The sequence below is a fragment of the Anopheles stephensi genome, chromosome 3, assembly GCF_013141755.1.
Source record: "Anopheles stephensi strain Indian chromosome 3, UCI_ANSTEP_V1.0, whole genome shotgun sequence".
Classification (NCBI taxonomy): Eukaryota; Metazoa; Arthropoda; class Insecta; order Diptera; family Culicidae; genus Anopheles; species Anopheles stephensi.
The window spans coordinates 23175932-23320110 of NC_050203.1; the positions used below are offsets into that span (position 1 = coordinate 23175932).

General features: G+C 42.1%; 5 protein-coding genes and 1 long non-coding RNA gene across 7 annotated transcripts in view; 2 read left to right on the top strand and 4 right to left on the bottom strand.

Annotated features, from left to right (window-relative positions):
- Positions 1–473: 473 nt before the first annotated feature.
- Positions 474–9671, bottom strand: LOC118511301. The gene is made up of 2 exons (XR_004906137.1): positions 9187–9671; positions 474–4291 (listed from the first exon to the last, which is right to left on the bottom strand). It is a non-coding gene; the product is annotated as an uncharacterized LOC118511301 (long non-coding RNA).
- A 260-nt stretch (positions 9672–9931) lies between these two features.
- Positions 9932–94620, top strand: LOC118511300. 2 transcript variants are annotated; one of them, XM_036054209.1, is made up of 10 exons: positions 9932–10886; positions 51791–51996; positions 58696–58803; positions 68478–68556; positions 69617–69634; positions 80511–81070; positions 85470–85607; positions 85679–85986; positions 92158–92379; positions 92473–94620. In XM_036054209.1, exons 2-10 carry the CDS (start codon positions 51852–51854, stop codon positions 92575–92577), a joined length of 1683 nt encoding a protein of 560 aa, XP_035910102.1. In that variant the 5' UTR covers positions 9932–10886; positions 51791–51851; the 3' UTR covers positions 92578–94620. The 2 variants fall into 2 exon arrangements, with proteins under 2 accessions (XP_035910102.1, XP_035910103.1); XM_036054210.1 differs by lacking the exon at positions 9932–10886 and adding an exon at positions 30067–30239.
- Positions 94621–134168: 39548 nt separating this feature from the next.
- LOC118511302 (carboxypeptidase B-like) lies at positions 134169–135407 on the top strand. Its single transcript, XM_036054211.1, has 3 exons — positions 134169–134293; positions 134368–134784; positions 134848–135407. Exons 1-3 carry the CDS (start codon positions 134207–134209, stop codon positions 135304–135306), a joined length of 963 nt encoding a protein of 320 aa, XP_035910104.1. The 5' UTR covers positions 134169–134206; the 3' UTR covers positions 135307–135407.
- Positions 135408–140126: 4719 nt separating this feature from the next.
- On the bottom strand, positions 140127–141810 carry LOC118511305 (carboxypeptidase B-like). The gene is made up of 4 exons (XM_036054215.1): positions 141673–141810; positions 141398–141610; positions 141045–141323; positions 140127–140969 (listed from the first exon to the last, which is right to left on the bottom strand). The coding sequence occupies exons 1-4, from the start codon at positions 141744–141746 to the stop codon at positions 140264–140266; spliced, it is 1272 nt and encodes a 423-aa protein (XP_035910108.1). The 5' UTR covers positions 141747–141810; the 3' UTR covers positions 140127–140263.
- Positions 141811–142114: 304 nt separating this feature from the next.
- Positions 142115–144126, bottom strand: LOC118511303 (carboxypeptidase B-like). Its single transcript, XM_036054212.1, has 4 exons — positions 143744–144126; positions 142990–143659; positions 142818–142916; positions 142115–142744 (listed from the first exon to the last, which is right to left on the bottom strand). Exons 1-4 carry the CDS (start codon positions 143971–143973, stop codon positions 142274–142276), a joined length of 1470 nt encoding a protein of 489 aa, XP_035910105.1. The 5' UTR covers positions 143974–144126; the 3' UTR covers positions 142115–142273.
- LOC118511306 (carboxypeptidase B-like) overlaps positions 144125–144179 on the bottom strand; it is a 1643-nt gene continuing 1588 nt past the window's right edge. The window contains exon 5 of the mRNA XM_036054216.1: positions 144125–144179. This exon is cut by the window's right edge and continues 446 nt beyond it. Within this exon, the coding sequence (XP_035910109.1) occupies positions 144176–144179 (4 nt within the window). The 3' untranslated portion in view covers positions 144125–144175.

Here is a 144179-nt window from a genome sequence, read left to right on the forward strand (position 1 = left end):
TTATTCCCTTTCATCTATATTGTAGAAGATTGTTTCGATTTAGGTTCATTTTATTTTACTTTGTTCTTATTCATGTTATTGTAATAAGCCCAATCAATTTCTTGCATTATTTTCTTATGTGTTATATAAGTTTATTGATTGTTGATAATCGTTTTTTTATTCTATCTTTTTCGTTATATTTTTTTTACGAGATTTTATGACATTTTCATACTTCATCCTTTCTTAGATTCTGTAAGCTTTGTTTCATGTTGATTTGTTCATCTCTTAGAATGTTTAATTTTTTTCTTATTTTGTGTCTTATAAGTGTAAAAAGTTAATTGAATAGTTGTTTCTCTTTTACTGTTTTATTTACTTTTTTAATATTTGCTTCAATTATCAACTTATTTTCTGTGTTCGGTTTTTATCAGCTGTTAGTTAATATCAAATTGACTCAATTTGTTAAGTGTTTTCATTACTGTCTTGTAATTAGTTAATTTATTTTATTTTTTACCTTTTTTGACTCTATTTTCAATTGATGTGTTTTTATTAAATAATTTGTTTTCTTTAACTTATACTTATTAACATTGTGCATTTTATTTCCCTACAAAAGAAAAACGAATCTTCAACCCCTTCAACCCTAAAGACTTTGAAATCTTTTACCCTCTCTTCAAATCATTCCCGGATGGACAATCAACACCTTCGTTGGGATCAGTTTTTGTGCGTGCCAAGCGTTCCACACTCAACCGAGTTTCCACTGTTTCCTTTCTCTTGTGGTATTGTGATTTAAGTTTTACATTTACACTCAATTTACATTTCCCTGCCAACCACACGTCCGCGCGATTCGAAGTAACGTTAGCAAGGGTCTGCGCTGGTCCTTTAACCCCCCCGAGGTGGGCCAAACAAATCGACGGGTTTTTCCATCGACGAAGAAAAACTTCATTTTCACACTTCGTTTCAGCACCGAACATGTCGAACCCTTGCCTGCCATATTGCTTACCCGAAGGGTGTAATGGAGTGTAAAGAAGTTTTGCATGTTCTACCAGCACCTTCGTCCTTTGCGACTATGCGTACAGGCATTTTTTTTTTCTCTCCCATTTCCTTTGGGGTGATTTTCCAGCTATTCGTGGGAGAAAAGGGTAAGCCGAAACAAGTTCACTCGATTGGTTAAATTGGCCATTGCGATGGACATTTGCACAAAGTGTACTTTCGAGGCCTTTTTTGGGTCGATGTACAGGAAAAATTGTAGCACAGGGAAAAGTAGGGCAAAAAAGTTTTAAAGGAGTTAGTGATAAAAATGGTGGGAAAGATTTGTTAAGTTATTGATTTTCATAGATATGAAATATTTAGCAATAGAAATGTTGAGGTTGAATTGTTAAATGTTGAGGACATTTTTCTCGTCTGTTTTTCCAAATCTTGAGTCAAAACATATTTTCTGTGAATGTTTTCCGTATGTTTACCAGAAAAGCGTGAAAAATATTATAATCTGCACACAGCACTCTGATCGCATTTACATCTTTATTTTCCTTGGAAACATACCCCATGCAGAGTCAGTGTTTGTCCTCTTTTGGTTCCAAAAAAAGGACATATTTATTGAACGGAATAACTGGGTTCCTGTTCGGCTGCCAGTTCGTTCACTCGACCCTCGTATACTCGATTTGGATATTGCCCTGAGACTAGTGTGTGGAGTTTTCTTTTCCCTCCTGTTTTCAACCTCTTCCACTCTTCGACGCCACGTCTCGTTAAATAAAACATCATTTTGTCGTATCATTTTTATGAGGTTTGAGCGTCAGGCTACGGGGTGCTGTTGGCATAAAATTTTATTACAGCAAATTGATAACAGCTGTAAATGGTGACCATCCTTTTTGGTTGTTGTTACTTCTGCTTTCGATGTTGTTGCGGGTGCTAGTGTCACCGATCGAGAGCAAACGTACAAGGCAAAGGATTCCCACTGCGTCGTGTAATCATGAGGCGGTGAGTTTTCCGTTGGGTTGCGTTCATTGCTTCGCTTCGAAGATGGTGCAAATGATTACGGTACGGGAAATGGTTCATGCGATTTGGATACCCGACCCAACGGTATGGCACTAGGTTTGTGGTGCATCCTGGGGAGTGCATGATGATTCACAACAGGACTATTGAAGGGGGAATCGATTTGGTTGTGTGTTTTTTTATGCGCGACTATAGCTCTATCTTTCAGATGGAAGAGAAAGGGTGGCAATAGGGGTTATTTATTTTCATTTGGTTTGTATGAACGATCTAGGTAACGTTAATGGATCAATGTAGTGTTTTTTTTTTTAAAGAAGAGTATTTGATGGATATTTTTCTCAAAGAAGATCGATGATAAAACTGTCAGGAATACGTGAAAAAATAGCGTGAAGTCCCAGTTAATAAATATCTGGAATTCTTTTCCTAGAGGAAATGAAGCTTCAACTTCTTCTAAGTAGTTGTTCTACTTCTAGCCTCCGGAAGGTTTCAATTTCCTGCGATTTTAGCTTGACAATAGTTGACAATAGGTTGACAGTTCATTGTGACGTTCATTTGCTCATGTATAATACACTTATCCAGCTCAATCATCTCAAAGTCTTCTCTCGAGCATTATTTATTCGATAGTTAATATTTGTATTATTATACTATGAGTAACGAGCAATGAAATAATATTCATACCTATAACTATTGCTTTTGAGTAAAAGTTCAAATGTATTGAGATGAGTTACGAAGATTTATGATAAGTTTTGATTATACATTGAGTATATTCTATGTTATAATATACAATTTTATATTTTTTATGATAACTCGAAGCCTTCGTAAGTGTCAAGTTTACTCCTGTTTCTTTTCGAGTTTTTTGTTATTTTTTTACAACATTTTATGTAAAGAATAATCCTCATATTAAATAAACCAAAAGTATATCATGTAATATTGTAAGTTCGCAGTATAAAGCTTCTAAATATTACAGTTTCAATAATTATTACTTAAAACAACTTTACAAAATTTACAAAGTTAGGTGAAATTTTTATCATCTGAAATTGGAGTTTTATCAGAAGCAATACGGCTGTCCGACATGTATAAAAAGAATCTTTAAAAACGTTCTGAAAGGGGTTTGATCCCCGGTCCTGTCGTGTGAAGATTGTCACCGCTATTTCCTTGGTCATCCCTTTAAAGTTAGGAATAAATATAAATTTTTTGCTTAAGCATTGCTCTTCTACATGTTACTGTAATTTAAGTTAGACCTTGCTGGAAACTAGCCACTCTACTCTCAATCCTCGCTAGAGAGCTTGATCTCCTTACCTCAAACTTCGATGCGAAGGAATCTGGGCGATGACGTTCACAATTAGCTTTATCCTGTCGGATTGACCTCGGGCGCTGATTAAACGCTGAATAGACCGAGCCGAAAGAACAGACAAGGACGGCACAATGTAACAGCGCATTCGGAAGGCAAACCTTCAGCGGTATCCGATTTTGCTCCATACTCCACAAGGAGATTAATGTTTATTATTTAATTTTTCCCATCCATGCGCCGTCCGACACTTTTTCCGTTTACTCGACCATCCGATTCATGCGGCTGGGTATCGTGGGGTTTCCCTTGGCTTTACGCAGCTTTCCACTTTTGCCCCGAAGCCAATCGTGAGGCGATACCCTTCAACACGGTTTAGTGGTCACGCTAGCCGAAGAAGATGAAATTGATCTTGCGATAAGGATACGATGCACGAGGCAACCGTCAATCCTTGGGGAACCTTACATCGATACCGGAAACCCGGCAAAATCGGGTTACCGAACTCGAGCCGGGTGCCTTCCGGCACGCACAGCGTGTAAAGGATAACGAAGGAATCGGTTGAAGGACTATCAAATTGATTTTTGATTGGTTTTATTCTATTATTGTATTATTACTTGTATCGTACCGCTGTTTCGGTTACCGATATCCCTTAGCATTGGGCTCGGGCTCTTTTTTTCTATTTCACTCGCTTGCCATGGCCAGTCACTTGACACATCCATACTACAAAGAGTGAAGTGAGGAGAAATCTGTGACGATAGTGCTGATCTACCGATAGCGGACAGCCGATATTATTGTCGAGGGCTTTGGGAAGTTTTTCCCGCACCATTTCCGGGCCTTTTTTTCTGTTCGCTGTGCACACCGGAAATTCTCTAGCGGGATGGCAACGTATTCGAATAACATAATAATGATGAGGGAATCTTGGCCTTCTCGTAGGGATGATGTTTCATTCTCCAGGGGATAGGTCGCATGTTTGCTGGTGCTCGGTTATCGTTTTCGTGATCGAAATGCAATACTGTACAGTCAATCAGCGCCTAATTAAATTAGCTGTGAACGATGGAACAAGAACAAAAAAGAAAATTGCATTTATCGATGGTTTATTTAGGACAGCAAAATGTTTTTCTTTGCACAGGGAAGCGAGAAGATACATGTTTGAGACTTTACTGTTTATAGTTGATGTTGATATCTTTCCTGTTTCCAGTTTTCAATGTACGTATCATGCTATTGGTCTGTGGATATCATGCTTTTTATCTAAATTTTTCGTTATATTTCCAAATTTTTTCAAAAATTATCTAATGTTGCTTGACTTAAATGGGGCGATCCGGTGGCCGAAGCGATAACGGCGCCGGTCTTCAAACGGCAGGACCGGGGTTCAAATCCCACCCAGACCGCCTCCCCGAACACAGGGCTGGCTACTTTGCTATGGGTGAAAACCAAGTCACAGAAAGCCATAAATGGCAGGCCGAGACCTCTCGAGGTTGTAGTGCCAAGGAAGAAGAAGAAGAACTTTCATTTATTTAGCTGAGTTAGTCTTCTTTTTCGTTTGGCTTTTTTTCTTTTTTTTTTGTTTTTCCACTTTTCAAAAAATTATATTAATGATAAAGACATTTATGTACTTCCTGCTTTCTCTCCTCTTGTGCCTCTCATAAAAACCTTACCAAGAAGAAGATATTTTTTTCATAAAGGACGGCCTGGTCGTATTGCTGATCCTAATTGATAAATCAATAGAAGAAAGGAAAGCATAAATACTCCCAGCAATTCCACTTCTCGCCGTGATAGCTTCCATCATGCCATTTCCCACCAAGATTATCCTCCCGGAACGTATCAACCGTATCATATTTCCATTAATTAAGTCTATAGCCGGCTGCCGGCTCGAAATAATCTGACGCTTTCGTCAAGCATCACCACCTCATCGCCACGCCACTCTATGCTATCGACTTTTCGGCTTAACGGCATACGCATCCCACAAACCAGCGCCCTTAGGTTCCACGGTTGTAGAAATTAGCGAACGCGATATTTGTCTTTTCCTTTGTGCGGTTGCTTCCTTCTTCCTTCGCAAGGTAAACAGTTTTATCTCGTACACAAACAGCCACAAACAATCACGAGCATCACGGCTGGAGAAGTGGGTTTGATTTTGGAGCAAAAACTGGTGAAGGATGGCTTGAAGGATGCTGTCGGTGACGTGATGAGTGCCTTGCGCCCGGACGACTGGCGCAGGAAGCCGGGAGAGCATATTTGGCAATGATAATATTTGCCCAACCCGCATAATGTTCCGTTGTGCGGCTTATGGCACGGTGCCAAGCTGCTTGACTTGCACGGATGATAAATGCTGTAACATTTAGCCAAAGTGCCTGCACGCGGATGCTGATGGTGATGATACTGGTTCCGGGGTGGAAGGTGGTGTAGATTTCAGCTGCCGAGACACAGATGCCGGTTCGGTTGTGTGATGAGGATGAGGAGTTTTGGTTCGCAAAATTGGCCCCTCTTTTTGTGTGGTGCTTCTACGTCGCTTTGGAATGGGTGACCTTTTCCTTGCGATAGGGCAAATCGATGGCAAAAAAAGGGCAATGGATTGTGCGTTTAGATTCAATTATTGCGTCGTTAGCGGTGTCACGGATTATGAGCGGTGACATTTGAGGAAGCAATTGTTTATGGGACAGTAAGAGATTGGGTTGGAAAATGGTTTCGAAAAACGAGCACAAGATGAAGGATTTAGTTTTTAAATATTGATGTGTAAATGTTGCTCAGTGGGGCAAACATGTGTCGTGACATTTCAATTTGTGTCTGTATCAATGGTTTTCTGACGATCGTCAGAGATCATTAGGAACTTTAGACTTATTTTTTAAAGGAATAATTTGAATCAATTTACAGAAATTTGGATGATTCTTGGACTTTAAAACTCCATCCTTCAAAGGATTCTCTCAACATCAACGCTTAAAGCTAAGATACTCATCACGCGAAAGATACGGCCGCTAGTTGCTGGTGTAAAACTCCCATCAACTTGTTGACAAACGTCCACCGGAACTAATCCAACGGCCTGCCGCCTGTCGGGCGATTTTTCACGCCACGTCTGTCGGATGGATGATAAAGGGCGCACACCATTCATCCCACCGGAAGCGACGTGACTGAGGTTGAGTTTTTGATTAATTATCACGGCCCACGGCTGTCGGCCCACTGGTCGCCTGCTGCCCGTCTGCAGCCAGGCCGAGATCCGTGTCTGCATCTCGCAGCCTTCCGCTGCTGCGGGGTCAACTCCTCGGGGGGATCATCATCGAAATGGAAGACTCCACGCTCGGCGCGTCACGCCTCACTTGACAGGACGTTCACCTTCGATTCGCGAAAATCCTCATCACCGTTGGGCGTGCTCCGGAGAGTAGTAAAGAGTGTGTGGGTACCGATCCGTGAAAGCTTCGAATGTCAAGTGCAGTCCGTATCGTAAATCAATCATCCAATCAACTCGGAGCTGGAGCGTGAGTACTGGCGCGACTACTCCCATGCCGTGCCGACCGACAGGACCGAACTTCGGGAAGCGGGCAGGCGAATATTCCGGCCCGAAATTCAGCAGTCGAGCACATCGTGTGCCGTTTTCCGAAGAGGAAGAAATGAGTACATAAACGGGACACTATATCAAGAGGTGCGTGATTGACGGTTGGTTTATTTCTTCTTTCGGCACTGATCCCTCAGACTCCCTGGATTACCTCCAACGAAAAGGAGGGGTGGGGTGGGAGGTAGTAAAAGTCATTTTTGCCTGTCACGATACATTCCGGAAAATGGGGGGAAAAACAAACAATGCACACCAAGATTTATTCAACCACATGTTGACAATCGTACCGGACGGTAACAAACAGCTCAGTAAAACAGTTGCAATAATCATTTCCGGCATGCCGGCCGAAGTACAGGTACACCAGGCAACCGAAGCCACCACCAAAGGTGTCTTTAGCGTATGTGAGATGCGTATTCTGCGAGTGGGTATCCTCTTTACGCATTGAGAAATAAGAATAGAAGCGAGTGTCTGGAGGGCGTGCGCCTCGGCAGTTATCGGTAGATTTATCGCACTTTGGGACGATACTTTCAGTGATGAATATGGTAGCAGAGTGGCAAGATCAGATGCGATGGTTCCGAGTCAAAATTACCTTTTGGAGGGTTTTGCGTTTAGGGCCAGAGTAAGAAAAGCGGTCCAGTGTATGCAAAAGTAATTTCGAGTGATATATGCATACTGGGGTGGGTAGGTCGTAAAAGGGGAAATATTGCGCCGAGTAGACATTTGCTTGTTGAGAAGGTTTATTTACCGTTTTGCAAGTAGCACGGATGGTGGCTGGGTTGGAAGGCCACAAGGGACACATTCAGCAGTCGATCGGAGTTTATTCAAATGCCTTTAGAATGCTGGGAATATGTTTTGTTTCGGAGAAGGAAACATTTTTAAACAGAGAAAAGGTTCAAACTGTTCAAGCTAAGAGTAACAAGACTCACAGCAACGTTTCAAATATGAAAAGATGCTACAACTTATCACAGATGCAAGATGTGATCGACCATTGCGATCAGATCATCGGGTACAACTGGTTCGAAGATTTAATCGTGCTGATAGTTAGCTAGACGCTTAGTTACTAAGAGTTAGAGTGGCAATTATCTGTCCGACTGGCTTATTTCTCACATCGCTTGTATTTGTGACTTACCACGAGCTCATCACTGTTTTGATGACGACATCAACTCATGTTGAACCTGCTTAAACCTGCAACTTTGTCCATGTGGATGATCCCCAAAATGATGCTTAGTTTTTTTTTACCTTCTCATGGCATGACAGGTCCAACAGAGTCTGGTACCTCTAATTTGCTTCAAGATTTAGAGATCCTTGTACAGTTCATGGAGCTTGTCCCTAGTGCAGCGCTTCTTGCAATGAGGGCTGCCTGATGGCCTAGGCGATAGCGTTGTCCGTCTTGACACGATAGGACCGACGCGTAAATCCCAACCAGATCACCTTCCACGCAGAAACAACATCTGTGCTACAGTTTACATCTAGTCACAGAAAGCCAGAAATGATGAGTGCTTTAATGTGCTATTCAGCTCCAGTTTCGTCCGTCGTCCTAAAGGTATCTTGAGAGATGAAGTTTCCTCAGACTCAGTAGATTCATTGCTACTAACAGAGCATAAAATCAATGGGGTCTGTGTCATCAGCGTTTATCTGGACATTGAGTGACTCTTCCAACTTTTTTTATGTCTCTCTGTAGCACCAGACTGTCTTGTGATAATCATAAAGGATTAAAACGTTTACCAGCAATACGGCCAGGCCATTCCTTATGAAGAACCGTTATAAATATTGTCACTTTTAAATGTTGTTAGATATTCATGGACGTCTCGGAAAAAGGTCCCTTTGGTGTGGTGTATGACCCAAAATGATCCCAATGCTACAAGACTTTCGTTTTTCTAACAAGAACGATCAGGAAGAAGTTATAATACATTACAATCATTTTTTGTAGTATTTAGCAAATAGAACTTAATGAAAAATTTTGGGTAAAGAAGAATTTGCATGGATAATGAAAATTTGCAATCAGGGCCTATTTTGAGAATTTTAAATGCATAAAGAATGTCTTTCGTATTACAATCCCGCTGCTTCCCTATAATATGTAACAGTCCAATAAGTCACCTGCATGGCAAATGCTCTGTAAATTGCATTTTCCTTTTCTCTATGTACATTACTTTGCCCAAGACCGGATGCTGGTACGTGCAAAATCATCCAAGTCACCGAACCAACCGAAGCGAACCGTTTCGCAAAATTACACTTAAATTCCACGGCCGACATCCATCCATCATGACCACGAAACGACAACCGCACCACCGAAGACACAACCACCACGCTCGGGGGTAAACCCTCGCAAAGGTAAACAACGTTGGCTGGTTGGTTGTTTTTTTTTGCGGTTTTATGCGTGGGAACCAACTGGACCTACCTTTATCCACCCTCAATTTTCACCTCCAGGGTAGATGGAGAAATGATGATTTTCCTACCCCGAACGGACTGTTTCGGTGCGAAAAACAGCCGTGAAGGCAACATTCCTTCACCGAAACTGATGGGTCGCGTGCCGTTGTGTGCCGTTTCGCTCTGACACTCCTTCGTCCCCGGAGAGAAGGATTAGACGGGTGGCCGGGGTTTTTTCTTTCATTTCGCACACGGAAAACCTCCCGCCCCGGTGTGCGGGCGTACTCTCGAGGGCTGGCGTCCTTCGTTTGTTTACACTTGTTTTCCCTTTTTTATGGGATTGTCTTTCATCTCGCTCTTGCTGTTGCTCCTTTACTCACACACGATCTGAAAGGAAAACTGCGCAGTACGAGCGACGCACAACAGCTACCCAACCGTTTTGGCCAGAAGGTGGAAAATGTAAATGGAAAACTCACACACATATACTCACTGCCGTGCAGCAACAATAGGGGAAAAACTCCCCAACTAATCAGATGACAGACTGCCAAACAGGAGCGCAATTGGCCGCCACTTTGGAAGGTAAACAGGCGGCGACTTACAGTACGGCGGCTTCGAACACTAGCCTGCTCACTACCGATGGCGTTCGTGTGGCGTTCGCGAGTGTTTCGTGTGACGAAAACAGCCGAAACCCTAACCTATCTCGCCGGGTCTCGTGCGACAGGCGGAAAATACAAACGCACGTTCGGCGCTGCTAGTGTATCGCGCGTATCCGTCAGTCGACCGCATTCGCTCGCATGAGCTAGACGCGTTTACTATACCGAGTTTCCGTGCGCTGTCCACTAGCGCTACGTCAAACGGTGACAGCTGTGTTTAGTCGCTGTACGGTCATCGTGTACGATCGCGGTTTGGGAAATTGTGGAAGAAGTGTGAATAGATCGAGCGAAAAATTGGCTTAAGATTTGTTCCTCAGTCGGGATTCAACTGATCAGTGGGTTAACTCTTAGTAGATCTTAGTAGTTCTGCAAAGCAATATTACCGTGTTACGATCGTTCTATCAAGGTTGGTTATCTGAGTGAATCTGATTTCAATCGACCCATCAAGAAAATCTTCAACCCTTAAAAGGAAAATTCCCCAAGAGGTGAATAGTAAACTCAAGTGGCTGCTCGAGCAACTCATCGAGAAGTGAAGTGTTGACTATAAACCACGGCAATAATCCGTTGCAAAAAAGTAAATAAATCGCCTATAAGAGCAAAAAACAAGTGTTTATCACACTCCAATAGCCCTGACACATCCCTGGTCACTCAGGATGCACCGGCACCGTGTGTGAGTTTGAGCTGGTGTGGCTAGTTTTTCCGCTCCATTTTCCAAAACCATAATGAATGTAATGAGTGATTAAAAGCCGGTTGATTGTGTGCATTTGTGTGTGTGCATGTGAAAGTGTTTTTGTGCGTAGGTCACAAAACGTGTTGTGGTTGCATCCAGCCAAGCCCAACCATCCCGTGCGGTGTGGTGTTTGTGCAGTTGCTGATAGGTGGGCGCCCGTGTATTTCTGTTCTAGTGCACAATTTTCATTACGCTTTTCCTGTCTGATATCGTGTATGTGTGTGTGGTTGTGTTTGTGCTGAAAAACAAGTGCTGAAAGTCTCACCGAATCCGTTTCAGTGGGACAAAATCCCTCTACTCATCACCACCACAGCTCATCAGCACCGGCCACCGTTTCGTCTTCCGCAGGTATCTGTTTAATGTTTAATTTCATTAATATTTATTAGTATTTAGAGAGTTGGCCGATGGTGCATGGTGAAGTCGTACGGTGTCTCCATGGTAGCGCTGCCTTTAAATCAAACCCACGTTGTTTATGGGCGCGTGTTCTAGACAGTGCCGTGCATCAGCATGGGCTTTGCTGTGTTTTGCTCCTATTGAGCGATGGGTAGACCGTTTTACAGGGGGCTTTTCAAACAACAACATCTTCAAAACCCTCACCACGCTCGGGTGCTTGATTCTAAAGATTCTACCCGACCTTTTGACGAATGGATCGTCGGCCTCGCTCTCACTCACTCTCGGCGAGTCGTAAATTATTTCAAACGACAAATCTTCCTGCAAAACTCCACGCATTGGGGGAGGGTTCGTGTGGAAGGAGAATTTTTCACGCCTTGGTTGAAAAGTGTCGTGCCAACAAAACGGCAGCAACAGCTTTAGTTATTTAAACCATCACCATCTTCCTTGGTTCCTTAAGGACGACCTCGTTTTGCCCCGATGGTTTGCGGAGTGTTCATCAGCATCAAACGTCCCGAGGCCAGACGGTTGTCTGCTTAGAGGATTAATTAAATGTAACCCCAAGATCCGTGGTGTGAGCCGTGGCGAGACCGGTCGGGCTTTGCTTCTAGAAACCGCTTCAAAGCATTTCAAATTCACTGTCGATGCACTGTCGGTATGGAATCGGTTGAGTCGGATCAGATGGGGTTGTATAATTTATCGATGGAAGGTATGCGACGTGGACAGTGGTGTAAAGTTGCAGGTGAATTTTATAATGCATCTGCGAAAGCACAGTTGAAACACGAGATGAATGCGATATGTGGGATTCTTAGGAAATCATTAAATTTATATCGATGTTAGCCAGTTGAAGAAATACAAGTACTTTTTACATCATTGGTTAAAGGTGTTTAAATAGTTTATTTCAAGTAGTACGATTGAGAGTGAGTTTGCATTGTAAGAAAAACATTTTATCTCGTGTAGAGAGTATGTAGAGTTGATTTGATTTGATCTTTTTTTTATATGAGTTCGAATATTTTTTTAATATTTTGCCCATTTTTTATATTTAAGGATAATCGTTTAAGTTACGATTAATCATTCCCATCTATAACAACAATGTAAAACTTAGTGTGTGATCTTCTCACCCAATAATTTATTGACTGACGAGAAAAATAACACAATTTTTTGTTGAACTAATTTATGCTAAATTTACTTTATTTATACAAAAAAAGTACTTAAAAACTTTTTCAAACACATTGTTTTCAAAATCAATGTTTATTTAGATTGTTTGTCTCAATTGTCATGAAATACGGCATCGGACCGTCATACTTTAAAAAATGAATAAAATAAAAAAAATATTAGTGAAAAAACAAGAAAAGAAATAATCAAAAAGTTTCAGCTTAAATATGTTTTGGCAGATTTAAAAAATTATACCAATATCTAGGAGTAGAAGGAGCAAGTAGGAGTAAAAGTATTTTTAATAGTTGCTTTTCTTCCTAAAAATAAAATTTGCTATATGTTTTTACTTTAACTTATATCTCAATTATTTATCTTTTTGTTTTAGTTCTAAGCAATGAACATCTTTTACACCATGATAAACCTGTTTTTCCTTTATTGGGTTTTCGATGGAAAAAAAAAATCAAGGACATAACGATAAATAATGATCATCGCTACACATCCTTGAAACCAAACCAGCTTGGTTTGGTTGAGCATGGGTGTTTCCCATTTTCCAAGCCCATCCGACTTTGTATCGATTTTATTCTTCACACGCACCACCCATAATATGATAATCGATAATGGGAATGCAAAACCATTAGTGGTCAGCAGCATCGTTCAGGGCAAAAACATTAAACACATCGTACCATCATGGTTGATCGCCGGCCGACCCAGTTCGCTATAGTGAAGTGGAATTTGAAGAGACAGAAATAAATTTTCCTGCTTCACCGACTCACCACCAAGCCAGCATTCAAGCCAACCGGCAAGAGTCTTCTGTAAGAGTGTCCTGTTTTGCAATCCCTCATTTCGGGGGTTAAATAATCGATGCATCAGCAGTGTTATTCCCTACCACCATGTGACGAGAAATTTGTGACACTGTCGGATGGTGTTTTGTATTTTTGGAGAGAGTCCCCGGCATTTCCTCATGCTTGTTTCAGACCGAAATGATTATCACCCCGTATATGAATACATTCAAGATTTATGGAGCAACCAAGCAAGTACGAAGCATGTAGCATCGTCTAGATGCTTTAGGACACTTTAATTGTGTCAGTGTTTGGTGCTCGTATTTCTGCTGCTCTACTGAAACTTGCCAACTTGAAGCGAAATTTGGGATTCTATGTGCGCTCGAAGCAAGTTGGAGATTGTAATGCCAGCACAGACCGGGCACCGGTGATTTAGACATTTGGGAACAATTTCAATTTCACCAACAATTAGTCTGGTACATGGTTGGAAGGATATATTTATATTTTTGCATCCATCAAATTTTGTCTGCGTGTGTGCCTACTCAGTCGGTGTCTGGCATGAGGAATCATAGTGCATCGAACGGTTCCGTGCCGAGCAGCTAGTGGCTGTCCGTACCGAGATGTCCTGTGGCAGTAACAAGAAAATTCAATTCCAGCTGACTCTCGATGAAGTTCTGAAGGGTAAATTGTCTTGCACTAAGATTGGTCTGGCCGGATAGCTTCCCCATAGCGTAGCGAAAAGGTTAGAATAATGTAGCATAAGCCGGCAGCGTGCAGGAAGATGCTATGTGGCCTGCTCCATGCATGGCACGACAGTCCTCGAGGGAAATGCACATACGACATTTTCAAAGACATTTGGTGTGTGGGAATCGTCATCATTTTCAGTTGCCGTTACAGTCGACATCGTTTCCCAATTAGGAATCCGTTGCAGTAAGCGTAAAACTTTCCCCTTTGGCGGAGTTGAATTGTTCGCCAACCCCGGGGTAGGTGTGAACACGTTCCGGACATATTGTGCCGATTTTCTCGGTGCGCTTCAACGCCTCGGAAGCGAGTGCCGATGTGTGTGGTGGTGTTTCGGTTTATGAATCTATTAGTGTGCTCGTCGGTTGTGTTTCTGTGTGTGTGTGTGTGCGTGTAGAAACTCAGGAGCGTGAGCGTTGAAGATGCCAGGTGTCCGACAGGTGTGCTAGAGTGAGTTAAGTGGATAATGAGGTAGGAGTGCATATTGGGTGAAAGTTAAGACGTTTCTTGAGATGCTGATGATCGTTCGAACGAAGGCAGTGTGTGCGATAAGGAGATTGGAGTTTGTGAGTGCACTTGGTAGAGTGATTTATTGCTCCTTTTTTTGACGATGAAGATTTGGCATTAGGAGATAGACGAATGTCTTTTTGATAATATTATACTGTAGAAGGGGAAGATTTAGAATGCTCAAGATATTGTTTTGACAAGTAGCTACAAAGGTAATAATCGAACTGCACTGGGGATTTTATCTGAGAACTGGATATGGACTCATCAAGGTTCACTTTGTCCTTGGCGTTTCTTGGGAAATTCTCTGTGGTTGTTTTGATTTAGATATTTGAAGTGAAAAAACCACCAAGTCCTCTAATTTCTTCATCGCTTACCGCTACATGTTATGCTCGTGCCTATTTCTCCAGTTTCTGGAGCTCTATAACGCGTGCTATGGTTTGACTGAAAAAAGAGGTAAAGTCTTGTGAATTTCGAAGTGTTCTACAAAACATATTTTTCCTCTTTGTGTTGAAGAAAATATTTCAACCAAATATTGATCACCATGGTTATTGACTGTTTTGCAATTACTTCTTCAAATCGATTCGAAGGAACGCGTGTCCGCGGAGAAAAGGACATTAGTTAGAAAATCGATAATTTACTTTGTTTTCTAAAAAACACAAAGAGAGGTTTTTTTTTTATGAATTGTGTTACTATAATTTAAATATTTAAAATTAAATTTAGATTAAATATTTATCAGCTGTACATTTTTCTTTTCTCCATCATCATTTCCCATCCACACATTAGCGAGTCAAATGAATGCAATTCATTATTTACTCTATCAACCATTTTCCCTCTAACTAGTCCACTATCTAAAATCACGACCCCGAAACCCGGCCGGGGAAAGTGTCGAACGTAAAATTTGTTGTTGATTCAATTCCAACCAATTATGCTAATTTGTTGTCCCACGGGCGGACCGTCCACAATATGACGGGTATTGTTTGAAATACCCGTGATACGGTAGGAAGTGGGAGACAGAAAATGAAGGAAAAAGTACAACCAAACAGCCCCCCTTTTCATCGACGTACTACAACAGCACGCCAAGCGACTATTAACTGTAGCTGAAATAAATTCCATGTGCATGTGTGTGTGTGCGTGCGTTGTTCAACTCCCCATCGGCATCGAATGGTGCACAGGGTGGTTGAAATTGAATGGTCAAACATTGACAAATCAGTGGCTAACATCGAAGCTGCTGCTCATGCTGCTGCCGGACTGTCCAATTTCAGGATCAATGACTGCAGGAGTGCATTTCAATTTGTGTGCGGTGTAGGTTTTTCTATGCTCCCTGGCAGTTTGGAGTGTGCGTCAAGTTGTGGAAATCGGAGCAACAAAAAAAAAAAAAAAAAAACAGCTTCAAAACACACATCGACTCAGGGGAAGCGATTGATGGTTTTCCGCTTGACTCGGGGTGGCTTCACAAAGCGGTACTCACCGAACTGGCTGGCTGGCCTGCCTGTCTCCATTCGGGAGGCAGGAAAAACAGAACACCAGCAAAACTGGTCGCTGCACGCACCGGACACGCACCGTTCAGTGCAACAATCAACGTGCAGCTCGGCCCGGAATGGTCCTGACCCAAGGACGATTGTTGGTTTTTCAATTAAATCTGTCAACCGATGAGGCCAATCCGTGTACAGCGAACGTCCTCTTCCGTGTTTCCCGTGTGGCCTCCGGAAAGGCACAGCCTGACGGTGCATGATGCAGCCATTTGGCACATGTTTTTGACAGAAGCCTCGTCCTCCTCGTCCTGCTTCTGCAGGTCCACCGGTGGCCTGCCCCGCGCAGCGACACGAGCTAAATCGGACTGGCACAAAAGACGGTCGGGGTTTGGTTGACATCCAGCACCATGTTCCCGTACCCATTGATGTGTCCACTGGCTTCACTCGCAAGCAGTGCACACGCGTGCACCGATGTACGACAATCCGGAACAGTTGCCGGTTTGCTCGGGACGGATTGGTTGTTGTCGTGTTTGTTTTTGTTCGGGTGAAACAACCGACACCAGCAGCAGAAGTAGCAGCAGCAGCGGCATCATACGCACCCCTTGTTGATCTGGATCTGGATGTATGTTTCTAATGTTAAAATTTTCCAAAAGGCATGTTATGTTAATTGAGCACACCATTACATCTGTGCCAGGAGTAACCAACAGTCGGACGGGATTGTTGTGCATTTGCACGATAAACGAATGATGATACCGATGATGATGATGATGATGAGAAGTGCACTCAAAGGCGGGACACGACACAGCGGACGACATTTTTCGTATCAGTTCCAATACCAGTAATGTGCCGATGGGGGAAAACATGGTGCTGGGATGCTGTGTTAGTATCTGGGAGAAGGAAATTGATAAATGATATGATTTACCACCGCAAAGTGAATGTTATTGTGGGGCAAGTGTTGTACTTGGAAGCGGGCGGCGTAAAGGGCAAGATCTTGAGTGTTACATGTCTTGTGAGAGTTATTCGCTGCGAATAAACTGTTGACCTTTGTCATAAGATACTGCGACGACTTTGCGTGAGGACGTTGTCGATAGCAATTGAAGACACGCAATGTACATAATGGTGGTTACAAAAAGACAGTCACACAGATGGCCTTATAGAATGCGATCAGGAGATGGGTTTTCCAGGAGATCCAGGTATCCAGGGAAGATGAGTGCTATGATCGTGTTCAATATCGATCATCAAGAAAGCCAGACATATACCATTTTAACGCTATATTAATGTGAAAATGTTCACGAAAGGGGGTGGTTGTGATATATTTTGAGGATTGAAGTGAGACCGTGTGCACTCGTATCGCTGGTCGGTTTGCAACTGTGTATTCGTTTGTCCATAATGATTTACATGTAATTCGAGTAGTTCGTGTAAGTGTATAACAGTCGAGTAGTCCTAATCTTAATCCTTAATTGTCTACTGTTTAATTCGTGAAATTTAAATGCATGCTCGAAAATTGTAATATTAAATCCTGTAGTTCAAATGCATGCAAGATTATATAATTATTCTAATTCCCACATTCCCGGCCACCAAAGAAGGAACTTCTTTAAATTTCATGCAAATGTGAATTCAAAACTAATCGTGTACTCCTGACGCAATGCTTATCTCCTATCTGCCTGTTATCATGTGTGTGTGTGTATATGTGGGTGCGTGTGGGCGTGTGTTTGTTTATCTTGATCCGTGATTGACACTTGTGAATGTAAACAATGTAGCGTGGTTTACAAGTGCGCATTAATCAGTGCATGTGGTTTCCGTGGTTTCAAGATGACTTAGCGGGTCTGGATTTGGTAGAACAGCTAGACGATTAGCTGCGCGGACGATATGCTTCCCTGAAGCAGTGCGCAGTGTAACAACGCGAACTACCCCGTCCTTTCCTGGATGTACTGCAACGATGCGCCCCATGGGCCAAGAGGTAGGATGAACATTGTCTTCCTTAATAATCACCAATTGATTTTGTTGTAGGACGGCTGCTTTACCGGAACAATATTTGGCCCGGGCTTGTAACTGTTGCAGATACTCCGGATACCATCGGGCCCAAATCGATTGGAGATGTTTTTGTACCAATTGGTATTCCTTCAGGTGATTGCTCGGCGTATTGGTGTAATCGATGTCTGGTACCGCTTGCATATTGCCACCGACAAGGAAGTGGCCCGGTGTCAGTGGTTCTAAATCACACGGCTCATCGGATAAAGGTGTTATTGGCCGTGAATTTAAACATTGCTCTACCTGGGCAAGCAAGGTAAGCATGTTCTCCTGCGTGATGCTTGTAGTGCCGATGGTTCTAATGATGTGTTTTTTAGCTGCTTTCACCGCTGCCTCCCATAAACCTCCAAAATGCGGCGCTCTCGGTGGGATGAATTTCCACTTCATCTGATTCGTCGCGCACCAATCAAATATTGCAGCTCGATCGTGTTCGTCGCATTTAAGCATCTTGTAGATGCGATTCAGCTCGTGCGCGGCTCCCTTGAATGTGGTTGCATTGTCGGAGTGAAGTTCCCTGATTTGACCGCGGCGTGCAACCAAACGACGAAGTGCATTTATGAATGCTGTTGAGGTTAAATCGCCAACCAGTTCGATGTGTACCGCTCGTGTTGAAAAACATACAAAAATAGCGATGTATGCTTTGATCGGACTTCTGTTGCGGATGGTTGGTTTTAGGTAGATTGGCCCGCAGTAATCCACTCCGCATACCGAGAATGGCCTTGTTGGTGTGACGCGTGATGTTGGCAGATCGGCGATAGTTTGTTTGATGAGTGTTGGTTTTACCTTAAAACACGCGTGGCAAGTGTGGTACACGGATTTGCACAAATTGCGACCACCAATAATCCAAAATCTTTGGCGCAGAGTAGATAGCAGCAATTGTGGTGCAGCATGCAACTTTTGCAAGTGAATCGAAACAGCTAGTAGTGCGGCAAGTGGGTGCCTTGAAGATAAGATGACCGGGTGTTTTTCTGCTTCTGTTAGTTGTGCGTTAGTGAGCCGGCCACCGATGCGCAGGATCCCGTCGATGTCGATGAAGGGTGAGATCCACTTCAGTTTGGAGTTCTTTGGAATCTCTTTGCCCTTCTGTAGGGCTTGTATCTCCTCGAAGAAAGTGTCTCGTTGTGATAGGTAACACAGTTTGAGTTCTGCCGCCTTGAGTTCGTCCGTAGTGAGAGGTGGTATGTGTTTTGAATGTGCCGTATTTCCCTTGTGAAGCTTCGCGTTATGAATAAAGCGCAAGCCGTATGCAACAACCCTTTGCAGTGTGTGGTAAGCCGAAATTCGGGAAAACAACCTGTTCCGAAATTCGCAGATTGTAGATGTTGTTGCAACCCGTGGTGAAGTTAACCTCTCCTCCTCTGCGCTCTCAGCCTCGTTTGGTGGTGAAGTGTTTTGTGGCCAATCTTCAGCGTTGCGTGCTAACCAATGTGGCCCGTGCCACCAGCGTTCACATGCCAATAGTTTCTCTGGTGTTAAGCCACGCGAGATGTCGTCTGCTGGATTGTCGGTGCCTGGAACATGCTTCCAGCACTGTATGCCGGAAGTTTGCTGGATTTTAGCCACCCTGTTGGCTACGAACGGCTTCCAGCGATTTGGTACGGAGTTCAACCAGTGAAGTACAGTCATTGAGTCGGTCCAACAGATTGTAGTAGCAGAAACCTTCAGTGAATTAATCACCTTCTCGTGTAGGAGTGTGGCCAATCGCGCTGCACATAATTCCAACCTAGCTATAGAGTGTGAGTTAGATAATGCGACGACTTTCGACTTGGCTGTTAGCAGCTGTACGGTGACTCCTTCCAAGCCTTCAGCGCGGATGTAACAACAAGCGCCGTATGCTAGTTGTGATGCGTCAGCAAAGATGTGTATTTGCAGACTTGTGGCCGTGCGTTGAGCTATGTACCGTGGTATTCTCAGGTTGCGCAGTGAGGATAAGGTAGAGTGGAAGTTCAACCATTCTTGCTGTAGGTGCGATGGTAGCTCGCTGTCCCAATCCCACGATCTTCCGTTCTGCTTTAGAGCCCACAGTTGCTGCATGAACATTTTGGCGATGATGATCGTTGGACCCAGCAACCCGAGGGGATCGAATATTTTAGCTATGTATGACAAAACTAGCCTTTTTGTCATGCGGGATGGTGTAGGTGGTATATCGATCCGAAAACGTAGAGTGTCAGCAGCTGGTTCCCACATGATACCTAACGTGGAAACCTGCTTCGAATCCTTCCATTCATGCGTTAGTTGAACTGCTACATCTTCAGACGGCACGGTTTGCAATGCTTCGGTGCGGTTTGAAGCCCATTTCTTCAGTGTGAAACCAGCTGAATTTAACATGCCTGATATCTGCTTCTGCATTTCAATCGCTTCATAGATATCATCGGTACCCGTTAACAAATCATCAACGTAGAAGTCGTTTAGGACAGCGTTCACTGCCAGCGGGTACTCTTCCTTGTTGTCAATAGCAGCTTGGTTCAAGGTCCTTGTAGCTAGAAAAGGAGCTGATGCTGTGCCGTACGTAACCGTCTGTAGTTCAAAGGTTGAGATGGGTTCAGCAGGATCTTCTCTGTACCGGATGCGCAGATATCTACAATCATCGGGACTGTGTAAAATTTGCCGATACATCTTCTCTACGTCGGCAGACAATGCGATGGCACGAGAACGGAACCGAAGGATGATCGATAGGAGATCTTCTTGAACGACTGGTCCCACCATGAGTTTGTCGTTCAACGAGTAACCACTCGACGTTTTGCACGATGCATCGAACACGACGCGAACCTTCGTGGTTGTGCTCGACTCTTTAACAACGGCATGGTGTGGAAGGTAATAGTGATCTATCGAATCATCTGCAGGACTGGTAAGTCGTTTCATATGCCCCAACTGTTCGTATTCTCTCATGAATTTGGCATACTCCTTTTTCATTGTAGGATTACTGTTCAACCGCCGTTCCAGACTACGCAATCTACGATCAGCTATTTGTTTCGACTCTCCTAAAACGACATTAGGATTGGGGTTAAAAGGCAAACGAACGACATACCTTCCACTTGTAGTGCGAACAGTTGTTGCAGCGAAATGCTTTTCGCAAGCATTCTCCTCGACCGATAGCACAGGATCCTCGGCTATGGTTTCGCTCTCCCAGAATCGATGCAGGATCTCCTCCAATGTGGCATCGTGTGCAGAAAGATGACACAGCCGCGGACCGGCTGATATATGATGAGAGATGCCGCTAACAACCCAACCGAAACGGGTTTCAATCAGCCACGGCTTGCCTCTGCCAATAGAGCGCTTGCGACCGGTGTGCAGCTCCCAGAACGTATCGCCTCCGATGACGATATCGACTTGCCCCGGATGATTAAAGGTGCTGTCCGCCAATGCCACATCCGGCATTTCCCATGAAGAGATGTCCGTTGGTGAAGTAGGAATGTTTGTACATGGCGTGTCCAGAACCAGGAACGCCATTTCCGTTGAGAAGGGTTGTGTCTTGGAGTGAACGGTGGCGACGATCGAACCCTTGACCAGCTGTACCGAATTGCCGATGCCCGAAACAGCGACGTTGACCCTTTTGCGACTGGTCAACAGCCTTCGAGCTAGGTCTTCCGCGATGAAATTCGATGTGGAACCCGAATCCAATAAAGCCCTTGCTTCGTGGATGTTGCCGTAGTCATCCTTGATTTGGATGTTTGCCGTTGCAAGGAACACATTGTCGTCATCCGTTTGAGCAGACATTGTAACCGTTGTGGGAGGAGTGTAGCGTGGAGTGTGATGCAATAAGCTGTGATGACGCTCCCGACATATGCGACACGAAAATTCCGATTTACACTCCCTCACCTGATGATTGCTGCTCAAACAATTCCAGCACAGTCGATTCGTTGCAACAATGTCTCGTCGTTGCTGAACTTCTTTACCTGTGAACACTGGGCAGTTGCGCAAAGTGTGACCTTCGGAACACTCCAGTGGACACTTTGGCGGTTGGATGAGGGCAGACGAAGGAACAGGAGCCGGGCGAGAAGTAGCTGCATACGCGATGAACCGTCGTTGCACTGGCTGCCGACTGTTGCCGGCCACCTTGGTACCACCAGCGCTTTGATCCATCACGAAAGTGTTGGTCGATTTCAAGATTTGGATCCGATCTTGAACAAACTCGATCACATCCTTGTATTTGTCCCGCGTGAAGTGTACCGAATGCTTTTCCCAAGCCAACAGCGTTTCCCGATCTAACTTCATAAGCAGCATATTCGACAGCGGTGTATCCCACGAATCTACCGGTTCCTTTAACTTCACTAATCCGTTCACGAAGCGCGTGAATTCATCCACCAAGTGGGAAAGCTTATCCACGCACACCGAATGCACTCCGGGGAGATAGTGCATTTTCCGATAATACTCACGGATTAGTAGACGCGAGTTGTCGTACCGTTTAAGCAGAGCAGCCCATGTGATTGCGTAATTGTCTTCCGTTAGAGGTGTGTGCTCGAAGGGTAGTGCAGCCTCTCCTTTTAGCGATGAAAGTAAGTACTGCAGTTTTGCGATGGACGGAAGCTCAGGCGAAGCGTCGATCATAGCAAGGAAGCGATCGCGGAACGACAGCCATTTCGTATGATCTCCATCGAACGTTGGAAGCTCGATTTTGGGTAAGCGTAGGTTTGGTGCGTGCGGTCGACCAAAAGCGAGTGTCGACGAAGCCAAACCTGTCGTATCGTTGACCGCTCCTTCTTCCTTGGGTTGATTTGCACGTAAAAATGATTTCAGCTTCCTGCAACGTTCCTCGAAGTGGATTCTCTCCATAATGCACGCTTCGATTGTTGCATCACTTTCGTCGAGTTCCTCCAGTTTAGAAATAGCGGCGAAGAACCCTGCCTGATGCGATTCCAAATTCTCTAACACCTCCGGAATCTGTTGGGCGTCGTTGGGTTGGAAATCCGTCTGGAACCGCTCCATGGATTTAATGCTTTCCACAGCAATCCTTTTCTTCAACTGCACTGCCTTGATTTTCTTATCCATTGCTTCTCGAAAATATCACACGAAATATCACACGACGGTAACGAACAACTCGTTGGCGCGAAATTCGAAATGGTGGAGTGTAACTGACCGTTGCCCTTGACGCGGGGCCGAATGCGATGGCGAATTTGTCACGTAATGACTTGCACAATTTCCGTATACCGAGTTCCACTCTTGGTTGCAGAATGAAACTTCCTCTCCGTATATCACGATCCGGTTCGAAGGACCAACAAATGTGAAAATGTTCACGAAAGGGGGTGGTTGTGATATATTTTGAGGATTGAAGTGAGACCGTGTGCACTCGTATCGCTGGTCGGTTTGCAACTGTGTATTCGTTTGTCCATAATGATTTACATGTAATTCGAGTAGTTCGTGTAAGTGTATAACAGTCGAGTAGTCCTAATCTTAATCCTTAATTGTCTACTGTTTAATTCGTGAAATTTAAATGCATGCTCGAAAATTGTAATATTAAATCCTGTAGTTCAAATGCATGCAAGATTATATAATTATTCTAATTCCCACAGATGTTTTAAGCATATCTCACTTAACCATGAAAAGATTATTTGAAGTTTTACCACTTCCAAGTTCGTTAAGGGTTTTTAATAACCAGCTTTTTAGGTTAGCCTTTTCGTAACTTTTGTCTTCTCATAATAGTTTATTTGGTAATCTGCTTCGAATCGATTGCTGTTATTAAGAAGAAATTGCTGAAAGAATTGAACGCGATCAGAAAAACAAAGTGTAGCAGTGGATGAATTGTTTTTGGTGGATCTAAAAGGATTTAAATTTGGTGAACCCTGCCAAATACAATGTGCTGGCCAGAGGGCAGATTCTGAGCGAAATCGGGCTCATTCACAAGGGGATTGGGGATTCTTGGACCGCTTCGTCCACTTATCTGTAAATCTACTGCTGCATTTTTCAATTGTTTCTTAAGAGCCCTTTTTTGAAGGCATAGAAGAATTAATATTTTAAATTTAATATTTTTAGTTGTTAAAGTGACATCTCGGTGCATTACTGACCGAATGTATTATATAAAACTATTAAGAAAAAATTGTTTTAGGAACTAAAGGTTTATCTTTTTTTGACAAGCGATTACTATCTGTCTTGTCAGGTGTTACTTCTTGTAAAAAATCTCTGGTTTAAAAACTGTGTCAAATGACTCACTGAAAAATAAATCTAGAATGACAAAAAGAAACAGAAAAAATCGCCACAAACGACTCAAACAATCGAATAAAGTTAGCAAGCGGTTGAGCAGCGTTCGGAACAGCGAGTGCAATGCCATCGCCACACCAATTTAAAAACTGTCACTCTCGTCGCCTGACAGACACCAACTGTCAACCGTTTGTCAAGCGCGGTGAAATATCCGTTGTGTGAGCGCGTGTGATGCCCCATCATCAGGGTGATGGTCGCGACTGTATGATGTATGTAAATTCAATTTAAACGTTTCTTTGGCCACCCGCCACAGGGATCGGTTCCGAATGGTTAAGAGACATACACACATACGAACACGGTTGTAAAACCAATCCCCGTGGCTACGGGAAGTACTACACAGGGCTACAATAGCCACAGAGGTTTAACTGTCTTTCGGGAGCGTGTTTCGTGTCGGTTGCCACCTTTGATTGATATTCATATCGAACGGCATTGCTCCTAGCGGATGCTCGCCCAAATATCGCTTCCAGTGGAACAAAGTGTGTGTGAGTGTGTTTTTGCGTTTTTCTGCCATTGAAAAGTGGGCTGAATATACAGGAGCTATCGCTTGGGAAAACAAAACAGCACCGTGGAAAAGCAAACCCGGAATTCGTTGTGTGCGTTAAATATGCGTTTCGAGTCCTAAAATCTGACGGCATCGAATGTCATAACAACGTGAATCCTTTGCTCCATGCGTTCCCCACGCCCGGGAAATTCCAGTGGGAATGCAAAAATGGTTGAAATATTCAAACCACACCAATGTTTGAGAGGATTTTTTTTGTTTCGTTCGTTTCATTCTGGCGTGTCAGTTTGAACTGTTTTCATTGGCACCAGTTGCTTACCGGTTGCACACACACGCGCGCATACAAAAATCCTGTCAATAGTTTTAACGCTGCTACTGAGCTGCTGACAGTCGATGCACGCTGTAGAGCCCTTGAATTGGAATGACCACTCTTCAGCACAGCAAAAAAAAAAAGGAAAATTCCGACAAATGGTGAAAATCGAACTGTGACAATGGTAAAAACCACACACTCCGTTCAATATCCGAGGAGGGTTTCCGGTATGGTTGTGCTTATTGTGTCTGGATTGATTTTGCGACTGGAAGGCGGGTGGCAGTGTTCTACATTTATTGAAGGATCCATTCATTGTGATGTTTTGTCTGTGCGTTGTACACTTTTCACCCAATGGCAGAAGCGTTTTTACGCATCGTCCAGGAATGTTGGAGGTTGAAGGACACGCTTGATGATCACACCTGCTGAATGGAGTAGTTTTGCCTGAAGGAGGATTTTAACTTGAAATAGTGCTGGTTGGACTGTATTTTGTTAAATATGTAAATATTCTACTAAATTAAAAGTTGATTTAGTTTTAAAGTTGAATATTCTTCTTAAGGTTTCATCTATTTAAAGACGCATTGGGTCTCAGAGACTGCTTCTAAAGGTAGAACTATTAAATTCTCATAACTAGCAAATGACCCTGTAAACTCCAACCATCCTCCTAAAGATGTCCTTATTTAAAAATTACCTAATCCACCTGTTCCAACGACTCCAAAGCAGAACTACAACGAGATAATCACAGCGTAGCAGCAAAGCACCTGAAGAAGAGAGAGTAGAAAAAAGTCCCATCACATACGTTTGGCGCCCTTTTAAAGATCTTGACTTTTGGGTTTAATTTGGTTCCAACTCAACCGGGTACGGTCAAAACAGTAGGCCACAACAAGAGACAGCTGCACGGTGGAAGTTCAAAACCAACTCCACCACATCTTCCAACGTTGCTTCGGAACAAAGCACAACGCAACTGCAGCTGTTGTTTTTTGGCGGTCGTGCCTCAGCTCCACATAGCTAGACTCCACATAGCTTTTTCGCTGGCCACCATGCATGGATGCAGCTGGGAAAGCGAAGCTCCGTAAGGGTGAGAACAAGCGTTTATTTATGCAAAAGCACCCAACCATATCAACAACGTTAAAAACACACAGCACAGAATTCAAAATTCGTTCGCCGTTTTTCTGTTTTGGTGCCTGGGAAAATGCCTCCAGAGAATAGTGATTTGCTTTTCATAAACTGTCCTGGAGGTTGGTTTTTGTTGTTGTTGCTAGTCTTGTTGACTCTCGTTTTTCTTAGCAACATCTCCCAAAACACACTCCGGCAACTCGGTTAAGCTGCTGCGTATTGTCTTTGTTTTCGGTTTCACGATTTTGCAACCATGAATGTGTTGGGCTATTGTTTGACTCTTTAAGAGTGTGTGAGGCAGTAGGGGAAAGCTATCTTTTTCCCATCCCCGCACTTTTGAATTGTCTTTCCCCTGTGCCCTCTCCGGTAAGTTTGGGGCTCATATGTGTGGGGTGAAAATAAGAGAATGGCAGTTTCTTTTTTTTGCTGTGTTCCATACAGGCAAAATGATATCTTTTTGGCTGAACTTCCTATCGTATGTTTTGGCAGTGACATGGTGGACGTATTTGGTTGTCGACAGTGTACCGGACTTTTCATTGTGCCGAGATATTGTGCCCGCGGGCCCAAGCACAATTGCATGAAGTTTTTGTGAAGTTAAAGGCAAGCGAAATTAGGATTTTACGTTCAGGAAAGCATTGTGCCAGTTCTGTGGAGCTCAGGTGTCACGTGGCTTGAGTTTAGAATGTAAAACCTGGGAAGTGCATTGAGTGAAAGTATCTTTATTCCTGGGATTTTAATCGAGCGTTCGGAAAATGGCTTTGTCTAAATAAAAAACGTAAAGAACAACATTTATTTTTAAAAAAATTAATTCAAGTGCCTTAAACACCTTTTCTACATAATATTTTTGTTATAGGGATAGATAAATCCCATTATGGAAGCGTAGAAGCTTCTCTAAACAGTGGTTTGGAATATTTCCCTTTTGCGATTTTTTATTTAATATTGACTACTCTTCAGACACCTGTAAGCACCTATTCAATCTCGTTGCATCCTGAAAATTTGCTTCTCAACAAAATATAAACCCAACACCGTCCAGAGAAGTAGTTCTTCTTAATCATCAATAATGAAACGTCCGTTTGAATGCAAAAAAGCAGTAAAAAGATTCAACAAACTAAAAAAAAATATCCCAATTCTATCTGTATACTGCATCACTCCCGAAAATAGCCAATGCATCAAAGGAAAATTCATTCCAAAGTAAAAGACAATCTCCCACACCCGGACACCCGGACACGCTAGCACACCATCTCTCAACACCGCCGTCAGCGTCAATAATCTCGCAATCAGCAAGCGAGCCTGATGCCACGGTCCGCGTTCGCGTTTTGCGTCAGCTCGCTCGGATCGTTTCATCCATCATGCGCTTTTCATCTAACCGGGTGGGGTGAAAAAAATATCATTTCTTTACGATCGCCCATTAAAAGTGTCCGGTACACGCGAATGTCAACTTCCTGCTCAACGCTAAGTGGCTGGGATACACATTTTGACACGATTCTCGCCTGTCTCATTGGACGAGTGGACGGCCAGACGAGATGGAGGTATTACGGGAGACGGAGAAGAGTTTTCTAAGAAAAAGTGAGAAAAACTTCTCACACGTTGAGTAAAAGAACAACCGGCAGACGACAATGGTGAGTCATTGGTTTATTAAAAAAAATGTTTGCCTTAGTGTGAAGGTTCTATTTTCACCTCACGCTTTGTTGTTGAGGTGTATATGGGGAACAAGGAACGACCAGAAGGTTTAGTAAATAGTTGTGCTGAAACGTGCTGCTGGTGCTGTTGCTAGGCCAGTCGGCCACGCTGCGATCATGATATAGATTAAGTTAATTAAGAAAATTTATTGTATCGTCCGCTTTATTTATATTCTATTCATATTTTGTAAATAGCGGCGGGGAAGATTATTAGTGAGATGGAGGTGTACATTACTCAGGTTGCGGAAATGTTTTGCAAACAGCGTATGTTCGTTGTTTCGAGTTTGTTTATTATTCTGGACGAATGACGTTATTTATTATAAAAAGCGTTTGATGTTCATTTTTTGTGAGAAATTCCTCTTTCGGTTAGGAATCGTCCTCTACTCTTGTTGAGTAATTATTTTATCTAATAATGAAGCACTTATTTAACTTCATAAGAATCTCATTTTACTATTCAAACGCAGAATGCTGCAGAAGTGGCTCGATCTGTTCCACTTATAAAAATTAATTTACATAAAACGTCAGTCGAGTTTTGCCCCATTTTCCCCCTTGGTTGGAACTCACCACCATCTTTCTGTCGTTCCTTCATCAACGCCTCAAAACCATCACCGTGGTTTGATGGTTAGTAGCGTGGTCTTAAGCAATTCTTTTACGCCCTAACCGCAACAGTGTAAAATTCTCCCCAAACACTTCCGGCCGCCGGAAACACCGAGCAGCGTGTCCGCTAGGGTGCCAGCGTCACTTGTCGCCACTTTGTACTTCATTATGCAAAATGTGTGAATAATTGAATTAATTAATCAGTACATTACTCGCGCCATCACACGGCCACGCCACAAAGAAAGTTGATTATTTGATGTATACTTTTTAAGTGGCTCTTTTACTTCCTTTTCTCCGCCACACCACAAACAGGACTTCGCAACGATTCGTTCCAGTAGACGGTCCAGTTGGAGACATTTCAGTTTCTTTTTTGTTTTGTTATGATAAATGAGTTTCCTCAAGCGAGGCACTTACACACGGACACGGGAAGTCAGTAGCTTCTGCATGCATAATCCTTTTAAAAAGTGCTGAAAATTTTAATTAATTAATAGACGTCACGCGTACTGTACGGTATTGCTTAAATTTTCTGCAATCCATCTTACCCGGTGGGATTATCTTGGCTATCAGTTCAATCTTTCACACTTCACTAATTAACTTCATGGTTGGGTGTTAATGCCCGGTAGGTGACGAGCTGGATCAGCTGGATTAAAGAATCCTTCGAATGACGCGCTGTAAAAGCTGATTTTTCGAATGGTTTTTCTTTTTCATTTAAGCGATTTCGTTCGACTTTATTCCAATATACTCGATTATATCAGTTCCCCTTAGTTTCTTGGTGCTGTTTTCGATCGCTTTCGATTACTCGATAGTGAAATTGGATCAGAGCGTTTGAGTGAAGGTTGTTTTGTTCGTTCTCCTAACGTTCTTAATTGCAGTAGCCGAAGCCGAATTAAACGGTTCATGAAATCCGCTGAAAACCGAACCAGCTCTACTAATAAAAAAACATAAAAGCCATCCAAACTCACACACACACACGTATGTATCGTATGTGTGTGTGTGTTAAGCGGTACGAAACTATATGTCAGGAAATGAGTGCTTGGCTTCACCGCCTACACACGTCACCATTTTGTGCGTGTGTGTGTGTGCTCTCGACGTTCTGCCTGGCCGGAAGTAGGTCGCTGTTGCAGCGAACAACACGCACGCGGGTGCACACGGCTGCTGACGGTGAGAATCAATCAAGTTAATTGAATCGAATTAATCCCAGTTAAAATGGAAATTAAAAATCTCACCACCGTACGATGGGGTGCCCACCATCGCCCGATTTTGTAAGTGTTGGTCGAATTGCTGCCAAACAACAACTGCTCGTGGTGGAAATGTGCTGCAAACGAGCAAAACAAGCAGCAGCACCAATCGAATGGTGCAAATGGCCAAACATTGGTGCGATGAAAATGGGCCCGAAAACGGATGCGGAAATCATTCGTCCTGTCACCGCCGGAGTTTTGCAATGGCGAATGTTGGTAGGCGAACCCAGCCACCTACCGGGCTGAGGGTTGAAAAATGTACTCCACGTCCCTGAGCGGTTGGGGTTGAAAAGTGAAGGAAGAAAAAAAACGCACAGCATTTGCTAATGGATAACTACAGCGAGGCCGGAGCGTTGGAGCGTCGTGTTGGCACTGTGGACCGCGTGCTATGCTTGTTACGTTCGGCTTTCGGCTAGTCGCAACGAAACACGGTCGAAAATAAACACCTCCGCGTTCGTTGCAATATGGTGTCACGGAAAATAAATTTATTGGTGATTATACTGTCGTCATCTGTTACAAGATTAATAATACATGAATAGTTGGAGAAATTGTGTGTTAAATACTGTTACTGGTGCGGTGTTTGATGGAGGCGCCAGGTTAACGGTGGAATGGGTGCAATTAATTGCGATTGAAGGCATAGTTTTTCGGGTCCAAAATAATTTTAATTCACATTTTGAGCAGATTTTTTTTTTCAATTTTTAATTTTTTGAAAAGAAAATTCATTTAATAATTTTAAAAATTTATTTTTGTTGCAAAATAACTAACGTTTTTTTATGTGCTCTTATTTTCCGTTCTAGGTACGCATACAAAATCCAACTGATAATCCAGGAAAAAAAGTCATCAATCACATGGGAAACACATATCAATATGTCTTCCTGAAAGCGAAATTAAACATACTGCAATTGTAATAATATTGCATCACAAGAACACACATTCCTGGTGCGTTCAACAGTAAAACATTCGCGATAAACAAGAACACAACTGTGAACGCAAGAGTAAGTTATAATGAAAAACATTATTTCCCTCCAATAGCCGTGGCATGAAATTGCCACAAGCCCAATAAGCGCGACAAAACAACAAACATATCCCAGTGGCTCCAGGGTGCGAGACTGCAAACCAGACTATTTTGACAGACAGACTGACCCGCAAGCGAATCGGTTAAAGCCCTTGTTATCGTTACGATTGTTATTATCGTTGGTATCATTATTGTAAACATTATGATCTGCAACCGTACGAGCTGAAGAGAGAGAGCGAGTGCGAGAGATGGTTTGAATTAATTTTACGCCTCCACAGCCATTCATCTAAGCCACAGTGATAATTCGGTGGAAAATGTGATCATAAGTCATCCGTACAGTTCCAGCAATAGGACATAAATTTAAATCTGCTGTTTTAAAATTTATTATTCATAGCAACTGTACGGTTCAGGAATCGTGATAAACATACTCGAACACATGTTGGAATATGGTACAGACTAAAGGGTAAATAAAATGGATGATCCTCCTGTTTTGAAATGTGTGTTAATAGAAAGTTACTTTTGCAACTTTTTAACGTTTACTACCTTTTTTAAATCTTTGCTTAACTCAATGGAGGCGCCCAGTAGTTTGTCAAAAACACATGGAGACGCTTGGGGTAGCTCAAGTTAGTCAGTTCGTTCCTCCATAAAAATGATTCAGTCAGACATTACACACACGTTAAGCGTTCTTCGATGCGGCAAGTTAAAGTGGTGCGGTGAGATATCCTTTATGTGAGCCAACCTTTATTGGTGATGCCGTGATTCAGCCGTTTTTGAGCGGCATTAAAGTGCGGCGCTGCCGTATTGATCGGTATCGACCAAACCTTGGAGCTAGGCCAATGCACCGGTCGGATAATTATCATAGCATACACACCAATCAAGGGTGTGCCCGGGCGCTCGGGGCAATGCGGTTCGGATCGGTTTGACGGAGTGGTGCTGGTTGGTGGCTTACACGCTCACTCCCAACGTTCACGAACAATGGTTTGTAATTATATTTCATTGCAAAGGGTACCAGCAACCCGTAAACGTGCGGTTGCAAAATTGTGATTTCATGAAGTGTTGTGCGATTTGTGCCTCCAAACATATTAATCAGTTTAAATAATTAATTTATTATCATTATTTTCTAATGAGATCCATATGCAAACGGTACGTGCGGGTGACGCTCCATTTTTTGTTGCTTCCTGCAACAAAATTGTGATAAAAAATATCGAAAACTCAAACCCATTTGCAATCAAAACGGACCTTGTTGCTTGGCACACAATCGGGTGAGAAAATCAACACCAAACGAGCAGCTGTAGCGGACTGTCACCACACGTTCTTTCACGTTTACGGCAAGTCAGTGGGCCGTCAGCTGGGCGAGAAAAATAATCAATGTGCAGTTACCGGGGTTTTCTTTTAATTTGCACTGTTGGTGTCTCTCTCCCGGTCTTTTTTTTGCAATTCATTTGCTTCTGTGGGCAGAAAAATCTGTCCAACCACGGCAAAGGGAGAAAGCCTGCACCGAGTGGAGGGACAAGAAGCGTAAGCACAAACTCAACACAGGCCGACACAGACTATCTCTCACGGCCCAGGACGGCTGGCCATTGTTATGCCCCGTTATGCTGGCAGTTGGTTGGATTGTCGTCCTCTGCTGCCACTTCGCTTCATCGCATTCCCATGCTTGTGATTGTTCATTTCCGGACGTTGGAAATCGCTCCATTCTTGTCGGTGTTCGCACTCCTACCGGCCACCAGTGGTTCATTGCGCCCGTTTCGCTCGTAAGCAACCGCACCGTTTCAGCATTCCACAGCTCCGAGGAAGGAGAGTACCCCGTTTGCACCAGCAGCAATGGTGGAAAAAATAATGGGTACCGTGCTGGAATGTGAATCTATACTTAAAACGGCACGAGGTGAAACGAAGGATGAGCCGGAAAATAGAGCAAAGAATAAGGAAAAAGGGAAGGATTTTGCAACCGACCGACCGAAACGGGACAAATTAAAAGTGGAACCGAATGAATCTCAGCCTCCGGGAGGGAAAATTTATCGGTATTTAACGGAGGAAAGTAAACGTGCTCTTCTCGGCGTCGCGCTTCTAGCTCGGGAAAGTGGACAGATCCCGGTCAACAACACGGCTCATCACCTGGATGAGGATGATGTGGGGATGACTTTTTTTTTTCACCAGCTAGCAGTCCCAGTGACGTAAAACAATCCTTCGAGACTGATGGAAAATTCTTGTTTTTCAGAATAGTTCCTAGTTTTGAGGGGAGGGTGAATGTGGACGGATTAAGCGGGAAAAACTAAGCTCTATGAAAAACGAGTATTAGATCGATCCAATATGCGTTGTGCTTTAGTTTATTTGTGCAGAGTGATAGGAAAGAGTAGAAAACATCATAAAACTTAGAGCTACTGTAAAAGTTTTTCGATGTAAATTTAAAGAAAAAGCCCTCCAACACGAGTTAGAATAGAGAAAATAATAATGAAAAAATGAAGAAAAATTTGATATTAAATAAAAAATATGTTGTTCTTTTGAAATGTCTGAAAAGATAATACAAAAAAAATCTTTTCGGTTTTAACTCCCTTACTCAAAACTGTTCTTGGCTGAAGCTTGGAGAAATTGAAAACAAAAGAAAAGAAGATTAGATAAGAAAACATGTTCAAATCATCGATACTCAAAGGAAATGTGAGCAACTAAAAGCTGCCTCAATAGATACTGAGAACGCACAATAGGCGTTGTCAGAGACAGCAAAAAACAGCAAGCAAAACACACGCAAAAAATCAAACAGCATCGAAAGGACGCAACATTGTGTAACCACACGTAACGTCATGAATACCGAGCAGCAGCAGCATCGATTGCTATCCATCGACAGTGACCACGGCAACGTGCCTGCCGGTACGGTCGTTCAGTCGATCGTTATCCTAGCTCATCCTCTCCCCGTTGGTTCTGTGAAATGCAACGATTTGAGAGAGACTGTTTTTTTTTTAGTTCGCTTTCCCTTGTTTCGAACGATCACAACGTGCTTCGTTCGTGACCAACGCATGCATCGTCCGATATCGATGATACTACCATTGTACACTGTGATGGTGAGGGCTTTTCCACAGACACCTAAAAAAGCCGAAAGAGCCGTATCACTGTCGGAAAGAACGAAACGAGAAGCAACAAAGAAATGAGCACTTTCTCGATAACTTTTGCTCCGTTCTTTTTCTGCTTGCTTCAATCCGTAGGGCCAGAATTATCGACAGTACTTCACACCTTTTCCTTTCCTTTGGAGGAGTAATAAAAATGCGCACTCGGTGGTAAATAAAATACTCTCCTCCGTCTAGGGTTGGGTGTAAAGGTTGGCTAGCCCATCTTTAACCGCAACTATTCGCGTACGGTGATAGTGGTTAGTAGACGGGGATTCTTTTTTCATTCTTTCTTTCCTACGTGCAAAGGGATACAACACAGCGTGCTACGGGCATCCTAGGGCACACTATCACGGTCGGGGTGTAAGATTTATAGTCCCAGGTGTGAGCGCTGGGTTGAGATTTATCTTTGCTATTTCCCCTCTGCACGGTGAAGATGCACTGCGGTAAGCACAAAGGTAAATCTTCGTAAGCCGACTGAATTCAATTAAAAAAGGTGTAAATTTTATCGTGTGCTACAAATTGATTTGCTGTCGTTTGGATGTTTGATGCTATTAAATTACACGCTGCTGAGATTTGGAGGAGAAGAAGACGAAAATACATAATTGAGGAGTGCTTAAAGCATGAGTGATGCCTTCGAGAAAAACCCTCTAGAAATCTCATCCGCAAGGAAATTGATCTGACAGCTGCTGTTTTTAATGTGCAAATGCAAATCCACGTATAATCCGTTTGCAATTGTAATGGGGCTGTGTTTTGCAATGCAAAATTTGCATGTAAGACTTGTAGCTTCTTGTAACTGATACCAGTTGCTGGAACGCAGCTTGAGGCCATTATCGCTGTGGACTTTTTTTTGTCAAGCATTGCTTCTTCATCCTAGTGAAGTTTCGATTGCGGGCAAGCCAGTCGTACTCTTAAACGATACGGTGCGGCTGTAGCTGAAGTACAAGGATGCAACGGAACGGCTTGCTGTCCCATTATGAAGTCATTATGCTTTTTCTGTATGAATATTCGGCTCCTACAAGCTGTCTCACGTCACGTGGATTTGTGTTCCCGATTTTTCCGGTTCCTGATGGTGCAAAGACCGAACAGCGTAAGCGTAAGAAGTGCTCTACATCAGTGTCAGCCATTATGCACGCCCATTATCATGTCATTCGCTTCTGTGCTCAAGTGTTTGAAAGCAAATGCACGGCTACGGTCTCAAGATGAAACTTTTTCAAAAACAAGTTACAAGATGGAAGCTGACAGTAATGAAAGGAAATGTGATGATGGTTCGCTTGCTGTAAGCCACCAACATATTGGCTTGCATGATTAACACGACGAGAGAAAGAGAGCGAGAGACAGAAAATAAACCACCCCAAACATCAGTATAAATTCATCCATGCACTGCACTCGAATGTTTGTACCAGCCGGCAGCTGCGGATGAGGCACATTAAAAGCTGCACTACAACCGTGCAGTGCACAGTTTGCATTGGTGCATTGCGAAAATAAATCATCCTCCATGTGGTGCTCCAGTTGCTCGGACGGCGTGCCGTAATCCCTCGGCTAGATTCGCTTTGGTGTGGATTAATTTAATCATGTCCAGCACGATTGCACACGTTTGCACATGCTAGGTGGGATGGGAATTTTTTTTGGGTTGTTTTTGCTTTCCCGTGCTGTTTTCCTCCCAAGGGATGTGAGAAAGGAGTTTTGGGGTGAGATAGAGGCCTTTGAGTGGTGCAAGACCTTGGCGACAAATTATCTCGTTTTGAGTGCTGATTCAGCCAACGAATGTTAAGTAGCGTCGGGGATGCCATCTACCGATTCGCCATGAAGCTATGGTGTAAAAGACCGAGAAGGTTTAAAGCCCGGGATTCGAGTGTGACACTGGTGGGATTATATATGAATGATTGGCGTAAATAAATCCTTCTTCAAGGTTAAAGAAAATTTAATGTTTGAAACATTAGCTTACTTGGGTGCTGTAGCGTATTTAGGAAGAGTTGTTGGGGAAATTTATTAGCTAAGCCTTGCTAGGTGAAACGTTTTAACCCTTGATGGATAGAAATGAGTTAGTTAATTTGGGCTGTAAATTATTGCTTACACTCGAAATGATTTATCCGTGCCTTGATGAATAAAACATTTTTGAATGATTGATATTAAGAGTTTATTTCTTTCAAAAAAGCTTATAACAATACTCAAGATTTTTTTTCAAAACACAATTATAACAGGAATATCTTTAAATGGTTCCGTATTTGCTTCAAAAATATTTAAAATTCAAATTGATTAAAAATTTATTTTACTACTAAAAACAATAAATTTTTCCTGTAACGTTCCATAACAAGTAACATAAGACTCAAGAAATGCATTGAATAAAACGTTTCAAGAGTGTTCAAAAGTTCAGAAAGTACGTAGAGGGGTAGTCCATCCTTGCTATGGGGCATTGATCCATATGGGATTTGATCCTCGGTCATGTCGTTTGAACACTGGCGGCTCTTTCGCCTCGCTTATCGCCGCCCATCAGACTGCTTGATTTTTTTAACGTTTTATTATCTATTTACCACATCTGTCAAATTCATAGCACAAAATATATAAATTTTTTTCAAGGTACGTCTTTGTCTAACTTATTTGTAATATATTAAGTCAATTAAGCAATACAATTGAAAACCGTAGCTCATAGTTATAAACGCTCTCACAATATGAAAATCTATGCTGAACCCTGTACAAGAATTTCAAAGAATACTGAGTGTGGTCATCTGGTTTGAACATCTGGTGTCGATTGAGCGACTTGTGCTATGGATAAAACAAGTCACGTACAGTAAGCTTGTAGATTCAAGGAGTGCCCAGAAGATACAGTCTAACGAGGAGAACGAAAGAGCTATGAGGAAATTTATTCTGGAACTTCCTAGGTTTATTTACTGCAGATGGAATTCTTTTTAAAACAGATGTCAGCTTTGAGTCTTCGATATGTAGAATTTTTCGCCTCACACTACTGGACCTTTCATTTACATCTCTGAAGCTCTTCAACATGTAACTCCTTACTTCCCAAAGTTCTCTAATTGGATAAATATTCCGGAAGAAAAGAAAGGCTTTAAACAATCGTTATGATTGATCAATCAACGTTTCTAAAATTATGCTTCCAGGGAAACTCACTCAGATTGTATATTGTATATTTCCTTTTCAATAAACAAGTTAAACAAACAGCTAACGTTACCATTACCGTCACACAAGCTATGCTGTCCATAAGAACCAATGCAAGCGATACTAAATGACCACTTGATGTCTTCATCTCCAACCAAACCCACTTTCCTGCAGACATACTAATTCGCACCCGATTCGCCACCTTCCCAGCTGACCTTTAACTACATCTTTGCCCTTCGGCCTTTCCAACTGCATGACAGTATGCACCGGACCGGACCCAGTTTGACTGCACCGTACGGCCGACGGTGGCAATTGCAACCGCGAAACAGCTGCTAACAACGCTAATCTTTTGCGCTCCGGTCACGCAGCATGCTTCTTAATGGTGCAATTTATAATGCGGCTATTTTCGTGCAGTCCCCCGTGACTCCCGACTCCAATCGAACGACCGACACTGACCTCACGCACACCTACTGGTCACAGGCGCAAAGTTAAGCCCCCGGTCGCTTGTCTTGGTGGCTTAAGGAAGGAAGGAAGGAGATCTCGGCCGAAAGGTTCTTCGCTCGATGGACACATATTTATAACGTTACGTTAAGATGGCTGCACGTGTGTGTGTATGGTTTAGTGGTACATAAATAAATGGGACCGTTTATGATGGTTTGAGGTGTATCGAAACCACCATCCACGCTCCCTCCTTTCCTGCAGCCCCAGGAATCGGTTAGGAATTCCGATTCCGTCCGGACTCGGACCGATCCAATGAGTGATATTGCAATTAATAAATCATAGCGGCCGTGTTTTGGTGCTCAGCCCCGCGTAACCAGCTGAGCAGCGTTTTATTAATAGGATTTTAAGCCAAAACGTGCAAATGGCTTCATCCGGGTCGTGATTCATCTTTCAGCGTGTTTCATTCCAGCCCGAGCCGCCGGCTCATTTGTGTCGAGTTACCGAATACCAAATGGTTTTTTGTTCTGTTTGTTTGATACTTCGGGAAGCATATTTCCCACCCGGGGAAAATTCTTCACCTCCAAAAAGTCGATTAGATTTGTCGAAAGGGAGAATGGCTTGGACTTGGTTGGTTGGTTGGTTGGATAGTTCGGGAAACATTATCCACTCCCGGTCACTGGTCGGTTTGCTGGACAATTGGCGTCAGGTGGAACCGCGTGTGCGAGTGTGAGTTGCTCTGGTCAACAAAACACCGCCAACAATTAATTACCACCACCGGCACGTAATCCATATCAATTTATCATGTTCCGGATGGAAGCCATCGGTAATCCGGCGATATTCACTAGTCTCGCTGGCTTCCCTCTTTCGCCCTCTTTCTCTTCCCTCGCACTCTTCTTTTCCAACCCCCCGAAAGAAATACAATTCGCCAGCCACAGACAAATGCCACGTTGAACGCACCTACCTGGCAGCAACCATATCTCCACACGCCTCTGGGGAACTTCTGCGAGAGATCGATCGTGTGTAATTACAATGTTAAAACGTTGTTTTGCTACCGCACGCAGGTAAGGTGATACCACACGCCAGGTGTGTTGTGTCACCGGTTTTGCAAATGGATTCCCGAACTGCCACCCGCCCGGAACATGGGGCAACTTTTTGGGGTTTTGCTCGCCGGTACTCACGATTTGCTATTTGCACGTTTTTAATGAGCTTTTCGCGAATGATATTATGGTGGGGTTGTTTTTGTGGTGTGTAACCTTTCCCGATCGGTTGCGGTGATGACGGTGTTGATAGATAGTTCGCTGAAAATTGCACATAGTTATCCTCGTCGTTGTCGTCCTGAGTTGCACATTTCCATTGGGATTGGTGTATGTGAGGGCGTGATATGGATGGGTTGTTTGATGGTATAGATTTGCTTTACGGATCGTGTAATGAGCGTTTGGGAGATTGATTGGCTATCGAAAACTGGATAGAAATTTGCTGATAGCTTTTAGATAATTACAGGGAAGGATTTGAGCAATATAAGATCTCCTTAAGTTGATATTTTAATGTTAGGTTTCCATTGTTTGATGCTAACATTCAGTTAAAAATATTTATCACAGAACATGCATGCTTCGCCACCGAGGCCTAAAAAATTCATATTTCTTATGAGCTAGAGTTCAATATCATGAACTTATGATACAGTATTGTTTACGTTTTCTTTCACACTACAGGGTCGTTGCTAATTTTTCTCCAGATTATTTCTTTACATGGTAACTTGGTAGTTGAACATCTGCTTAGTTTGAATTTATCAGATCAGAAGATAACTCAAACAAATTTATCAAAGCCGAGCATGCTGGGAATAAGGCAAACACCAGGGTGGATAAGCATTTTGCCTTAAGGTACCAAGAATAAAAACATAGGTTTCAAAGTTATAAAAAACTATAAAAAAAACAAACAATCCCACTCTACATGCATGACGCTCCTCTGTGCAATTGCAGCAACTCATTTCGCCAGCGTAATACCATCCCAGATTTCACGATGGCTGTCAATCCGGCACCATTTCCGACATTTCCTGTCTGAGTGGCAGCTTACACTCGACATTTCCTAAACCCCTGTGCTAAACACACACACCACACACAGAAACACCTGGTTCTGTCTGTTGCGCCGTGCGTTCTGTCGTCTTAAGCGGTTAAATCATCAACCGAACGACCGACCGGTTTTCTGCACACAGAAGACAGCGAACGGTTTTATGTTGAACAGTTTCTATATTAAATGTTCGATTGAAAAGTGGTGCAAACTTCAAGTGCACCGGGAAGATGGTTGCCACAACCGTGAGTATGTTAAGCATGAAATGAGCAAACACCAATTGTGCACCTGTTATGCATTTTCGTTCTCACTGTGAATTTATACCACGACGATGCGGTTTGATTGCTCCAGAACCATTTAAAAGACAACAAAATGCTTCTCTCCGGCACCTCAACCTTTCGTTGGAGGGTGAACAGGAGTTCTCGACTCGTGTGAATAGGAAAATTGTTTTCCATTCTTCTGTCTCGGTCTCGGTCTGCATTGAAGCAGCACCACTGCTTCAGCTCGACGTAACGAGTAGGTGGGGAGTTGACTTCATCGTCTCACCGAGCGTGAAGGTGTTTTATTAAATTTCAATATAATTTATACCTACTTTAAATTAAACGTTGCTCACCTCACGAAACACACACACTTGAAACCAAGGGCACTCCTGTGCCAGCGTCAACTGGAAGCTTATAGACTGCACCGCCACCATGAGTGACAGCAACGAAGGACGATGAATAAATTTCCCACCACGGTCCCATCCAGTCCAGTAGACAATGCCCGCCCGGATAATGGTTGACGGTGATGGCGACGGCGAGACGATGTCAAACTCGCAACTCGGACACGTTTCCTTCGCCTCGGAAATGTCACTCCGCATCGATGAAGCCGGAAGGAAATCCGTGCAATCGCTTTTGACAGTGACGAGCGACAGATGGGACTGGGGATGCCGGATTGCAACATTGCAACATCGGTACTGCGCATCGGTATTGGTGGCGATTGAGGTGGAGTTGAGGTTCGAGGGTTCATTGGATTGCAACATCTTCGTGACAGGGATTTTGTTGGACAGGCAAGCAAGCAAGTGGTCGCAGGACGTAATCGATACCGGTTATCCTCGACGGAGAATGTCGCTGGATTATTTTTCTGTTGTACTGCTAACGAGGTCGTCTTACCTTGAGAGGTTAAAGATGTCGGTTTCGTGAAGTCCATTTGGAGTTCGTCTGTTAAGGGGTAAGGAATTGATTCCTCATGTTGAATTTGGGTTTTATTTTTAAGGGCAAATTCAGGATATTCATATGATTAAAGTAATTTAATGGAGGGATAATTAAAGATAGCATTCTTTTGGGAAATAAGATTTTTCCATTTCCACGCATTCTTAATGCACACTCTCACCTAAATCAAATCAAAGGACAGCCATTACACCCCTAACACGCTCTTTAAAAAGCATTCCCCCGTGAGAACTTCATACGAGCCCGTGCTCTTAAACCATTTTAACCCGTTCTAAACGCCACGGTTCCTGAACCTTGCTTTGAAAAGATGAAACCGAGAGCACAAGTTCAAGTGCAAGGCTCAAGAAAACGTCCTGCTTTCGGGACCTCAAACAAGAAAACATGTAAGCCCCCAGATCCTAACTTCACTTTTTCCATCAAAAAAGTACCTTGAAAGATAAAACGAAGAAAAATGTTTTTACCTCACCGAGAGCACGAGCTGCATTCGCTTGAACTACGGAAGGAAGAATAATTTTCAGCGAGCTACACTCGCCTGTCAAAAGTGGCAGAAAATTAAAATGCAATGCTGTGTCGGGCAATGTTTTTCGGGGTGGGCGACCAGCCAGCCAGTGACATGGTTTGCTGCTGAAGCGGATGCGTTTCAATTAGATTACGATTCGAGCGCATGTGAGCAAGTCAAGTGGCCACTGGATGGTGACATCAACCGAACCGATGGAGGCGCTTGGCGGCTACTTGAGCTACTGGCATGACATCAGTTCTTACTTTCATTTATATTCGTATATTCAATTAAAACTCTTCAGCGTATGAAATGTTGGTTGCGGAGTTGTATTTTTTTGTGAAATACTTGAGCTAAAAAATAAAGCTCAATTTGTTTGAAAAATTATAAGTAAGCAACTCTGATATTTATAGATAATGGCGATCTGATTGCCTTATTTTCATGGAGGTTTTATATGCTTTTTTAAAAATTCATTGTGAAAATTCATGAGTTTGAGTTCATTCAAATTTTATTAGAAATTTTCTTCAAAAGGGATTCGGTTGTGTGATTAGAGATCTTAAAAACCTTTGATAATTGTAGACTGATTTTCCATTAAAAACAGCAACATCGCACTCAATATTCTCCATATTCATCGAGTGTTCTGATCAAGTGTGAACAGCAAGTCAAACTATTGACATTTACTCTTCCAATAAAATGGTAAAGCCTCCATACATTGCGGTACGAGCGAACCCGTTCTACGTGGTTTCAAGACACTGTAACCTTCTACTTTCCACCGTCGAGCCAAGTACATTCGGTCGGCAAACTTACGACGGTAAGCTTCGATAAATGCAAATTTATCCTCACCGGTAGCCACTCCACACCGGCCACCAGTCAGTCAGACAGTGCGTGCATAAAACTCGACAAAAGGCCTGTTCCAAGAATGCATCCACCGAGTGCCTGCCAGCCAACCTTAACACACATACGCGCACGGACGCCCACCGAACACCGGTTGGCGATGCATCCCAAACCAATCAATTAATGGAGAGTGGAAAATGTAATTGAAATAAACAATCACACCACACGGTCACACCGCAAGCGACCATCGGCACACATACATACACTCACGTGCGGTGTGTTTTGATTCACCGCTCGGCGAAGTGCCCGACTTTCGAAGCGAGTCGAGCGCAAAACCACAATCACCACGTGTTGGGCGACTCTACTCGGGTACGGTGGGCACAAAAACTACCACCCTCATCACCCTTCCAAACCCTAGGGCTGTTGGTCTTTTCGTAGTCATTGCGAAATCTCGTTTCGATTTTGAAAAGGATCTCTGGGCGCGTTGTGTCGATGGAAGGGAACGAAACGAATGCACCTACCTGGATTGTGGGCTCTACCGGTGAACCGTCATATCTTGGCATGGTAGATCGGTTTGCAGTTTTCCGGAGCATTCGGCAGCATAGCAGTCAATATTTGATGCGAGGATCTGTTTACGGAACTGATACAATTAGGCACTCTTAGGCTGGAGTTGGGAGAGCGGGCCACGGATCCTGTTTCAATTTTCTCGATGGGTGTAAATATCGAACGGTACTAATTATCTTAATTCATCTCTTTACCAGCATCGAACAGGTGTGAGTGCAGTAAAAAGTACTTTTTTACTCTTAATGTTCAATGCTGTTACTAGTATTAGAAGAAAGTAAATGTACGAATAAAAAAAAGTCGAAAAAGAAATTGAATTAACGAGTTTAGTCAAGCAACAGATATTGTTTAGAATGAATATAAGATATCATAAAACTGCTTGAAAGTAAAAGGATTTGAAAATGAAACTTGAATTGAATTTAAATTAAAACTGAAATACATTATAAAACTTTTTTTTCCTATAAGTTTAAAAACATGTTCTCGCGTTAATGTGGTGGCTTGGGCTTAAGAATGTCCGTTGCAATACAAACGAAAAACACAGAGATGACTTCAAAACTACCAACCAATACTGAAATCGGAAGAGCAACCGTACTGAATTCAAACCACTCCACGGCCCGACACACACACACCCAGTAAAGTCAGCAAAATCACACCAGGCTTAACCATTCCATCCTTTTCTGCAGCGAGCGGATTAACACCTCCCGATCACTGCCGATGCTATCGCACCCAAATCCTACGCCCAGACGTATTGCCTGAATTACTTAATTAAACATGAACAGCTTGTTCTTTAACTCATTTCCAAATCTCAAGCTTAAGCATCTGTCCCTCGACCCTTTCCCGAAACTCCTTCAACTTAACGCCTTCCCCCCCTCGAACCGACGCTGGCTGCACAACATTCAACAAATCAATTTAATCCTTCCACTTCAGTGCTCGTGTTTCGAAGCCGCAGTTACGAAGCCGCACTAGTAGGTTGTCGGATCGTCGTTGAGCCATTTCTAAGCCAGTCTGCACCGGTCGCCAGACAAATACGCTTTTTCCGGTGGGGATGCTGTGCTGTGCCGTGTCTTGTCAAGGCCACGTGGAAAGTGTGGATTCTCAAGAATTAGTATCCCCGTCTGAGGACGATGCGCTCGTTTTGCTGGGATGTGGATTAGTGTCTTCGCAAGCTGGAATGTACTCTCGTGTTCTCCAAAAGTTCTCTGATCACTTCTGCACGGTGAGCTTTGAAAACAATTTTCCCTACGTGCTGTGTCTCTAATTTTAGGACACCCGCTCTGTCTCGCGTACGTAGACGGACGAATTATGTGAAGAATTTTCCGTCTAAAATTAATAAAATTCCATCCGGATAATGCTTCCTTGTGGAAAGCGAGACGAAGGGAACGCTGAATGCTTTCACTTCCCCATTCACCAAAACAATGATGTTCTTGAACCCTTCCTGTTTTTCTAGCCCGGTCCTTTTTGCCAGGGCGAGCGCGAATGCCTAACGAAGGCAGGGCGGGAGAAAGTGTGCCTTCGAGCAAACGCCACCCATTAACACCATTGCGAAGGGTTGATTTAATGAAAGAGGAAAACAGGACGGGCGGCAAACAAAAAGAGGGTTTCCGGTTAACCAACGGAATGGTGTTCCATTCTCCGACGGTGGGCGGTGATGATCGGGGCCAAGAAGCAGGAATGTTTGGTCAAGTGGTTACTGGCATGGGGCGTAACTGCCGAGCCGCGTATTAATTTCAGTAATTTCACGCGTAATATCTTCAAGTGGTTTTAAATTTGATTTGTGCGGTACGCCGAGCTGATGAGGGTACACCGCTCATCAGGAACTGAGGGTTGATGATTGGCTCGAGATTCAAAATAGACCTTCACGGGCACGGAAAATGACATGGGAAACGCGGTGGATGATGAAGGTTGTGCGAACGAAGCGAAGGAAGGTAGAGCGTAGCACCATTCACGCGAAAAAGGGGTTAATGGTTGATTTAATTTTTGAATTTTCTTATCTTTGGCCTGATGAGGTGGCAAATGATGGGTTACAATAGATGAGTTTTCCTCTTGCATAAGAAAATCGGAACAGAATGGACCAAGATGAGCAAAAGAAAAAAACCCCAGCTAATGAAGGGACTGTAATTTAAATTGGTGGAAGTTTTTTTTCCGACCTCTCACTTGATGTTATTTTCACGCATAAGCACTTGGAATGAGGTGTTTTTTTCGGTTGTTTCTAACCAATGTTTGCTTTGAGTAAGGACATTTTATATTGTGTAATGACCGGTGGAAAACTTTTTGATGAACCCATCAATTGAATTCCTGCTTCGAAATAGGTTTTTAAACTTTTTTTAAGCAAGTGTTGGGCAAGCTATCTACTGGTACAAAATGCAATTATTCGTTTGCAATCAAACTTTACTAAGGGGTGAGTGATAACAACACCCATGTTTTGTTAGAAACTTAAGGGAAAACAATAACGGAAGAAATGCGAAGTGAATTCTGCTGATTGCTTAAAACTTTTATAGCGATGTAATTTTAATACTTTTTGTAACGTAATTTTTGTTCAGAGTTAAACGTCTCAAATCTAGAATAATTCATTTTCACGGGTGTATTAGATACCCTGGTTTATTTTTTCACCTTCCATTACAGTAACGATACTTAAACTAAATCTAAACATTTATTTTTTTTTAAATTATACATAGAGTCTTAGTTGTTTCTGAAGTTCATAAAGTCAAAGTTGCAGTTTAACAAAATCAAAGGGAGGAGAAAAATAAGTCAAAATGAGTGGTCAACCATGAATTAATGTTTTTAAACTTACAGCAGCTTGCGTTCAGACCGCTCTTTTCTACAATAAATAATTGTGTACTTCACACATTATTTCATTTATCCCAACAGCAATTTTACTACCTGTTAATCTGCCAGAAAGCACACTGTTCCATATGACACAAATTCCATCGAGACACACCTTTCGCACGCTCAATTTGATCGTCCCCGTTGAACGTTAGCAAGTGTCACGTGACGTTTAATGGAGGTTTCCATCCTCCATCTTGCGCCTGGTAGGAAAAGAGGTCTGACACGGACAGAAACATTGCCCACACGAGCAGGGAAACACACACACAGTACCAAACCGATACAAACTGTCAACCACACAACCCACGTACTGGACGAATCGCACCTTCATCGCTCGAACGATGATGATGATGAAAATACGCCACCGAGTCGCATTCCTATGCTCCACTTTTCACACACACACCCAATGCAATCACAAGGGTGAGCTAGCGTTATTTCAACCTTCATCAACCCCGTCCGTTCGGGTGTTTGGGGTTAGTGGGCTGAAGTCCCGGTGAAAACCCTCGGCAAAGAACTGTCCGTCTGACAGTCCGTTGACTGATGATGCGGGATGTTGCTGGTATGGGTGGACACGAAGACCCAAGAAAAGTCACTCAAAAAAACCTCGAGACACATAAAATAATAAACCACCTCTCGTGGTGTGAGGGATAAACAATAATTTATAAATTCGTATAAAAATTCCACACCTCTCAGCGGTTTTCTTGTTTGGGAAGATGAAAAAGCGTGAAACGAGCGAGCGAGCGAACGGTTGGGTTCGCTGTGTCATCGGGTGGGTTTGGAAAAGCGCGTGTTTACTGCCTAACCTTTCCGTGGGAAGGTTGAGATGGAGCAGATCTTGTCAGACGCTGGCTGGTAGGCGTTTTTGGCAAGTGGTTTGTCGGGCCCGGCTCAACGCGAGGCATGGCGTTCAATCTTGGGAAGCTAATTTTAGGTACTTCCAAGGTAGTTTACATGCAAACGAGGATGGGTTGCGGTTGGAAAAGCGATATAAAAAAAGACAATACCTATCCTCTACTTCCATTTGGAATGGATTTTCGCCAACTCGGAGAAGATGGGACCTGTCCTTAACTATCTAACATTGCGATGGAAGATCTAGGATGGCTGTGCTGCGTAAGAATGCGAGTCAAATTTGTTGTTTTGCTTTTCGGTGAATCGTGCGAAACGGAAAATGCATTTCCTAGTGCCTAGAGCGAAGGAAGCGTCTCTGGCGGTGCGTAGTAGCGTGGCTATAATTCATGGTCGGTTTGTAAACATTGGCTTGAATGGGACCCCAAACCGTGGCAAAGAGCATAGAAAGGAGGCGCCAAACGCGTAGAAGATAGTTCTGAGGGTGGACGGTGCAAATTTATATAAATTCTCGTTTCCACCCTTGATGGATGGATATTTTACTCTCGACCATTTTTTGAAACATTTTCATTGCATTTAGCGCCGCTTTAAGCGCTCAATGTTATAGTGGATGAAAAAATGGGGAGGAAAAAGGTTGCCATTTCCATGCTCTTTTTTCCCATCTCTAAACGCACGCTGCGAGTGTTTAGAAATGTTGAAACAGAAGAACAACTTAGCTACGCCGTGAAGTGAGAGCGAAAGTAGATGTTTACTAGGAAAACATGTCCGGCAGAAGAAAAAAAAAACTTGCCTCCACTTGTGTTGGAAAGTGTTAACTTTTGGTGCTTAATTTTTTCCGCCCCTTTTTTTCGCTTTTCTGCAGCGGGAAAATATGAAAGGAGAGAAAATCCCGGAGCTGATGAAGCATTTATAGTTTTCTTTCTTTTTTTTCATTCTTGCTCACAAGTGATTTATCGATGTTTGCAAACAGTGAGGTGAAGTGAAATGTTTTCGTGTGGATGAAGGCAACTAATTTACGTGAGTGAGTCTTTGGGAGGAGGAAAACTTCAAGCCACAGATCAAAGGTGGTTTGGTGAAAATGACAAATCAGTAGGAACAGTGGGGAGAGTCTGTTTTGTGTCTTACAACCTTGTGGTGTGAAGTGACATTTAGCAGTAAAGTGTAAGCTACAGTGAATGCCGTATATTTGGCATAAATCGTGAAAGATTTGTTTAGTTAATCTAGGAAGAGAATAAGAAGCTTCGTGTTTTTTTTTTCACTTCGATAATCAAATTTTATTACTTTTTAGTCAAAATATAAATCACTCATTCTGCTACTCTTAGATTTATGCTTTTCAAGAGTTTTATTTAATAAAGATTTCCTTGCTGTTTTGGTTACATTTTCTTTACTTTTCTTTTATTTTTTACTTTTTTGTTTTGTTGTTTATTTACTTTTTTTAACTTTTAAATTATTTTCAAATTTCGTTTTATTAACTTGCACTTTGAAAGCCATAATGAGTGACGAATTCGCAGTTGGATGCATATTTTTCTTCTGTTTTATTCATATTTATGAACTCCTTTATATTTGGTTATTATTATTCACTTTTTAATTTCTTTACAAATATCAGCTGAAGTTTTAGGAATATTGATTTTGTGTTTGTTGATTTTTGTTTTCTTATTCGATATTTTTATTAATTATGATTTTTTTTTCATATTCGATCATCTATTCTCTTGTTTCCTTTTGCATCACTGAGCTGAGGTATCTTTTTTTATGTCTTGTTTGCAAATTTTTTTATCGTTTTTTTAACTAATTCAGTTTGATTTGTGATGGGTTTTTATTTATTTGATACTCTCTTGTGTTATAAAATATTATTTATAGAATGATCGTATTTTTGTATTTTAAATAATATAATTTCTCTTGTTTTCAGATACTTTTCCCACTAGTCAAGTATTCTTCTTATCTTCTTAAGTCATTAGCATATGCTGAATGCTTATCTGTTGCATTCAGTTTCTCTTAAGCAATAGCTAACCACACCATGTTATTTCCTTTTTGAAAAATCGTACATCATGTCATCAGCATTTTACTGTATCGTTTTTCAATCATTCTGCTTTCAACAGTGGCAGCAGAAGTAAACCTTTATAATACCCAAATAAAAGCTTACTGCCACCGTCTTTCACCGTTTCCGCTTTTGTGGTGTGGTTGTGTGAATTTTTGTGCAAATCTTTGTTGTTTGTCTTCCCGTTGGCCGCCCCAAAATGCCCGCCCACAGTAAACCCCTGTTCAACCCGGTACAGTATGCGGCAGTAGTGGCGTTTATTTGATCGTAAATCGAGTAGAACAAGGTGGCTTGTAACGGGGTAGCACACAAAACCTGCAACGATTCCCACGTGGTTATAAACCTTTCGTAATGTCGTTCTGTGTACCACGCGCTAGACGGGAAACGGCCGGAAGGTCTGAAACTTTTTTGCCTCCAACAGCTAGATGTAGTCGCTTCTATTTTTTATCTCTCGCGTCGTTGCATCAAACGGAGCACACACACACACAAATTGTGCCGGAAAACTTCACACTATAAAATGGAATAGTCGAAGTGAGAACAAAAACATTCGTTCCGCAAACCCTATCCTCCACCCCGTGCCCGAGAAGGTGAGCCCGAAAACAACAAAACGAGACGAGGTTGCCTTCCGTCAGACGTCGTGCCGGTTTGTACCAAAAAAGGCTTGAAGACCTTTCCCTTCAATTCGTACTTTAACGCCTTGGTACCGTGGAAATGGTTCCTGTTTCCTGGATGTTTTCCGTAGCTGTGACGGTTTAAGCCGTTCGTCTGGGGTTTTTCCTTATTCGCGTCCAAGCATCCTTCCTTCAAACTATTGCCGTTTGTGTGTTGCGCTCGCTTGAACGTGGTGCATGAAGTAAAGAGAACCTTTCTTCCATCAAGTTTCCCGCAAAAGGGGGTTGGAAACGGGGCTGGGCGAATGTACAATATTGGAAAAACAAAGTTTGATCATGCATGAAAATTTTAAGAAACACGAGCAAGGATATCGTTTTCGCGGGCGCTCCCGTCCATTGTCGGGGCAAACCGAGACGAAACCCGCGCACCGGTGTGACGTAGCGGATCTTTCTGTGAAGGCATTGAAATTTATATGCATGGTGCCGTTTTGTTGCATGTAGTTTACATATCTGCCGCAAATGTGGCCACCATCATAGAGAACGGTCGGTGCATTGCTCGCTGTACCGGAGGGAAAGGATGAGTTTCCTTTTGCTTCGTGATGTTTGGATAAGGAAGGGTTGCGAAACAAATAGGCTAGCTTGTTGGAGCGATGCAGAAGAAACGATGGAATTGGTTGTTGAATTTATTGAAGAATATTCAAAAAACCCAACCCAACCTGTTTTCACCGGGGGAGCCGTATCGGGATGCTGATAGATATTTTATTCAGAAAAAAGGTAATTTATTTGACGGTAAAGTATCGTACCGGGACTATATTCGGGTACGATGGACTGGGCAACGATAAACGTAACAACGGTACTTTACTAAAGAATGATCGATATTAATATGCTCAGCAATAAGAAGTGGCCAAATTATTCGTTATAATTGAAGGAAATAAATGTTTCCATTTTTTTATAAACATTTAAATGTTTAACTGTTTAAAAATTCTAGTATTGTAGGTATCGCAGACAAAGAGCAGAGGTATAGTTTTGATCACAATAGTTATCACAAATAAATTTACCTTCTGTCAAATTTATCAATCAAAAAATTGTTGGTGATTCTCAAAACAATATATTAATATTATGACTGCAATTTCCACGCATTCCTCGAAATATATAGCTAATCTTCGTACAAATCGTTTATTTAATCGCGTGTACTATCTTAGAACTTGACTATTCCTAAATATTATTAAGAATCTGAAGTATGTTATACTAACAAGATACTAACGCAATAACGATACAGTTTCCTGGCAAGGGTCTTGTCATGTGAAGTCATTTTGAAGACTGTTTTCTCCCGTTTTGACTGTGTGGACTTTTTTATGAGGTTCAGAATAGTTTTTTGACATATATGTTAGAAAAACTGTGCAATTACTGGAGAAATAATAATTTATGGCTCTTCAATGTTTAAAAAAAACATAATGCCTTTTTTCTGTTACTGTCATAAGTAGTTTTCGGAGGAGCCCAGGAAATTTGATCATCTCCATGATGCACTGAAGCTCCCCTATTGCTATCGTGCTACTAAGTTTTAATTAGTCTAGTAAGGTATGTGGTAGCCTGTATGATCTAGCAGGTCGTTAGGCCAAGGAAAAGAAGAAGTGCTGTTCTTCAAGTTGGTAGCAAATTACCAGACAATTTCATTCGGGAGACCAGCGAATTGGAGTTGTTGGACGTGTTAGATTTGTTGTTTGATTCGACCTGCTCTGGTTTATTCTCATCCAGGCTTGAATTCTATCAAGCTTTAAGGATGATGAGGTGATGATAGCGACTCTTTGTACAGAGCGATTATTGTACAATATTTTTATAGTGAAGATTATAATTACTTGAAAAGTCCAAAAAATAACCTTTACAAAAAATGTTCGAAGTTAAACCATTCGCTAGCCTGACGTAAGAATAAAAACCTCGTTTCGTATCACGCAACAGCATTCTAAGCCTTACTCATCCGTGTATTCGTCGTCGTCACACAGCTCTGACAGATCGCCCGCGTGCTTGCAGTTAATTAATCTGCCGAGGATTCGGCTAATGAACAGAGTTTAATGTGGGATCAAGCTGTAAGCGGACAGAACGCCAACACGAGACGCAAAAAAACACACACACACAGCAAACTGATCCGAAATCTCTTTGAAGCTCCACGAGGCCACGAATGACGACTCGCGTGCAGCGTAACGCATCATATGCAACGGCTGCACTAGGCACTCGACGGGTAGTGTAAAATTAGAACCTCACACGACTCTAGAAGATAAAGTACAGTGGCGAAAGGGTTCGTTAGTTACACGCGTTCTTGCTATTTTTTTTATTCGGACACTATGTTCATCAACAAATGATGACTTTTTGTTCACACGGTAAAGCCATTGAAGGATCCGACCCTGTCAGAATCTGTTGAATCTCCCCATCTGCTCGACCTAACGAGAATGGTTTGAACAGGGTCAATGGATGTCGTTATGAGTTTGCAGAGCGTCACAGGCAGCACCGAACATGAAGAATGCAACAAGCTGGCATGCTAATCCGAACGAATAGGAGAAAGCTCGTAAGCGTCATATGAATGAGGAAGGTGAACCTGACGTACTCGAGTCGAATCGGTCCGAATTGGTTCACTTTGTCCAGCTTTAAAGCTTTTTCCTCGGTTGCCATCATCCCGGTTGAGAAGGGTTTCCCTGCCCATACAACGCTGCCAACGAAATTGAAATATTAAAACTATTAAAACCATCCACCAGCGCACTGGGTAGAAGCGATGAAGCAACAAATATAAATTACTTCTCTCTTTAATTCCTTACATTCCTCGGCAAAGTTCTTCTCTGCCAGGAACCAACGTTGTCGTCTGCTGGATTCCTGTTGCAACCGACCACGACCGAGAGAAAACAGCGTGGTCCGGTTTGGCTGACGAAGAAGTTATCGTTTGCATTTTTACGTTCTTCTGGCTACCACACAGAAGGCTAGGTGGTTTCTTCTTGAGGCTGGTGAGGAGACTGGTACGGAGCAGGTCTACCACATTCCAGTCCAGGCACCACAAAACTGTCCCAACCAGACACCAGGGTTTTTGGTTGAATTGGAGCAAGATGATGATGTTTTTTTTCCTTCACTCGTTCACTCTCGCCCAAGAATTGCGACTGCTTTTGCTTAATCGTTTCTTAAACGATGTCCTTCTTTCCAGTTACCATTGGATCACTTACACGATTTACGAGCACTCGAGAATGGCGGCGTAAGGCAGCATATTTTGGGGAAGAATTTAATAAATGTAAAGCCGTCAGGTTTTGTTTCATCGCTCACTACCGGATGGCATGAAATAAACTGCTTTTATCGATCGTGTCTGATCATGACTCACTTACCAAGAATTGTTTCCACACTTGTTTCGTTTCTTCACCACCAGGAACCGTTGGGCTGTACCGGAGAGCAGCAGAAAGGAAAGAAAGCAAAAGCAAAAAGCCAAGATGAAGATGTCAAAACTCTCCAATCAGACCAACTCGCAGGACCCGCAGGCGGTGAACTCGCGAGTTTTCGTCGGCAACCTGAACACATTTCAGTGCTCCAAGACGGATGTGGAGCGCATGTTCCAGCGCTACGGACGGTTGGCGGGTAAGTTTTTATTATTTTATCGTTAATATTTTATGGCCAACTTCATGTGGGGAAAATTCGCTCCAACCAGCCGCGATGCTCTTAAAGATCTGTACTGTGTTTTGGGAGTGTAGAAATATGAGGACTTCACTCTATAAGCCAATCAAGGCCATTAGCCTAACAGCCATCCAACTGAGCAAAGGGTGAAAAATCGATAAACATTTGCTTGCCAAACCATGGTCAACCCGGCGATTCGAACTCCCCGTCCATGGATAGGATGCTGACAAAAATGGAGAAGCTAAAATCAGAGCTCGGCAGCCGTCAACCGGCACACTTTTCCCGGTCGAACTCACTCACCATTTGGAAGCCATTTATCGCATCAATAATTCGTGCGTTTGATCTTCGGGCCGAAACATTCGAACATTGCTTATTCGATTTCCCATCCAGCCCAGTTGCACTGCCTACAAAGTGTGCTCCGACAGTTGCAGAACAAATCGATCAAGATTCGTATCGTTCAAACTGCAACGAAAGGGAACGGAAAGTACAGCAAGGAAAGAAGAAAAAAAACTACAAATGGGGTAATTGAATTTACAATAGTCTATTACGGGGAGAAAGTTTCAGTTTCGGATGGAGACGGTGTCGTCTGCCAAACGGGACCAGGGATACGTCCCAGCGTTGCTTCTTGTTGAACGAGGGAAAGAAGAAAAAAACCGTCGAGCTCGCTTCGAAATGAGAACAAATCGATGCCACTCTAGACGTCCAGACGGAAAACGACCGACTCGGGACGATCGGTGCACTGGACGCTGGTCGGGCGCCGGATGCGGAGCCTTCTCGTGTGGATAAGAAAGTGGAAAATCGTCTTAAGAAACTTAATTGTAAGCTTCTTTCGTGTCAAAGTTCGTCCGTATCAAATGAATGTATGAGCTGCACAGCGTTTGCGTTCCACTGCAGCAAATTGAGCAAGCGTCTAGTGTCCAGCGAAAACTTTCTTTGCCTTTTTTTTGTGCAAGTGCTGAATGCACTTTCATCCACTGCAAGTTAGTGTGCTGTAGGGTGGGAAATCAGGGAACGGAGCGTCAAAGAATCAAACTACTATTAAAGTTCATTTAAAGCATGGGAAATCTATTTTCCAATTCGTTCGATCATTGAGAAGTTCGGGCAAAAAGGAAGTAGAAAAAAAGACGAATGTTCTGTCAATAACATTACAAAGCGCAGTATTGGAAAACGTGTCGACGAGAACGTTTCGGGATGGTGGAAGTTTTATGTTGACCGTTTACCGCAATTTGTAAGTCAGAAGCTCAAGTGATCAAAACAATTGAACGTGATTCTTTGGTGAGTGGTTTGTGTTGGTGTGATGATTGGGAATATGAACCATCGCGGGTTTAAAGTTAATTCTGACGCCTTATTGATTGTTTTGCTTAAGAAAGTTGTTTAATGGTACAAATATTTTCTTTTTCCATATTTGATTTTTTGTTTGCTTGGATACTTTGAATATTTCTGGTTTTGTTTAAGAATTGACGTTTTATTGTTTTCCTTTTCGTCTTTGGCACTACAACCTCGAGAGGTCTTGCCTTAAAATTTTGTTCAGCATCCTTAACTTAGCGCTCCTCAAACTGGATAGTTAGTCCTGCGTACTAGAAGACGCTTCTGACGGAATTCGAACCCTATCTCTTTGTATTAGCATCACGTGTTGCTATCAAATCGGTCGCAGATGCTTTTTTGTTGGTCAAAGTGATTTTTTATCGTTCTTCCCTATTTTGATTTTGAAATATTTGAATGTCCAATCTCAATGTGTTTGGAGTATTTTAACTGAACATTTACTCGATTGGCTGTACTGTACTGTTGTTTACTGTACTGTTGTGTCAAAAGGATCATTAATTATTATGTGATGGCGGCCCGTGTGATAGATGCGACCGCGGCGCTGGACTTCACACGGCCGGACACGGGTTCAAATCTCATCTGGGCCGGTCCCCTATAGTGAGGACTCACTAACAAACTATGTGGTATCATAAAGGCTAGTGAGCCAGAAATGGCAGTCATGAACTTAAGAGGTCGTTAGGCCAAGAAAGAAGAAAATAGAAAGAATGCTATGTGACATTATACCATAGCCTTTATTCCAACTATTTTTGGAGTTTTGGATGATGGTAATTCGGTATCTAGCACGTTAGCGGATCCCCTCATCATACGAGAACACCATGATCCCATACACAGATCGTGCTTTACAACTGCGTCTGGAAATCATGGAAGTCTGTGAGCTCTAAACAGGCAGTGGCAAACGAAGCACAAGAGAGAGTGTTGTGGTAGGAGATCATGATTAATCTACTATCATCTCTGCTACAAATTGCATGCAATGGGACTTCATATATTTTTGAATAGGAGAGAAGCTCTGCTCATAGAAAGCATACATTCATACATACAACACAGGCAGACATATCACTTTTTCTCAGTTTGTCAGACATTCTGTTATAGTATTTTTTAAGAAAATATAAGCGTAATAAATATAAACGTAGCGTCTAAGCGAACAAGTACTTTCGAATGTACACAATTGAGATATTTGTTTTCAAATCACTTTAAAGAAATCAGCAAAATTCGTTTCAAGAAAAAATTATTTTTTCAAATAGAATTTCGGCAAGGCTGATCTTTTTTAATTGCTTGGCTAGAACTGAAGATCAACCGCAGGACTGATTATCCAGCTAAGGGCACAACCATGTGACGTATAGCCAGAAATGGCAGGCCAAGACCCTGCGAGGTTGTAGAGCCAAGTAAGAATGAAAAGGAAACAAACCAAGCGCTTCACTTCAAAACTCTCTGCCTAGTACCAACAATACTCACAATATTCATATGATTTTAACTAACTCAACATAGCAATCCTTACTACATCGTTGCAGTACCATTAATTTGTGATAGCACTGCTGCACGCGACCCGGCCCATACACTCCTAGACAATATGCAATGCGTTTGGAGGCTCACTAAATAGCTACTAATTCCGCTGCAGCACCATTAACGGCCACCACCTCACTCGGCTTCGCAGGTGAATTCACACCTTGTCAAACTGTCATGCACAATGCTGCGGAAATGGCAATGCAATTTCCACTTCATTGCAGTTGCTGCTCCATTTCCTTAATTTTGTACGCTCCCACTCAACATCGACAGTAGATTCGACGCCGAGTGACTTCCATCTTCCATCTCCGAACCCGGACGATTGTAAATAAAAGTTTATTGCATGCTTTTAATTAGAAACTTTCCTTGCAGTTTCTTTTGGGTTGAGAGCGAGAGAGTGGGGGCAAACTTCTCATTTTTCGCGTTTTCCTTTCCATTTCCTCCAAATCGGAAAAACGATTGCTTGATGGTGTACCGCTTGTACAGTGTAGTTTTCCTTCAACCTCAAAAAACAACCACCTCGATTCGATTCAGCTGGAAAATGAAGGAAGTTAATGTTGCCGTCCATCGAACGCACGAATGTGGCTCGATTAGTACATTTCAACTGTTTTTTCTCCTCCCGCTTTTAGGACGGGAGTTTTCGCTGCTTCTTTCGTTTCCCATTTTTCTGTGCCAAAAGACCAACGACGGGTGTGGGCATACAAACTTTACGTCCGGAAATCACGATCATTGCGGCGCACTGGTCCCGGTGTTCGGAATGGGCGACGTGTGTTTCCGTTTGCAGGTGCAGTTTGTTGTAGAAAAGAAAAACAGTGCGAAACTTCTTTTGCTAATTTCACCCTTCCATGGCACTAGACTGCTGTGTGATTTTCCATTTTGAAAAAAGAATCAAGGATGATTGCACCACCCAACACAGAACAATTTTACAAGTTTAATCAATTTTTAATATCACTCAACCCGAGGGAATGTTCCGCAACTGGGTTCGGTGATGTTGACGTTTGTTTACCGGGTGTAGTTTTCCGGAAAATTCCGGCACTATTATGATTGCTGTTTTGCGCCTGCAATGCGACGCCAACTGCAGACAAAGAAACCACCAAATTGTTGCTCGTTAGTTTTACCGATTCATCATGGGCCGGACTCTGTCGGATGATGACACACACTTTCAAACACCTTTCCGGCATGAAGCCTTGCTACACCGTTCTCCACTGATTGCGTCATTATCACTGACGCAGTGCACTGAGCCCAACCATCATGTGCCGGGTACAATGGTAAATAAATCTCATCTAACGAAGCCGTGTGTGAGCGTGTGGAGACGGATAAAAGAATTTTGCCATCTTTCTAAGCTAAATAAACAACAAAACAGGCAGGCAAATCCTTTGCTTTTCTTTTCTCATTTCACAACAAAAAATGCATCAGATCCGTTAATGCACGGGCGGAATAAACAAAAAAACCATGATCGAAATCGAACCTGGAACATTCAGCGACACATCCGTCTGGCCGGGCCGATTACAATTTTCCGAACATTCTCAGCCTAAAGGTACAAAGCCCTGCGGGTGTGCCACTCCAACGCTGGCCCAATGCATGGCTCGATGGATGGATGGATGGATGTAAAACAATTCCCTCTTAACGAACGTACGAAAAACCCTCGGCCCGGAGCGTTCGAAATAATTCCATGCTCCAGCCGCCAATAGTTGGCGAGTAACCACCGTTCGAACTACGCGTATCCATCGCACTGTCGTTCGTGCAATCCTCTTTCGGGTTCGGATTGAGCCAGGGTTTTTTGATGAGTCCAATTTTTATGTGCTCCAATCCTACAGCAGCTGGCCCATGCACACAGATAGCTGGATTTGTGCTGTGCACGAGGAAAATAAAATTAGACAAAAAAAATTGGACTACACAGTGAGAATCAAATGCCATTGAGCGGCGTTGCATGCCGTGCCGGGGAGCTAGACTTTGCGCGGGGATTGCCGGAACATTAGTGAAGCCAGTGTCTTTTAGGAGCAAAATAAAAGCATGGAAAAAATGCCAATTTTCCTGTGATTAACTAGATATTGATGCGTGTGACCGGTGAACAGTGGTTAGGAGTTCATGCGTGCAAGGACAGTAGTTGGTTGAATCATACTTTAATTTGATTACGTTTCGCCGGAAACGCTGGGTTTGGTGTTCAGTAATGGTATTGGTTGTACAGTGAGGCTTGTATGAATATAACTAGGTCTTTTGTGTATTTTTCGTAGGGATTAATTATTCGAGGAAAGACAATAAGTCACAGAAGAACGTGATGAAGTCACTCTAAAAAGAAATAAAAACAAAAATTGTGGATGAATTTTGGGCTTTCAGATGATATTCACACAATATTTTTCATCATTCTTTTCGAAACTTTTTATGTTCAATTGTCATAAAAGTGATTATTTAAGTTTTTTCTTCCTTGCAAGTTTGTTTCTCTCTCTATTCTATAAACGTCAAAGATGTTAGATCCTTTAGCTTTACATGACGATCCTGCCAGGAGTCGAACTTTTTTTAGTAGTTACATTACTATATTTATGAAATTATAAAGCTTCTTCAAATTCAACAAACTATTTTCATTATGACGGGCTAGCCCTATACATTTTTTATTATAAATTTTTATATATAATTTAACCACTACTGATGATTACGCAAAATGTTTAAAAAAATGGTTAGCTAATTGACAGAAATTTACAATAAAAACTATTAAAAATATCGCTTGGAAATCTTTGTTTTGTAAACAGATAGTTTTTAAATTTAATCCTAGTTGTGTACGGAAGTTGAAATAATATCAACTTTGGGCAATTATTAGTGTTGCTTTAGATTAGTGTACGAATAAACCATTCTAAACGTCTCTTGTTGTAGTTGAGAAGAAGGGTACAGTTCTGTGATTTTCTACCATCACCACACATTTCAACTGAATATCATTCCGTTTCAAGTTCTCAAACACAGGAATGCTTTCTCGCCGGTAGCATACACCATTCAGCATCTATATCGACTCGGCCAGCGTTTACGACGAAAAAAAAAACGCAAAGTTTCAATGTAGAATCGCCAGGCGCCAGATAATCCTTTCTCTATTTCTGTCCATGCATGCGTGAATTATTCAGTCGATGAAATTGGGTGATTTTTTTTCTCTCTTTTCTGGCATTCGTTTCTAGCTACCATTCCGATCATGCGGATTGTGAACAGAACCAGCGTCCAGAAAACTCAACTACGGATGGTGTATGTGTGTGTGTGCTGAAAAATGTATCACTTTCCCGCGTGGTCGAACAGCAATCATCCAGCACTTTTCACGGCTATACGAGTTGTTGGGTGGATTCCCCCTCCCCCTCCCCCCGCCATGTAACACCTGGTTGCCACGTGGTGAATTCTTTTCGAGTTGCATTCTGTATCCTTTTTCGTGAGCCATACACTCACACACACATTTGCACTCGAGTGAGGAACCATTTTCCATTGCTCAATTTAAGCCATTCATCAACGGTATCGCAATGTGCGTGGTTGAGGGGGAAGAAATTTTCCACGAACATGGCATGTAAATTGTGTGTAAAATAGTGATGAAAATAGAGCACAAAATATGTATGAAGGAAAGTGAAAAAAACCCTTCGAGGATTGGGAAATCATTTCCCGTGGGATACAAATCATGAAAGGATATGAGTGCGTTGCATGAGTGATTGCGAACTGGTTCCGTTCCGCTCACTTTGTCCGAAGCACTTTAAATTGAGCCGTAATTGGTGTTTTATTTCTTCTTTACCGCATTATCATAATCTAGTGTATCTGTTGGTCTTTATCGCTTAAATGTTGTTTTTTTTTCTCTTTTTTCTCTCTTTGCTCTATCAGGAATTTCCATGCATAAGGGATACGCATTTGTGCAGTTTACAAATCCATTCGATGCGCGGAACGCCTGCCATGGGGAGGATGGTCGGACGGTGCTGAGCCAAACTTTGGGTAAGTAAGTTAAGAAAAGATAAAATTGTATAAAATTTCACCAAATCATTGACCATACTCCGCTAAAGATTTATTTTTATTTAAATTTAATTTTTAGAGGGTTGTAGTAGCACAGCGGCAAGAAATTAAAACAGCATTAAAATTGACAGCTGTCAAATGAGTACTGACGTTTGCAGTTTAAAATCAAAAAATAAACTTATCTGAAATATTATAGTTCAAATTAAAAAAAAATAAAATCAAGAAATGAATGTTCCATGAGTGGTTTAAAAAAAAATTGGGATTTGGAACATAATAAAAATAACGAGTAAAATATGAAATTAAAGATTTGGATTCATCATCAATCAATTATTCGGTGCGCCCTCTGTAGGGAACAGTTTGGTGTGTGTACATGCTCAATTTAATCACAAATATAGAAAAGAAAAAACGCAAAGCTTTTATTATTAAAGCACCAAAATCCATCCAGCAAACAACAGTCAGTCGGTTAGCGAAATTGGACCAACTAAAAATGGATACATCATGTCATGATTGTTGCAACCATCACCCCCATACACACACACATGTTAGAACTGTCGTACTGCCAACCCTATCTCCCATCATCAATCATGGCTAGCAAATGATAAAAAACTGGAAAACTTTCGCTGTCATGTCATACATAAATTATTTTCTTCTCCATCAAATGGAAAACTAATGCCCCTGGCCCGGTTGCACGCCGAGCCCTTAGCGAAAGTGCGTGCGTGCCACGACTGTTACGCTTAACGGGTTTGTTTCATTCGTTCTTCTTGCTAAACCCTTTTTTGGACTTGGCGACGAGGGACAGTCGTTGGTGGATAACTGCTGCTGGTGGATATGAGGGAAGTCGACGATCCTTGTTGCAAAAGTTGGCATGTTTTTGGTAATATCCACAATGAGTGCGTTTCGTGGCCCGAAATGAGGTCTGCCGAGCTGGAATGAGTTGCATGTCCGTGAACAAACGACAAATAAGTTCTTCCTTCCTGGTCATTTGTTTCTTTCTAATTTATGACGTTTGTAGCTACCGCTACTGTTTTGGAAACTCCACATGAGAGTGAAATATATTTCATTGTTTGCCCAGAACGAGCAAATATGGAGCGAAGTTTGTTATCGGGCTAGCGCGAACCCCTGGCGCTCAAAACACCCTCTCCGTTTCTAATACGCTTATTTATAAACCTTGGTATGCTTTAAAACTAATAATAGTGCAATTCTCTTGATTAGCGCATCGCACACAGCTGTCCCAAAGCCAGCCGGCCTTCGTTTAGAATAAATCAAAGTGAGAGACAGGACATTGTTGCAATAAAATTAAATACCACAAAACAGCATTTTACGCTCGCAGCTGTTCACACCGATCAGGGCGGGTTTTTCTCTATCCACATATTTGCCCGCCGATGTTGACCGGTAGTAAAAGGTCTGAATACATGCAGTGCTACGATTAGCTGTTTTGTCATTAAAAAGCAGACATTTCGTTTTGAAGTTTGCATCATGACATTTGTTATTGGCAGGAGAGTGTTTTACTTATTATAAGGCGAAAGCCAAATCAATTTTCCTGTATGAGTAATTGCAGAATGATAAAAATATTAATAATGCACTCACAGGCAAATTATCTCTGCCTGTCACGTTTTAAGCTTAAATTGCACTTTATCCTTTGCTGTCATAAAATTGCAACTTTTGCATTTTCCATCACTCCAAATTGCTCGGTTGGGTTGGGAGATGCAGGACCCATCCAAGCTGTCCGAAACGGATAAAATTATTAAGCAATTAAATTCATCTTCAGACCGATCGAGACCGATGGATATCGTAGCGAATCAAACCCAGACCGTGTGTCCAGCGGCGTGAGGTAATTTATGACGTGTGCGCGGCACGGTTGGAGATGGAAATGTTCTAATTTTAAAGTGTCACCAGACCAGATGCCAGATCATCATCACCGGTAAGTGGGAAGATGATCGGTATCGTATGGCCTTGCTTATTAGCCTGCTCCTTTTCACCGCACACACACACACCCTCGAAACTGAGAGCAAAATGGATGAGAAACGGGCCGATGTTTGAGATGGATTCGTAATGTGCTTACATAACGCTTCTACGGACCGTTTATGGCCGGCAGTAAAAGAGCTGTACGTGGTGCGTGGACTTGGTGTTCGCTGGCAACAACTGAATGATTGACAGGTGGAAAATTATAGCCACCTGAAAGTGTTGATGATGAGTCAGGCGGGAAATGTTACACTTTGAATGGTGTAGAAAAACAGGGTGAACGGTTGAGAGCTATCGAGAGATGAGAAGGGAGCGAAAACAAACAATCATAAAAAAATGATTAAGTGGAGAACTGTTTTTACGAAAGTGGATTGATGTAGCAGAGATAAATTGGAATTCCTTTGTATTGAGTAGGTTTGAAATCGTCTGACCTACTTTAAAGGTTAAGGATTACATACAAATACAGGCTAACTTTAGATGGCCTGTATTACTTGACTTGGATTACTTGACTGTATTGGCACTAGTTGATCCTAATGGATTGATATTTCTGAAATTTTTCGTCCTTACATACTCTTCTCTTATTTTTATTTGGCATTAAAACCTCGAAAGGCCTCGGCTTTCAATTTCTGGCTTTCCGTGACTTAATTTTACCCGTAGCAAGGTAGTCAGCCCTGCCCTCGGGGAGGCGGTCTCTGATGGGATTTGAACCCCGGTCTTGTCTTGTGAAGACCGTCACCGCTATCGCCTTCCCACCACCCTATGTTTTTATTAGCGTTAAAAGAAATCTTATCCAAAATATCAAGAAAAAAAAACCAGGGCCAGTATTGCCTAAGGTAATCAAAAATAATGTTGTTATGTTCTTTATTTAACATTTAATATTGTTCAGCAAAGGCATAATATGGCCACGATTCAGATTATGCATAGAATCAATCTATTCACAGAGACTACAACCACATGGTATTTGTCCTTCCATCGGAAGAAATTTATTTAGTTTTGCTTATCATCATGATCGTCTAAATCCCACCTAAATAGACACGCTTAATCACGATCAAACATACGATGCTATGTGTAATCTCCTTACAGACATGTTTGCCGTTGTTCTCGCCTTCTACATCCTTTTCGCTTACTATAGCTACGTTACCTTCGATGTGCTTCTAAGAAAACACGACCAGCCGCAGACGGGCGGTCGATGACACAAACGCACACACCGCCCATCATTCTGTCGGCACGTGATTCAAAAAACCGCGTCCCAACCACGCTGATCTGGTTTGCTGCGGTGATTTTTTAATCTTGCCTGCCGCCACCATCCAATCCTCTTGGCTCCACAACAATTGCCACTCCCACGGGTTGTAAATGGGTGCCGCCTTTCTCACCGTTGGCTGCTGTCGCGAAACAGTGGGCTGACATTAATAAAGTGACCAGTAGGTGATCGGAAGGTCGGCCACATAAGGTGCTCGATAAAAATAGTTGTTACGATCGTGTGGGGCAAATTTATCTTTCATGTATCGTCGTGACATCGCAGTGGTTTAGCACATAGGTTTAGAAGCGATGCTAATGCTTGAAACATATCTCACACGCTCGGTGAGAGAGTAATTCGTAGAATCGCGCGCGTCAATGTACATCGGTGAATATCATATGTACGCGTTGAGCGAGGAGAGCAAAAGTTGAGGAAAAATCTATTCCACACATGCCCAGAGCCATGCCATACAGCAACAAGAGCTGTTGTACCAACAAGCAAAACCGTTTGCTCATTGTTTGCGAAATGTTGTTGTTGTTTAAATATTATAGAGATTTTGGACCACTTGGGTCTCTTTCGTCTCTTTTACTGGGATTGTGGATGTTGAAGGAATTGGAATGTTGGATAGGTTGTGTGAGAGGGTTACTGAGACGTTAAGGTGTCCCATTCCTTTCGACTTTAGAAGTATCAGACTATTTTCAATAGTTGAATCTTTTTCTAAGTTTGTACTTGAGTTGTTGAGGTAACTCAGTCCTTTTTTGTGTTGTGGACGACAGACTACTGCAGTAGTCGAATTCACCACATTGTTTAGTTTTCCTCTCTAATGTTGAGTGTGTTTCTTTATTATTGTTATTATATTTTTTTCCCCCTTTTTTTACCGGCTTAATTATATTTGGTTGTATAAGTTTGTTTTTCTTAAAAATTTCAATACTTTTTTCTCTTCTTTAGAATCTGGTCCTAAAATGCAGTCAATATTGGAATTTAACTTAAGGTGGTGTCGCTCCCTTTCATATCCTCGGCATTCCGTTAGGATATGATGTATAGTGACTTGGGTTCCACAATACTGGCAAAGTGGCGCTGGTGCTTTAGCTAATAGGTGGCTATGGGTTAGATTTGTGTGTCCAATCCGTAATCTGGATAATATCTTTTGATCTTTGTTGTTATCTGGGTCTTTCCAAGGTTGGATTGTTACTTTTACTGATCTCAACAGGTTGTCTATTTCCTTATTCCAAGCTCTCTGCCATGATTTTTCTATTAAATATTTGCATTGTTTTAGTGCATCCCTCTTAGAGATAGGAGGGGAGTTGTCAGTTGGTAATTGTCGACCTTCATTTGCCAGTCTATCTGCTTTTTCATTGCCTATTATACCAGTATGGCTTGGGATCCAACAGAAGGAAATGTTTTTAGCATGGTCTATTGCATCTATTGCCTGAATATGGGGATCTTTTGAACGACCATGTTCTACTGCAGCTAATACACTTGCACTGTCGGAGAAAATTACGGTAGGTCTGTCTGGATCAATGTTTTCATCTGCTGCTATATAAATAGCAGTGGCCTCAGCTGAAAAAATTGATGAGTAGTCAGGAAGTTTTATCGCGCAACTAGAATTATCAGAGTAAATGCCACACCCTGCGGAGTTCATATAGATTGACCCGTCGGTGTAAATTTTGTGATGGTTGAAATATTTACTGTTGATATGCTCTATTGAAATTTGGTATGCTTGTTTATTGTTTTGTCTAAGTTGATCGTAAATAGTCCAGTCTATTTTATGTGAGTTCTGGAACCATGGGCGTTCCGAATTTCTAGTTATTTTTAGAATATCTGGTAGGAGATGATTAGTGGTCCTTTTAAACATGTCTTTTGCTCTCTGAATTAAATTCGGGCATTCTACTCTTTTCTCTAAATTGCGTAAAGCCGTGCCTATCAAACGGAGTGTTATTATCTGTGGAAAAGGAAGAAGACCACTTTCACATATAAGTGATTTTATAGGGCTAGTAATGAATGCACCGGTGGCGCATCTTATAGCTGAATGGTAGATAGGAGCTAAAATATTATTAATACCGTCAAACTCTAAACTAATAAGTTCTATTCCGAACAAAATTTTTGGGAGAAGCCATCCATTAATCAATCGAATCATTATGAGACGAGATGCCCTGATTTTTCCATATCCTATCATTTTGAAGACATTTATGTACGATGTAGAGGATGTTTTGATATTTTTCAGATGTGGTTTGAATGATAGTTTTGAGTCGAGAGTAATTCCTAAGATTTTAGCTTGATTAACGTTCGGAATAATGCTGTTTTCTATTGAAATCTTCTTAAGATTTTTTGTCTTCTGGGTTTTACAAATTCGTAAGATTTTGCATTTTTCTGGTGCTATTTGGAAACCTGTTGAATCACACCATTTTTTTAGATTATTTATGCCAGTTTGGAGAGCCTTTCTCGATTTACTGGAAGAGACATCCGAGGAAATTAATAGAATGTCGTCTGCATATATGAGGGGGGTGATATTATTAGGGACATGTGTGAAAAGGGACTCGATACTAATAAGGAAAAGGGTGGGAGAAAGGATAGCACCTTGCGGAACTCCATTTTCTAAGTGTTTGATTTGCGAAAATGTATTGCCAATACTAATCCTAAAGGTACGGTTTTCTAAAAAGTTTTGTATAAAGATAGGTAAATTTCCTTGGAAGCCCCATCTTTCCAATTGATGTAAAATGCCATGTCGCCAAGTCAAGTCATAAGCCTTGGCAAGGTCAACAATGGCTAGGTCTATGTGTTTATTATTGTTCTTTGCGGTTGTCAATATGTTTTCTAGTGTGGCGAAATATGTTTCCGTACCGTGACCGCTGCGGAAAGCGTGTTGGTTTTTATGGAGTAAGTTTTTAGATTCTAGTTCATGACAGAGTCTTCTGTTAACTATACGTTCGAGAATTTTAGAAATACAGTTTAATAAAGAGATTGGCCGGTAGCTGTCAACGTTAAAAGGTGATTTAAGTGGTTTGGGAATAGGAATTATATAACTGTTTTTCCAGTGCAGCGGGATTTTACCTGTGCACCATATGTTGTTATAAATTTGGAGGAGATATTCTAAAGCACCACTGGGTAGATGTTGAAGTAATGGGTATCCCACTCCATCTGGTCCGGCAGACTTTCCATTACATTTGCTAAGTGCATGAGAAAGTTCTTTTATTGAAAATAGTTTGTTGTATTGTAAATCTTGGGATGTTTGAAAGGATGTTTTTTTCCGTTCCATAGCTCTTTTGTGCTTTAAAAACTTGTCGGAATAACTATGACTCGAAGATATGGATTGAAAATGTTTTGATAATTCTTCCGCTATGGCAACTGAGTCATTAATAGGATTTTCAGGGTTGAGTAAGGAAGGGAAATTTGTGTTGGATTTCTTGCCGTTCAAAATGTTTATTCGCCGCCACATTTCCTTTGAGGATATGGACGGATCGATTTCTTGTATGAATTTTTCCCAGCTATTTTGTTTTGATTTAGCTATTAATAACTTGGCTTGTTTATTTGCTTCTTTGTATTTTTGTAATATTGCTGGTTGGATATGGTCGTTAGTGATCGAGGTTGACAATTTCCTGAGCTTTCTTAGGTACTTCCTACGAGTTTTTATTGCTTCAGCAACTTCCTCATTCCACCAGGGAACGTATTTTTTGGGAATTTTCCCACTGCTTTTAGGAATGCTTTGGGAAGCAGCCTCTAGGATTATATCAATGAATCTATGTTCATTTACCTTCATCCTGCTCCACGGAATATTGTTCAATATTTGTTTATATTTTGACCAATCCGCCATGTCGTACTTCCAACGAGGACGGAAGGAAGGAAAATTGTTGTATAGATTAGTAGGATTAAGTTTAACTGTAAGTGGGAAGTGGTCACTGCCATAGAGGTCATTTTCAACAGTGAGAACAAACCTCGATGCTATGTTATCCGATGTAGCACAATGATCTATAGAGCTCATTTGACCGGTCGAAGGATCGATACGGGTAGGTAGGTTATTATGGAGAGGAAATATTTGATTTTGTTGTAAAATGTTATGGATGTCTGTGCCTCGTTTGTTGGTTTGGGAACAACCCCACTGTGTGTTTTGTGCGTTTAAATCTCCAATAATGAGGATAGGATTTGGAATTTTTGCAAGGAGGTTGTTCAGCTCTGTTACAATGTTATTATTATAATTTGGCAATAAGTAAACACTTAGGATATTTAACTCTATTGGGCTTCTAATGTGAATGCATACTGAAGGTATGGAAGTTTTAATGCGAATTCTTGTGTAAGGTATGCTTTTGTGGATTCCCATGCAGGTGCTGTGGGATGTGATAGGGGAATTGTTAGTTATCCAATGATAACTGCTTAGTGGTGTTCTATTGAGCAGAATAGGGTTTGTGTAGGCTTCTTGTAATGTTATTATTTTCGGCTCATGTTTGTTTATTAATATTTTTAATTCATCTAAATTTTTTGAGAAGCTACGTATATTCCAATTCAAAACAAGTTTAGTTTCACCTGGAAAAATTGTCCTGATAGAATTATTTGTAGATTGTGCTGTCATGATTAAAATTTTAGGCTAAAAAAGATTTGCTGATGCGATGATTAGGTTAATGAATTGTTTTTTTTTTTTTTGTTTCTATTTACGATGTCCTTTCCTTGTCTTTTTGGCCGAGAGTTCTTCGCTAGAGGATGTCAATGGATGCTTGAAGGTGGATGGTTTGTTATTTTTATTTGTGATAATTGTGTTACCTGCGGTGTCTTCTGTATCTGAGTCCGAGATGAGGTTTTGGCATTCAGTTTTGTTCTGTTTTGTTTGAGTGAATTTTTCAATGGTTTTTGTGAGAACAGCAATCTGGTCTTTCAGTAGGTTAACAGTTTGAGTGAGATTTTCTATAATTTTATCTTTCGGGTCTATTGCTTGGGCTGCAGCGATTCTTTGTTGAGCAAAACTGTTTGACATTTGCTTATGCGTGTTTTGTTCGTATGCTAATCTAGCCTCGCGGAAGGAGCAGTTGTTGTCGGTTTTAATTTTTATAATCTCCGCTTCTTTGGTGTAGTGTGGACATTTTTTGTCAAAAGTGTTGTGATGTTCGTTACAATTAACGCACGTTGGTGACACTGTGCAGTGACCGTGGGCATCTTGTCCGCAGTTTGCACAGATTTCTTTGTTTGCGCAGTTTTTCGTAGTATGGCCAAATCGGAGGCATCTGTTGCAGCGCATAGGTCGGGGATAATAAACCCTTGTTTTTATCTTCTCTAGCCCGATGTACACATATTCCGGAATTGCCACTGCTTGCATAGTCACCACATATGCATTTGTTTGCACAATTTGGCCATTCACTCTTTTTGTGAATCTGTATACGTCGGTGATACCTTCTGCTCCCATATGTTCTATTATCTCTTCTGATTTTAAGGCGCCAATCGAGCTGCACGTAAACACAAACTTTACGGCGTTCAGTGTAGGATGTGGTGTAATTGAGATCTTGTCGCCGTTCATCAAGGAATTGATCTTCTGCAGTTCGGTAAACACTTTTTCTGATCGTGTTTCCAGCAGGAATGTTTTGGAATCCAACGGTCGGCCAGTAACAATTTTACCAATTGCACGTTTAATCGTGTCGCTCAGTATCCATGGATTCGCGGGAAGGGTTTTTTCCCCCACTGTACGTAACAGCAAAAACCGTTTTTCTCCGTACTCGCCGTTTCTATCCATATACAATGGCAACGTTCTCCCCCTCTGCTCTATAGTAGAGAGTGGGGGGAACATAGCTGCGGCCGCCGACGGGCCCGTCATTGGGATTGTTTGACTTTCTCAGAATCTGTCGTTTTGCGTGCACTGTGACGTTAAAAAAAAAAAAAAAAGGGGGATTTCGCTAGGAATAGAGGAGTAGCAATATCGCTAACTAACACACACAAACACACACAATATCACTCGTGAGTCGCGCGCGCAAGAGAAAACACGTCCGATCACATCAACGTTTCGACAGCAACTGTTGTTTGCGAAATGACGCGAGCATGACAATTGAACTAATTATAATTAGCAGCAACGCGCTTGTTAGTGAACTATCTGGCTGCTGGCAGGCCCATACATGGTGCCATCTCGTGCCATTGGGGAGACAGTTCGTCGGGAGCGGTTGGTTGGTTCATAACTTTGCCCACAACAAAAAAACCCCATCAGCTGGGCTAGATGCTACGGATGGAAAGGGAAGCCAGGGAAGGGCAGATTGGTGGTGACGGTTACGGGATACCCCGAGAATGCAGCGAGCCGTAGTGAAACACTAAAATTAACCTCCCAAAAATGTCGCACGTCTAGCACATGCTGCTGGCGCATCGCATTGACGTTGCCCTCATTAACATTCTTTGTGCCGCCGCTACCTTTTTGACCCTGTTCTGATACCGGTTTTTTTTTACTGAGTTTTACATACCGTTCGTTTTTTTTTTGTTAACTTTCTTGCAGATGTGAATATGGTGGCGGAACCGAAACCACATCAAACCGGTCGGAAACGGCAAAACAAATCGAAAACCGGAAATGATTGGTAAGTAAGGAAGTGAGAGATGAAGATGAGCTGTAGCATTACTATCGATTAGTTCAAGTTATTTTCAAATTAATATTTGATTAAATAAATGACTATGAAGCAACTGTTTAGATGCGGCCTTTACATTTTGATTTAATTTTTTTTTAATAAATTACTATTTGGATTAACATTCCCATGTATTAGTGTTCAGTTTTTTTGCGGGAGCGCTCCTTTTCATTATATGCTTTCTTGTTCTTCTTGGCTAAACGTCCTGGTTGTTATTGCTGGTCATTTACATAACTTACTAGACTTAATGGTACCAGGTAGTTGGATAGTCAGTCCGCATTCTGTGTGGAAGTTCCGGGTAGGATTTGAACCCAGGCCTGCCGTGTGAAGATCAAACAATCCATGGCGAAAAAATGAATGATATCATATAATTTTGTAAATAATTTGCAAAAGGCACAGATACGCAACGACTTGAGTTCTTTGTTGTCTTAACTGCAAGTCTTGGGAATACGAGGATATCATTTGATTCACTTTACTTACAACAACTTAACAACAAAATTTATGTATCATTTAAGGGCATTTTTATATTTTGAACAAGGTTAAGCCTTTTGTAAGCATTGAAAGCTCACCATCGTTGATTTCATTGGAAATATTATAACATTTGACCAAATGGATATAGATTTTTTTTCATATCTTTTCCATTATTTTTTGTAGAACGTTTGGGCAAGCACTCCTTAGTCATAGATTTTTTTTTAAAATTAAAGGACCCTGCTAATCTTTTTTTTTTTTGTTCATAAAGAACGGCCTGGCCGTATTGCTCTGCTAATCTTTATCTTGAACTACGAAATAATTGTTAAAAGTGAAAGGTAGTCATAACTCCAACCATTATAGCTGTTTGAGATGAATGTAATAGATGGAACTGAAAAAATCCTATGGTTTATCGTTGTTTCAGTGCTAAATATTAGACTAAAGACTACATAAATTGAATATTTTTTCCTTAATTAGTTTCAGTGTAGTTCCTTCGTAGAAAGTTATTCGAAAAGATTTCTAATCCTTTTTTTCATCTTTTTTACAGGGATTACTACTACGACAGGTAAGTAACGGAGGAAAGATCCACTCGTTTACCGACGTGCTAACAACATGCTAGCCCCCCCCGGTACCAGCTGTTTGTGAGCTTCATCATTCATCCGCTCATTCACAACCGACAGGCTAAACTGTTGCCCCTCCTCACGCCACCGTTTCGTTTGCACACATGATTTAACTAATTGGCTGCTTTTATGGTGCGTGATGCTGTTCGTATCCAAAACAACTTCCCATTTCGTTTGCCCATTTCCAGCAGCTGCCAGCAGCATTCCGCAACCATTCGAGCTTATCTCCTTACGTTTATGTGGAGAGAAGTAGATCAAGAAAAAAAACCGAACTCACAAACACCATATCACACCATACTTGCCCCGTTTTAATCGCGACGACAGCGGAAACACTAACGGCAACCCGGAAAATCATTAACGCCCTCTCGTTTTTTCGGCTAACCTCGGGAAGGAAATGTGTGCAGGAAAGTGTGAGAAGTGGTGTGTGTGAGTGCGAAAAGACGATGTTGAACAAGCGGAACATTTATGAAATGAGTTATCATCCGCCTTTTGGCCCGCTTAATAACGACGCGACGGGAGTGTAAAGCTGGAAAATGATGCCGTTAAAAGTTCAATTTTTAAGCCCTTTCCTGCTCCAACAGTGAACCGAGGGTTTGCTGTGAGCATGAGTTTGAGTAAGATTTTTTTTTTTCCTGTTGCCGGAAACGATTCCAGGCATTAGCTGCTTTCGCACTGTATCTAAAGTCACTTTTAGTGTTGCTTTTTCACTCGCTTGCCATGAATTTTGAACAGCCAGAAAATACTGGAGAAAGTGTTGAAGGCGTAAATGGGAAAGATGTAAGGCCCTGCTATCGTTCTATCTGCCCGAAAAAATCACTCGCTACAGGAAGCTGGGAAGGAAAAACGATTAACGCAGCCTCCAAAGTCATCGGAGCTGGTCGGAGTGTTACAAAAATATTAGCCAATTTCACTCTCCGGAATGGGTGGGAAATATGGGAGGCATAACGTTGTCTGGAAGAGTTGTTTTTCCTTTTTTCTTTCTCTCTCTATCCCCCAAACGGGTCAAAGGTGACTTGGTAAAATAAACCTCAAAAAACGGGCTAACGAGCCGGTGACGTTGGTCAAAATCCACCACCAAAGCTCGCTGCATCCTACGACGACCAAACCAGGGTTCCAGGGATGAGCTAAAATGAAAGTTTAATCTTTTTATTGCACGCCGGTCGTTTTACTCGACCATTCATATTCATCGTTCGCAGCCCAGACAACCGATCCCTTTCTCCAACATTCCCTCGAAAAATGTGGAGCAAATAAAGTACTGAGAATCCTTTTTTTTTGGGGGGGGGGGGAGGGCTAGTGGATAGTTTCCTAGGAAATGAGCAAAAAACAGCATCACTCATGATTGTTCAAGCTCGCATGTTTGCATGCTTCCCGGTCGCAGTTCTCTCTTAGCTTAACTTCGTTGACCCGCATTTAGGACGGTGGTGGGTATTAAGTGAGTAAGCACGAAGGAAAACTGCATATCCGAGAGCCATCCATATTGTTTACCACAGTACTGTAAATCGCTGTGTACCGACCGGTCCAATCTGTTCCCGAGCCACCATACAACGTCTCCAGACTGTATGCTCCCAAATGCATACGGCTTTTGGGTTTGCTCTTTTTGCTATCCTTTTACCGTCCTCTCACAAACCTTTCTAACCGGAGTTAATCTTTGCGGTTATTAAAGCTTAAGTGAGTTTTTTTTTATTATATCGTTCACTTTCACTGTGTTTCACTTGACCGCAAGGGTTGAGAGTAGTTGCCATGGTAGATGGTAGTTCCGTGAGCTAACCGTGGTCATGGTTTATGGACATTCGCTATTAGCCAGTGAATAGTAGTTTATGGAGTTCCTTCACGATGAGGTTTATGTGGGGTGAGAAGATGGGTTAAGTTTTTCTTTACATTACAATTATGCTACGCTAATTATCAACGTTTGTAATGTTTGTGTTTTTATCAATTCTGAGGACTTGATAATTGTACCTGTTTGGAGGATAATAGCGTCACTAGAATCTAGTTTTTCTCAGTTACTCTATACATTTTTTCTATCAATGTAGTATTTTTGGTATATGGTTTCTCTATTGCACATTATGATTTTCTTTTCTTTATTTATTAAGTAACGTGAAAATATTTAATATTTATTACTTAAAAACAGATCTTTTAAATTAAATCTCTCTTAAGGAGAAATAGATCTCTTAAATAATTCTAAATTTTGGTCAAATTTTAGCATTTGCTAAGCTTTTTTTTAAATTAATCATGTTTTTTATTATTTTTTTTTCATGCTCTTTTGGACTTATTTTACTGGATGAGAAGCAGCATAAATATGTGAAAAGCTAGCTGTAAAAATAGTTACAGTAGTTTTACTACAAATAATGTTGTGTGGCGTACGCTATTGGAAATTTGATGCGTTTTGGGTTTTTAAAATTATCAGAAGGAGAGGTATTTTAATCTTAATACGGCGTCAAGCCGCTATACTAGAAATATAAATAAAGGTATTATAATCAATTTTTGAAATCCTTTGATCGGTCTATTACGTTTTCCTTAGACGACAGTTTAGTTATTCATTTATATTTCAGCAGACGGCTCAACGCCGTATTTTCCGGATGTTTCAAGTTGATAGCATTAAATACAAAGTAGGAAATTGTATTTTGTATAACGGTCATGCTCGAGAGCTACTTCAGTTTTGCCTTGCATTTTATTTGATTTGATTGTTTTCTATTTTATCTTCATTATTTTCACGTACTGTTGTTTCTTTCCTGTTTTATATGTTTTATCATTTTTTTCATTATTATTTTTCAACATATTTATTTGAAAAGTTGTACTTTTATCCCATTTTAAAATATTTTTTCCAAATTTTCTTTTATAATGGTATGCATATTGTTATAATATGGTTACATACATGGTTGGTAATTTTATTTATTCTTCTCCCTTGGCGCTACAACCTCGAGAGGTCTCGGCCTGCCATTTCTGGCTTACCTATTCTACATTACCAGAAAAGTAGTATCTGAGGTCGATCTCACCACTGTGTAGCGAATAAGACTCGCCAAGCTAAAAGTGGGGTGGCCATGTCATGCGAATGGCACCGGACGACCCAACCAGTAAAGTTCATTTCGGCTTTTCACTTGAACAGACTTTTGTCTTCTATAATCATAAGACAATTACGAAAATAACTAAACAAATTGATAAAAGTTTATCCCACAATCAATCAATCTGATACGTCCTACTAACGTTTTGTTCTGCCCTCTGCAGCATCATATATTTTAATTAATTACAATCAATTTCATTACGACTTGACGTATCGTCGAAACCGTAACACTTGATGCCGCACAAATTGCTTCCTTCAATTGTTCGCAAAGCTCCGGTCTTGGGTCATTTTTCTTCCAAATCAATTGGATCGCCGTAATGAGCGTATGAACTACGCACCACGGCAGGATGAGCTCCTAATGGGGCCAACGAGACAATCGAACGCACTTCCGGCCAAAGTTTATTTATTTTCATTGCGCTAGCGTTTATTGGTATTTCCGGCCAACACACACACACATACACACCCACCCTTGAAGGAAGTAGAAAGGTAGAGTGAGCAGTGAAAGTTGAAGGTTAAGTAAATCTACAAACAAATTACATTTTCCCTGTTTTGCTATCCACCTTTTTTCGGTTTTCGACTTTTTGTTATCAAGCGTCGCTACCGTGAGGGAGAGGAAAAGCATATCATGAGATGAGGAGTGGAAAGCAGCAGGAAAACAGTACCGTAACGTACCGCACGAATCGAAAAGTCGGAAAGATAAACAATCAATTATTTATGAAACAAAGGCGAAATACTTTACCACCACCTCGGAAGTTTCCTATTGTGTGAGTGTGTTTTCCGAATCGATCGACTTCAACGCCCGCATACCGAACGAGCTGCTTTTTTTCTTTCCTTGGTTTGCTTCCGCACATCGAAAGCCAAGTGGAATTGCCCGAAAAGGAGCCGTCCCAGCGTTCTGCTTCCAAGCAAACAGCATTCTTGTTCTTGCCATAAAAATCAAAATCCATCCCAAAAAAAAGCCCCGATGATGGCAATTTCAACAGCAACAAGCGTTTGGTGGTTTATTTACAGTTTTCCTGTCTTGCTTCTGTTTTTACCATCACTTTTCTTTTGCGCGATTCAAGAAACAAACGACCTACCGGGATGAGCCACCCCAAAAAAAAAAAAAAACAGCCGCCGGGCAAAACGATTGGTTGCGATAGCGATAGATTTCACCAGCGATAAGCCCCCGGTCCGTTCGTTCATAAATAAGTGAAATAACCCAATAAATCTTCTAATGTAATCTTTTAATAATGTTGATTTTAAAATTTATGAGATTTACCCTCGCACGCTTACCACACTGAGCCACGGCCAAAGGTCGCGGGTTTGCAGAGGGCCGCTAAGGTTAGGTGCCGGCGAATGTCAACGGTGGTGGAAGCGCAATCGCGGTGAAAGTCATTTATATTTTCAGCCGGCGCTTTGGGATGAATTTTTCATTAATCTCGCGCGATGGTATGATATTGACGGAAGCAGAAATGAAAGAGAAATGGATCGTGTTGGATAACGTGAAGAAGGAATGATCCATCGGAAGTATGGAGTGTAGATAGCAGTGTTGAATTCGAATCGTTTAAGTGAAAAAGAGATTTCGGATGGGACTAGTTTATTGATCAGAACGTGGATGGTAAATAAGGGTAATATGTTGCTTATTGTTGATACAACAAACATTTTTACTGGAAGTTTTTGACTGTTAACTTTAATGAAAAAAAAGTATTTACTGGATTGTAAATTCAATTCATTTACTACTTTTTTTTTATTCAAAAATTGACCACGCTAAAGCTTTGCTAAACGCTTTGGCGCCTAAAGATATGCAAACATACTTGCTGTTATTACTTGTTAAGTGGTTTATTCATTATCAACACAAAATTTTGAACAAGTCTACTTTTGTGAGTAGAAGATTAGGGGAATTTGTGCTTTTGATCCATTTTTTTTATTTAACGGTTTTATCCACACCCAAAAAAATTGCAACTTTTAAGTTTAAGTTTGCGAGGCTCGTCACGTGTACTGCTCGATGATTCAAATTTCACTAATTTCTTTCTTTCAATGAACACCAATTTATACTTGGTATACAAAATAGTGTTCGTACTATTCCGTCAGTTCTATTTTTATAACTCTATTTTATCTATATGGTATTATCCTAATTGCCTAACGCTAGGCGCATACAGTTCATTTCGTTGATTTTGTCAATAGACTAGGGATAGGATAGTTCGACACTATGTTTAGTCGATTACCATGTCAATACCAATAGTTTCGAATACCATCCTCTAACGATTGATGCAGGAAAACTTAATTACACTTACCAAAGGATGAAATGAAATAACGATTTTTTTAATTATTATACAACAAAGAAATCCTCAAGGGGATGACCCTTCTATCAATCCTCTTGGTGATTATTAGCATGGAATAAATGGAAAACCCACTTGACAATAGGAAAAAAAGAAAACTATGTATTTGCCAATCCTTCCTCAAAAAAATAATCAATACCCACCCAATGCCCCGATTCACCTGTCCCAGACCGTTCGTGGTGATGTTACACTTTTATCGCTCTTTCAAGGCGTCACGCATTCGGTTCCCTGCCATGCTTTCCTTAATTTACGTAAGCCTAAAAAAATACCATTCCGTGCTTTTTGTACTCCTGCTTCTTAATCCACTTTCCTGCTTAGTCATTTAGAATGGCTTTCGTCGCTATCTACCTGCTTGAAGATGGTTCCACAACAGCCCATTCTCCGCCGGCTTCTCGGTGGGTGGTTTCTACTAGACAGATCACCTTCACCATTCCTGGAATTCCTCAACCATCAAAGTCTTCACCCATTCTACCCCGAGCGTACTGGGGAACGCTTTTTCCTCGCCGCATGACGCGTGTCGTTTCGTGACAAGGAGTCGTTTCTGCTATTTTTCAATCTATTAACCACCGTCACTTTTCCCTCCCAGTGCGCATTAATTCGCTCGTCCGTATTTGTGACATTGCGAGCTGGGGGGAGCTGGGGGGGGGGGGCTTGGAAAACCCGAGGGTGAAATGGAAATCCATCCAAAAGATACCCAACCTTCCACCCACACAAGCGCAGGCCCCTGCGGGGAAGTTTATCGGACTATCATAATCAATTAATATCCAGTTTGTCTTGGCTTTCGTTCACGACACGGTAGCCGGTTTAGCATGGCCGCCGGCGTTTTCCTGGCTGCATATTTTAACGGCTCAAAGCGAAAAGAAAATGCGATGGATTTGCCCCGACCACCTTAAGGCACCATATGGTATCGATTCCATAAAAAATCCGATTCGCATATGTGTGTTTGTGTGTGTGTGTGTGCTGTGTCTGCTTTAGTTCAAGACACTGAATGAAGTTAACCTACTGCCGTTTGCATCGTCGATCCGAAACGAGCCCATATCACGCCATGAGTTGGCACGTTCGAATCATTGTTGTATTAACTTTTCGGCTCTCTTTATCGACTTCCAGAAGCCATCACTCAAATGTGGGCTCGTAAGGAAGATATAAGCTGTTGAATAACAAAAAACAGCTCATACACACACATGCGTTGCGGTACGGAGTAAGCCAAGAATCCGGATCGTGATCCGGAACCATTCGACCTACCGAGCCGCCATGCTGTGAAGATGAAAAATTAACCTTTACTTCAGGCACGACCGAACGAACGAACGAACGAACGGTTTTGCAGGTGGGGTTCGATTGTTGGGAATCGGTATGAGTTGCTAGAGTGAGTTGACATTAACCCCGACCTACAGCCGTGACGGTGTTGTGGGGCTCGTTCGAGAACGCCGATGATGATGATGATGATGACGGTGATGGTATGAAAGTGAACCGACAGCTTCTTCTAATTGCTAATGCTAAATTATTTGATCAATAGGATATCAATTTGCTTTTTCAGTTGGTGGAAGCATTCTTTGGAAAGTGAAGGGAGAGTAGTAGAAGCAAGGACATGAACCCTAGGATGATTGATGACTATTTCGATGGAGGTTAGAGTTTTCCATATGCTGAAGCAACAGAAGGTATTTTGGGATTTTGGCAAAACTGGCAGTAAGGATTAAGTGTTTTTATTTCTTTTTATCGATTCCCATTTAAAAAGATTAAGACGAATTTTGAGGAGATAATTCGAAGATTATTATTATATTTTAATTCATGCATAGCGGTCTGACCGTTTTGCTGTGTTCAAACTTATATTAAACATTAAAATGAATTATAGTAACAACGCATATAGAAAGTAAAATATTAAATTCATTTTGAGTTATTCGACTAGAGAAGGTGATTAATAAAAATAGGATAAAGAGACAAGAAAAAAAATGTGATAGTACGTGAATATCTCATCATTAGCCATTTCCTAGCATTCTCACTGTCAATGCATAATACAGTCGCAATGGGACAAAACAACGTTACTGCAATCCTTTTTTCCTGTAATCACTCGCCAGGCAAAGATAGCAAAACGAGCAGACAATCAATCCCATTTCCCGGGCATTGAATAAAGCTAACAATACTTGGCTGTAAAAGTACATCGATACTCACAAACTCCTCCAGTCTGACCATCCTTTCGACCCCTCTCCGTCTCTGCGTTCCTTTCAGTTCCCAGTTGTTTGCATAAAAAGCGACCACAGCTCAATGTTCCCTCGGTTCTTTGTTTGCAGTTGCACATACTTTTTATGACTATGATTGATGGTCGCAACCAGTAGCGACGGTGTCATTGTAAAACAAAACAGAAACAAAACAGAAACAAGCAACAAACCAGGTGACAGTGAACGAATATGAGAAGAAAGCGAGAGAAAGGGAAGAGAATGAGGGAAAAACGCAGCATGAGTGGAAGAATTACGACCCCGGCAGCAACACGCCAACCCACCGCTGTAATGTTGAACAAGTGAGGCAAAAAAAAAGAGAAAACATTTATCCACCACCATTTACCACCATCATCGTCGGAGTCTCGGAGCCATTTTCCACACACCTTTTTCCACGGGGGCTTGAGCGAGAAAAAAAAAACAGAACTCAACAGACTGCATAAAAAGTTGTCGCTTGCTTTTGTTTTCCCATTTCCTTAGGCTTGGCGCTCATCATCGAAGGATACATTTTGTCTCATTTCCCATCCACAACACGTTGCCATTGTTTTTAGCAACGGTTTCGGATTTTTTTTTTGCTTTTGGCGTGTTTGGGTTTGGGCGCAGTACTTTTAATGCCGTTTTCACTTGCTCGTTTTTCCAGATGTTTTCTTTTTTTCTTCCTCCTTCTCCGTTTTTTTTTTTGTCATTTATCCCCCATGACAGACAAAAATATCTGCTTTATGTTTTGTTGCCAATACCACCGGAAGGAGAGGCAAAGCCACTTTCATCTTTTTTTTATGATGGGTTCCCCTATTTTTTGTTTTATCTTAGTCGCGTTGTCACATCTCCGGAAGCAACAGTACACAGGGACGAGATGAGCTGATTGTATAATTTTGAATTTTAATGATGCGCGTGATTGTCGTCCGGTTTTGAGGGAAAATGTGTGTTTGTATGTATTTTTTTCATTCTTCGCCTATCGTTGTAACGCGAGAAGGTTAGCAGGAGTTTATGAATATTTTTTTCATTCAATTTTCCATTATTATCACTTGTAGCTGCGATGCGATAGGAAGATTCTCAATTTCTGTCTTTGGCCCCCCTCTTTGGCAGTTAAAGGACGATTCGATTTTACTTTCGACAGTTGAGGACAACTTTTTTGTTTTTTGATGCCAATTACGCACCTTCACCTCGCGTGTGCCAATCTATGATCCGTCAGCAAACAGGAAGCTAATTGAAATTCATCTTTGTGCTTCCTGAGTGCGATAACGATGCAAATTAGGTTACAGTGTTGATTCGCTAATTTGCGCATTCTGCTTTAAGGTTGACGCGGAGCAGGGTTCTTTGAAATTATTTGAAATCGTTCGGCCTTTTCTTTTCTTTTATACTGTCAATGGGAAGTCACAGACGTTCTGAAGTGTATGCTTTACAGAAGCATGATGAATATCTTATCAGATTGCATACCTTTAGGGGTTTTAAAAATTATTATTTCCAATTGCCAATCGTTGCACAAGACAAAAGTAATTATTTAATCACAACAATTGAGTAACTTGTGATGCGCTCTAGCCATAAATTGAAATAAAATCAATCAACTCTTTGTCAAAAATGGAGCAAAACAAACCATTCTTAGTTTTGCAAATTGCCTACATTTAGGAGTAAGTAGAGAAAGACTATTATTTTTGAATTACAATAGCTTTCCGTTAATTTTTTGTGATAGTAAACCAGTGAAAATGTTAATTGAATAAGTAACAACCGTATAAAAAAACATTTTGTATTATTTGACATATTCAAAACACTTAATGCATGATAAGGAAGGTGTCCTCGGATTTTTTTCCCATTTTCTTAAGATTCTGTACAAACAGAAAGCGGATGGAATTTTGATGAACCATTAGTCACGTGCCTGTATGCAAAACAAATATGAACAAATTACTTCACTACAGTCAGCTTACCCGCCGGAGAAGCCATAGTTTGATGCACTTCCCAGAAGTACAGAACAATACGACTTAAAAGCAATCTTTTATGCAAATAAAACAATTCACCCACAACACACACCGAGTGTTTGCCTTTGCTGTCTTTTGCCTGGCTTGCTCGGGGGCCCACCTTTTCATCAGCTGAAATGAAGCACGATTTAAATCATTTCCGTAAACACTCCCGATAGCTTGCTGCTACTGTTGCCTTCACTGTTGACTCAATCACTGCTCGGTGTGAGAATGGATGAATGGTGTTTCGCTTCGGCAAGCATCCTGCCCCTGCTGCTCTACTTCACACACAAACCAACTTGCCAAGTGTTGTCATACAATGCTCGAGTGAATCTATTCACTACTTCAAGCCCGATGAACGATAGTCGAGTGTCTGGAGAGACGAACTCTCGGCTGCGAAACTCTCCCGGCAAGTGGCCTCTTATGCTATCCATTCTTAGGTGCAAGATTCAGCCCACACCCTGCAGGTTCAATGCAAGGTTCAACGCTTCCGAAGGCACAAAAAAGCGATAAGCAACTTGTCATCCAAACAACAATGAACACATTTTCCTGCCGCTCCATGATGGCAGCAACAAGCTGTCTGTGTACTCATTGCTGAAGCGTATCCAGTTTGCTTTTCTACTTCCCGTTTTTCGCCAAGGAGTTTTCCCATCCTCTCAGTGAAGCACCCAACAGCAAGAACTAAGCAAATAATCATTATATTGTAATTTAATTGAACGCACCGGAATGGAGAACTCCAAACGATGGGGAACAGTAAAGTTCAAAAAGATTTTCCTCTACTTCTGTTCTGTTCGATTTTTCTTCGCTCGATCGATTCGAACTCGAACTCGGAACTGTGCACCGAGGTGGAAAACAAGTTTTTCCACGCGGAAACATTTTCTCATCGCTGGCAAGCAATCACCTTCCGGTGTCGAAGCAGCGTGCAGAGATAGAGAGAGAAAAGTTTACTCTCATTACCATCAACAGACGGTCCCGGGGCATCATTAACGTCTTTGTGCGAAAGCTGCTACTGATGGTGGCTTCGGATTCTTCTGCCGGTGGCAGGTTCCCTGGGTCCGGCCTTGTTAAGGGGGGGTCCGCAGCCAAAGTTGTGCCACCTAATTGTTTGTTTATGCTGTCGTTTCATTTTATTCGATTGATCCACAACATTTGGCACCAACATTTGATGATGGAGAGAAAAACTTTTTCTCCACCGACTCATTAGCACCACCTAATCGTCATGCCCGCTAATGAGGTGATTTCATGACTTTTACTACTTGTTTTCTCACCTTTCTTTGCAGCTACTACGCTTCAACACTATTCGGGCCACTGCAGCAGCAACCGAACGCACAGCCACGGCCCTTGAAACGTCAGCGACTGATGGCCCCGAATCGTATGGGCATGACACCGAAAATGAACGGTGCTGGACCGATCCTTGGCCACAGTCCACATCCACAGCAGCAGCAGCAGCAGCAACAGCAACAGGTACTCTCTCAACAACAGCAGCAGCAACAACAGCAACAGCAGCAACAACAACAGCAGCAGCAACAGATGCATCTTGTAGCACACTCACAGCAGCTGCAGCAACAAATGCAAGCCGTTGCTACGGCCAGTCCCGTTTCCGGTGGCACTTGCAGTCTTGGGAATTATTACACCGCACCGGGCGGTAACATTGGGTCAAGCAATGGCGTACCGATGCAGGTCCCAAATGGATGTATTGGATCGAATGGCTTCATTAACAACAACAACTGCTTGATGAATGGAGCGGAGCTGGGTGGGGTGGTCGGTGGTGGCATTGGTGGATGCACCATGTCCAGCTATACCAATGGGCAGCACGTCGTTGGACCGTTCAAAACGTACAGTAAGTAGTTTCATCTTGCTTTCGAATTTGATCCCGCAATATGTCAGTATATATCAGTATAGATTATTTTTACCAGAATATCTGAAAGCTCTTAGACATAGAATCGATGTGATGGTTGATTTCTCTTTACACGAATTCTTCAGTCTCATTAATAGCATTTGTGGAATATAAATGATCTCTTTAGAATATGATCGGGAAAGAACACCACAATTGGCAACTTCCCATGGCAATATTCACAAGAAATCCCTTGCAGTGATAGTTACTTTCGTCGAGACGAACAAAGCTATATCTATCGCTATGAAGAATGGGTAACATTTCTTCGTATAATGTCTGGACACAAAATTCTTTGATACATGATGTTTAAAAATTTCTTAAATTTGAACTTAAGTTGAGGCCTTTTCACGCCATCGTCTTTAAACCTCAGAATGTTGTAAAACCTTGGGACTCAAGATCACAATCTTCCAACGGCGGATTGAAGCAACTCATCCTTCAACTCACTCCGCCAAACGGGAAGTTTACGCTTAACCCACAAACATTTCAAATATTGATTGCCACAAAAACCATCGTGGTCGGACCGTGCCCCTTATGGAACGAAAGCTGGCCAAGGCTACCGGCAGGGAAAATAGTCCACCCCGACCGACCATACTTCCCTGTTTCGTTGCGGACGGAGTAGAAGCAGTAGTAGTAGTGGCGGCGGTTCCCTGTTACAAGCGGAACTTGCTCAATCTCATCGCATGCCATCATTATCGTTTGGTGTCGAAGGCATCGTTCAAGCGTAAACTGGAAGGAACGTGTCCAACCCTCGACCACCGAAACCATGCAAAAGGATTCGAGCCTTCGGGCCACTATCTCCGACGACGACGACGACGACGACGGACAAGAAAATGTTCTCATTTACAATTCATTGAATTTACATTCATAATTATACTCCCACTTGCCAAGCGGGGCGTTTGGGGTACGATCCACTTGCCCCAAGCACACTTTGGGCGGAGAATGTCCTGTTATGTCTTTCGTTTTCCCTCACCAAAGTGTATCAACTCTTTTTTTGCACTCAAAGTGCTCTTCGGTGGGGAAAAAAACCCTGGGAAGCTTTCACTAGCACAAACCTCGTTCCGTGCAGGCATTTGAAGTCGGTCCGCTTCAAGTTTCTCCAAGAACTTTTCATTCTGTCAATGTAGGGTTGCTCCTCCTGCTAATGGTTGTTGGCTGTTGCTTTGGTAGGACTTTCTCGGCCGACCAAGGCCTGTCGGAGGACTTTCCGAGCAAGAATTCTAGGGAACAATTTTCTTTTGATTTTCACTGCGACTCGCTGCGTATTGAACTGCGAGAGCTACCAAACTACCGGCAAATCGGTGTTGTTTGAGGTGACCCGCCTCGTAACGGAAGCAGCCAGAAACGCAACAAGCCACACGACTATCATCATCATCACCATCATCGTGATCATTAGAACCGGGGCCGGAAGTAACATTTCTCCAGCAACACACTCACACACAGAGCGTAACCTCCGAAGCTAATGACGCTGTACAATCACTCGCTGGACCGGTAGTGATGTTCTCGGCAGGAGGTTCCGTTGGTCTCTCTGTAGAAGAAGCGACGAAGAAATGGAACTTACCAATTCCACTTGCCGAGCCCATCGGGCCTGTTTGGGGAAAAGTTTTCATTACACCGAGACGATCTTTCGCACTTGTCGCCCCAGGTCATGTGGAATGGGGCTTGTCCTTTTTCTCCTGCTGCTGGGTTTTCTTCATCCCCTCCGACGGATATCGCTTCGATGAGGTGTTGAAGTTTTCCTTATCGTTGTTAATGTTTTATGGGAAATGGACTACCGCTGGGAGAGTTTTCAGTAACCAGGACTGGCTTGGGATGATCCTCGGATGTGGTTGGTCTCTGTTGGAGAGCGCTGGCAAATGAGACAACTAACGGATAAAAAAAGATGGCTGAGCCTAGGTCTAGGAAAAACAAGACATAAATCATATGGTGTAATTATGTGTCGGTGTGATTAAGATTTGTCGGCTGTGAGTGGAGTGCAATGGACGGTGGTCAGGAAGAAAAGAAAAGAACAAGCAAAACTTCATGATTTTAAAACTTTTTTTGCAATTTAAGAAAGCAGATTAAAATATATTGGCAAACTTTATGAAAAAACGAAACAAACAAAATATTTTGATGGACACAAATAAAATTTCATTAATGGATTTTATTTTTGTAGCCGTTTTGTTTTGATATTTAAATGATGGAGGCATAAAAATAAAAGCAGTTTTTCTTGATCCAAATCCAAGTTATGAGTTAGGGATTAATAATTGTTCATGAGCCAATAGGCATCGATTTAGTCTTGAACTAGCTTCTTCCAATTCCAATTCCTTCTTCTTTCTTGGCACTACAACCACTAGAGGTCTCGGTCTGCCATTTCTGGCTTTCTGTGACTTCATTTTACCCGTAGCAAAGTAGTCAGCCCTGAGTATGGGGAGGCGGTCTGGATGGGATTTGAAACCCAATCCTACCGAGTGACGACCGGCGCCGTTATCGCCTCGGTCACCGGACCGCCCCATACCAATTCCTAGTGTACATGAAAACTGGAAATATGATTTCATCACTTTGTAATAAAAAAGATATCTCTTATTCCTTGCTTTATAGGTTTTACATGGCGATCATCAGCCATGTTCGGTTTAGAGAAGGAAATGTCTCAAGCTTATGTGGATTTTACTTCGTCTTTTATTCTGTTTCTGTACCTCTGTGTAAAGCAATACGACCAGGCTGTTTCTTACGATTAAAAAAATCGTATCGTATCGTAATCGGGGTTTACTTGTGGTCTTTAATGATTAATTGTGTATATTTACTCTCTTCAATTTTTTCAATAAAATTTTATAATTTATGCAATATTATCCGGCTCAACCTATCGAATTAGGTGCTAATATTTTACATTAAAAATTTCTCAACCCAAAAATATAACATTTCTCTTTTAGCTTAAGCAGGTTTATAGTCTACAAAATTTTGCTCATAACCTCATAATGAATTGTTGAAAGTCTTATAAGAACTCCTTCTAGAATGTTCGTTTCAAATGCATTATCATAGAAATGCATTCGAAATGTAGACATTCTATGTATAGTGTTACTACTACCCTCGTTGTATTAACCGTTTCGTCTAAGCCCATTCCCGAACTAGGTTTATGTTTTCTTTCCTACACACATTCACACACATAGCTCGCATTGTTTACTACTGAACCAGCTGACAGACTGACGGAAATAACACAAACACTATCAAACACACCCAACCACACCACAAAGCACACTGCCTCTCTTCGGTTAAGCCTTGATGAAGTAACAAAACAGTTCCACACCGATAAACCAAACCTTGGCTAGCTTCAAAGCCACCGTATCCACCATAGCCAGTAAGCATGGTAAGAAAAGAACCAAATACCACTAGACAGAAAACCCCCGGAAACGGAGACGGAGCGAACGTATTTTTCATCTTTTTTCACACCTTCCACACCACCGACCAGGCGCCTCCATTACGAAGCTGCCAGCGTGTTTCCTTCGTCATGTCGACACTACCAACCTCTGACAGTCTGAAAACACACCCTTCACCACCCTTTGCCACTGGGTGATGTTGCTGGTTATCTGTGTGATGAGCGTGGCGTTCGGTTTCGGTTCACCGAACCGACAGCACAGCACTGCCGTTCCTCGTATTTGTAACAAATAAATGAATGGGGTCGCCTGGTAGTGGATAAAATATTCATATTTTAATTAAAGCACGGAAATAAAACTCGGTGATGATTTTGTTGCCACTGTCCGTTGTATGTGTGCGTTAGCGAGAGAGAGAGAGACAGTGAGTGGTTACATAGCACTTTAACTCGGTAGGTTTTTGTTTGTTCCGCATCAGTTTCGGGGTCATGCAACTACTTCCGCATAACGTGTAGCTCACACGTTCCTATTTACCGATATGATGTACGGCGGCCGAGAGCGTAACCCCGTGCCTCGAGAATTCCGATACAGAACGAGTATCGTTTGTTTTTTCTTCCTTGTGGTGTCTCTAGCCCAAGAACAAGCGAGTGTGGAGTTCATGTGCACGTAACCGGCCCAGCCACGAACGATGGTGGTGAAAAGGTGGCAAAGTTGGGTCGTAAATTTCAATCTCCGCCACGTGCAACACATCAACGAGCAAACGAACCTATTTTGGGCACTATGGATATGAATACTCTGTGTGCCCATATCGTGCCACAGTTCCGGCGTAAAACTAGCTGCAAAAGTGCCGGGGAGATGGTAAATTGGATCATAACAACTTCCGCCTGTAAAAGGGGCAACTGTTAGCGACATCTACCGGGTGTCGCTTTATCCGCTTTCAATTACTGAATCTCTGCTGACGGTGCTCTGTTGTCTGTTCTGTTTTCTCGCTGTCCCCACAGGTAATCCCGACACACTCATCTGCGGTAACTGCCGGGAGCTGTTCACCGACCTGACCGAGCTGCTGGATCACAAGCGCAGCTACTGCAAGCTTCGATTTACCTGCAAGTGTCTCAGTACCTCACCGGTGCAGAAAGTTTGTAAGTGTGCCATCACCTTGCCGCTGTCGATTTGCTAACCCTTAATTCTCCCGTTTCCCGCTCTTCCGCAGATCCGAATCCGCAGGCTAAACTGGTGTGCGTGGCGTGTAAGGACTCGTTCTCCAATCCCTGGGATCTAATGGTGCATGCACAGGCCGCACACATGGTAAACATCTACGAGCTGGGCGAAGGTTCGGCCGGGGAGGATGGTAAGACGTCCGGTCTGGGCGGAGATCGCACCACCAACAGTACGCCCACGATGCCTTGCTCGCCGCCAGCACTGGAGCTCGGCAAGCTGAATGGGACGGGAGCCGGGGTCAACAACCCGCTGGGAAATGGAATCCACGAGCTTGATGACGATAAGAATGATCATGCGGAGGTGAGTACGTGAGAAAGGCAGATAGATGCACCTTGAATATGTTTCTGTTGGAAATCGTTTCACTTACAAATGTCCCGTGATTGAGCAAATCCTTGAAAACTGGAAAGTAAAGAGGATTTGCTAAAATGGCCATACATAGACTCAAATGAACAATTTAATTGGTCCAAACTACTATCATAATGAAAACATTAAATCCTTTTACGTTCTAACGATGTTTGAATGTAATAATCCTTTCAAGCCTCTTGCTTATAATACACAGAAAGCTTTTCACTGGAATAGAAATGACTAAAGCCCTTCAAATAGACCTTCAAATTTGGGTCGGCCTGGTGGATGGATGCCGGTACTGGAGCTATGAGACCGTTCGTTTTAAATGCTTAATCTAAGCGTTTGTGCTATTTACAAGCCATGCCTAAAGTGACATTGTTTTAGGAGATTTCTGAGCAGTATGAAACAAAACACCATTCTAGAGCCTTTTTTTCTTTTCGCTCTATTATAATCACGTAGGTAGGACCATAGGTTTTATTTGAAATCAAATCACTTTTAACACTCTGTAACTCGATTAATGAGCAAAGGTTTCTACAACATTTTTACGACTTTTATTCATTACAACACATCAAAACCATCAACACTCTTACAAATTGAAGAAACCCATTGGACAAATCTCATCTCAACTCCAACCAAGAAATACTCGATAGGGAGGGTCGTAAAAGGTTTATCAATTCCTCAAATCTGATACTTTCTAATCCCGTCACGTCGACGAAAACAGTGACATAACATTCCATCCTTCCAATATGTTTCCCTCCTTTCCAGAAACCCCCCAAAACGTGACTGGACTGTCTTTAGTGCCACACAGTCCTTCGATTTTCACCACTCTTCAGCCTGAGCATGTAACTGATTTTAATCAAGAATCAATTACTTTCAACACCAGTCCGGGCTAATTTTCCCCGCCGAAGGTGGTTGTTACTTTCTCCCTCGCTTAGCTTCCGGTGGTCAGAGAGAACATCGGACGTGACGGAATTTCCCATTTTCACCGCTGTTACGGATTACCGATTTTACATTACCGCTGCTATATCGCTTTTCGTCGTAGCATTCCTTCTCTGTTCCGTTTTCTCATCGGAGACGATCACGACTCCGGATGAAATTCGACAGGGAAACCCAATCGGACGTCATTTTTAATCTTCTCCAACTCATCTCAAAATCCGATCCCGAACCCTAAACGCCAAGAAAAAGGGCGTGAAAAATGTTTCGAAGAAATAAAAGGAAAATCGTTCCTTGTGTGCTCAGCCGACACGATGAGGCGGAACCGAGCCGAACGGAACATGAACGGTGCAGACATTTCGTTTTATTTTTCGCCCAGCTTTTTTTGTTGCATGATTCGAACATCTTGTCCTACATTGGAAGCATATCCCACCCGAACGTACGGGGAACGGGCCTCATTGCGGACATAAAAATTTATTCGAGCCCATAAAAATCACTTCGAACGTCTTTTGGACCGAGACCGATAGGTGGGAGAAGCGGTATCGACAAGCAAATTTCCTTTCGATAGCCTCCGGGAAAAAAAGCTAAGCCAGATCGAAAATCGAACAAGGATTCACACCCATCTCGTTCCAGCAATCAATCGGACTCCTGCCTCTCAGCACTCTTCTGGGGCGCCGGGAGGCGCATAATCTATTTCCTACCGAGTAAAACCATTCAATCTGCATTTGCAGTGCCCCGGTGGATGAATGTGAAGGAAGAAAGAATTTTGTGTTTCGTCCAGCACCGGCCCCACCAGCCATTAAAACCGAGCACGAAAGCAAACATCGGCTCGGTTGAGATGCTGACGGACCGTGTTGGTTGGTTGCTGGCCAACGGGAAAGATTGCTTCGGTAGGGATTATGCATTTACGGGACTTCTCGAGCTGACTTCCTTTCGGTCGGTATCGTATCGTAAACCACCGAAAGAAAAGTGACAGCGTCGGGACAGGGAAAACAGAAAAGAGAAATATGGCTTAAGGCACGAAAAAACGATCCACGACAGCGAAAGCTGACAGGGAAAGCAAAGGTGTTAAAGCCAATGATGATAGCATCAATATGTTGTACATGTTTGCAGGCGTTTGCACTTGCAGTTTGTGTTTTCCTTCTACTTGTTTGCCGTTTTATGAGCCTTTTGGGTTGATGCACATTGAGGAAAGGAAAAATAGGGCAGAATTATTTTTCTTTTGCGAATATAGTTTTTTAGCAGTCGTTCTAAAAAAACTAAATTTAAATTGGGTCTTTTGTAAGATAATGACAGAAGATTGTGGCTACACTGAGAAGCATTAGAAAGTTATCAAATATCATTTTTTCACACCATTTCTATTTTGAACTATTCTAAAACAAAGTTTCTCTTCTTTAACTTAAGTCGGCAGTGACTTGCTAGAAACCTTTGCAGCTTGAGTGAGAGACTTGAATCGATTCAACGGACAGTCCAAATGTTTTATGCCTTATAATAATTCTTTATTAAGGTCACTGATGTCGGTATAATTGAGCCAATTCGAACCAAATTTTATATCATTTCAAACCTTGTCTAAAATTAAAGGAATAACTTTTCTTTTTGCCAACCCAATTATCAAAGACTAATTTCAAAACACTTTCAATCACATGTGAACCGTCGCTCTCCATCTAAAATGAACTCATAAAAATGCTACATTATTAACGGCTTCACTTCGCCAAAACATTATTTTGCTCTCAAGAGTGAAATGCATTCGCGACCGATCTCCACTCCGTAAAATCAATATTGTATGCCTTTAAACCTCGTAAATGCCACATCTCATACATCAGCATCCATTTGACCATGCGACCAACAGCACTAGCAAATGTTCCTCTTAACTTTCTCCAGATCCAACTCAGAGCGCTTTCGGATGTGGTAAAAATTGGTCGAAATTGGGTGGAACTGTAAATTGAAAATGAAGATTTCAGATTAGCACTATCGGGTTGAATCTTTTCGCTTGCCACAATGTTACCATCCCTTTGCCCAGGTTGTCAGATTGAGTGGTAAAAGTGATACTTCCTTCCTAGCGCTGCTTCGTTTTGCGCTTCACTGCAGCAAACACTGAAGCCGTTGAAGTTAACTTTTCCACACCAGCCATCGTACCACACGGCTTACAGGTGTCCCGCTGCTGCAGCACACAACTAGCCAGCCGACCATCTTCAGATGTTTGAGCACGGTTGTTTGGCTGATTTACGAACAGATGGACTACCTCAACCGGCTAGTGACTAGTCTAGCTTTCCCGTTCGCTCTTACCAGCAAACCTGCCGAAATCCTTTCACTGTGTGTGGAACTATTTTTGGACTGCATTCAAAATTCAACAGATTTATCCCTCCGAAAAACTTGTCGCTGATAGTGTTTTACGCCACTGCTTGTTCTGCTGCTTCCATGGTGGAGTGAGAAATGTTGTTCCATCCACAACCACCATGCTGAATTTGTCTAGCATGAAAGACATCGTTATCTGGAGGCGGCGAGCTGAATAGACCACCGGCGTACGGCTGGCATACTTTCACACACACCGTACCAAAAACCGACCGTCTCGAACAGTGCCCAAGAGACAAACGGTTTCTTACGGAACATTCTAGCCAAACATACACACACACACACACCCTCTTTATGTTCTTTGCCTGTTGAAGTGAAAACAACACTTTTGCTTTTGTACTTCAGCGGGAGTCGATTTCCTCCCCCCGGCAACTCTCGGTGGCCCCTTCGACTTCGATCGGCAGCAGCAGTTTATCGGGAAAGTTTGATCTTTAGCTTCGTGCGTGGCAGATGTTCGAGGTTCCGGTGTGAAATGGCAAAGAAGACTTTTCCCCAATGGGAAAAGCATCGGTAGCTGATTCTTTTCTTCGCAGTCCGAACATCCAAGAACGTTCGACGAGCGTAAACTTTTGTGGCAAATAAATCAAGATCCGTTTGTCCCCGGGTTTTTTTCTTAGACTGTTGAACTTTCTTTGCATTCAGTGGTATCTTAAGGGTAGTGAACTTTTTTTACATGTCTTTATCGCGTTATGTCAAGTGTGGTTTACTTCATTCGATCGGAGTGGATTTATTTGCCAAATTGGTTTGTGTATTTATTCTAACTATCATAATTGATACCATATTATATAATATTTTCGTACCAAAGATAGGAAATATTTTTATGGCTTTCGAGCATAGCATACATGGAGGCGCCCAGTATTTGACTCCAAAATCAATTCTTTTCGCTAAATTTGTCATATTTTTTAAAAAATATAATAATTTTCAAATAATGTTTCTTCTTTTTTTGGAACAGTTTTAAACAGCGTAATTCTTTTTCTTTTGTCTTGGCACATCCATCCGGAAAGATATCGAACTAACATTTCAGGCTTACTGATGCCTTGATGTTACGCGTAGCTGGATGTATGAAATAAGACATACATTTTCAGTTCAATGCCAATGGAATTTTTAAACTGTACCGTGTAGATATCATTCATGCTCTTCAAGCTTTCAAACAAGCTTTAATTTCGAATTTGTTTTCAATCTCTACTTGGTTTTGTTTCTTTGTTTGTGGCAAATCAAGCAGGAAAAAACAGCAACTCTTAGCAAGTAAAGATCACTAAGAAAAGAGAAAAAAATAAAATAAAACCAATAACTTTTGTCTATACAGGTGAAAAAAGATCCATTCCTTTCTGCAACAAGCTGGCCTTCAACACCGCTTTCGCTTTCCTTGCATTAGCATTACCTGATGCCTTGGAATCGATATGAATTACACCCCCCAACACTAACACTACTAAACAACCTATCAGTCTACAACCAACCTTCACTAGCAAAACATATGTATGCCACGCCACAAATGTCTGTAAACATAACTAACCTGCCGAATAGATCCGACCCCGGAAGCCGAACGAACGATAGCAGCCCAAGTCTACCAAAGCAACCGCAGCAGGGAAAAATTCCACCAAAAGTCATTCATCCATCCATCCATCCGCGCTCACATCACGCTGTCGTCCTCGTCGCCGGTAGTCGTGGTTAGGACGGTCTGTCGGTTCGAATTCTCAACCGAACCAAACCGCACGTACGAAGTGCGATAGGCGAATGAATCGTCCGAAATGCCGGATATGCAACGTGCATCTGACGTTCCACCGTCGTTCGAAGCTAGTTACGGTGGTCAGCAAAATAAAAGAAACCTTGCCTGGTGGAAGAAACCTCCCCTCGGTTGGTGAAGAGATAAGTCCAATGATAAAAATATATTATTCATTCGAAATAATTTTCCTAAAAGGTTGCTTTTACCCTGCCGTCACCACGCATCGGCTTTCGTTTCCTCGATATTTATGTTCCCTTGGTTCGGTTCCGTTTTGCTCGTGCGGTACTGGCGGACTCGTGTTCGAAAGGCGGCATGCTGGTAGACGCGCAGCCAGGGTTTTCATAGCGTAGCGTGATGATTCCCCTTTCCCGGTACGGTACGAACTACTTTGTCCACACCCACCCATTTACGGTATCTAAACGTCATTCTCGTATCATCCATTGGAACAGTCACGAACATCCGGATGTTCGGAGGGTTAGAAGCAATGGTACCCAACCTAACGTCAGATTAGAGAAGGAGCTAAACAGCGGGAGAGAAAAAAAACGAACTGGAAATTGCAGGGAATGTAAGGCGTTTCGATACCCGTACTCTTCTATACCTGTTCGTCAGGATTATTCATCCGTTTGCATCCGAGCGAACGACTTTGAGCCTTTACCGTGAGCACGGAGTGGCGAGTAGCATAACTTCATGCCCGTTTCGAGGCCTGGCAGAATGGAAATGAAATGCTTGACCACCTTTACCGTACACATTCTTTACCGTCCGAACCCTTAGCTAATCCTTTCCTTTCGGGACGTGATTCTACGCTAAAATAATGCCTTCATTTTATCGGAGGTGCTTGTACGGCTGGCAGAGCTACTTATGCTTTGCAGGAAGCCTCTTTCACTCACTCACACGCCACTCATTATCGCATTTGTCGATCTATTAAAGTAAATCACGGGTTAGGCAGTGGAAGATTGACGCGATTTCAAGGTGTGTCCTTGGAGGAATCGTAAAAACGTTGGGTGTGTCCATCTAATCTACGATCGCACCGCTCAATCACGGTGCATTAAACGGTGACCGGGCTTCCCATCCCATTTCCATTACTCTGTATCTCACTTGCTCTCTTTCTCTCTTTGCAGGATACTCAATCGCAGGCGACGCCCAGTTCACCGGAAGCCTGCCTACAGACGGCTTCCTCCAGCGAGGACATTTCTTCCATGAACGACTCGCCCGTGATCAACGTTATCGCGAAGACGGAACCAACGGCCCTGCTGACCAACGGATACGCCGGCAACACGATGGACACAGCCCTGAAGACGAATGGCCCAGCAAGGGCTTGCATCATGACCGCGTTGAGTATAGTAAGTATCTTTAAACCTCTGAATTCCAAATATATAGAAAAAGGCATTTGTTTTATTATTTATTTATTCGAAATATTATTGTCTCTTCAACAGGACACAAAGTCGAACCAGGATCCAACGGTGGCACTGAAAATGGTCTCATCCTCCATGGGCATAACGCTTACTAACGGTGCGGCCGTAACGGCCGTAACGCAGTAAGGCATTTGCTGTAAGCTTACTTGTTGAATTGAATTCTCTTGCGCTCCTCTATTTGCTATTTTCGTATTGCTGTAAAATTTATTCCAATTTTGATATCTTCTTTACCACTGTTGACAGTCTTTTATGTATTTATTTTTATTTTCTAATCTAATGTTTATTGTTTTATATTTTTGCTATTTTTTAAAGTTACTACGAATTATTTGTTCCATTTCTTTTGATGATTTTCAAATTGGCGGTTAATAACCTTATTCTTTCCTAGCCGTTAGCAAAACCATTAAAACAACAACACATCAACCGTTCTTCTAATGAGAGAAACGAAAAGTATTCTATTATCGTAGATAGTAAGACAAACGTTTATATATATACAGGATAACAAAACAAAAGAAGGAATATATGCAAAACCAAAGCAACCAACCAACAGCAAAGGTAAAAAACGCTCTAAATAAATGCTAAAAGATGCGTTAATCTAACGCCCGGATTTATCGCAACAGAAAAAAACTGACAGCAGACCAGCAGTGCTTAACACGAAACATACGAAACGAGAAGAGAGCATAACCAACATGTACGTAACAATACAAATATGGTTCGTCTTATGCTGCATTTGCCTGCCAATCCAAACCACAAAAAATGGTAGAAAAACATATAACAGGCAGACACACAGCAAGATTGCGGGGGAGAGAGAAAAAAAAACCGACGAAACGTTTCAAAATCTCGAAACAAAACTTCCACTCCACCCACTGGCTAGTGGATGAACGATAAATGAATACAAAACAAACCGAGAGCTTATGGTATGATTTATGTTTATAAACTGCACAAACCTGAGGGAACAAAAACCGAGTACACTGTAGCTGCCCCGTTTGTGCTGTTTCCGATTTCCTATGCACGGTCGGTCGAGCGTTAATGCTGTCGAAAAAAGGGGCAAACAGAAAAAAACGGTTAAAGAAAACGGGAGCAAATAAATCTCCGTTTTCCGCAAACCAAACCATTGTTGATTAGATAATGCCATAAGGAGCAAAGATGTCGGAGGAAATACAAAGCAAAAAGTCTGGCATCACGTTTCACAAACATTTGCCTCAACGTTCGTGCAACGAAGCAGAGAGAGAGAAAAACCAAGGGAAGGAAGTGAACGATAACAACCCAACATGGGGTTAGCTAGGATTTGACTTGAAAACCCCTCTGAACCTACCCCCCTGGTGTGAGCTATGCAACAAGCTAACTCCTGCTGCTTGCTGGATATTATAACACCTTCAAATCCATCGCGTCAAGGCGTGTGTGTTAGCCCTTTGTACATATCATCCTTGGAGGCAAAAAAAATACCTTGAGTAGCATATTAACACACACACACACACACAGAGGTGACAAAGCTATTTAAATGCCGCGACAAAACATGATATTCGGGACGTGACGGTGTGGTAGGCACAAGAACAAGACTCCTCAAGGGAGATTCCACGGACACAGGTTTACATTACTTACCGATAAGCGACAAAATCTTCCCACGTTTATCCCTTCCCGTATTTGGTATTTTATAAAAAGAGTAAATGCTGCAAACCGCTCTCGACGAGCTGAACATAATCAAAACCACCTTCCCATCCCGCTCTTCCTCCATCACCCTTCCCATCCCATCCCATCTTCCTGCCACAAGGGATATACTATCGATGTTATAATGTTTGTACGTGGCAGTATCACCAGGAACGGCTAGCCCTATGAATTTTAAGTTCTAATTGTTGTAAACCTTTACTTCGTAAGAACAGTAAGAAGGATGGAACGATAGGAGAATATCATATTCAGCGATCGGGTTTCTGGTGCGGGAGGAAAAAAAACGAATAGCTTATGAAATGTTAATCCCTTTGTTTAGTTCATAACCGATGCAAAACAAAACATAATTTCTCTTGCGGTAGTGTGATTACTTAGTTTAAAACTAGTTGTTCTAATGTTTCCAAACGAATCGATTGTGCAAAAAACAAACAACAGCAGCAAACAACAAAACAGAAACACATGTAAGAGAAGCTAATAAATTTGGTTTGTCCGTTGCAACACATTCTACAGCTGAGGTTTTGTTAAATGTTTTCCCCCTTTTTTTATTTCGATATTGTCATCTGATCTTTTTTCTTCTCTTACACAACATTTTTAAAATTTCTACTAATTTTTGTTGCTTTATTTTTCTTAACTCGTGAAATTCATTTTTATTTTCTGTTTTTTTGTAAAAAGTTTTTATCTTCTTATTTTTTATAGAAATTTTTTGAGAAATGTTTTTTATCTTTTCCTATTTTTCCATATTTGTTTAATTCTTATTTAGTTATATTTTTAGTTTGACGATTTAACGCCGTTTTTTTCATTTTGTATCTGTTTTATGTCAATCTTTTTAATTTTCGTGTTTTCAAATTCATTTAATTTTCTCTCTCTCTTTCTTCCTTTTATCCCATTTTTTATTTTTTTATTTCCGTTTTCTTTTTTTTTTTTATTTCTTCCCATTAACCAGCTTTTTCCATTTTACTCTCCGTAATATTATTTTTTTTTTATAAAAAAATCTTATTTTTTGCCTTTCAGATAAAATGATGACATTATCTAATTTCTTGTTCGTTTGAGCAGTCAAACAGGTGGTCTCCTTCGGATGACCAATCCTACGCTTCTGCTTCTAAAGTCCATTCCAGAGCTTATCCTACCCTGGTTGAGGTTTTATCGAAAAATTCCATAATTCTACAATATGATAGCTAAACGCATCATTTCAAATTATAGCAAGCTTGTACGAAACGCACTCCCTATCTCAACAACCATTTCCAGCAATATATTCACTGTAAGTACAAAATGCTCTCTTATCAACACCAATCACCAGCCCAACGTACACTTCCACTAGATTCAACTATTTGCAGTAAAATCAGTTCTGTTCCAAGTCCCAGGCGCCGTTTCATTTTACGACCATCCTTATCGATGTACGGTGTGAGCGGCCGAAATAAAAAAGAAGCATATTAATTAATTACAACACTATTTCCGCTACCGCAGGGGACTGTGGCTGATTATGCAGACTGCTAGGTGCATCACCCGGAACCATTCAAACCACTGATAAACTCGACCCAAACTCCCAAACTCTCTCCTGATTTACTAATTGTGGCGATCCGTTGGTGAAATTTGTAACATAAACCTCTCTTTGCTCTCTTTCCCTCATTTGGATTGGTGGTGGTCAAGGTCTCCCCCTCCATTTTATCAACAACCGCACCAAATTATGCATTATTCAAATCCCCACACGAGTATTGCTTTGCTTTGTAATAAACCGGCCATCTGGTTTTGGGCTCGCGTATCGTATTTTGTTGCATTTGGTGGGCATTGCTGGGGAGTTGGGCAAGGTGCATGATGAGATTGTATAACATTTGAAATGGACTTAATTTTAAGCATTGCTAAAGCGAGTCACATTACGATTGCTTAAATCGCTTGAATAATAATGAAAAAACAAGATGAACATGAGATGTTTGATTGGTGAGCACCTCTCGTACCTCGCTCTCGTATCCTCGGATGAAAGTAAATAGCAATGAATTGAAAAGCCAAACTAAGTTAAAAGAGTGTTTAATGCCGAATAATATAACGAATATATAAACCAACATTTGTATCGCTAACATAAAACGAATAATATCACAGAACCGAATTTCATAAAAAATTGCTCACAAAAAATGTCCTTAAAGTTGAAAATTCAGCTCCAAGGTGCGTCAAAACAACTCATGCCGAAGGAAAATCGATTTAAGTGATGCTGCACCTCTCTCTCTCTCTCTCTCTCTCTCTCCCTTCCTTTGAAACGCTTTTCCTTTTTCTACAATAATCCTTTCACACATGGGATCCCGCTTCACAACACTCTCCCTGTTGACGGCATTCCGGCACGTAATTTACTGGCCCGAGACAGAGTGGCAAAGAAACAAACTCCGCTTTGATCGAGGTCCATTCCACGGGAAAGTCCATCGTCAGGCCGTCAGATCACAATCAACACATCGTGCGTCTCCATCGCCTAGAGCTCGTTCCGTGTGCTTCCTTTTTCGTCCCCCAACACTAAGCTCCAAAAAGCAACGATTATCCTGTTGCGAACGTCGGGAAGCGTTTCCTTAGCAATCTTCATAATGCATGGTGCAAGCCAATGTTTTGAAGGATTTTTCTTGCTTGCCTGTTTTCGCCCGTGCCGGTTAGTGAGGGGTTGTTCTCTCTGGTGAAAGGTGGAAGTTTTATCGATAATATATGGGAGGGGAGCGCGCACGAAGACGAAAGAGGCTTTAGATGGTATCCGAAACTGTGCTCAAACCAGGCAGAACAAAACTAAAGGGACAAAAAAATGGCGAAGTCGGGGTATAATAGTGAAAAGCACTTATCATCGTCATCATCAGCTTGTTTCGTTCCGGTGTGGAATGATTTTTGCGCTTTCATTTTCTTTAGGTCAGTTTTTGTTCTCAATAAGAAATCTCTGCAAAAGAAAGCTGATTTTTTTTAATAAATTCCTTATCAGCAATATGAACACGAGTTGTTGAAAGGAAATGTTTTAATATAGTTTTGTGAATTTAACTTATTGTATGAAAGGACTTGGAGCGGTCCGGTGGCCGAGGCGACATCGGCGCCGGTCTTCACACGGCCGGGGTTCAAATCCCATTCAGACCGCCCCCTCGTACGAAAGGCTGACTACTTTTCTACGGGTAATATTAAGTCACAGAAAGCCAGAAATGGCAGGCCGAGACCTCTCGAGGTTGTAGTTCCACAGAAGAAGAAGAAGAAGAAGAAGAAGATGTATGAAAGGACTTAACACTGCTTTTGGGAAGACAAGGGTGAACATGACATCGACACTCTTTTTCACACAGGAACAGAAATCGTGGGAACCCAAACCAGATCTTTTTACCGTACGGTTAAAAGACCATCTAGAGATGTTAAATAAGAAAAAAGTGAAGGAAGGGAAAAGTATCCGGAAAAGTGTTTTGCATGAACATAAAACAAGCCTCTTCTTCTTCTTCCTTGGCACTACAACTTCGTGAGGTCTCGGTCTGTCATTTCTGGCTTCCTGTGACTTGATTCTACCCGCAGATTGTCAGTCCTGGTCATTCGTACAAGGAGGCGGTCTGGATGGGATTTAAAACCCGGCCCTGCCGTATAAAGCCCGGCGCCGTTATCTTTTCTGCCACCGGACCGCCCCAGCAAGCATAAGAAGCATTATAAAAGATTCCGGTGAGATAGGACAGGTCGAAACCTTTTGAGGCTGTAGGACCAAGAAAGGAAGTTCAGTTTATTTACAAGTTCAATTCATTTACCAAATTATTTTTTCGATGGGTAAGTAAAACAATGTACATATTACCAAATATCTCCAGTGGAAATTGGAGAAAAACTTATTAAACTTTTGAAAAGAAATTGTTCCATTCTCCTTATTAAATATATGAGATTCCAATGAATGACGTCTGATAACATTTTCCCTAAATTACCTTAACATGCGTACAAAGGAAAAGGAAACAATTAAATTATTTCCAAGGAAAGCAATTACAATAGGCAACGAGTTTATTTTTAACTGCATCGTACGCTAAAATGGCATATTATTTTAGAACCTAACAAGTTCCAGCCTGAAAAATCATCATTATTTGTAATCATCTCTCAGAGTTCATAATGCTGCTTTCCCAAAACAATCGTTACTAAAGCAATGTTACGCATTCCACAAGGGGTGTTTTTCCTCTGTTTTTGTGTATTCCACAATCGAACAGTAGCAAATCGCCTGTCAGCTTCAATTGCACCACGCGAAAGAGCAACAGTGAAATTTATTTACAATACCAAACCCCAATAAAAATGCACTAAATGCACATCGGTGCATTATTGTGAGTTGTCGAGTGCCGTTGTTCAAATATAAATCGTCCCCCAATCGGAGCGAAAGGAATGTGTGCGTGACAGACAAATAACGAGGTTTTGCTCGCATATTGTGTATTTTCACACCACCACCACTACTACGAACCATGGACCGACCCTGGGACGACAGGACTGGCTGGCCGTTCCGTAATAAGGCCACAAGTGCCACCGCTTAAATTATGTCGACGATAATGATGTGTGCCGGTAATTAATTGTTTAAACTTTATTAAAAATTATCATAAATTTTATTTAATTGGATTGAACTTTGGGGCAATTGTGTGACCGGCTGTGTGTGTGAGTGTCGTTTCGTTCATTCATCTGGCCGTGGACAGTTGCTGATGAAAGGTAGACTGAACTACAATGGATAGCTCACTTCAGCTTTACCGGAACACAGCCGGAGTGGGTTTGTACTGTTTGATTTTGCATCAGCTGGTGTGAGAGTGATGTTGGAAATGTAAATAACTACTTAATCCTTGGCCAGATGCGATTGGGGGTTAAATGTGTCTGGTTGGGATCGCTTTTTGATTGCAAATATTTTAAGTATTTTACTAAAAAAACTTTAAATTTAAAAAAATGCTTATCAAAAATTAATTTAAAGTCCAAACTTCTGTGAACCAAATTATCTGAATTGTGCTATTCTTAAGTGAAAAACACCTTTAAAATCTCCGATCTACTCATATTCAACTAACCCCGTTGAGTTCGCGAACCACCTGGAAAAATGTTATTCTTTGTTTGCCAATTTATTTACCTCCAATCATTCGCAGACCTTCATCGTTCCCGGGGCACCTTTGATCAACGTTCAAGGGAAGCAAAAAGGCTTCCAAGTTCCTTTCCTTCTTTTCGAAGAATCGTTTCCTTTGGTAACGGCCAGAGAAAAAAAACGCAAAACTCCCTCGGGAAAGACAAGCAAACTGTCCCCACCATTTGAATATGTACGGTGAAGTTGGCTTGTGCTGTACTGTCCCAACCCTATCCAAACTGGCGAGACTAACTCATCCTATCCAGTTATCGGTACGTTACGTTGAGAGCTCCAAACCTCAAACGATGATACCATCTCCGGTCGCTTGCGTCGCTGATGATGAACGGTCGCGATAATATTTCGCCCGAAATGATCTCTTGGCCCACCTGCTCTACTGATCAAAGGCATAATGATAGGAAAATATTTTCATTTCCCTGCGTGCCTTTGACGATCCACCTCAGGAGAGTTGGACAGAAAAACAAAATCCAGCCTTCCTTCCTTTTCAGCATTTGAAATCCGGTGTGGCATTGTGTGTGATACCTTTGCATGACTTTCCTATTTTTTACGCAAACTTCACAGCGCTGGCCCGTGGAAACTGGGAAAACGGACCAATTGAGACGCCCTCCTTCGGTGACATTGCACAACCAAAAGAAACAGCACAGGCACACGGGGATGAGGACATGAACGTGACATGTAGATAATTGCCTCGGAAGCAAAGATCGCCCAGTAGCGGCAGACGACGCTTCACGAAAGAAGAGCTTTCGTGGGAAATTGTAGAAGCGAGGAAGCAAAACGCCCTTCAAAGAAACGGTCCCGAGGTTAATGGTGTCGTTAACTGTGAAATTATATTCTTTAAAAACAACTGTTCGTCTAATGATACTTCCCCCCCGTGCGTTCAACCCTCACCACACATTTCGCGGAAGCTAATGAGATCCCGCACTGCGCTGGACAGTTAGCGAGTTATGAAAAATCCGTCATCTCTCCGTTTTCCGAGCAGGCGAACAGGGCAGTAGGGCAATAGGGCAACAAATGATCATCCATTAGTCTTCGATGTCATTAACGGATGTAGGAATTAATGGATTTCATAAATTTGCTCCCAAGGCCCCGTGCTTGCGAGGGTTTTGGATGTTTGCGCCCCACCGTTGACTCCGGGCGAACGGTTGAGTCGTATTTCATTTTACCCGATCATATTGCAACGAATTAGTTTTAATGCGCACGATTTGCGTTGAAACGTTGCCCAGTTGGCAATTGGGATCTGGTTTTTGGGGCGTAGGGTTCAAGCTGATGGAACAAACAGGTAATTAATGTGAGCAAGAGGAGGAAAGATAACGTGTACGGTAAGGGAAAGTATGCAAATTGTTTATTAAGTTGTTGGATGGAGAAATTGATGAATTTCATTTTAGTAAAAAAAACTTTGATTTGAAAAATCGATTGAAGAAGAAATGTGCACATATTTTGTCAATTTCACTGGATTTTGCTGGATATGTTATCCTTATTAAAAATTATTAAGAAACAAGATACCGATTATGGAATTTTGCAACAAACGTTCGAGAAGTTACGAGTTACCACAGTAAAGTAATTTAGTATTTTGAAAAGTATCATAATCATGATTTCTGTTTGATGATCAGATCTAATTGTTAAAGTCACATTTCAAACCTTTATATTAGCCACTATACCGGCCAAAACCCATTCCATTCCATTTTCCACCGTTGGACCATCCAGAGCGAAGCCTCCCGGAAGTGATTTGTTAATGCTGCGATGTTTTTCATCCCCTTTGACCGTATCAAGTCACATCACAGCATGGTAGGCTCACCCCAGAAGAACGGAAGTTGGGAACAAAATATCAACCAATGTTAACCACAGCCAACCCAAAACCCATGTCCCCATTCCATCGACTCTCGACCATTGTCCAAGAGGGAAAAGTGTAAATGTCTACACGTGCCTAAGGAGGGCATGAGCATTCTTCGTGCCTGCCAGCGAACGAAGGGATGAGGTTGTTTGTTGCTGTGGCCTCAGGATTCAACCATTGAGTGGCAACCAGAACCTTCTCACCCCGATGGAAACCCCAGCCACAGGAGGCCCAAGCAGTTAATGAGTCAGAAAATCACCGAAACGAGGGTTTTCTTCTCATTAGCGTGGTCGTGCCAGCCAATTCTTCCCAAAGCAGCGTACAGGCGTCACCCGGGAGGGCAGAAATATGTTGTTGAGTGTGAAACATAAACGCGTCATTGGGTGATTTTCGTGACCGGTACGGCAACAGCACAGTGCGAGTGTTCCAAACCGATGTAAGCACGATGATTAGTGGGTTTTAATTGGTGGTAAATGTTTTTTTTTTTTTGGGGTGGTTGGAGGTGTAGGACATTTAGAGTTAAACGAAATTTACCGAACATTTACAACGGTTTTTGCAAATAAACGATTTCAAATGACGACGATAAGGGAAATGAGATGGATCCTCTATCTCTAGAGACCTAAATTTCCAGCCCAAATTGCAAGCAAAGCACCAGGAAAGATTGTTTCATCGGCGCAATTCCATCCCGACCCGCAAATGGGAAACAATTTGCACAACAATTTCAAGCACTCTGCAATTTCATCCTCCATTTAGCAAAAACCTTTCAAATGTGCAAGGATTTTCCCATCGCATCCACCTTCGCTGTGTGTAGCTCGATTTGACGCGAACCGTTGCCAACCGAACGAAATGATTTAATTGTTGCCATTTTAAATAATAAATGCCCACTTAGTCAGTGGAAAAGCTGAGCGGGAAAATGAAAGGATTTTGATTCGGGTTGATCATATTACCGACGTTTGTGGAGGAGGAAATAGGCAGTTGAAGGATTCGGTTTGTTGTCTGAATGCCGGAGATTTCCTACTAAAAAAGTGGATGCCATTTTATTGATGATAAGAGAGTACTACAATTTATTTGCAAACTTACAGTTGATATAATTCTTAATAGTTTACGCACCTCTCAACATCAGAAGATATAACTACTTTCATCACCATTCCAAGCAAACTTGAATACATAGAATATAAAACTTACTAGCACTTCCAGGCACTTCTATGATAAAGTCCACAGAAATAAAACAGAAAATTGACTTCCCCACGAGAAGATAAACACAGTGTAACTGCGCCTAAATAGCTCCACATTGATCTGACGATGTAACATCCAGGTTATTGGTAGCATTCCACATCACAAGCAAAAAGGTTCACAGTAAACGAAACATCATCATACATTCGTTCAACATTTCATCTTTTTACGATCTCCTGTTGACAGTTTATGGCTTTATTACTGCTGCTACCAGCAGGTCTTGCTCACGAGCAAAAAAGGAGAAAAAAAACACCCAAGACTTTTTCTTTACATTTCAGTCTGGATCGGGGATCGGAATTGAACAGAAACATATGGGAGTTTACACACCAGACCGGGGGTCGATGAGTTATTGCGAAACGTTTTCACCGCACTTTTTTTACGGCTCCAGAAGAAAAAGGTAGCCGATGATATTTTCTTCCCGTGCCGAAAATATTTTCTTCAAACGGAAAACTGAACGAAGAGCGAGGAAAAAGGGCAAAAATTGTTCATGTGGGAATTAAAACGAAAAAATGATACAAACATGCTCGGCACAACCATTCCAAGGGCAAACGGTCCTTCGGTTACATTTTATCTCACGTTTCACTCACTTTTTTACTTATTGATCGTATTTTGCGAAGACAAAAAAAAACTTACCAAACCGTTCCGATCAGTCCCAGGCGTGGAATAAAAACTTGCCCATTCGCTTCAATATTAATTGACTTCGGAAGGAAAAGCCTCTTCGTCTACTACCTTTTCTTTGGCTGGTACAATGATACTCTTTTGGGCTAAAAATGGTTCACAGATGGAAAAGAATGTCTACAAGTAAGCAAAAAAAAAATATATCACAAAATGAATAGCCATTACGCGATGACAAAGACGAGTTCGGAAAACTTTCACTACCAATCTTTACGCTCGGAAGGGTTCTACGAGTTATGTCTCTGGCCCGCAAACTGTACCCCTGAAAGACACGAAACCTGTCACCGAAGCACCAACACCAACAAACACAATAAATGACAAAAAGTATGAAGAAAAGTCTAACGGAAATGATGACTGCTGCTACATTTTCCATTCCCACGAAACAACTGAGAATAAACAGCCGACGAATGCTAATTGTTATGCTGCAAATGTATTTCGCGACACCAGACGCCCATTGCTCATTCTCCACCGGACTCGGTCCGTCTCATTATCGTTCGTTTTTGGAGCGTATTATTCATCCATTAAAATGAACAAATTATCATACTTAACCCTTGAACTAGGGCCAGTTACCAGTTGTTATTCAGGTTGCGTCTTCGGGCGACTTCTTTTGGAGTGCATTTGAATTTCTGTCTATCTTTCTTTTTCGTTCTTAAGTTCTATTTTACTATTGAGTTCTATTTCGTGCTTATTTTTATATTCTGAAATGTTATATTGTATTTTTTTTAATTATATTTTATATTGTTTGTAAAAAGTTTGTATGATCATTTTATATTCTTCTTCCTTGGCACTACAACCTCGAGGGGCCTGGACTTGCCAGTTGACTTTCTGTAACTTGATTTTACCCGTAGTAAGGTAGTCAGCCCTACGTACGGGTAGGCGATCTGGGTGGGATTTGTACCCAGGTTCAGTCGTGTGAAGACCGGGGCCGTTATCGCCTCGGCCACCGAGGCACCCCCCCCCCCTCCCCCCCCCCCATTTTAAATTAAATGCATCAAATTCCGTGCACCGAATAGCTTTTCCTCCGATGAGTATAGATTAGTAGTATCTTTTTTCATCGATTTTAATTTTTTATAAAGAAAAACTTAAAAGATATCGAAAAATACAACAAATCAAGAAAAACCAACCGCAAATTATGATTTTTTTTTAAAGAACTCAAGCAAAAAGGATTCTTTCACGAATAAAAAAAGAAAAACAAACCTTCAAAATAAGAACACAAACTCTAACTCAACTTCAACACACAAGTCAATTGACCGGTAATCGTTACATTTCCGTGTAAAATTTTCCTTCTCTTCAAATTGATTTTTCAAGTTAAAGAAAGAAACAAAAGCAGAAGCAAAGAAAAACAAAACCAACAAAAATGTTTGATGAACACCATTATCGTGGTGAGTTTTCCATCCTCACTTTCCCAGCCTCGGCGGGAAACTTTAATATAATTGTTTTGCCTTTTCGAACTCAATCAAAATTTTCCACTTCTCGATGATGATGATGATGAAGACGATGAGAGAAGCCCACACCGCACCAAGCCAACATCATTCAACGTTCGAGCTGGTGGGTCACATTTGCAACTTACGACCAGCGATAAGAAGTCACTTGCGTCTGCTGTTTACAATCTCAATTTGCCTTCCTTACTTCTGTTCTTTTTCACCTATTTTTTCCTTTATCGACACCTCACGCAACACAAAAACCCTGAAGGAAAAGAAAAGTTTTTTTGTTTTGCATTTCCTTTAAAATCTTTTTCGTGCGAAAGTAATTGAAGGAAAAAGACAACGAAAGAAAATGGCCCAAAAGCACACACACACACTATTGGCAAAAACTCCACCATCCAAACGACAAGGCCAATCGGAAAAGTGAAAGATCGTCACTAACACAAGACGAACATGGGGAAAACTCAAGCGAAAAACACTTGCACTAAAAAAAACTTTCACTTGTACGCACGGGCTTCCATTCCGTATGGCGTATGTTGTCTTTGGAGCCGGTAGTTCTAGGAAGAGCAGCAATCGGCAGAAAAGTTTTACTTCCAGCCCAACCGAAACGGGCAAAGAGCAGGATGGGTCAGCGATATGGGCAGGGTAGACCGCGGGAAAGGTGAAAGATAAAAATGTTTCACAAAACTTTTGAATTTTCATTTTCAATCTCACTACGAATGCACGACAGCTCAAAGCAACGAAATCGAAGGAAATGTTGAAACAAAAAAAACACCAACAACGAAAGTATAATGTACGCGATCGTGGCAGGAAAATCATGTTAAAATAATGCACCCACAGACATACACACACACATACCCAACCACCATCCGCGTAAAGTGGTAAGCCGAGAGTGCCAATGGAAAATTGTTTTCCTTAAGCATAGTGGTTTGGTTTTTGTTATTTGCTCAGTCGTTCGTTCTTCTCTTCACAGCCACATTTTTTTGTGACGAATTTTTGTGATTTTGCACAACTTTGTCAAATCATCAAATGGAGGAGTAGTAACAAGATGGGGTCAAACTTTTCGTATTATAGGTGCAATTGGGGCACTTTATTGCATGAGCTGTGCTAATGATGGGAACTTTCCGGCCTTTTTCTGTTAGACTTCAAAGCCATAGAAAGATTAAAAATAAAAAGAGACATCTGACTGGTTTGTTTTCAGTTAATAATGTAAACTTGTAAACCGAAAAGGATGTGTTTTGAGCATTAAAAATAAAATTTATATAAAGCACCAGGCGCCTCCATCGAAGTTCAGATGAGTTAGTAATTAAGTTGAAATTATAATGAAAAATCCTTCCAGAAATAAAAAAAATACAACAATATGACAAGAATTCAAATTTCAAGATAAATTCAAAATAAAATCTACACAAAACATTGTTCATACCGCCGTTACAAAAAAAAACACAACCTTCTTTTATCAGTTCCAATCCCATTTCAATTTCTATTGACGAAAGGAAGCATTTTCGGCAACACATCCTTCTACAGTGAGAAAACTATTCTACACTCTTTTTTTACAAAAAAAAACCACCCTCTACCATCAGTCTTGCGCGATGGCATTGGGTTTCATGCTTGATAGACATTGGCAAAGAACCATCGTGCGAGAGCGTTTCAGCAGCTGTACCCTATGCGGCTCCGTACTGTTGCAGAAGGCAACGATCCTTCACGTCTTCATTCACATCCCCTGGAGCCAACCTGGAGCGTTGATCCAACATCCCAACCTGGACGGTTGATGGCGATGGCTTCATCATTTTTGGTTCCCAGCTTTCGTTTGCTTTCCAGTAGTTTCCCACCATCATCACCAGACATAGCTTATCTTGCTCGTGGCTGCCTCTCGTACAGTCGAACCAGGCGTGAAGAGCATTTAGCTAATAAGATGAAACTATCGGCCTGTCCGTGTGGAGGAAGGGAAGGATCGGGCTGTGACGGTACAGTACGGTGAAACTTGCCCCGTTTGATGGATGGAGCACGTGGTAAACACAGCGTATGCTGATATGTTGACGACATAACTTTACCACTTTTCACTTTGGCTAATGTGGTTCGTTTGGATGATGTGGAAAAAAGGATACAGTAATGGGAAAAGCCAAAGGGGGTCGATGGGAGAGTGAGGCATGAGAATCATTCGGCAATAAATCCTCACTGTCCAGTGATGATAATTTCTTAATGGAACTTTTCATGCTTAAACAGTACTCATTTGGAGGTAAATGTGTTTTTTTTTGTAAAGTTGATCATTTTAGTCATAAAATTAAAGGATTTTTCAATTTCACGAGGATGAAATTTAGCATTCCAAAAGACTAGTTTTTTTTTTTCAAAAATTGACCATTAGTATGAAAATCTATACAGAATGGAAAATGTATTCCAAAAATCAGTAACATTTTAAAACATATCCTCCTTCTCGAACGACACCATTTTTGTAGCATTTTTGTCAGCTTTAAAGCCACCATAAACGGAACTAAATCATTGTCAGGTTTTTTTCTCTCTCTCGCTCTCGAATAGCTGTTTAATGGTGCACGATTTTTTGTACCGTCTGTTCATTCTAAAAATCCCTACACACCATCTGCTTTACGGTCGGGAAGCATCGGGAAGCTGTCACGCAGACTACCGAACGCAATGCAAGGACGGCCGCGGAAAGGCATTCATCCGCATTAACACCTACCATAAAATATGCACTAATGTGACGGAGCTGTCTGCCGGGTGCCCTCGCTATACCAACCGTACGACCGGATGGTGGGCTCTGTGTCTGGAAGGGCCGTGTGTCTGGTTGACTGTGTATGGACTCGCTTTACAATGAGCCATAGACTAGTAGGGCTCCAACACAACACACAGCCTCAGTGTTGCTGTGGGTGAGTGCTTGTGGGGGTGGCAATGTGCTATTGACCGTAGGACGCGCCTGACTAGCCTTCCACGGTCAACAGCTTGATCCTGTTTACGCAAAACAAGCCACAGCTAATCAGAGCCATTTTATTTAGCACCGCAGCCGCACCGTAGTGTGTGTGTGGAAAACTCGCCCACCTTTGCTGCACGTGGAAATGACGCGTACATGCAACGGTTGCCGAACGCACCATTGCACCAGCCGATTTCGAACGTCAACAACCTCACGGAAGCACCGGTTGCAATGGACAGAAGGCACCATCGCTGGTAACATTTCAGTGCGTGTATCATTTCATTTACCGAGCGATGCCGGGTTGGTAAAGAAAATTCACTCTCGCAGACCGTACGAAGGAAAACGGCGCACCGGAATCGTATTACCGTTGGTCTCATCGTACGGGTTACGCTTTCATGCGCACTAAACATACATTTTCATTACGCGTTGCATGCGTTTTGCAACCCATTGGGCAACATATTACGTCGCTCGGCTGAAAGAAGCAAATGTGTTGCAAATCAATAATACGGTACGGCTGATGGAGAAACGGTGAAATAGGGGCAATAGCAATAAGGGGGAAAACGATTATCTTGAAAATATCGCACCAATTTGATTGCGGGTCGCTAGGACGCGATGAATAATTTCAATATCTGTAGAACGATTTACATAATGCAGGAAATTATGTTGCTCGAAGGGATCATGTTATTTTGTATCATCTTTTTTCGCTGGAGTTATTTTATCGAATGATTCTTCAGTGTGGATTTGAGAGGAATATTCCATAACACATTTAATATATTCTAGGAGCTTCAAGTGAAAAGGTACAAAATCACGACCAACACATCCTATACTGATTTGTTTTATTCATCAAGGACGGCCTAACAATCGTTATATTAATACGGAAAGTCTATGATTTTTTTACTATTTCGAAACCCAATAAATAAAATGAACTGAATTTACTTCAACGAGAAAAAATACGCGGTAAAACGAGTAAAACGAGTCTTTTAGATAAGACAAATGTTGCAATCATTATAGGAAAATAGAAAATTTCACCACACCTCCTTGCATGATTCATCATACGGAAACTTTTCGATCACATCGATTTTGCCCCCTGATAGTATGTAATAAAACCATTTTTACTCGGTCAATCAAGATAGTAAATGACCGCATAAAAGAACATCAACCAACAGCAACTTTTCCACGCCAGAGGCCATCCACACTGGCCAAGTGATCAATGGAAGCGTTGAATATCCCATGCTATCGAGTACAACCGTTCTGCCGCATGTTTATGTATCGTAAACCGGTACAGGTGTGGAAGGATAAACAAAATAAAAATCAACCTACCGCATAATAAAAATCAATTGAAAAGTAAATGGGCCACTCACCCCTGCCTGATGTTCGCTTAACAAGTGCTTGCTTTTTATACGTCACGGTAGTAGATACAACTATACATTACAAGGGCAAACGAACTCCAACTCGTAGTGTTTCGCCAAAGTGGCAATCAAAAGTAATTGTTTTATCAAAAAGCAAACCAACAACCATGGTTCACAAGGTTTAAAAAATAAATGAGAAGAGCTTTAACAATGCTCCGAACGCAATTGTGTGTGCACGAAGTAGTTTCAATATTTTAAGGTAAAAAGAACTTCACACCAAACGCAAAGAGCGCAAACATTTTTAAACTTTAAACAAAACCGGACGCTTGTTTCAGAAATCTCTTCCAAAGCGCAAAGGCAAACAGTTGTATCATTTTTTTAACTCTATTGGTAATTTAAAATGAATTATAAAATAATGCGATGAAATATTAAATTTACCCATTAACATGTAACCTGCCCCCAAACACACACACACACCCCAACGGCACAAGAGAGCTGAAACATTAATTGAAATTCAGCCTCATCCTGCACCAACAATCAGCTGTCCATCAATCATATGGTTCGGGAGTTTCGGTGCCGTCTATTAAATTATCACCATCAAGTGAGCGCGTGATTGTGTGACATCTTTCGCTTAACGATAATCTAATTTATCTCCCGTGGTCAATCAAAAATGCAGGGAAAATAAGGTGAGCGTGTGCGTTACTATCAGTGTGGACCGTCCGCCTCTATGGGGTATTTCTTGGTAACAAGCGATAAAGCAGAAAAGGTAAACTGGAGGGGTTGTCAATTTTGTGTTTTAAATAAAATTATAGTTTCATAATTTAATTTATGATTCAACACAACTGACAGCAACAGCTTTATGAAATGGTTAATTCATTTATTAAATGGAGAATTTCCTGTTTTGGATTTTTTTTTTTTGAAAAATTGTAATTTTACTACCTAATAAAAAAAATTGTTTAAGAGCTCTGATTCTAATCTTTTGCTTTAATATACACATAAATTTCATGCTTAATTCGACGAAGATTGCTCTTAAGCTGTTTACCTTTCAGGATTAGTATGTTCCTCCTTTCCATTTGCTTGGCTACTACCGAAAGGTCACACTGCACTCAGTGGTCATTCTTGCAAAACCGCAAACAAACTGAGCGCAAAGAAACAGTTTCTGCAAAAGAAGCTGAAACAAATAAACAAAAAAAAAACTTTATAGCACAACAACTGTACAGCATGAAATGGAAGGTACATGAACCATATCACTGCTTCAACTCGTCTCGGTTTTGGTTTCACGCGTGGTAACAGACGCAAAAATGCACTACCGCCACCACCACAATGCTCACCAACAGTACTTTATTATTAACAACATACACCCTCAGCTCACAGCATGCACCGGTGTCTGCAGGCGCCCGTCCAACATAGCCGAGGTCATTGAGAACGTCTGCCGCAGCAGCAGCAGCAACAACAGCACCGTCAAACTTACCGTGAACCACAAACACAAACGTTCACGACCTTCCCCCACAATGTATGATCCTGCCGCAACACTTTTCCCAGACCAGGACCACCGCCAAGATCCACCAAGAATGGGTGGAAAAATAATCACATCCTAACGCAACTACCATGAGCACATGCCTCACCTGCCTCAAAGGTCGGGTCGGTTTTGTCGAGACGAAGCAAACATCATAAAAGTATGCTCCAACTAGCGTGTGTCCTTGTGCACAAACGCAACATAAGAATCATAAATCGGATCCACTACAATGCATGCCGAGCGGGAAAAAACGGTGACCGCCAAAGTACACCTGGGCGGTGAAAAATGAAGCCTGGAGTTTAAAGAAATCCGTTCTGCCCTAGGACATGGGTAGGATTTTTTGTGCCTGTGTGCAGAAGACGACTGTTTAACTGCTACCACAAGTGGAACCACTTCGGCTAAAGCACAACCCACGCCACCGAGTTAATCCACTGCCGGTGTAGAATTAGAAGTCTGACTTCGGGACAAAATGTTGCTTCCCCTCCCCTGTTTCCGCTTTATTTATATTTCTCTACACAAACATACGTACGAAGGTTTGTTTATTTTGTGCCGTGCGTTTGCACAAAGTCACAATGCAGAGTTTGGCAACACAACTAGCTGGAGGGGCTTCGTTTCATGTGTCATTGTGTCAACGAAGTGGTGGCATGTGCGTGGCAGTCGCGTTTAGATTGTACAGCAATCCGGCTAACTTCCGGCTGTCGGTTGTGTGTTACCTTTTTTTGTTTGGGCGAGCGCAATTTTCTGCATCCCGGGGTTCTTTTTTTATGGCCACGGTTGAAGAAAGTCACATTGCCTTATGGCTTATGCGTCCGGGATAATGGGATTTTCTTTTGCGGTATGATCGAGTGTAAAGGGGGAAATTGGCCGCTTATTGTGACGGTAGCATTTTCAGCTGCCTTTTGTAGGGATTGTAGAGTTTGGTGTTTACCCTTCGGTTTGAACGGGTATAATTGTGCAGACTGGTATGGTATGGCGTTTCGGTACATACAGCAGTTATTACGCGTGAGAGCAACCATTGTGCAAAATTCAATGCAAGTCCGAATACAGCTGAAAATTTCGTGAATGCTAAACTATCGCAATATTCATGTAATATTAAAATATTTAAAGTTCATAATCTTTTCTAATTAGGAAAATATCTTTAATACAAATACGAACCATCTCATTTAGGAACGATTAAATAAATAAATAACCTAAAGAGATCACATCTAATACTCTAGTCTAGTAATGGAAGCAAAAACAGGAGAAGTATTGTAATTCGTGACGTAAAACTATGACAATATTTTTATCAGAATCATTTTAAAGGTGGTGGATGTCGTATTTTATTTAATTGATTGTTTACTCTTTTTTGGAATAATATACCAGACATTACAATATTGAATTTGTCAATCAAGTTTAAATATTAAATATTTAAAGGTCTATGAGACCCGTTGAAGACGTCTCTTACTAACATTATTCACCGCAATCGAGAGCTTATCTTGGAGAGGATGCACATTTTGGAGTGGTATCAACCTGAATAATTCTTGAAGATAAACATTTCCTTGACGGTAATATCCATGTGATTAATTTAAGGAAACGTTGGGAATAGTAGGATATATACCTTTTAGCCTATTCTACATTTTCTTGGCTTTACTACCTTTTAGTTTTTTCCTGACATTTCTGGCTTACTAGACTTATTATACTGGGGAACCGCCATTTGCCGAGGAGACAGCGGCGTTGGTCTTCACACGACAGGACCGGAGTTCACATCCCATCAAGATCGTCTACCCATACGCAGAGCTGACTACTTTGCTACAAGTAAAATCAAGTCGCACGAATCCAAAAATGGCACGCAGGACCTTTTAAGGTCTTAGAAAGATGATAGTAAGGTTGTAGCCAAGGAATAATAACAAGAACACTTATTTATACCAACTAGTTGGATTGTCAGTCCTTTCTATGCAGGAACAGATGGGATGGGATCTCCAATGCTGGATGTCGTCCGCCCTCTAATCTTAAAAAATAGTGATTATTCAGGTATTGGTGTCCGAAGAGCTCTAGTTTGAGATGTTTTACGTTTGAACTATTCAAACATTATTTTTATTGAATTAGAATAACAATATTGCAATTCCACTAAGAGATGTGGAAACTATAACACATGTCATTTAGAACTCGCACGTATAAGTGAGTGAATCAATTTTGAATTGTCTTCATATCTGTAATTTGATATTTTTCATACAATTTATGATTATACTCAGCTGGTACTGCTTTGCTAAATTCTATCCTATTTCTCTGACTCCTAAATCTCTGACCTTGCATAACATCTCAGCCTGCACAATTGCTTCTATGTTGCTCCAATCCCTGACATTGTGTAAACATGTACCATTTGCCAATGCTGTCGGAATGCTCTTGAAAACAGATCTCTGCCTGCCTGTCCGTTTACTGTCCCATCCATCCCACACATACACGTACTGTACGTGATGCTGAAGGACATCTTAATCCACTGGTTCACCGAAAATGATACACTAATGGCACCCATCAACGGGAACCGACCGTCACTAGATGTGGCGCTCAACTTTACCCCGAAAGCCAAATAGCAGCTCATTCAAACCACTTAACTCCTCTTGAACCGATTAACTATCAATTTTCATCGGCACATCGGTGTTCTGTGTCTCGTTCGCCGTTTTCCCCAGTCGTCCACTGTTCCACGGTCATCGGCACCAAATGTTCGCTTCGGTACCTCGGTCGGATAAATTCCTTCCGCAAACATTTGCTCTCCTTTTATTTATTTTACCGCACTGGGTCCTCACGACCACGAGATCCTTGAAGCATCCTTCAGGATACCACAAAGCGGAGATGCCTGCCCGCTGCCCGAAAGACTGTTCCGCTGTACCAGACCGATTACGGTCTGGGCAGGATGATGATGCTACTCTTGATTCTCTCATTTCTACCCACCAACACCATTGTCCCTTAACCGCTAAGACGAAGGCAAGTAAGTAAGTAAACGAACGAACCAACAACCAGGAAACGGGTGTCACCTCCAGACTCTTCCTTCCACCCGGGGGGCGAGGTTGAGCATGGTGACACTTCCGGGGTGGGTCGGATACTCAGCTCCGGTTTCTTTTTTTTTTACATTGCCAGCATTAACTCAAAACTTCTCGTTCAGGATCACTGCGCATCGTTTCACCCGGAAGGAGGAAAGCGTAAGGGAAAGGAAGAGAGAAACGATACAAAAAAAGAATATGCCCCGGAAACGGAACACTCCGACAATGAAGTGGTGACGGTGAAGCGAAGGTAATTCACGCAAAAAAGAGCACACAAAAGCAGGCTACGCCAACAGCGCAGGAACCGGGTTAGTGTGTGGGCGCTTTGGCTTTGCGAGAGGAAGTTCAGGGCAGGGGTTCCATAAGCAGCGACACGAAAAACCGGATATCTTCGTCGACGCCACCAACAACCTGTTGATAGGTTACGCTTAACAGCTTCCGTGCGTTGGGCGTGCGGGAAATCCTACGGAAAACCGGTGGTCATCCGGTGCTTTTGCTCGCACAAGGTTTATACACACGATTTCGGTGCTCATAGTCAGATATTTGAATGGTGAGTCTAGTAAGAAGTAAAATTTTGAAACCGTATGTTTAGTAGTCATTACTCAATATTGGAGTAAAGCCAGTAAAACTCACTCAGGATTTTTTTAAAAGACAGCCACTCATACATAAAAGTAGATTTTTTTTCTCTTCAACAGTTTAGCAATAGCAAGCTCTTACGACTGACTATCCAACCAAGAAGTCTAGAGACAACTGGTCAAGACCTCTCGAAAATGTCGAGCGAAACAAGGTGAAAATACGTTAATTTTTATTAAAGGAATTCAATTAAAAGTTAATAAATTTTAGACAAAACGGATTGGATTTAATCGCCAGTCCTGAAATCACCAAGCCCATCGGACACGAATACCTTCAATCCATATCAAACAGGATTTTTTTGTTGTCTTTAATTTTTTCATCAGCTCAAATTTGAGTACTTGATTCTTCACTAAATAGCACATAATACAAGACATCTTATACAATGTGAGTAACACAAATTATACTGTATTGCATAGAATAGCTCTATCAGATTGTTTGTGCATGGATTAAGTCTAAATTTAGGCGCTAAATCATTTCAAAGTAGTTTGTAGTGAATTTATATTGTAGTTTATTTGTATTCTAGTTAAATGAGGTTGAATTAAGTTTGGATTTAAGGAGGAATGATTAAAATAACCTTCAAAGTTGTAAATCAGTTTTCTCTATTTTTATAGAAATATTTAAATAATTTTATTAATAATTAAAGTATGACAGCTTTCGCCGTATTGGCTACCGAACCACCCCATAAAAGGGCAAAGGTTTAAGCACTGATTAATCATTCTTAATGAAAAATAGTTCTTTTTGTAGTCTACTCATAAACTTCTTATTCCTTCTTATTAACAATCATAAAAATGATCTAAACCAACACGTTTCACCATACGTTTTTAAAGCACGCTGTCACCATCATGCGAATAAAGCATCGCTACAATCTGTCCACCTCCAAAAACGAACCCCCATCCTACCGTGGCCTAGAATTGTCAACAGCAGCGAAATCCGCAAATTAGTTTCTCACATTGTCAAACACACACACACAGCTAGCCGACAGAGTGAAACTTTCCTCTCCTTACCATTCGCAACCCGTCCCAATCCGGGTGTGGGACGCAAGTTCGGACAGACGACGACGACATAGTTTTAGTGTTTGTTTGGATGCTTGGCCGTTCGCCTTTTTTTAAATATAAGTTTTTCTCTGACAATTCCACACTCACTCCATTCTTCCACATCCAATGTCCAATCGCTTTTCATAATTTTTTCCTCACTCATTTCTCGCAAGCAACACGGACGGAAACTGGGTTTTCCCTAGCCCAACGGCACTATGGCGATGGCAGTAGTAGCCAGGCAGTGGCCACACTCTACAGCACAGCTGTCATCAGTTTTATTAGTTGCTGGCAGACTTCCCCAGTATATCCCCATTGCTCCCTTTGCCCTAGCTGGACCACGGTCGAGGCTTTACTCTGGCCACACTTTTAATCTTCCTCATCATTTCACAACGCTGCCCTAGCCGCTGCTGCTGCTGTTGGCGCTGTGAGCAAGGAGGGTGGGACTCATTTTTCAACCGAATCAACCCCGTCCGAAAACTCGCAAACTTGCCCAGAATTCTCGGTTTCCATTTCGATTCCGTACAGGCTCACGGGTTCGTTTCGGTTGGCATACATCCCTTCACTTTTTTTTTGTTCCGGCTCTTTTACCGCAATAACGGACGACTGTTGCCTTGTTGGGAAGTTTCCACTGCTAGCGCTCCACTGCCACAGGATGCATTGAGGCGGATACGTTCCTTTCTTGATGCGATAAATTTCTTCCTCGTAGCGTCCCAGCAAACGGCTGATTCGTGGAAGAGGATTTATATTGCATACTTATATTAAATATGGTTTTGCGGTTTCCGGTTAAACCTTACGCCCATCCGACCAACACTGGCCACTCGACGGTCCAGTCGAAGGGTTTGATTGTTTTACGCTTCGACGTTTCACTGATTAGAGCTGCAGTAGTCGGAAACCAAAACCGACCGTTTTGTGGCCAAGGATGAATGAATGGGTTTGTTTCTATTGCAGATTCATAGTTGAAAGAACAATTATTAAAATTTATTTGATGGGCTGTAAGCCCGTAGAACAATAAATTATTTATCCAACCGATTACAACAGTTTTTCCACAAATATTCGCTTACCGATGAAAAGGAATCAAACTAGTCAATTTATTCCAATTTTTACTGTTTTTAATTTAAAATAAACACTAGCCAAAGAAAATCAAAATGCTTTCGAATATTAATGCCGGGTCATTGTGCCGTTTGTCGAAAAAGTATCTGTAACCGAGAGTAAAATGGATGAAATATGGTTGAGAAAAAAACCCCCGCATCAACAGCTTCACAGGAGGATAAACAACCAACAGTCACCAATGAATCATAATCCGCGAAATAAAACACGACCAACCGTAATAAAGACAATGTACCCACCACCATACACCGGTCGCGCGATGCTCGTAATCAAATGAATATTTATGAAACCCGGACGAGGTCCGAAGCGCGTAACAATTGTGATGATCCTTTCCAACCAAGGGTGCAAAATGAACAACAGCGCACCGAAAAACAAAAAATAACAAATGCAACACCAACAACCAGCCAGCAATCCGATACAAAACGGACCGGTACGGCTGACAAAAGATTAATCTCACTGTGGCAAGGCGGTGGCTGGTGCTGCAGGATTTAACAGAAATAACTCGCCTGCAGCAGATAAAACACAAATGTCACCATTTTATTGCCGGCCCGGAATTGACTCTGGACTGGTCAGTTTTCTGCAGTTGTGCAGTTGCGTGGGTACTGTTTTATTTGCTGTTTGAATGGGCCCTCTTTTATTGGCAAACAATTTGCTGCCCGAACACGGTAGCAGTGACTCTTTTAATAGGTAGGAAGGAAGTCAATGATTGTGGTTTGGGTTTATGTTACCAGAACAAACGGAACACGACTTCTGATAACTTCTAGCTATGCTATGTGGAACGCTATTTCATGCCCCTACCGAAAGGGCAAGTGATAATTGTGATAAATATAAAGCCTTAACCACTGGCACTTCTTTCTCTCGATCATCGGGGTTCTTTGCACGTACTCGTTCTGAAGTGCGTCACTCTCGTAAAAATTACTTTCCTTCAAGAAGCCATACCGACGTAGAGGATGTGTACACGACGCTCCACACGAACACGAACACTGCCCGTCCGTGTCGAACGAACTGTCACGCAACAGGATCCACGCAATGTACACGAAACGACACGAATCCCCTCAGGGGTGGGAGGTTGGAAACCGTTTTGTAAGCGACACTTTCTCCTGGGGGACGTTCCAATCTGGCACGCACGCAAAGCCTTGTCGATGTTGATGAAATGGAGAGTTTCTTGTTACACCTTGCTACACTAGGAGGAGTTAGAGAATTTGTTGTGGCATCGTTTCCTTCGGTGAGGTACTTAGAAGTTCGGAACGTCAAGAGAGTTCAACGCATGTAGTGAATTATTTTTTCGTTTCAATTCTATTTTAGGTAAAACATTAATATTTTTTTGGTATTCAATAAATTTTCAGAAAAAATCCAGTGGTGATATGATATTGAATTTAACTACAATCGAAACCCTTACGGACTAAAATTGGATGCTATTACAATATTTAGTATTGGTTGTTGAGTTTATCTGCTGGGTCGTGCTTCTTCTATTTGTTGGCCTAGGTTCTGGGAAGAGCACGTCTATAAAAACATGGCCAGGACGCTATTCCTTTTCCAGGATTGGAACGTTCCAGGACTTCCTCAAATCAAACCTGTATCCGATCTCCGATAGGTTAGACTCCACTTGATCCTGCCAACGAGCTCACTGTGCTCCTCTACGCCTCGTGCCGAACAGATAACTCTCGACCACCTCGACCTGCTGGGGCATGAGTTCAGCATCCTCAACACCTCTCGGTTTAGGTCACCGTCGCGATATCAGTGCCACTAAATAGTTCAACTAGCTCGTAGTTGACTTTCCTTCCTCACATGCCATGCTCCCACACACCGCCAAAGATAGCCCTTGCTACCCACTGCTCGAAAATGGCTAGTGCATTGGAGTCTTCGGTCAGCATAGTCCAACACTGTTGCCCGTAGAGGGCTACCGGACGTATCAGTGCGCGATATTTCGCTCAAAACCCCAAAATATGTTAAAATAAGCGATAAAAAAAGTTTATACCCGCGAGGACTGTTAGTCCATTATGGTGATAACAATTTCAAAACCGACCAAAAAGATCTTCTAGCCACTGCTGAAGATAATTAGCATGAAAAATTATCTACACTAAAACGTTTTTCTTGGGTCAATTTGTCCAAACCCGGACCGGACCACCCCTAGTCCGATTACTTGGTCAAAAATACAACTGCAGCTTCAAGTTCATATTATCTCTAAGTATTTTAAACAAAAAACTGAATAGCTAGGACAGTTTAAAAGTAAGCTTAAAACAGCATTGAAATTTCGAGTAGGCAATAGCAAGGTGATGAGAGAAATAATTATTTTAGATTTTTTTTCCCCACTTTTGAACTGAAACCACAACGTCAACTGTCGTCTTCTGGTCCCAATCTCATGGTGTGTTCAAAGCAAAGAACTGCATTAAAGTGAGGATAAAGCACAACTATTTGCAATTTATCTATTTTATCTTTCCGTACGGGACACATTAACTTTTTATTTGTGTTTTCCTTTAGGATGCTTATAGGGTTAATACTTATTGATCCGATTAAAGCCAGGTAAAATGGTTGCTAGAATGTAACAATCCGTCCTCTCGTTTCAGATTTTATTGTTGTACATATCCCAAGACTTGTCCGCTAACAATCAACACCTTTACACAAAAAAATCAAAGCTGTTGAACAAACAAAATATCCTTTAATTATAATGATCTCGTTTGCAACTCTTTCCAAAACAGTGTCCATATATTTAACATCATTATAAACATACCAAACCGAACACAAAAACACCCCTCACACCCAATAGGTTGTAAAGCAAACAGCACCACGTCGGCATTCCATTGACGCGCGCTGTTGATTAATAACATAATGCCTCATGTTGCGTCGGTTAATTTAAATTTCCATTCAAACTTTGTTAGCGTCACCATTCAAACGAAATTCAATGGGCTCGACGGATCCTGTGTGTTTTTTTTATTTCGCTGGAATTCAATCACCCTTATACCCCATCGCACTTACTGAACGACAAAACCGCTTAACGAAATAATTGCTCCCATGTGGAGGTGATGTCTCACTCACACTCGCACACGCACACGCATCCCGGTCCTGGGGTGTATAAACATGTGACAACGTAAAAATATAGTATCGAAACAGTGTGGGGACACCACCCTGAAAAATCCGGGGTAGCAAAATGTCAGCAACATTATACGCGATAAGGTAAATCCAGCGCCAAAATCTGGCCATTTGACAGTTTGAGCGTCGGTATGGAAATGGGGAAACATGATAGTGAAGTTTATGCGTCGAGCATACAATATTGGGAGCGGATTGGGGTTGGAGTGTTAAAAATATGCGCAATAATTAAAACAGTTTCGATCACCTCGCCGGGCCGGAACGGGCAGATAGCAATCAATTGAAATTCAATAAAAATATTAAACGAAAATAAAATGTGATTTCTGGCAGGCGTGACACTGTTCGCACCGATCGGATACCAATCCCGGTGGGAGACATTATGTTGTGACTTCATTTCATGATCGGTTTGATTGACTGTGATGTGAGTGTGTGAAGCGAGTGTTTGCATAGGAAGTGGTTACTACGGAACAGCAAACCAATGGTGAAAAGGTTTTTATGAAAACAGTACAATTGTAATAATCCGCTGATATCATTATTTAATTGCAGAAGATTGATAACAGATTTGTTTTATGATACTATATAAATTTTTAAAAAATCCGGAAAAAGCCTAAAACTGTAAGTAAATATTTCTCCGTCTCATCAACATTTTATTAAATATAGTTTTGACCAGCTGAGCCTTATTTGCTTTGCATTACTTCCCTACAAAACCCATACCGTGAAGATCACACAACATAAGTAAAGTCGAGCAATTAGACAACTATCTTCCCCATTCCGTCAACCATCAACCGGTGACATGATCTGGCTGACTTTTCCGCCTTCGTTTAATTACCACGCACGCAAGCCCGTTCGTGCCCACGCCATATTTCCTGTCCCGCAAAGCTGACTAGAACACGCTACGGTGATAAAACTTTTTGTTTTCCTCTCTGCACGAAGGAACTTCTCCATCTAATCGGAAAATAAAACCCCGGGCGGCCAGTGACAAGGCGTTTGACTTTTGTCCATGAAACGGACAGAACGGACGAACCATTAGCAAGCATCAGGAACATCCTGGCAGGGCACGGTTGAGTGCCGAGGCTCGTTTTCTTGTGAAGTAAATAATTCAAGTGCGTGCGTTGTCAATGCAACTTAACGGCAGGTTACACCGAGATGGTTCAGTAAATTACATTCAGGTCGGAAATGGTACACACGCTCACTTAGTGTGACGGGCTAGGAGATGTGATACTGCTGTCCCACCCATAATTGTTGAGGGCTGTAACGTGTGCAAAGTTTATGGTTCGTTGTACTTATGTACCGTTGGAGCATAGAGGAAAAAATACTGCTAATGAAAAGCCATCATGGACAGCAGAAACAAGCTGTGGGTTTTTTGTGTACATTTTATGTTTGTTGCTGATTTGTTGTAGTTGATTTAAGTGATATAGGATGTCCTTCCATAAAAGACGAATTTTTATGTAAAAAATATTTATATGAGTTTTTTTTAGCGCGGGATACATTTTTCTGGTGAAAACTTCGACAAAAGTATTCAATAGCAACGTTAGATAGCTTATGAGAATAAGGTTTCCGTCTTAAATTCTGAAAAACTAAGAAAGTTTTTAAAAAATCTTAGGGTAAGTGTTAAGAAAAGAAACCTCAAAGTGGATGAACCATCAAGGCAGTGAAAATAGTTATAACTTCTTCGTCTTCGACACTTTCTGTGAAAAAAATGCTATAATGCTTACCATAAATGATCGCATGAGCAATTTTGACCTCTAAAGAGTCCTGCATATGTTTTATTTGTATGTTATTATTTACTTATTTATTTATTACTTAAACTCTCCGCAATTGTAAATATTTCAGAGCTGCCCTGGAACCGAACTAGCGTAGGTGAGTTGGATTTAATCGATTCGATCCTCGCCCTGGATGAGAACAAGAACTATATGCCTTGTGATTATTTTATTAAATCACAAATGCTGACGATATACATCAAATTTTATATCAGAAACTGCAGTAAGGAAGATCAGTCCGACAATCATAATTGCAACCTTATATAAACAAGAATTAACTAGCTTGTGCGGTGATATTGAGAACCTTCTTCCTCTTTCTTGGCCTACCGACCTCTTAAGGTCATGCCTGCCATTTCTAGCTTAGTAGACATTTCGATAAAGTAAAGTTGAATAGTTGGTGCTCACTATGGGGGACCGTGCCAGGTGGGATTTGAACTCCGGTCTTGCCGTTGTCCGTTGTCTAATCTATCAGCGGGCCGCTACATATGCCATATTGAGAATAACACGCATGATAAAATTTAGGACATTAACGCATTATCAAATTTAAGTATCTATTTGATCAAATTTAAGTATTTTTTGTCAATATTGAAGTATTTAAGTAATAAGATTTAGTTTCAGCAAACAAAACTATGTTTTAAACATCTACATTTTACACAGGATAAATTTATGTTAAATACAGCAGCAAGTATTGTATAATACAATCACTTATGAGACACACAGCCCGTATGCCGAGTCGTAAACAAATTCATCCAGTTAATTTGTTTTTTCTTTTACACACTACTGTCGTTTATCAAAGTTTCTAATTAATTCTTCCAAACAATGAAGTTTGATTACTACCACACGTTGCGTAATGAACGACTGTAGAAAAAAAATTGCTTACTGCATTTTTAAGCAATATTTCTCCCGGAGCGGATATATAATCCGAATAGTTTCAATTTAGTTTCAATTAAAATGTTCGCATAACGTTTCGCTACACTTTTTATCCTACAATTTAATTAGAAATTCCAATTAAAACAGCATCATTAATTCGTATTCAAACAACAACAACAAACAAAACCGTTCAAAACACACGTAAAAAGAACCTATTCCATTCGAACCTATCAACTTGCAAACAACGATTAAACACCGAAATAAACATCATCACACCCTAGCCGGGTCACAGCGTTTTACAGCTCAATCAAATCTCAACAAATTTGCTGCGATGGTCATTGCATAAATTACACATCGCACGTGCGACATACAACTGGTGGCGGCACACATATTTCCATCTCTCCGTGGACAATAATCACCAGCCGAGCGAGCGACCCCAGCACCAAGTACCAAGAAATGCAGCAACCAAGCACAAATGGAACGAGCGCGTTAGGAATGCATGTGGCAAGTGTCCGCTTTAGTGTGTGTTTTTTGTTTGCTTGGTTTGTTTTGGTTTTATTCTTCAACATTTCGCTCGCTGTGGCAATCTGTGGGATGGAGTGCAATTTTCCTGAAATTTCCTATTCATACCACACCGCCGGACGGGCCCGCTCCCTCTACGGTCCAACTCTCTAGCGAATCATAATCCTCATCACACAAGGCGGCCCACCGACCGGTCACTGACGGTCGCTGACGAAGCATTGGTCTCCGGTTGCCATTTCCGTCCAATTTCGTTTCCAAATAACTTTTTAATTAAACACCAAATGTCACCCAGCGAGAGTGAGAGAGTCCTCCCAACGAGATACGGCCACTGTCTGAAAGGATTTTGGCCGCCACCAATTTGCTGCTCGCTGGCTGACAGCAAACACTTCTATCGTCACAAGCGTCGTCTCACTGGATTGGAATTCGGCGGAGTTGTCCGTGTGAGAGGGCCACCAGCAGAAATGAACAAGATGTGGCAAAAGGAACAAAACAAAAGTAAAGATCTGGCCATTCCATTTCCTGCTCGACACCGTACGCCACAGAAGCAAACACACTCACACACGAGTGTCTCGTATGGAAAATTAAAAGGAAATGACTGGAAAAATGCCGTCTAGAGACAAAGCTTGTCTGGCTGTGTCACTTTTCACTTTCCCATTTGCTGTTCGATCTTTGCCTTTTTTTCGTAATAGAATAAAATGCTATAAAAAGACACTTTTTCTTCTGTTCGGCTCATGCGCAAACTTAAGCAAATGTGAAAACTAGAACCCCCCAAATAGCAATTTGATCGATGCCAATTTGACAACCAACCCCCCCTCCATATCGTTCCGATCGCAAAACACTCAACCTTCGGCAACTCACAGGCAGCAATTCGGCCGGATGTTTAAACACGTACCCAGTAATTTGATGATTATTCTCTCGAGATTTACAGCAGCGCAAGGGCTTTGGGCGGCTGACTTCCTGAGCCGCCCGATAGGTGTTGGAAACACAAATGGCACGCTGGGCACGGTCACTACACGGAATCTAATTTGTAAGTGCTTCCGTACCGGGACGCCGTACCAGGAAAGGTTGTCCGGAAGGCGTCAAGAATTAAAGGCAATGGACCGGAATGGTCCATGACGAAGCATCTGCAACGAATCATGGCCACCTGCTGAACGTGGCCACCCTTCTTCACTTTCCGACTTGTGGCCGCAAGGATGATAAACGCAACGAATGCATCCAAACATGCCGGGGAATGCACTCGCTCACCTTTTAATTAAACTGCTCATCATCGTCCTCATCGTTTGGCCGTCGATAAGTTGGCAGGTTTATCAACACCTGGCAACACTTCTGGTGCAAGCCCGGTACGTACCCGGTACATCAAGTGTCGTTTGAAATCAATCGGGTTCCCAACTAGGACCCCGGTTGACTGGAATGTTCCTCAAAACCTGCAACCGTCCCATTCCGACCATGGTCTGGGAGATGGTATTTCATTTATGCGAAAGCTCGAACACAATTTAACCACATTCACGCATCTCGAGATACTTTGGGGAGGGAGGTTGGTTGTCCTCCCCCCCTTGTACCTGACCGTGCCTTAAATGGTTGACAGTCGTAAAATTTACCCAACAAAACGCATCCGGTGCGTCATCATCGTCAACGGCTTCGTCCACTGGCTTAGATATCTCCGGATCGAGCCGTCGTAGAGTGTAGAGGCCGTATCGGTACGGATGGTATTCGATGATGTAAGGTATTAGTTTGCAATCATTCCCGACCACAGGGCAATCAAACGCATACGTTATGCGTTCGATCTTCCCCAGAACGGTGGGTTCGAGCAGTTGATGACGGTGGACAAAATAAAAACTAAATGTAGTACTTCGGTCATGGAACGTTTTTACAAAGTGAATCATAAAAATTTCTAAATTATGAACAAAAAATCGATAACACGCATAGAATATTTAACAATTTCTGTTTTTTTTTTTCAACTAATATAGCGAAAAGATCTCAACGAATAAGCCTCGTCAAAGAGATCTTGAAAAAGGGGACAATCTTCGGAAAACCGGTTTAAAACAGTGCACGAATCTTTGGGGTTTTCACTATCGGATATTTAGTCTAGCTACTGAAAGCCCCTTTTAGATAAGTTTGTTTGCGAGAGGCTTTACATACAGTGCTTAACTTACTAAGGAACTGTGCAGATTTTAGGGAGGAGTGAGAAATGTGGATAACGGAACTAGGGAGAAGGGAGGGAATAACGAAGGCGGTGACGAAAGATGGAGATGGATAGACAGAAAGTAGAGTTATTAGAACATGTTACCGATTTCCTCTATTTTTCTGCCTACTCTAGGACAAGAGAGTTACAATAAGATACATTATTATGAAAATCAAAAAGCTCACACTATTGTTTCAATTATTCCCACCGCAATCATCATTTTTACCCATTGTGCTTACAGGAACGCCACCGGACAGAATCTATCCACACATACGTACGCTTCTGGATCGATAATAAATTTGAACCACCCTACCCGGACTTCCCGGCAACTAAAACTCTGGATACGAGGTGGAAAATCTCTCGTGTAAAATTCATACAAAGTAAGCTTCTTTAATCCGAACTGCAACCGGGGTTTATGCTCGGGGAACGCGCCACCGGAGAAAGTTGGTCGGCTACCACCATCGGTACCAGTCACTTTTCCAGTCACTTGCCTGTCTTTTCATCTTTGACCAGGCAATGAATCGAAAGCCCTGCCGGGGTTCACCGGGGACGCTGGTGAACGCTCTCGGCAATCGTACCCTTCGGTCGACCCTTCTGTAAGCGAACTTGATGATTTGTGCCAGTGCCGGAGGAGAAGAAGAATATTTCACTGCTTAGTAAATGGTAAAAATACCTTCACCGGAACGATGCTTCCTTCGATCGGAACGGGTCGGAATTGGACGAGTACGTTATTGGAATCATTGTCTCACCGAATCACACACACACACACTTACTCGCCTGAACCGTTAACAACGACCAGAATAGCTATTTTCCGATTTTACACGCCCTAGGGATTTCCTGCCGCATCCTTCGGTCGGTGGTTTCCATCTAGTGAACCGGGTGCAGTTACATATAAAATGTTTTCTATGTACCTCCTACAAACCTTGGTGTGGAAAACCAGGAAACCCACAAAACAATCCCCAATCAAACGAAACACGGTGGGACAACGGATGGGTCTTCATTCGACAAGGAGCGATAAAACAAAACTATACTCCAGCATACCCCGGCAGTCCGATTCCATCCCAGGAAGTACACAGGACACCTTGCTGCACTTTGCACGACATCAAGCCTCGGGAATGAGCAAGAAGAGCTTTTGTGAAGAGAGCATTGGGATTTTTTGCTTGCTGCGTCGACATCCGGATGCTGTACAGCACCTGCAGTTCGAGTTATTGGAATAGACCTTGCACAACAAGCACCATAAATGGTATTCCAGGCCAAGCCGGTGGCAGTGGATTAGTGTAATCAGAAGAGACGACTAGACTAGACGGAGAGATGCTGTACGCAACGTGTTGGGGTGTTAAATATGGGTTTAAGAAGAACGTTTACCCTGTTTTCAAGACTGTTGGCTACTGTAAAGTACAAGAATTCGCTTCTTAAACTAGAAATGTTTTTTTTTTCTTATCTTTCTTGAGCCCCCGCGGCTACTTTAGTGCAGCGAGCCCTTCAAAAAAAGCACTTCTTTACTATACTGGACATCATCAACACCGAGTAGCAAGCCCGCCCTGCTGACGAAGCCTAATTCAATTATCAACGTTTATCGTGACAATTATTCCAAGACGCTTGCTCTTCCGACCGACCGGTAACCGGAGCCCATTAGCACAACAAAAAAAGCATGGTCCCATCGCAAAGGAAACGGTATCGTTTTCTTGCAACACCCCATGTATCCATCTTCATTATCCGGGTGCTTTAATTTTAATCTAATTTCCATGCTTAATTTCTTAACGCGCTTCCTCCGAACACCGAAGCGCGAGCCGGCACTATCCAAAACAAAATGTCCTTTAAAAGAAAATTGTAACTAAAGAAACACTTTTCCCACGTTCTTTAAAGCATAGCCTTGAAGAAAACGTCACCAGCGGCAACGCATAATCGTTAAACTTTACAACCAGCACAACCAACGAGGACAAGGCGTGGAACGGATCCGTCCAGATGGTCACCGATCGCTATCAAGCAATACGGGGGACCGAATTTTCCGAGGACTATTGCGTTATCTGCATCAGTGAACGGTGCTTTCAGGAAAATTAACTTACCCGAACAGCCAAACATTGTGATTATCGAAATGCTTTCTTCATATTGCCAGTGAGAGATTTGTATTTAGGTTAAAAAATTAGTCACGTGCGAATACAAGTGGAGTTACTTAACAAATATGTTGAATATTTTTGACATTTTTTACATTTGACCCATGAATAAAAATCGTAGGTAGAAAGTTACGTTTTCAAAGCAAAGAATTTATCATGAAAATAAAATAATAAATATCTTTATCACATTTGGGAAATGAAACTGTAAAAATAAAAAATTTGGAGACAAAACTAAAAAAAATAACCAAATGAGACAAAAAAACTAAATCGACAAAAAGAGAATAGAAAAAAGAAAACAAACGCCGACGAAAAGAAATGAAGTAAACAAGAAAATGAGTAAAGAAGAAAATAAAACAAGACAGAAAAAAACGAAAAACAAGAACAAAGAAACATGGAAAGTAAAATCGAAATAAAAAAGAAAGAAAGACTTAAAGAATGAAAAAAAAAAAACAAAATAAAAGCAGAATAAAATGTTTTCACTAAATTATGATCAAAACCAGGAAAATGTACCAAAATAAATCTCTAAATCAAATGCGTTAGAAGAAAAGATTTTTACAAATATTGAACTTATATTCCATTCAACTGTAGGCAACATGTTTCAAACACAGCAATCAAACATCAAAGCACTATTTTTCAAACTTTTCCAATAACTCTAAACAATGGCTTTTATTGGCTTGCTAAAAACACTACACATGAATGCAGCAGGTGCTACAGACGGCCCCCAAGAGCCGTAACCCAAAAACCAGCCGAAATTCTCCATATGATGTTCCTTTTTCCTAACCTCCCGACGTGCGTTGCACACGGGTGACAAACTTTGGTGCAACGGAACGAACCGGTACGCCCACCATCGCTTGCCACAACAGCCCCAAACATCAACAGCATCAGGCACAGGGCACAATTGAAAAATACTAGCCGCGACCACAAACTCGACGCCATCGCCATGGTAACGCGCCGGCACGAAACCCACGGCACAGCCACTGGGAAAAGGATTAAGCAGAATTAAAGTCTCCCTGGTGACGACTCCCAGTGTTTTGTTTTCATCTGTTGTGTCGTTGTTATTGTAGTCCGATTGCAGCAGCAACATGGGCACACTCTCGTGGCTCAAAATGCCGTCATCTCCACGGTCACGACTGTCACCAGCAGCGAACCTGGCGCAAATCAGCCCATCGCGAGCACAACGCAACGCAAAATCTGTGACGCCATGGTGAAAGCGCGTCGGGAGTGAAACTTTCCCGCCGGGGTTCATCCACTGGTAAGGACGATGATGATGATGATAGTGATGACGCTACCAGAGCACACCACCACCACCAGCAAAAGGTTGAGGGCTATGATGGGAAAAGTTGGCAATATTTTTTCATTTCCATGCTTCAACACGTTCAACAGCAGTACTCGGGAATACGAATGTGAAGAGGAGATAAAAAATATCGATGCACAGTGATAGTCAAAGTAAGAAGTTTTCCTTGACGTAAAAGTGTGTGTTGGTAAGGAGATTTTTTTTCTCTGGCATATTTCATTTAAAAAAATACCTATCAACTCACAAAACAATTTAAAAAATAGTTGAATAAAATTGCCAGTGTAACCAGTTAATAAGCTATTAATATTTCTCACAATTATTTTGCGAATTATCATATTAAAATATAAATAAATATTATAATATTGTAGTATTGTATTATAATATTGAACATGTTGTATGCAAACTTACACCAAAACAAAAAAAAAAAAATGAAATAACTCTAAGCGTCTTTAATTAATTTTCTCTGATTTAGCTTTCAATAAAAAAGCTAAAATAAATAAATAAATTAAAAAAATATATAGATTGAAATCTAAAGTGAGTATATAAACAGATACAAATAAAATGGTAAACTCGTCAAATTAATGTTCCTTAATATTTTCTAGATTGATTGAACTGATATGAGGTAACATACAACAAATCTTACAAGGTAATATTATATCAGTCTTAATTTGTCTAATAAACTTTTACGACGGTCCGGTGATTCAGTCGACAACGGCGACGTTCTTCATACAGCAGGACCGGAGTTCGAATCCTATCCGGGAAGTTCCCTCATAGTGAGGACTGACTATCCAACTATGTGGTATCATGAAGTCTTAGCAAACCGGAAATAACAGGCATGATCTTAAGCAGTTGTTTGGCCAAGAAAGAAGAAGAAAAAGAAGCAGGAGATTAATAAAAATGGCATAAATTATACTGAAAATTGTCAACCTCTGTTTAACAACGACAAAATCGTCTGAAAGGCTTGTACATACTCTAAACCTTCGTTTGGGTCAGATTTATTTCACCAAGATCGTGTCCATTTCGTCCGGTACCGAAAAAAATGTTTCTAGTAGTCACCATTTGTTGTGCATCCTAGACATCTCTTCCACACTTTCTCTCATTTATGATCGGATTATACTATTATGCAGTTTTCTATGCTCTCCTCAGATTTGCTGCTTTTCATAAATGGACTCATTACACAGAACAATCCCTCAGCCATCAAACAAGCTGCTTTCTTAGATTCCCGTTTTCACCAATCCCAAAATTAAACACAGCTTCCCGCCATCTTGTCTTATTACATATTTACACTCCACTCTGGACAGAAGCGTTGACTTTTTCCAAAGCTCTGCTTGCAAGACGATTTCCATTTTACACGCACGCCAGATTTCCTGTTAAATGACGTGTATTGAGATTTATGCATTCAATTCATGGTGCGCAAACGCACCATTCCACCCATTTCCGGTTAATTGTTTGTACCCGTCGAGTCCCGCAAAAAAGGAACATAGCTGCCTATGGTGAAGAAATAACGATGAGAGTAAGAAAAAAAAACACATCAATTTCATTTTCTCATTTGAAAATAAATTGAATTCTTTTTCTTGCTTTCTCTCTTTTCCATTCGTGAGATCAGCTCAAGCGAAGAAGATTTTGCACGGAAGCAGGTCAGCGAGGCAGGGCTGATTTATTTGTAACACGAACGTGGAACCTAACCCTTAAACCTCGGCAGTGATTGTTTTCGCCGTTAAATGTTGGCTGCTCCGGAAAGTCCCGAACGTATAGGCTCAATTTAAAATCTGAGAAGCTGAATTTTCTCTCTTACATGGCAGCGTCCACAAAAATCCAGCAGGCCAAGAAACGTTCATTAACGAAGAAAGGAACAACGAATGACGCAAAGGGCGCAGCAAATCGATCGTCTGAACGGGCGTAACCTTTGGTTCTGCTCGGCCCAGTGATAGTAGAAGGAAATGATGGTAATATTTTACACTTAGCATCAGATTTATTTGCAATCGATTTGTTTCCCAAAATGCACTGAGCAAAGAAGCTAAGGGTGAAGTTTGGTTCGGGGAATTGGAAAGTGTTTGCCACGCTAAATGCAAATTTCTTTAAATTTAAATGGTTCATTTGCTCCAGGCAACAATTGCTTTTTTGTGACTTGTGGTGATAGATGATGAATCAATTCTGTTGCTCAGATTGAAAATAGAATCTGTAGAGTGAAGTGGAGCACGTTTAAAGTGTAATGACTTTACTTTTATGTCTCTTTTTTATGTATGTGACTTGGTCTTACCCGTAGGAAGATAATCAGTTCTGCGTACGGGGAGGCAGTGCGGATGGGATTTAAGCCCCGGTCCAGCCGTGTGAAGACCGGTGCCGCTGTATTGAGCAAAAACACGTCTTATAAATAATTTAAGCGAGGCCCAATGGTAGAGGTGACAGCACCGTTGGTCTTCAAACCGTCCGTCCATATTGAGGACTCACTCTCAAACTGTCTGGTACCAATAAGTCTAATAAGCTAGAAATGACACGGCATGAACTAATTTCAGCCAAGAAGATAGATAAATAATTTCAGACAATTATAAGAAAAAAATAAGTTGGAAAATTAAATTATTTATTTAATTTTAATTATGACGGCTTCAACCATTATTGTCATTAAAGAAATTAATATTGTTGAAGACTTTAAACTATCCTGTTGTGTTAAGTAAGCTATAAAAAAACTTTGCGAACTATTTTTTTAAATATTTAAAACAAACGTCAGATCACAAAGTAACAATCAAAAATTTGGAACAAACAAGCAAATCACCCCTGGGAGCAAGGTGACACAACGATCGAAAGATACACAAATGTGACTCCATTATCAAGGCCAAATCTAATGAGGCTCGCGTTGCATAGCGTAAATCATTGTGCAAATATTCATTTACATTTCCTTTCCATCTCTACCCTCGAGTTTCCTCGCCTTCCTATCATCTCTATCGATTTTCCTGATAAGCGCGAGTCCTCCCTCTTTTCCGTCTCTTAGCAGGCAGAACACATTTGTGTTTATTGGCTGATTTACTATCATTTTCACCTATACACACACACACACGGAGCCGAACTACTGGAACGAAACGTGCATGCCGATGAAAGGAAATCAAAAACGGAAAACTGACCCAAAACGTGCCTGCCGGGACAAAAAAAAACCCCAAGACGAGTAGCGAAACTTTCGGGGGTTCCCTTTCTTTATATCTTTTTGTTATCTTTCCGCATCTTACACTTTCTTTCCAAGGGTACCAGCAATGGTACAATTCCGTTGTGCTTGTGTGTGTCGGTTACTGGGTTGGAAAGGTTTTTTTTGTTGCCTCCCGCTCAAGAAAGCACCCCCGAGGGAGATCGAAAATGGTAGCTATCGAAGGCGAAGGTGGTGAAAATCAGCATAACTGCCACTCTCGTATTGCATGAATATTGAAACAAAATACGTTCGTTATGCATATCGTTATCCTGCGAAAGTGTCGAAGAATTTTTTTTAGGTCACACATGAGGCACAAACGTGTGGGTAGTCGGCGTGTACATGGCAGAGAATCGTAAAAATTGAGTCAAACTTCATTTTCAAATACAATCGAATTATCACACATCGGTGGAACGAACATGTTGAGTCTTAACCTCACATTTTAGCACAGATTATACCTCTATCGGATTGCTACATACGATCGATATCGGCTCCATAATGGAGACATTATGTACATTTCAGCTTTATTTTCATATTATTTTGTGAAAAACAAAATTGATTAAATGACAATTGAAATCTTTTTTCTTTAAACACCGAGATATTATCTTCAAGTTGTGTAAAACTTTGATATAAAATTTAAATTTACTCTGCAGAAAAGTTTCCATTTAAAGCCACATCTCCCGCTATCGGCATTATCTTCTAATCCTCCGTGAGCAGCTTGTACAAATATTCCTGTAAGCAGCTGTACCACTAAACCAAAGCTTCAGCACCGCTTCAACACCAGCTAGCAGTTTAAAACTCATCCCCAAAAAACCGTCTCCCTCGAGAGCTCAGGATGCATACGTTATGCATCGTGTGGGAACCATAAGCAAACAAACAAACTCCCCGTTCTCCGGGACGGACCGGGGGTGTACTACCTTATGTGTGGTGGGAACAGCATGTAAGAATGTGCTGTTGGGGAAAGATTTATAAAGGATTAAATTTTATCTTTCACTTCGTGACCAGTGGACCTGATCTGGTTTACAGGTTGTTTGGACTATGGTTTACCGTCCGACCGAATCCCACACCAGGTCCTAACACCACCATATTGTAACTCCACTTTCGAAAGATTGATGCACTTTTAGTATCCTTATTTATGCACAGCGAAATCTCCTTCAACAGTGTGCATTCTTCGGCTTCAAAATACATTATCCTATTCCTTAGTAAAGAAAATCATTCCGCTGGAAATCATTCCTGACAGTCACACTTGGATAGCACCGAACACGCCATTACTATCGTCCGACACAATTCCGTACGCAACCGGAACGGCGTACGCTTATTCAGCAAATTTTCACTTGAAATGTATTAGCCTGCGGTCAGCTGACGGCATCATTCCGTATGCAGCAGGAGCAGTACAGTCACTGTGCTGTACGCCTCCTCCGTCGCGTGGACAATGAAATGGAAAGTTCTAATAAATTGCGCCCATAAATCATGTGCAAACAATAACGAATAATTACCGAACAATGTGTCGATGAGTTATGTCTGGTGGACGAGGTTTTCGGACCACCGGCTCGGCTCCGTACCGGCTAGCTTAGCATGCCAATCCGGTCAATCGTGGCGATGCAGCGTGCAGCATTAACACGTTCAGAAAACCCTCCTCAAATGCTTTGTTCTACCCTGGTGCAAAATGGCGCGTGTGCGCTAATCAAACCTAAAGATGTAAATGTCCTCTTCAAGATGTTGTGTAGCGGCGATGATAGTAATTGTAGCGAATTGTACTGATTGTGACAAAGCGCTAGTAATTGTTTCTAATTTACGATTTACAGCACTAACACAGATGAACGTAAGACATTTGAAGTGGGCGTTAATTTGTTCGTCAGCAGAGCAATATGAGAGGCTAAGAGACAAATATGATCGTTTAGTTGGCTCTCATTATAAATTTTCAGTTCTCAATTTAATATTGTTCTTGCTTTATCTACTGAAAATAGTTGAAAATGCTACATGGAAACGTACCTTTATCTTGGTATGACAACATGACTGATAAGGTTTTCGCTCGAGATGGAGTGTTATTGAAGCTTTCGTAAGCGAGGTGTCAACACTTCACATACTTTTAGGCGTTCTTTACACCAAAGTTGATAAAATGTTATTTTAACATCGAAAGAGGATGTTAAAGCATTGTTCAGTCACCAATTCCCTTAACTCCAACAGATATTCAAATGTTTTTAATTAATCATAAGTCAAGCTTTCAGGTATCAACTGTTCCTATAGCCGATGTTCAGTAACAAACTTAAGACTTTTCCTTTCTTTCTCGAACAGTCTAGGAACAGTCTGGTGGCTGGGACGATGTCAGTGCCGGTCTTCAGACGGTTGGACCGGGAATTAAATCCCTTCCGGACCGCCTCCCCGAACACAGGACTGACTACCTTGCTACGGATAAAATCAAGTCACGGAAAGCGAGAGATGGTAGGCCAAGACCTCACGAGGTTGCAGTGCAAAGGAAAAAGAAGAAGATGTCTCATGACTCAGACTCAGAATAGTCATGTAATGGAGATCGATCCAGACCTCTCATGTAGTAACACCACTTCTCTAGCAAACTTCAATCAAGTTCCTTATTAGGCCTGGATCTATAAACCAGGTACGTTGAAATTTGCAAGTGATAGGATTTATCAGCCAGAAACTTCGAGCATCCGAGTCATCCAAACATGCTGGAAACCACATGGTTGGTTGGCGTTAGAATCGTACCCAGTAACCCGTCGTCTGACACCTTCACGATAAGATTCTATCATCGTAAGGACTTTTAATCTTACGCAATCGATCGCCCGGCCGTTCGGTTTTATTACCCATTTCTAAGCAGAGTCGTTAATCGGTTTTCGTCATGCGTATCTAACCAAACGGCGGGGTATAAACGGTTCCCTCAATTTCAACGGAAACCCCCGTAATCCGTTGTTTGCTGCTATCGCCAGCGTTAACTTTGTAGTAATCGGCTAACCCACAACGGCTACTAACCCTTGATAATGGGACGGTGCTAATCGACACCGGCAATTAGGCCATGCGTTACAACCATGCCGCTGGCTGATATGCTGATTGTAATCGTCCGATATACTCTGGCCTGCAATCCGTTAACGCAAGGAATTACTGAGCGTGCACGAAGGTTCCATATCAACGCACTGTTGCTATCACGCAAGATTGTCCAGTGTTGAAAAACCTGAGGAATGATATAAAAGGCAAGAAGGAGAGCTACTGATCTGCAATCCACGTTGGGACCTACATTCGGCAGCTCCGTTACAACGCTTATCCAAGATGCGCAGTCTTCTCGTACTTCCCTTGCTTGTGGCGCTTGTGGCTGGAGCAACGCTTGACTTTAATCACTACTGGACTGCTCAGGAGGTAAAACACGCTAGAAGATTCCACTCTCAGAATCAGCTTGCTTAATCTATACCCTATCCACTTGCGAATTCTAGATCAACGAGTACATCGATGAGCTGGTCCGCGATTTCCCAACGCTAGCGACCGCCGTTAACGTTGGCACCAGTACCGAGGGTCGTCCGATTCGTGCCGTTCGCGTCAGCAAGAACAATGTCGCCAACCGTCCGCTGGTCATCGTCGAAGCAGGACTACGCGCCCGCGAATGGATCTCGCCGATGTCCGCCAACTACATTCTGCACGAGATCGTCGAGCACTACTACGAGTTTGAGAACATCTTGGATAACGTCAACTTCCTGATTGTGCCACTGGTTAACCCGGACGGTTATGAGTTCTCGCGCTCCACCAACCGTTTGTGGCTGAAGTCACGCAGCGTCAACGGCAATGGATGCTTCGGTATTGATCTGAACCGTAACTTCGGACACCTGTGGAACACCGTTGGTGGAAGCACTGATGTAAGTTCGTCTACAATACTCTTGTGATCTCTAGTATGCTAACAAAACCTCTTTTTTTTATAGCCCTGCTCTGATAGCTTTGTCGGAACTGCTGCCTTCTCAGCTCCGGAAACTGCTGCCATGCGTGATCTCATCCAGAGCAACAGTGCCAATCTGGTACTTTACCTCAGCATCCAGTCGGCCGATCAGATGGTGCTGTATCCGTTCTCGCACAGTGCCACAACCAATCCGAGCAATGTGGCCGAGCTGCGCAACCTAGCCAACAGTGTGGTCCTCACGCTGATGAGTCAGAATGGTAGAATCTTCACGAGTGGCGGTGCTGGCCTTCTGCAGCCGGCTGCCTCGGGTAGTAGCATCGACTTTGTGGCCGGAACCGTTCAACCGGATTTGGTGTTTACGCTCGAAACCGGTGCCGGCGGTAACTATGGGTATGATGTGCCGGAATCGCAAATGGCCGAGATTCTTAGCGAGACGACGTACGGCTTCCTGACTATGGCGGAATACGTAGCGAATAACAAGTAAGCCGGGGGAGTGATGGTGAAGGTGATTCTTACGAAACGATCTGGAACTTGAGTAAGCGAAGGATGTGGATGTAATATAATAAACAAATTGTAATATATTTATCCGTACGCTGTAATTGATAGCTTTTCTACATGACCTATAAATTTCTAAGCCTTTACCTTTTGGCAACTTCATACCTTGAACTTCAAGGATTCTACCCCTACATTTTTAGTAGATTTTTGTTATACAGCGAGATCGATTAGCATCCCGAGGATCTTTGGACTGCATTAACAATCTTGCATATTCTAAATCCAACTCTTTCATATTTTTACAAATTTCGTCATAATAGTAACAGGATTTCTTCTAGAAGGTACTATAGCAACTCTAAGGAACGAAAGAAAAGATCCACAGCAAAAATCTGATTCTCGAACACTCTATCTCTTATCACATCAGGTGTTTTCCAACAACTCATCATAAGAAAAGATAATATTTTCTCCAGCTGCTGGTCTCGTAAGATATCAAATAGCTGAAGATATAGTAATATCCGGTTATTGTGTTTGCTTGTCTGAACCTTTTCTAGATATAATGTCACTCGATTCACATCTTCAATAAGCAATGCTCATAGATGAAAGTCGCAATCCCATACATATCTAAGGCCATCAGTTTCATATCCAATTCAGTCACCAGTCTATTAGCAAACAGTGTTGCCAAATGCACGTGTCGCGTTAAATTAGATAAACTAAATTTATTAAGCACCTTCTTCTGTTACTTCAATTTAATCGCTACGCAAAAGCACCATTAAACTCATCCATAATGTAGTATAAAGTCAACCAGACTCCAATTGGCAACACTGAACTTGAACCAGTTTCTTGCTCTCACTCCAAACCCAAATCCTCCTTGAATAACCCTCGACGAAAGATCACCAAAGGATGAGTACCTTCCAACGAGTATACTCTAACCCGGAAACAGCAGCCCTACCACCCAAGCCACCCATCACACGTTACTCACGATGTTCGAACGCTGAATTTATCTCTTTATAAGCCAAATGGGTTTGGATGATATGGGAGCCGGCTATACGTTGTTACAGCCACTCACTCACTCACTCGCAACATAACAAGCATAAAGCCCGAGAACCGTACCGTAAAGCAAATGCATTCTGATGAGGATTCGATGTTTAGGGAATTTGAGTCGAGGATTGTTTCCACCACCCAAACTCGTTCGAAACTTTCGGGCAAGCTGTGTTTTTCTCCCGTCTTTTTTCTTCATTCATTTTTGATCTATGGGTAGGCGTTTGGGGAATACCTTACCGGTTGAATTGATGCAAAATTGAATGGTTTCGCTGTGAAAAGGGGAAATTAGGGGAAACAAGATTCGAAAATACCCTAATGGGTTGCTGCGTACTTTATGTGGGAATTTAGTTATTCTGTGTGCGTTTTTTCTATTCTACTAGTGGATTTTTAAGCTTCTCACCTATTAAAAATGATTTATTAGGCAGACTCAGACGTATTGTAGGGAAGCTCACAAGGATTCACCGATATTCACCGAAGGATTACGAGCACGAAGCATATTTGAACTTCGGTACGGATTAAGGCACATCCTGATGAATGGAACTAAACAGCTAAGTGACTTGAAACCTTTTTATTTAGGAATTTAACTTAAAAGATTTGCACAAAAACGCCTCCAAACAGCACAGTATGTGATTTATGTTTATCTGTACCGTAGTTGGCATTCAATTTTCCACCACCTCAACCACAGACCCGGTAGCATGTGCAAACACCGATAAACTCAATAGTTCTCACCACCATTTTAGCGCAACCACAGCGTCCGATCATAAAAAAAATCCAGAGTAGCGTCGTAAAAATCCACCCCGTACAAGGTATGGTTCCAATACATAAAACAAAGCTCAAACCAAACCAAACGCCTAACTTTCGATTGTCTTATAAATATTAATGACAGTATCAGAGATGCAAACTGACCAGGCTGGCAGATCAGACGCCGGCGACGAGACGGTGGTAAAACAGGCACAGGGACAAACTTTTCCCACCCTCTCCAACGCACACTCCTGTCCCGGCCCTTACATTGCTGACGTTGAACGAGGGAAATAAAAACCCACAAAAAAACCCACCACCCACCAAACGTGGTGGGAGAGAAGAATCCAACACAGGCGGTTTGCTGGTGTGGTTGAATAATTGATTAAAATTTATCGTGAAATTCAATATCGGACATTATCGAGTCTATTACTTTGTGCGCTTCCGGTGAACAGATTGCTTGATTTACTTCCAGCTCACCCCGGTTCAATGAGTTTCCTCCTAGCAGCAGCGACAGCAGCAGCAGCTACTCTAGGCTGGTGAAGAGCAACTTTTTAAGCCTACATTTCTTCGCCCCGTACGTACAACCGGCCGGCCGTTAACGCGCCAGGAACAGGACATCTCAAACATTGGTGCGATGTCGCCACATCGGCAGTGGGGATGGACTTTTTCAACTTACTCTACCATTTCACAGTGGCGCACTGTAGAGCAAATGTTGGAATAAAATTTCAATAATTCTTATTTTTAAACTTATCCAGATTTAATATACCAAGAGCTTTTTGGATAATTTATTTATGAGGAAGGAACGTCTGACGTTGTTGTATAAATTAGTACTTTTTGACTCATCAGATGCCACTAACGCTAAGGTATGCTGCAGAAGTAATCGATGAAGGTCACCGTTATAGACGCCATTACTCAATCATCAGCACATCTAACAGGGAGACCCCAGAAACCTCTGAAGATAGGCTTAAAAGACCGGATAGATCGTCTGGTGTCATTCTCATGACATAATCAGCCCACCGAAGCTTGGCATAAAGTTGATGAAAATAATTTGAACCTTTTTTGAACTTTTAGTTGTTCTTGTGCCTTTTAAGAAATGTATTAATTTTTGCAGTAATTTTACTTCGTTAATTACGTTACAACAAATTTTGTATTTTAAATATTCAGCCCAGTCCATTCCCATTGTGCATTCGTCGGATGGGGGGTTTTGTTTGTTCGCCCCCCATCTTTTTTGTCTGCACTCACTCATTTGCCATTTAGTTTTATTTATTTCACCGTTCGACTCACGAAGTATGGCAAATGACAAGACTACCAAGCCTACACCCGTAAAAGCCTACCGAGCAGTACAATGAGCGGCAGAAAATGGGGGCCAAAGACAAAAAAAGAGGAGCAAACGCCAGAAAAACTACCCACTATAGAGGCTAGCAGGTTTGAAAGGTTTGCATTACGGGTTGCGAAAAGTTTTTCGTCCCCACCTTACCATTACCAGCCTTCAGCCTCTCAGCCAGGACACAACATCTTGAACTTTATTTTCCACATCACACAATGGCGAACCGTTTGTTGGCGAACTCCGCCCAGCGGGTGTGACCGGGCGGAAATACGGCCAGCCGGGCCATGATGATAGAAAACAATTACGTGATAATAAAAATTTATATTTGCATTGTATTTGTCCCATCCGGTTGGGCTGGAGCGAAGTAAAAACTCTAGTAGTGACGAGCGAAAAGAAAATCTGAAACCACACGGCGATGCAGAGCGGGGCGACATTTTCTTTTTTCTCTCGTATTATAAGGTGAAGTTTTTGGGAAAACGGTGGGGAAAACGGTAAGACAACGGTGGTGGAAGAAACCACTCTCCCAAGCCCATATTTCGCTTCTTCACAATCCACCACAAAAACCTCATCTCATTTTCGCCTACTGGAAAGAGTTTGTCCCAGCTAAACCCCGCCATCGCGATCGCTAACGACCAATTGTTTATGTGACGCGCGGTGCGCTAAAGAAAGCGTAAGGAAAACAGACGCAATTTTGTCCTACCAGCCTTCGATAATGTTTATGATTTATGAGCGCTCAAGCGCCACAGCCGCCCGTTGATTGCATTTCGTTGTGGGTTCTTGTGCGCCCGGAAAGATAGCGGATAGGGCACAAGCGTTCAGGCGAACGTCGCGCCTGAAGGTATGCAATTGCCCAATATAATGCCACCATTTAAATGCATAACAATAGAAAACTGGACCGGATTTTGTTCATTTATTTTGTGCACAAGGCTGCGCTCGCGCTCAAAGCTTGGTGGTAAATTATACGCCCCCTTTTTTCACGCAACCGTCCGTTGGATTATGGTTTATGTCTAAGACCATTCACGTTCAAGCAAACTCGCGATAAGTTAGCGCTGGAACGTGGTCCAACCACGTTCGCCTATCAGTTGGTGGATCGGCCGTAAGGCGAGAGCATAAAATTGGCGAAAATTAAGTGTAAACAGCGCAGAGGTTGCATTTTACAAACTCGTGCCTATTAAAATGTCATTAGAATGTGGCTAAACGCCTGAATGGCGGCAAAAGCCCAACCGCATTTGCAACCGACCGTTGCGTATTATCGTGCCGAGTTTTAAATACCGTCTTAACCGCTGCTGCTTCTTGTTAACCGTGACTCGTTATTTTTAATTTTACAAACCAAACAATCATTTCGATTGCACTGATAAGGCGCGCTGCGTATCAATGAACGAATGGTGGGGAGAAATGACAGCGGTGTATTGGTGGAGGTTTAGGAGTTTGTTTGATTTGTGGTTAAATAACCATCCACCGAGGGAAAGATAAAAAATGGCTGTTAAATTTATCGATAAGTTTAAGATGGAGTTTAAGTGCCTGGGGAGGGATCTTATGTTATTAACGATCGGTTTAAAATTTGCTAATTAAATTTGTGCTGCGAGTGAGTAAAATGAGTCCCTAGTCCGAAGTGATGTCCTCTCTTTCTGTGCTGCGAATATTACTGCAATACATTGTACAACGCTCGGTTGTCTGTTTATCAACATATTCTAGACGAACGGTTTTGCCAAGAAGCGTGATAGCGTGCTGCAGTACTTTATTGTGTTACTCAATGAGCTCCAGCCTGCTGATACAATTGAAAAATCAATCACCAATCAATCGACCGCTGATTAGCGCCCGCCCTGATACGAGCCAACGCTTACGGCGTCAACGACAACGTGCCGGCGTGTCGGCCGAACACCTTCAGCAGCTCGAACGTTTGTGACGTAACGCGTGGCAGATCGGAGGCCGGCAGATCGAACCCTTGCGAACCGCCACCGGTCAGCTCGATCGTGTACGAGTACGGAACGCCCAGACTGTACGCATAATCGTCCGTCGCCCCGGTAGCCGTGTACAGAACGTCCGCCGAATTACCAACCTCATACTCGGGACCACCGGCCGCCACCAGCGCATCGCGTGCCTGCTCACCCAAACGCTGCAGATCTTCCGCGTTCGGTGCGTGCAGGAAGTCGTAACCCCACGGCCACAGAATCATCTCACCGTACGTGTGCACCGCCAGATACATCCGAATCGCCGCCTTGTACTGGTCCATCGCCGCAATCAGAGCTTTGGTTTCGTTCTCGGACGAAGCCGCATGTCCAGCGAAGTTGTTTGTGCACTCGGTCGTGGTACGGTCCCACATGAACGGGAAGTTACGGTTCAGATCGACCCCGTAGCACAGCACATTGCCCGGCGAGCGGTTCTTGCGCCACAGTCGGTTTTGCTCGTGCGTGTACACATACCCGTCCGGGTTCGCAACCGGCACGATGACATAGTCCGTGTTGGACAGCTGTTCCGCATAGTCTTCCGAGTGTTCCACATACTCGTGGATCATGTACATCACCGACATAACGCCGGCCCATTCTCTGCGTGCGTGAAAGGTGTGAAAATGAGCAATCAATTAAGAAGATCCACCACCGTTATCTGCACGCATCGCGTACCTGGCGTGAATACCACCGTCCATAAACACAATGGGACGGGTCTGATCGATGGTACCGCGGGTCGAGATAGTAATCGCCTTGATGGGACGATCCTCGTGCGTCCTGCCGATCTCCGATACCCGCACCAGCCCATTGTACGCTGCCGCCAGCTCATCCAAATAGTCGTAGATCTCGGCCAGCGTCCAGAAGTGTTCAAAGTTCACCGTGGCACGTGAGTTCGAGTCACGCTTCACTCGCCGACCGTGCTCCACATTGCGGCGCTGTTCCCGGTTCAGCAACCTGTGCCAAGTGAGGTAGTGATGAGAAGCGGCGAAAATCACACATTTCCGGTGTCGATCTCACGCCTAACTTACTCCTGTACATCCTCCGCCACCAGATCGTACTCGATGTCGTGCTTTTCCAGAAACTCTTCCACCCGCTTGTGATCTTCGCGCGTGACCATTAGGCGTGCATTGCGGCCCAACTTTGGCGTGTCCCAAAAGTCAGTATCAACCTCCGTGTTGCGCCATTTCAGCAGCACCGTCAGCTGTTCGCGCGTTTCCGGGCGCACATTGTACACTTCAAATCTGTTCGAATTAAACACAGACAAGCTTAGTCTCGCGCACTCAAAAATCCCTCATCAACTCACTCATGATAGGAACCGGCTTGGACGATTGCCAAGGCCAGCATACAACCGGTCACCACCACTGCAAGCGTCTTCATTCTGTGCTCATCCGCAGCCAAACGTCAACTGACGGTTCGGGTTCGATTCGAACCGATCGGGCCGTTTTGCGCCCCATTCGTTAGCTTATCGCCGTACAATCATTATCTTTCGCGTCACCACACGCTTTCTACGACGCGAAGAGCCTCCAGACGGGCCGGTATACGTAGGTACCTAATATATCAACACGGTGGAGGCTCGCAATACCGGTGCGAGTTCGACTCTTTCCCGCCGTAGGATCAATATACGGCGGCACGATTGGGTGCTGGTCACATGGACGCAGCGCGTAGACACTCCGGCAAATCGGACCCCATTTATCTAGATTCAAAGCGTTATCGGAAGCAGTTTTTTGTACGTTTACGAGTCTCCGTTTTTTTTTTTTGCACGAGCATCGCCTCTATACGAGCATCTCTCAGTTTATTTATTACGATATTTAAATTCGATAGCGATTACGTGTGCGGAATGTATAGAGCGGGCGGGGTTTTTTTTTTTTTGTTGTTGCTGAACGATTGAATGGCTGCTGGTGCGTTTAGGGACGCTTGCTCATCTTCTGGATACTGGCGTGCATGCCAAACACCTTGAACATCTCGAACGTTTCCTTTGCAATCGTTTCGATCTGGTTCGACTCGATGATGAACCCGTACCCACGGTCACCGCAAGACAGCTCGAGCGTGTACGCATACTCAACGCCGTACGCACCGTACATGAAGTCATCGCTACCGGTCGCCAGGTACAGTAAGCCGGATGCTTGACCGACCAGATACTCGGGTCCACCGATCTTTTGTACGGCTTCGGCCGCTTGCAGGCCCAGCGCGTAAAGATCTTCCGCATTTGGGACGGGTTTGTAGGCGAAACCGTACGGGTACAGGATGTAATCACCGCAGCTGTGCACGGACAGATACATCTTGATGCTGTTCGCGAACTCGGCCATCAGGAGCATCAGGGCTTGGGTTTCCTTCTCCGAACCGGGAGATTTACCGGCATAGCCATCCGTGCAAGACTGTTGAAGGGATGAAGAAGATCGGAAGTGAGTGATTCTGATGATCGGTTTGGGGGGGGGGGAGCATACTAACATGAGAAGTGTAACTCCAGCGGTATGGGAAGTTACGGTTCAAATCCGTACCAGTGCAGAGCACATTATCCGCGTTACGGTTCTTACGCCACAGTCGGTTCTGGGGGAGAGGGGTTGTAGAAAGGTTGATCAATCCTAACCCTAACATATGATCAGCCCCAACGCAAACTTACCGTCTCGTACGAGTAAACGTATCCATCAGGATTCGCCACCGGTATAATAATCCAATCCGTATTGTACAGGAGATCCTCATTCTTGTCCGCAAACTCCACCAGCTGATGGATCAGATACAACGCCGACATATGCGAAGCCCACTCACGCGCATGCACACCTGCATCGACCAACACCACTGGCCGTGTCTGGTTGATACGTCCATCCTTCGAAACGGTGATCGCCAAGATCGAACGATTCTCGAACGTTTTACCGATCGTCATTACGCGCACCAGATTCGGGTACGTCTTCTCCAACCGATTCATGTAATGATAGATCTCGTCCAGCGTCCAGAAATGATCGAAATCGACCGCATCCTCATCGACGCCATCGATGCTGGTGGGCTTCTGCGGTAGTTTCTGTGGACGTCTACGCTTGCTCAAGGTGTGTATGCCGCGCTGTTCCTGCTCGTGCTCCAGCAACGACTGTACGTTCTCTTCCACCAGTTCCGATTCGAGCTGCACATCGTCCAGCATGGCTTCGAAGTATTCCTGCAGCTCCGGATTGACCATCACCGTGACACTGTCGTTCAGCGTACCGTAGCTCCAGAAGTCAAGGTTCCCGTTGACGTACCAGTTGTGCAGTTCTTCCGCCTGTTCGTCATCCTCCACGTAAAGTGTGTAGAGTTTGTAGCTATACAAACCAACGGGGAAACATAGGGAAATTTAGCACCTGCAAAGAGACTTCCCTCGGCCACCTGTCCTGTGCGATACCTACTTATCGAATTTTTGTTGCTCTGCCCGGCAGACAATGCTGGCGGAGAACAGCAGCACCACCAACGTGAGTAGCTTCATTGTGTGCAAAGTGCCGGAGACGACTGACACAGTTGCAGTCTGCCCGCAGGCATATAAATTCAACCCCGATAAGGACGCGGTGCAGATGCAAACATGGCGATGCGGTCGTGCCAAACATCTCCTGTACGATGTATCACATTTCACTAATTGCATACGCCGATAGTATCAGGAACTTGTCTTGGCAGGCGTGCGCCAGATCGCAGATAAAACACTTACCGTCGATAGCCATACAATTACCATAACGCTAATGAGCTGCCCTTTAGACTTGTGATTTTCGGAGAAATAGACAACTGACCACGTTACGCTTCCTTCGATACAACATTTAATCGTGCTTCGACAAAAAACATCCGCTCCGTTAG

Bases quoted from the DNA above. Each gene is read 5' to 3' on its own strand.
- LOC118511300 (XM_036054209.1), top strand. From the start codon at position 51,852: ATGAAGATGTCAAAACTCTCCAATCAGACCAACTCGCAGGACCCGCAG. The intron at 85,987-92,157 runs GTGAGTACGTGA...CTCTCTTTGCAG, and splicing joins ATAAGAATGATCATGCGGAG to GATACTCAATCGCAGGCGAC. The intron at 92,380-92,472 runs GTAAGTATCTTT...TCTCTTCAACAG, and splicing joins TCATGACCGCGTTGAGTATA to GACACAAAGTCGAACCAGGA.
- LOC118511302 (XM_036054211.1), top strand. From the start codon at position 134,207: ATGCGCAGTCTTCTCGTACTTCCCTTGCTTGTGGCGCTTGTGGCTGGA. The intron at 134,294-134,367 runs GTAAAACACGCT...TGCGAATTCTAG, and splicing joins ACTACTGGACTGCTCAGGAG to ATCAACGAGTACATCGATGA. The intron at 134,785-134,847 runs GTAAGTTCGTCT...TTTTTTTTATAG, and splicing joins CCGTTGGTGGAAGCACTGAT to CCCTGCTCTGATAGCTTTGT.
- LOC118511303 (XM_036054212.1), bottom strand. From the start codon at position 143,973: ATGCAATTAGTGAAATGTGATACATCGTACAGGAGATGTTTGGCACGA. The intron at 143,660-143,743 runs GTAGGTATCGCA...TGGTTTGTATAG, and splicing joins GAGCAACAAAAATTCGATAA to CTACAAACTCTACACACTTT. The intron at 142,745-142,817 runs GTTAGTATGCTC...TCCCTTCAACAG, and splicing joins GCTGGAGTTACACTTCTCAT to TCTTGCACGGATGGCTATGC.
- LOC118511305 (XM_036054215.1), bottom strand. From the start codon at position 141,746: ATGAAGACGCTTGCAGTGGTGGTGACCGGTTGTATGCTGGCCTTGGCA. The intron at 141,611-141,672 runs GTGAGTTGATGA...TAATTCGAACAG, and splicing joins CAAGCCGGTTCCTATCATGA to ATTTGAAGTGTACAATGTGC. The intron at 141,324-141,397 runs GTAAGTTAGGCG...CACTTGGCACAG, and splicing joins GTGGCGGAGGATGTACAGGA to GTTGCTGAACCGGGAACAGC.